Consider the following 144,179-nt stretch of genomic DNA (forward strand, 5'->3'; position numbering starts at 1 on the left):
AACATGTGACACTCCCTACCCTACCCCAGCTGATATGTCATTTTTGGCCCTCAAAAAGAAGGTCTATCAACCAATGAGATTCTGTATTTTACCATACCTCTTTTGCATATTTGGGTATCAAACCCTATAAAAACAAGGTCCTGGGAACTAGGGGCATCTCAGACTGTGAAGAAGGTCTGGGGTCCATGAGGGGATCGTGGACTCTTTAATAAAGTGCCATTGGCCTCAGTGGTTTTTCTTGCAGATCGGACAATTATAATCCCCCCAAAATAACAAAACATAGGTAATGTTAATATGTGGTTTTCTAAGTCAATATGTACCCACCAGGATCCTTATGTACAGCTATTTCTATTTCCATCTGAGTTTGACACCACCGCTTTCCACTGGTTTTCACCGAGATCAATCCAAAAGAAACCACAGGAAAGGGTGCCTGGGGCCTTGCCCCAGGGCATCAAAATTTAGAGCCACATGCTTCTTCCTTTGAAGGTCCTCCAGCCTGCTGTTCGCTCATCATGGGGTTCTCTACTCATTAAATTCTCATTTAAATTCTCAATTGATCTGGGTGATGACTGGGGGATTCTCATTCCAGAACCATGTTCCATACTTGCTACTTCTTAGTACTATGCCTCGTCTTAGGGTTTAAAGGGTCAGGAGTCTGTCCTCTAGGGGTACAAACTAGATTTTCTGGGAGACCGTCTCTCTTTCCCTGGCATAACTACACCTGATTGTGAGTGGTGCCCAGGAGAGGTACGAGTAATACAATGAAGGGAAACACTGAAACATGTTAGGAGTGGCATCTGAGGGCTTCCCTTACCCCAGGTGAGTTTCTCTCTTATCTGGACCTGCTCCATCCTTCAGTAGCCTTCTTCTTCCCCCCTTTTTTTTTTTATTAAGGCAATTGGGGTTAAGTGACTTGCACAGGGTCACACAGCTAGTAAGTGTCAAGTGTTTGGTCTGAGGTCGGATTTGAATTCAGTTCCTCCTGACTATAGGGCCAGTGCTCTATCCACTGTGCCACCTAGCTGCCCCCAGCAGCCTTCTTCTTAACAGCTGCTATCTCTCCAGTAGTTAATATCCCTCACTCTAGCCCCAGAGCTTGTCCAGGTGCCAGATTTTCCAATAATAATCCTATCTATGGTCAGATCTCCTCCCTTAGGTGGAGTCTCATATCAGAGTAGTTCATCCCTTCACATTGATGGTCATTGTCCATCTATACATTCATAACTCTTTGAAGGTCAGAGACTGGGACAGTGGAACTTCAAGTCTCAATAATGCAAGAAGAACAAAGACAGAAAGTGCTATTAAAGCATATTACATAAAGGGTATTAATAGCTAGATATGTGCTATCATAATATAGGTGTTCCTGCTTGAAGTCTTATCCTGCAAAATCATATACAGTATATTATTTCCATGACAATTTTTGAAAGATTCCTTCATCTATCTTTGCTGTTTATAAAAGGATCTGTCCAGTCAAACACAGCAGTTAGGCTTTTGTGTAGCTCTTCATATAGAGAGTGATCTTGCATTTGTGAGATGGGTCAAGCACACACATGACAGGAAGCCAGAGACAACACCCATTGCATATGGTGGCCAAAAATCCTAATGTAATCTTAAGGCAGTATTAAGAGGCACAGTGTTCAGGACTACTTATTTGCTTACTCTGCCCTGATTAAACTGCATTTCAATATTGTGCTCAGTTTGAGGTACCACGTTTTAGAAATGACATTGAAGAATCAGGGAGCGTCCAAAGACAGGCAACCAGAATGATGAAGAAGGGCTTTGAACTCATGCCACGTAAGGATATGCTGAAAGAACTGCGGAAGTATAATTTAGAGGAGGGAAAAACCTACGTGGTAGGCTATAGTTGTTTCCAGCTATCTGATGGGCTGTCATTTGGAAGAGTGAATAGACTTGTTTTCTTTGATTCCCCAAGTGCAATCAGAAAGATTCAAATTTAATCTTGATGTCAGGGAAAACTACCTAACAACTAGTTTCCAAGTCAACAAGCCATTATTATCACTTTATATATGCCAGCCACTGCAGGGGATGCAAAGAAGGGCAAGAGATAGTCCCTGCGCTCCAGAACCTCATAGGGGAGGTAACATGCAAACTGCTATATACCAACAAGATAAAAAACAGCATAAACTGGAAGTAATCAACAGAGAGGAAGGCACTAGCATTGACAAAGTATCAGGAAAGGCTTCTTGTAGGTGGGATTCCAGTTGGGAAGAAAGCCAAGTAGAGTGTCTTTTAGAAGGTATTTTCAATTAGGTATGGGTTGAACTAGATGACCTCTTAGGTCTCTTCCAACTCTAAGCTGCTATAAACTCTAATCTGAAAGGGAGAAATATCTTAAAAAACAACAGCAACAAGTCCAACAAAAATTCTCCAAAAGAATCTAATGAACACTATTCCCATAGGAGAATTTGTTGACTATATTACAAAGAAGAATTTGGCTAGGTGATTAAGAAAGCAACACAAAATATTTCATGCCCTCAAGCTTAATTTGAGAAACTAGCAAAAAAAAAAAAAAGGCAACCCAAAAACCAAACCAAAACAAAACCCAGCAGTGTTCAATAATTATAGCTACAATATTTCATCCTCATTACAAAAAAACTTTCACCTTATAACGTTATTTTTATTTTCCTGTTTAGACCCATTCATCCCAAAATATTTGGCATTTCTGCCCTGATGTAGTTTCTTATGGAAATTGGGCAGAAAGCTTGGAATCTTTTTTTTTTTTAATTCAAAGCATTTCTTTCATTTAATTTTAACTCTGCATTTGCAAGTTTAAATGAGAAACATCCCAGCTGTATTGTTATGTAACATTTATTTTTAAGTCAAAATGAAAGTTAAACATTTATAAAAATCCACTCTACTGACAGTCTTTATATCTGTCCTTGTTAAGGTGAAACAGTAACAAGCAGGACCTAAAGGAGGCTTTGTAAGAACTCTCAAGGCCACTCTTACGAATAGCTGCAGTAGGTGATTTGATGGAGTCTCACCCCAAAATATTTTTCTCATTTCTTAACACATGATTGACGTTTTTAAGTTCCATCATTCCTCAGAGGCCTGGACTAAGTGTAAGGAAATCTGAACGCCAGTCCTTTTAAGACCACTGACTATGTAACTTTGGACTTCAACATCCTGGACCCCAGGTTCCTCATCTGTAACTAGGTAGTTTATTAGGTCTTTCTCCAGCTGTGAATTTCTATAATTCAAATACAAACACTTCTGAGAGAGGCTACTGGCTAAGGCTATTATTAGGTAACATCTTAAATGTAATAATTGAGTAAGAGGGAAAAGGTCTTGAAGTATGGGGCTATGGGAGAGAGTGGGGTCGGGGCAGGGAGGGAGGGGCGAAAGGGTGAGTGGGAAAAGGAGCAGTAAGAGAACTAGGTTGGGTGGAGTGAGCTGGAATGGTGCCAAGGTAGTTTACATCTGTCTCACAGTTTTGCTCTAGTCTAGCCCAGATCTTGATCCGTACCAAACCCCAGTAAGCAAGTCTGCACACGATTTCTTTCAAAAAGAGTTCTCCCGGGTTAGTAGCATCCAGCTCGGGCACAAGGAACCACGTGTCTGAACAAAAGGCTGGATTGGTGGAGGATGTTTTAGTGCTGCGGTATGCGCACAGCTCAGCCCAGCTTGCCGAAAAGAAGGAGAAGAAGAGAGGAGAGAACGGAAGGGAGGGCGTGGAGAAGCCTGAGTTTGGAAGGGAAGCTATTTTCAACAAGGCTCCAGGCGGCCAGAGGAGAGGGTTGGGTAAGGCATCAATCATTCGGCTTCTCCGCAATTCAGCCCTACGGCATCACGTTCATTGCCAAATCTGAAAGAAAGGGAGGCAGCAGGAGCCTTTTTCAGCCCCAAGTCTCTTCTTTGCTTCCTTGGGGGGTCTGTCCCCCGGTAGGAAAGCGCCAGCTGCATGGCTGCGTGTCACCCCCTTCCCTTTTTTCCTCATTCCACTTCCAGCTGCGGGGCCAGGATGCTTGTGAGTCGCTGCTAGAAAGGAGTAGAGACCAAGGCTCCCGGTGGGGATGGGGGCACTGGAGTAGGTAATGAAAGGCGGGAGGGGAGGGTGAACTAGTGAGTCCAGCTTTTGAATTGTGCTACTTGCTTGGGCTCCCTGGCCAGCCAGAATCTGCCTCCTTCCATATCTTCGCCTCTCTGGGATAGGGGATCTCCCACTCTGCTGTTTTTCTTTGCATCCTCCCCATGCGTGGCTGTCGTGGTTTCTATTCCCAGCTCTCCTTTTAATTGCGGGGAGTGGGGGGATGTAGAACCTGAACCGGAACTCCCCTCACTGCAACCTTTGATTTTCGGGGGCAAGTGCCGCTGTGGGGAAGCGAGAAGGGCCGGTAGTTAAGTGGTGTTGTGCACATTGCACCCAGGAGAGGGAGGCCTCTGCCGAAGGTCCCAGCTGTTTGGGGAGCCCGGTGGGGATGAGCAGAAGACTGGGGAGGGGAATGCTTTTCTCCCCTCTTTCCTGGCCCAGCCATTTTGTGATCTAAGTCAGACCAGACCAGCACAGGGGCAAAGCCTTGGTGGAGGATTCACAGAAATGAGCAGAGCATCCACTGATTAGAAATGAGCCCTTCCCTTCTCTTCCACTTAAAGTCTTCCTCCTTAAAAATTCGGGACGAGTGCCTTTTTCTTTCCTGTTATTGGTTCACCACATCTTTCCATTGCAAAGGCCAGAGACTGGAGGAGAAACGAGAAGGTCTAAGAATTGCCACCATTTATGCCTTTATTTCCTAGACAGTATGATTTTTCCTGGACTCTTTTTTTTATTATTTCATATTGTCTAGAAAACCTAAATTCTTCTCCTCCATACAGTATTACTTCTTGGGAGAGTTCCAGCTGTACCACTATTCTAAATCAATCGCAAGTGTGCTGGATAGAAAACTTACTGAAACTAGAAAAACTTGTTCAAATTCTAAGTCTGACACATAGTAGCTACGTGACCCTGGGCAGGTCACTTAACCTCCAAGTGTTCTAGGGACCTCAGAGAAGGTGCTGACATGAATGAGTAAGAGTTTTCCTCAACCAGGATTTCTCTATACCATTGAAATCTCAGGTCCATTTTATTAGCTATTTTCCTTCTCTTAATCTTTCTAGTTATTAAGAAAGAAGAAAAAAATCCCCTTCCTGATTATTGATCTAGGTTACATATTAGGCTCAGCTTTTCCTAGAAGTGCTTGTTTCTATGGTAACTGCAAACCAGCCTAGAAAGTTGAAAAGCAAGGCTAAGGGGTGCAGTAAAAATCAACAAAATTTGAGACAGAGGACTTACTTTCAAATTCAGGCTCTGCCAATTACTATGTGTATGACACTGGGAAAGTCATTTAACCATTCTGAGCTTTAATTTCCTTATCTATAAAATATATAGGTTGGATTAGATGAATTTCAAAGGTCCCTTTAGTTCTAAGTCTATGATCTGACTAGGATCAGAAACTGGAAGGATGGAGTCCAAACATAAAATAAATGGTAGTGTACCTTGCCTTACTGGAGTATTGATATCTCCCATTGAGAGGAGACAGGGCTTTCTAAGTGAAATAGAATTATAGATTGTTTGAGCTAAAAAAGACTGGAGAGACAGTTTATTCACCTCATTTTAAAGATGAGAAAATTGAGTCACAGAGAAGGGAAGTGCCTTTGTTCAAGGTCACATAGAAAGTGGACAGATTAGACCAGCACCAAAATCTCCTTACATTTCAATGGTTTTTTTCCCCCACTGTATCATAATTGTCTCTCAACCTGTGAATTTTTTTTGACCATCTGACCCTCCCTCTACATTTACTTTTCAACATTTTGAAAAACTATTATATTGCAGGAGAAATTAATAGAGACATTGAGGGGAAGGTGGAAGGAATAAGCATTTATTAAGTACCTACTGTGTGCCAGGCACTTTGCAAATATCTTATTTGAACCTCACAACAACCCCTGAGATGTAGGTGCTGTTATTATCCTCAATTTACAGGTGAGGAAACAAGCAAACAGAGGTTCCATGACTTACCCAGGGTTCCATAGCTAGGGAGCATCTGAGGCTGCATTTGAACTCAGGACTTGCTGACTACATGTTCAGGTCTCCACCTACTGCACTACCTAATTGTTTTGTAATTTTCTTTAAATATAATTATAATTGGATTGCAAACTCATGGAGGAAGAAGGGCTCTTTAAATCAATGTTATGAGGGGATGTAACTTTAAAAAAATCAAACATAAGATATAAAAATTCCTATAAACTTTATTTCTGATTAAATTTTTATAGTCAATGTCACCATATGGTTATGAATATCTGAAACACTACACTGAATAATTTTATAAGCATATGCAATCTAGTAATGCCTTATTATAAATTATGTCATTTCATTTAATGTGTTTTAAATTTTACTTGTGATATGAAGCAACGTAAAGAGATTTTGGTGGAGTTAGAGTCACAAATTACAAATTAAGTCCAGTTATCGATGTAGTTTTAAAAAGTCACAGACAAGACTTGAGCAAATAAGGTTACTTATTGTATAAAACTAAAATTTTGCCGCAACATAATAAAATACTGCCTTCCTTGCCTATTACTCCATTGCTCAAATGGGCAACTTCTACAAACGAGGGTAGGCATAGGGCTATGGATAAAGGCCTAATATAATACGTGGTTTTTGAAGTTAGTAGATGACTACTCTCAGAGCCAGAACAAAGCGTGGGAGTCCTGGTTAAGGTTGGAAAATTGCTCCCCCTAATGTTGCAGCCACTGGAGGTTTTAAACCTTCCCTTGTAACAGGTGGGGTTTAACTTAGTAAAACAAATGGTAAAACAGTACAAATCCCTGCTTGCTGTGTAGAGCAGACTCTAAAGTCTTTAAAATGTGGTTTATAAGATGGTGCATTTTTAAAATGTTGCCCACTCCTCACATCCTCCTCTACCTACCTATGTTGCCTTCGAGGTAAGCCTAGGCTATGAGTTCCATATATTAAATCTTTGGCTCTACTACCTCTGCATATACATTCGAAGCAATATTAACCCAGGATTTCTCTTCACACCAACCTTTCCACCCCCAACCCCGCCACTCAGAGCAACACTCGAATGCCCCCTTATCAATTTTGTACAAAGCAAAAGGTGAGTGACATATTTCTAGGCTTAACAGTTGATTTGCATTGAACTGGACAAAGGAAAAACCAGAGGGCAGCAGTCACTTAGCAGGAACCACGACCCCAAATGTGCTGGAGACTCGTGCAAAATAGCGTTTCTCCTGGAAGCAGGAGCAGAGGCTCTGCGCTTCCCTGGGTGAGGCGAGGACACCTAGTGGGCTGCAGTTACCCTCGCGGGTAGAGTGGAGGGGGTCGGTCGGCGGTCTCCGTGCCCTTACTCTGGCCGCTCCCTGCTTTCCTTGCAGGGGCAGCGGCCCGCGCTCTTGCAGCAGCCTGCCTTCCCGCCCCGGGCTAAAGCAACCCCGGGGCGCTGCCATAGCAACGGCCAGGACGCCCAGACCTTAGGCCAAAGCCGCCGCCGCCGCAGCCTGGGAACCCATCTTCTTCCCGGGACCGTGAGTGCGGCGGCGGCGGCGGCTCAAGGAGCCAGAAGGAGACCGGGACGCAGCAGAGACCCCGTCCTGAGGACGCTGCACCAGCGCTCGCCCCCTCCTGCAGCCCAGGGATTGGCGCACCAACATGGTAAGACCAAGCTGGGCGGCAGGCTGGATGGAGCCCTCCGGGGAGGCGGGGGATGCGGCGGCTCGGGGGTCCCTGCGGGCAGCCGCCCGTTAACCTCCTAGCGCCGCGCCCCTCGGGGCCAACCTCCAGCCACCGTCCCTGTTTCTCTTCTCTTCTTCTCCCTCCCTGTCACCCCCCTCTGCAGCCCTTCCAGAAGCACGTCTACTATCCGTTTGCCGGCGGCCAAGAGGGCCAGGCGCCCACCTCCAGCTCGACGCTGCATTGTCCGTCCCGCTCCACCGGGGCCGGGGTAGCCGGCATGGCCTCGGCCGGCGCTGGGCCCTTCCCCTTCTTCCAATTCCGGCCTCGGCTCGAGAGTGTGGACTGGAGGCGGCTCAGCGCGATCGACGTGGACAAGGTCGCCGGCGAGCTGGACTTCCTCACCCTGCAGGAGAACATCATGAACATCACCTTCTGCAAGCTGGAAGACGAGAAATGCCATCACTGCCAATCAGGGGTTGACCCGGTGCTGCTGAAGCTCGTCCGCCTGGCCCAATTCACCATTGAGTACTTGCTGCACTCGCAGGAGTTCCTCACAGCCCAGCTGCAAGCCTTGGAGGAGAAGCTGCGCCTGGCCCTGGCCGACGTGGAGCAGGGCAAGAAGTTGCTGGCGAAGCAGGCGGCGGAGATGCGGTTGCTGAAGGATGAGTGCAAACGGAGGAAGAAGATGATCACCACGCAGCAGATGATGATTGAGGCAAAAGCCAGCTATTACCAGGTAGGCAACTGCGCTCGATGAGCCTTTGAAAGGTGGAAGCTGTATTGTTTTGTTTGAAAAGTCCTATTTTTTGTACAGGGGTGCTTTCTTGGCTAACACGAGGTAGGTTCTTCTACCCCCAGCCTCAGCCTTGGAATGCATATCCTATTATAGGGAAATAACCCTTTTCAATGAATGCAATAGTTTCCACAGCTTCTCGGTGAATAGCTGTAATGAACAGATGGCACATGGATTCTTCCATTGTCAACTGAATGATTAATGAATGAATGATTAATTTAATAGTGGCAGGGTATGGACTTTTTATTGGAAGCATCTTCAAGGTATAATGCTAGAAACCCTTCTCTGTCTCCTCATAACTGATGAAATAAAAAAGTATATACATATATATATATATCAATTTAAGTAAATTATCTAAAGATTGGGAACTGTTATGTTTTCAGGAATTTCTCCTTGCAATAGAATGTTATTGTTATTTTTAAAAAGGGATTGTATCATTCTTTTTTCTTCGTATCTTTGTGCCAGGATAGAGTAGGTGTTTGATAAATGCTTATTTATGGAGGGATTGGATGAAAGTTATTGGAATATTTGACAGAAGTTGAACTGTCTAGGGGGTTTCCCTCCCCCTAGAAAATCTATAGAAGTTACCCTGGGGAAAATTTCTAAACAAGGACATCATATTGATAAAATTGAAAAACGTATCCTAAGTTAGTGGTTTCCATTTAATGGTTCATGATTACAAAGACAGTATGAGGGATTCTTGCTAAAAATTCTTTAATGGCACCTTAATCAGGAAGAATTGCTTATGAATATTATGAGAAGTATATTTAATTACTCTGGGGGTTCACATGTTTTGTTGGTGGTTGAAAAAGGTTCTCTGAACAAAAATCAGTAGGAATCACTGTTATAAATGTTAGTCAACTGCCTAAAAATCACCTAAAAGGACTTAGAGGTCATTCTGGAATACAGATTAATGGTGATTATTACTAAGGTCATACTAGGCCACATAAATAGTTTTACTGTTGTTGCTTTTGTTCAGTTATGTTCAACTCTTTGTGACCCCATTTAGGGTTTTCTTGGCAAAGATACTGGAGTGGTTTGCCATTCCCTTCCCTAGCTCATTTTACAGATGAGGAACTGAGGCAAACAGAGTTAAGTGACTTGCCCTGGGTCACATAGCTAGTAAGCATGTGAGGCTGGATTTGAATTTAGGAAGATGAATCCCAGCCCTGTGCTCTATCCACTGCATTCCCTAATTGCTCCATTTTACAAGTAGTAGCTGAGAAATTATTCTCTCCTTAGTCAAATCCCTACTAAACAAGCACTTATTAAGCACCTACTATATGTACATTATATTATCTCATTTAATTCTTGTGAGGTAGGTGCTATTGTTGTCCCCATTTTGCAATTGAGGAAACTGAGGCAGACAGCAGTTAAGGGACTTGTCCAGGGTTACACAGTTAAAAAGTGTCTAAAATGGGACCTGAACTCTGGTCTTCCTGACTGTGGGCCCAGTGCTCTATTGACCATGCTACTTAGCTACTTATTGTTGTACTACAACTTAAAGAAGATGTGCATTTTTAAGGAGGACTTAAAGGAATGTATGAAATTGCCTAAACTTGAGAGATGAAAATGATGAGAAAAAATAGTTGAGAATATTTATTTTGTTTGAAAAATTCAGAGGTACAGTCAGAATTCTCCATGTTCTCCCCCACCCCCATCCAAGCAACATAGAATCCACTCACATTTATTCTTATGGAATCAGTGACCCTGTCAACTGGACTACTGTTAATAAGAGTACACGAAAACCTTGCATGTATGGAACCTTGCTTCATTCTCTGGATAGCCCAGTTTTCCAGGTTAAATTAAAATTTTTCTATAATATATAAATGCTTTCCTGCCTTTTTAAGCAGAATAATTTGAGCAAAATATAAACTCTTATTAATGATTCTGGGGCACTATTTTGATCACTTATTATGCTAAGTTGTAATTCCTAGCATCTTATATTTAGATCTGAAAGGGACTTTAAAGATCACCTAATGATCTTCACAGCAAATGCTTGTGAAGTAAGTCCTATGCATTATGCATGCTGCTTGTATAACCAAGTACACTGTACTATGTGTTGAAAAAACAAAAACACCAGAGTCTCTGCTCTCAATGACATTACATTTTAGAGGGAGGGGGGTTGAGATTACAGCATGTTGAAAGAGAAATAAATTGAAAATACAAAGTAATTTCTAGGGGTGGGAGGAGCTAAGAATGAGAGCTATCAGGAAGGCGTTCTGTAAGAGGTGACAGAGCTTTGAAAAGTTGGGGATTTTAGGAGACAGAAGTAGAGAGGGAGAGCATTGCAAATATGGGATAGTTTGGGCAAAGAGAGGCAAGCATAGCATGATCTCTGCCAGTTTGGCTGGAATATAGAGTGGCTAAGGAAGAATAATAGTTTGTAAGACTGGAAAGGTAAACTGGAGCCAAATTTTGATGAGTTTTTATCCTACAGGCAATAGGGACCCACTGTTGATTGTAAGGCATCTTATGGAATAGGTAAGATTTAGGTAGATTATTTTTAACAGCTGTGTGATAGGTGAGTTGGAGGAGAGAAACCAGAAGCAGAGGGACCATTGAAGAGATTATTGCAACAGTTGAGGTGAAAGGTGATGAAGGCTTGAACTGACTCAGTGACCTTGTGAGTGGAAAGAAGGGGGCAGTTTCAAGAGATGTCGTGGAAGTAATCAATCAATAAGCATTCATTAAGCAGCTGTTATTCATCAGGTAGATTCTAGGGATAGGTATTGGACCAGTGATTTCATTGGTATACAATGTGTGGATGAGAAAACTCCCTTCTAAGGCAGCTGGTGGCGCAGTGGATAGAACACTGGACTTGGAGTCAGGAAGATTTGGGTTCAGATGTAGCCTCAGACACTTTACTAGCTGTGTAACCCTGGACAAATCACTTAACCTCTGTTTGCCTCAGTTTCCTCAACTGTAAAATGGGGATAATAACAGCACCTACATCACAAGTTTGTTGAGAGGATCAAATGAAATGAGATTTGCAAAAAGCTTAGCACAGTGCCTGACACGTAGTAGGCTCTATATAAATGTTTATTCCTTTCTCTTCTTTCCCTTCCCTCCAGTGAAGATTGGCATATCCTTTGCAACCTGTAATCTTAACGGAGTTGCCTAGAAAATTGAGAGGTGAGATGAATTGCCAATGGGCACACAGCCAGTATATGTCAGAGGTGGCACTTGAACCCAGGTATTCCTGATCCTGAGACTGGCTTTCTATCATCTACATCAAGGTAGTGAGGTTACAGAGAAAAATGAAGCAGTTCCTCCCCTTAGGGACCTTACATTCTGTTTGAAGGAGACAATCTGTGCCCATATAAATGAGGGATGGAATTAGATGGGACTAGACCTGTGATTTTATTGGTTTAGGGAATTCCCAATGAGGAAAGTCCCCCAACCAATGTAGATTGGTACCAAAGGTAGTGTTTGGGCAGAGTCTTAATGGAAGTGAGAAGTTCCATTAGACAGAGTTGAGGAGGGAGTATCTTGTAGGCATGAAGGATGAGTGAAATGGTGCAGAGATGGAACTTGGAGGGCTACATATGAGGAGGAACAAGAAGGCTTTTGGCTAGATTAGAATTTAGGAAAGGGAATAATATTTAAGGAGGCTAGAAAGATATGTAGGGGCCAGGTTCTGAAGGGCTTCAAAGGCCAAACAGTAATTTATATTTTTTTCCAGGAGGTACTTATACAGCTATGTGGAGGATGGATTAGAATGTGGAGAGATTTGAAAGCCAATGGCCAAAGAAAACGCCATTTCAATAGCTCAGGCAAGAGTTGATGAAGGCCCAAATTAATATGGTAGCTATGGAATGTGGTGGGTGAAATCTGAAATAACTGAGGATGCAAAGGCTTGAGCTTCTGAGCATATTCATTTATTAAGCAATGCATGCCAGTTGCATAGCAAATTGGGACCAGGCTACCTCAACTTGGCACTGGACCCTAAATACAAGAGGAGACATTTTTATGCATTAAAAGAAAACAATTATACAAGATTAAGTAATAGGACTTCTAATTGGAGGAAAGATTAGAAGCTTTCTGAGTTGGGGGTGGTGGTGGGGGATGAGTAAGTTTCAAGAGTTTGTAGGGGGAAGAGCGAACAGGTACAATTCCCTGAAATCAGAAGAAGAGACGTCTTCCCCCCACCCTTGCCCTGCCCCAAGTGTCTATTCTATCAAAAGAACATGGAAACAATAACTGATTGACTAGTATGGGACCAGTTTTCAGATGAGACATGAGTTGCTTGAGATGTATAACTATGAGAAAACTTCATCCATCAATCTTTGGGTCTGACTGGACTGCTGGTCAGCATAACCTAGGTCCTTAGTTAAGGGTCTCTAAGCAATAGGTAGAAGTGGTCCAGCTTCCCAACCGTACAAGGCTAGGTTCAAACAATGCAATAAATTTTTTTCACAATGCCCATAATTGAATAAAGTTTTCTCACAGTACAGAAATTGGATTAGATTCATAATTGAGTAGAAAGGGAACTGAACTAGATCCAGAATCAAGTCACAAGACGGAGTCAGTGTGGTTCACGCAATTCCCACAATTCTCTCAGGGAGTAGTGAGAAGACATATTGTGGAAGTAGCCGCAGCAAGATTTGGTAATCATTTGGACATGGCAGGTGAGGGATACCAAGGTGGCAAGGATAACATCAAAGTTGTGAACCTGGGAGAACTGGGCAGATGGTGATGTCTATGACAGAAACAGGCAAGTTGAGAAGACAGGTGGTTTGAGAGGGAAAGATAATGAATTGTTCTGGATTTGTTGTGCTTGAGAGGCCTATGGGACTTCCAGGTGGGAGATTTCTAGTGATATAAGACTGGAGTTTGGGAGAGAGGTTAGGGAACATGTATAGATTTGGGAACATCTTCGTGGAAATGATAACTAAACACATGGGAAATAATTAACTAACTAAAGGAGGGAGTATAGAAGAAGAAAAGGGCTCAGGACGAAGCTTTGGGTGACATCCATGTTTAGAAGCTGGGAAAAATCATCTGGTCAAAGAAGCGGAGGAGTGGTTGGCGAGCTAGGAGGAGAATCAGGAAAGAACACCATAATGAAAGCAGAGGAAAGTAAGCTAGCTACTAGGAAGGGATGAATGGTTGATGGTAACAGAAGCTGCAGAGAGGTTAAGAAGGAAAAAAGTCTGAGAAAAGAGATCTGAATTTGTAATTAAGAAATTGCTGGTATCATTGGAGGGAGAAGTTTTAGTCACATGGAAGGGGTGCAGTGAGTGGGAGGTACAGAAGTGTAGGTCAAGTAGAGATGGCTTTCCCCAGGAGTTTAGCTCCTAGAAAGGAGGAGAAACAGGATGAGGGTTTGATGAGATAATAGGTCAAGAGAAGATTTTTAGGGATGGGTAGATCTGAGCATGTAAGCAGGAAAGGAGGCAGTGATAGGAGACAATAAAGATTGGGGGAGGGGGTGATTGAAGGGGTAAGTCCCCTGGGAGGGAAGGGGATCAAGGGCCCAAGTAGAAGAGTTGGCCTTGGCAAGAAGAGTCACCTCTTTGTCAGAGAAGGCTTCTTAACCTGGGCCGCAGATAGACTTCAGCAGGTTCATTCACTTGGGTTGGGGGGGGAGGGGATCATATCTTTATTGTCACTCACCTCTAACTGAAATTTATCATTTCCTTCAATTATTCAAAAGTGTAATCCTGAGAAGGGGTTGATAGCTTCACTGGCCTGCTAAAGGGGTCTGTGGCACAAAAAAGATTAAGAATCTCCAGCCTAGGACATAGGAAAGAGAATGGGAGATAATGTTAATGTATAGAACAGGGAATAAACAGGCTCTTTAATTTCTCAGGTGGACAGGGGAACCGGGGAGAAGAGATCCAGAGCTGGAGCTGGTTAATCGTTTTGAAGAGAAGAAAGTGAATCCAAAGCGGGGGTGATGAGTTGACTGAGAAAACAGGGAAGGGTGGTGACTAGAGGTTGCAAGGAGGACACAGAATCGGTTTTGAAGAAATGAGGCAGAGGAAGAGATGAAAAGATCAGAGGTTTTCCATGAGAGGAATATCAGAGGTCTGGATCATGGAGTTTGAATTGTTATGGATGATGATGATATCAAGAGTTTGACTGTAAACAGTTTAATATTGTGTTATCCTCTACTCTCTTACCCCTTTGGGTTTTCACTTCTCATACCTTGCCAAACTTTAACAGGTAAGTGGTACAGTAGATAGAATGCAGAGCCTGGAGTCAGGAAAACCTGAGTTCAAATTGGTCTCAGACACAAACTAGCTATGTGATCCTGGGCAAGTCACTTAAATGATGTCTGCCTCAGTTTCCTCAATTGTAAAATTGTAAAAAGTACCTACCTTCCAGGATTGTTGGGAGGATCAAATGATTGATAATATTTTTTAGTACAGGGACTAGCTGCTAGCACGTAGTTGGCATTTAATATGTGCTTATTTCCTTCCAACTTTGTATTATTTACTCTATTTCCTCCATTCCTATTTGCATGGTGATTGGTGCTGAGGAAAGTCATGCAATCATCCTGACTTGCCCACTACATACTTAAGTTATTGAATGTGAACTGGGTCCTCATCATAACAAGGAAATCCTTTTTATATTCCCTAATTGCTTCTCTGATAAACATCCCCTTCCCCCCTGGTTATTATAAACCTCTTCTTTCTTTGAACCTCCCTACATTATCCTTTTCCATCAGCCCCCAGAAGACAAGCCTTGCCTCGTACTTTGCTGAGAAAGTAGAGGCCATTCTCTGAGTTCCTGCTTCTCTCTTACTCTGCATCTCCAGAACCCTTTGAGTTCATCTTCCGTTCTTTCCTCTTTTACACTACTCTGATAAAGAGATGGTCCTTCTCTTTGCCAAAGTAGCTCCTCTATTCCTCACCTACGAAGACTGCTCCCTCATTCATCTCCCCTCTGTATTTCACTTGAAACCTCTCCCTGTCTGCTGGTTCATTCTCTGCTGACTGCAAGCCTGTCCGTGTCATCATCATCATCATCATCATCATTTAAAAACCTTTACTTCACCCTGCAAGCTACGGTCCAGTAACCTGCTTCCCTTCTCTTTTATAGTGAAACTTTTAGAAAAACCTGTTTGCTATTGTTGCTTCCATTTTCTTTCCATTTCATTCTCTTTCAGTGTGTCTTCCAACTTCATCATCAACTGAAACTGTCTTCTCCCAGTTATAATAATAATAAATAATAATGATAACTAACACATACTTATATAGGACTTACTTTGTGCCTAGCACCAAATCCAATGGCCTTGCCTCGGTCTTCATTCTTGATCTTTTTGTAATATTTTATACTGTTGACCTCCACCTTTTCACCTGAATATTCTATTTTCCATGAGTTATATGACAAAATTTTTTCCTGCTCCTTTTGTCTGGCTGATTGCTCCTTCCCAGTCTCCTTTGCTGGACTGCCATCCAGATCCTATTTGTGTGTATAAGGCACTCTGCCCTGGGCCTCCTCTTCTCTTTCTGTGTTGTCCCACTTGATCTCATTAGCTCCCATGGGTTCAAATATCTTCTCTGTACAGATGATTCCCACATCTGTATATGCAGACCATATCTTTCCATAATATATCCATCATCTCCTCATATATCCATCAATATATCTCCTCATATATCCAATCAATTGCCAAATCTTATTGATTTTATCTGCACAGCATCTCTCATGCCTGTCCTCCTTCTCTTCACTCACATAGCCACCACCCTAGTTCAGGCCTTCATCACCTCACTCTTGGCTTATTGCAGCTGTATTTTGATTGGTGTTCCTGCAAGTCTCTGTCCTCGCCAGTCCATCAAAGGTATATTTCTAAAGCACAGTCTGATTATGTCACTCCAATACTCAAGAAGCTAAAGTGGCTCTCTATTGCCTTTATAATCAAGTATAAATTTCTTTGACATTTAAAGACCTTCACAACCTGGCCCCAACCTTTCTTTCTAGCCTTATTATATAATATGCCTCTTCCTATGGTCCAGACAATTTAACCTTGTGGTTCCTCACACTTAATATTTTAATTTTTTTATGAGCTTTATTTTTTTATTATGAACTTCTATATAAAAGAGTAACTGAAAAAAGATATTATTTCCAAGAGTTTCTTTTAAAGAATGTGTTAAATTTAACTGCATCAACACTATTCTGTTTAACTCTGTTTCATTCTAAACTTCCTTCTGCTTTCTTTCATGTATTTTTAATGTTTAATTGATACTCCAATGGGCTGGTCACATTGTTCGAATGCCAACTATATGCTTGCCAAAAAGACTATTTTATGGAGAACTCAGGGCAGGCGCTCACATGGTGATCAGAAAAAGTGATACAAGGACACTCTTTTTTTAAAAAATATTTTTTTTATTTTTAACATGTGTTTTCAAAACTTTGGGTTACAAATTTTTTCCTTTCCTCCCTCCCCACCCACCTTCATTGAAAAGGCAAGCATCTGGATACAGATTATAGATGTGTAGTCATGCAAAACACTTCCATAGTAGTCCTGTTGTGAAAAACTAAGTATATTTCCCTTCATCCTATCCTACCCCCCATTTATTCTATTCTCTCTTTTGACCCTGTCCCTCCTCGGAAGTGTTTGCTTTTGATTATCCCCTCCCTCAATCTGCCCTCCCCTCTATCAACCCCCTGCTCTCTTGTCCCCTTCCTCCCTTATTTTCCTGTAGGGTAAGATAGATTTCCATACCCCATTGTGTATGTTATTCCCTCCTTAAACTAAATCCTATGAGAATAAGATTCACTCATTCCCTTTCACCTTTCTCCATTTCCCCTCCATTGTAAAAGCCTTTTCTTGTCTGTTTCACGTGAGATATTTTACCTCATTCTACTTCTCCCTTTCTCCTTCTCCCAGTATAATCCTCTCTCACCCCTTAATTTTATTTTCCAGATATCACCCCTTCATCTTCAATTCACCCTGTGCCCTCTATCTATCTATCTATACATACAAATAATTTTTTCCCTCCCACTACCCTAATACTGACAAAGGACTCATGAGTTACAAATAATCATCTTTCCCTGCAGGAATGTAAACAGTTCAACCTTAATAAGTCTCTTATGATTTCTCTTTCCTATTTACTTCTTCCTTATTTCACTTGAATCTTTTATTTGAAGGTCAGATTTTCTATTCAGCTCTGGTCTTTTCCACGAGAATGATTGAAAGTCCCCTATTTCACTGAATGACCATTTTTTTACCCTAAAGGATTATACTCAGTTGTGCTGGGTAGGTGATTCTAGGTTGTAGTCCTATCTCCTTTGCCCTCCGGAATATCATACTCCATGCCCTCTGGACCCTTAATGTAGAAGCTGGTAAATCTTGTGTTATCCTGATTGTGTTTCCACAATACTTGAACTGTTTCCTTCTGACTGCTTGCAATATCTTCTCCTTGACCTGGGAATTCTGGAATTTGGCTACAACATTCCTAGGAGATTACCTTTGGGGATCTCTTTCAGGAGGAGATTGGTGGATCCTTTCAATTTCTATTTTGCCCCCTGGTTCTAAAATATCTGGGCAGTTTTCCTTGATAATTTCTTGGAAGATGATGCAAGGACACTCTTAAGGTCTCTTTTAAGAATTTGGAATTGATAGTGTGATATGGGAGATACTGGCATAGGACCACCCAGGGTGGGTGATGATCAGAGAAGGTGCTGTGCTCTATGAGCAAAGCAAAATTGAAGTAGCTTAAAATAAATGTGAGATGTGAAGATTTTAGAAAATCCAACCCAAATGTTCACATGGACTGTTTGTGCCCGATCTGTGGTAAAACGTTCTGAGCTCATATTAGTCTGATTAGCCACAGTCGGACACACTGTAACTTAACCCTAACATATTGCTGTCATTTTGGTCCTCTTTGAGAACATGACAACCACCAACCAACCATTTTTAATGCTTAATTGATAACTCTTTGCTTTATTTTACATCACTATCACTCTGTCTCACTTCTTTACAAAATCTTTCCTCACCGAAAAATTAATAAAAGATTTCTCTTTTAATGATCAAGCGTAGTCACGCCAAACAAACATGTTGGCCCTATCTGAAAATACTCCTCATTCTGTGCTTACAGTTTTGTGTTCAAATCCCACCCCCAGTGCTTACTAGCTGTGTAACCTTGGTCAGTCATCTAGCTTCCCTGGACCTTGGTTTCTTCACCTCTGAGGGAAACTGGACTGTATGGCCTCTGAAATACTTTCTGGGTTGAGATCTATGATCCTATGACCTCTCTTCCTAGGGGTGGGAAGCACCTAGAGGTGCTTCCTCTGGAATTGTGATTGGCCTTTGCATTGCCCAGAATTCTTAAGTCTTTCCAAGTTGTGGTTCTTGTAGTCACTGAATAGGTAGATCGGGTTCTGCTCTCTCCACATACGTAGCATTTCATGTCTGTGATGTATACCTACCGTGACAGAAGGTGTTTCCAGAAAGTGCTTTCCTTACCTTTGCATCTTAGAAACCCTGGCTTCCTTTGAAACTCACCTCAAGTGCTATCAGTTATAGGCAGCCTGTCTTCGTCCTCTGAGCTATTAGTGCCTCCTCTGAAGTATCTTGTATTTATTTTTCTCACATTTTGTATGTATTGTATACATGTTGTTTCCCTAATAGAACGTTAGCTCTTTGAGTAGAGGTATTGATTGTTGTTGTTTGTTGTTGGTGTTTTGAGGCAATCAGGATTAAGTGACATGCCCAGGGTCACACAGCTAGTAAATGTCTGAGGCCAGATTTGAACTCAGGTTCTTCTGACTCCAGGGCCGGTGTTCAATCCACTGTACCACCTAGCTGCCCCAAAGGGACTGATTTTTGTCTTTATTGTGCCTAACACAGCGCCAGCCCTATTTTTTTCAGTTTTTTTCAGTCATCTACAACGCTTTGTGACCCCATTTGGGGTTTCTTTGGAAAAGATACTGGGGTGGTTTGCCATTTCCTTCTCCAGCTCATTGTATAGATAAGGAAAATGAGGTAAACAGGGTTAAGTGACTTGCCCAGGGTCACACAACTATGAAGTACCTGAGGCCAGATTTGAACTCACAAAGATAGTCTTTCTGACTCCAAGCTCAGCACCACTTGATGTACAGCAGATGCTTAATAAATGTTTGTTAATAGATTAGAGATATTAGATTAGATTTATTAAAAGACAGATTGATTGTAGTTCCATGGGACTGAAGTGGAGAGAAAGCACAGATCATGGAAATCGAGAAGTTTAATGTGCTGAGAGGTCAGGTTGTTTGAAAGGTCATTGGTCTATATATATGTATATATATAAATCTCCCAATAGAAGTATGAGGCAGTTGTGATAAAGAGGAAGACTGTAGGTAGGATCTGGATATAATAATATCCAGGAATAAATATCAAAGGAGGAGAGGTAGCTTCATTATATAAGTGAGGAAAAGAGACTTAGAGAGGTTAAATGACTTTACCTGGATCAAATGAAATATGAGAGCCAGTATTTGAACTCAGGTCCTCTGATTTCTCATCTAGTGCTCTTTCCAAGATACCAGGCTGCCTCAAATTCATTGCCGTACTTCATATATATTGAAGTGGTAGGGTTATGTTCTCCAAACTATCTGACTTTGGACTGTTGTGCTTTTTTTAAAAAAAAAAATTCTTCTTTCTACTCTTTACAGGGAAGAGAAGGGAATAAGCATTTATTTAGCACCTCCTATGTGCCAGGTACTAGACTAAGCCCTTTTATAAATATTGTCTCATTTCATCCTAACAGTAATCCTATAAGTTAGGTGCTATTATTATCTCCATTTTATAGTTGAGAACACTGAGGTAGACAGAGTTAGGTGATTTGCCTGGGGTGACACAGCTAGCAAGTGTCTAAGGCCAGATTTGAACCAGGTCTGCCTGATTCCAGACCCAGTGGTCTGTCCACTATGCCACCAGCTCTTTTATCTTTGTCTTTAGAATACCTTTGGTAAGTACTCTTTACTCCCAAGTTTTTCTGTCTTTTCTGTCTACAGTATTTCTGCTGTAATTATGCCTACGTGAAGCTGCCATTTTTTTTGATAAATAAAATTCAGTTCAATAAAAAATATTATGTGCCTGCTGTGTGCAATTATTATTTTATTCATTTTTTTCTTATTTAAAAAGCTTTGATAGCTATTAAAACCTTAAAGTTTAATGGGCTCTTCATTTACACTGTGTATGCTGTTTTCTTGGTTCTGCTTTTTTCACTTTGTATGAGTTTGTCCAAATCATCTCATGTTCTCAGAATTTCTCATATCTATGATTTCTTCGTGCATAATAATATTTATTTTCATCCTTTTACCACAGTTTATTCAGCCATTCCCTAATCTATAGATATCCCCCTTTTCCATCGCTTTGCTATTACAAAAGAGCAGCAATGAATATTTTGGTATATAGTGGACCTTTCTACCTTTGATTTCCTCAGAGTATATCCTCAATCAGGAAGTCACTGAGTCGAAGGACACCATGCTGTTATTAATGAAATTTAAGATTACATTAGCTTTTTTGGCTGCTTCTGGTATTATTATTTTGGGCATGCTTAGCATTTTTATAAATAGCCTTATTTTTGTTCCTTGATCCATCTGCTGTCTGTTCTTTAGAATAATCTAGCCTTGAATCTCCTCAGTCTCAATCCCCTAATCCTGAGCAAGGGAGTTAACATTGCATAGTACAAAAAAAGCGCTGGTTTTGGAGTTGTAGGACCTAGGTTCAGGTTCTGGCCTGGCAGCTTACTACCTGTGTGACCTTGGGCAAGTCTCATAACTTCCCTGTGCTTCAGTTTCCTCATCTATAAAAAAATGAGCCCTCTGCGGCCCATTTCATTTCCACATCTTTGACTTTATGATCCTAATTTTTCCTTAACAGAGTTTTGTGGGGAAAAAAAAAACTAACCTGCCTCAAGATCCTTCAGGCTTCTCTCGTTTTCAGGTCCCTTCATAGCTCCCTTTCTGGCTACTAATACTTCTGTGAACTCCTGAGCTATCCATTTGATCTTGGCATTCACAGAGTCATAGGGCATACTTTTTTTTTTTTTGGCAAGACAATGGGGTTAAGTGACTTGCCCAGGGTCACACAGCTAGTAAGTGTTATGTGTCTGAGGCCGAATTTGAACTCAGGTCCTCCTGAATCCAGGGCTGGTGCTCTATCCACAGTGCCACCTAGCTGCCCCTAGGACATTCTTCTTAAAATGTGGGTCTGTAGACCACTTGTAAGCCATGTCTAGGCAACTCAGAATTTGGTGCAAGTCATAAAGGTGTGGGATGTGCTGTTGCTTGGATAAAGTACCCATAGCTGCTATAATTCAGAAGATTTAAAGGGAAAAGGATTCTTAGACATCAGTTGGTCCAGGCTCCTTATTTTATAGATAAAGAAGCCAGAGAGGTTAAATTCATACAAGGTTAAAAGGTATTAAGTAATGGAGTCAAGACTTGCTGCCAGTTTTTCAGACTCCAGATTTAGTGCTCATTCCACAATACCCCAAGATTGGGGGAATTTATTTATTTTAATAATTTTTAATAATATTTTAATAATTTAACACTTGAATAGCCACATTTTCTATCACTATCACTTCTGGCAAGCCTGAAGATGTCCTAGGAATGGGCTCTAACTAGAGGAGGTTTGTTGGAAAAGTGCATTTCAGAAAGGTAATACACAATAGTTTATGTTTGGGGGACTCTCTAATTATGGACAGTTTTTATTGTCTAATTTATGGTAGTTTTTTACTTATCCAAATGCACTCAGAGGCTTTAGCACTGGGTACATGTTTTATATGGCAGCTTGGTGGCTCTGTGTATGGAGCGCTGGTCCTGGTGTCTGGAATACCCAAGTTCAAATCTAGCCTCACACACCAACTAGCTGTGAGACCCTGGGCAAGACATTTAACCTCTGTTTGCTTTAATCTACTGGAGGTGGAAAGAGCAAACCACTCCATTGTCTTTGGCAAGAAAACCCCAGAGTCATGAACAGTAAGATGTGATTGAGCAAAAACAGCAATAACAACATGTTTTACATATACCTTAATATAAGAGAAATAAGTAGCGATCTGACTGCTGCAAAGTGAGAGAATCTACTGTTTTGCTCTACCCTAGCTTGACTGGGTGGTAGGTTGGAGGCCCATTGTAGGTGGCTGCTGAGAGAGTTCCATAGTTCTGGTTGGATCCTTCATGTTAGAGAAGCAGGGAAAGACCACAGCAAAAAAAAGTATCATTCAAGAGGGGCCCAGCACTTCATGAAAAAAAAAGCTAAATTCAGTAATCAGGATGTGGATCCCTGCAGGCGGGTCAGATGTAGGAAGTAGTATCTGGAGAAGACTGGTCTAAGCCTGGTTCAACACAGTCCAAAGGAGTTAATTAGTTGTGAGGTCTAGGGGTTGAGGCTGCAGGGATTCAGTTCTGATGGAGACAAATAATCTTTCCTTTACATGGCAGCCCTTCAGATACTTAAAGAATTTAGTAGTCTATAACCTCCCCAAACCCCCCTGCCCCCCAAACCTCCCCAGTTCTTTCTACTGGTCCCTGTGTAGTATTATTTTAAGTTCTAACTCTATCCTGGTCAAATGTGCTACCTCAGTACATCTCAGCTTGGCAATGGCCTTCTTCAATTATGATGCCTAGAATATCGTTACATGTGGCATGACCAGGTCAGAGTATATTGGGGACTATCACGTCCATGGTTCTAGAAACAAACCTTTTGTTAATGCATCTCAGGACAGTATCAGCCTTTTTTTTTGACTTCCCTGTCACAATTAGGACTTTTTTTTTTTTTACGACTAGGACTTTTTTAGATGAACTGATTTCCACACATGTTGTCTTTACACTGTATTTGTGCTGTTAGTTTTTAAAATCCCAAATGCAGGACTTTACATTTATCCAGATTAAATTTAATCCTATTAGATTTGACCTATCTTTCCAGCTTGTTGCAATCTTTTTGGATCCCTATTCTGTCATCTAGTGTTATTAGCTGTCTTTCTGAGCTGTGGATCAGCTGCAAATTGGATAAGCCTGCCATCTGTGGCTTTGTCTGAGTCATTTGTAAAAACACTGAGCAAAACAGTATCAAGAGCAGGACCCCGTGGGGCTCAATCACCTCCCTCCAGGTTGTTATAATTCTATTGCTCTTTGAGCTTCGTCATCACTCAAACAATTCCAACTTGACCCAACATTGCCATCTTCCACTCCACGTTTTCCATAAGGACACGCTCAGAGATTTCACTGGATGCTTTGCTGAAATCCAGGTCTACTAAATCTAAAGCATTTCACTGATCTCCCAGCCTAGTAATTATCACAAAAGGACTTGAGGTGAGGCCTGTATGACTTGATGAACCCGTGCTGGATTATAGTGGTCCCTGCTTCCCTTTCTAAGGGCTCAGAAACCACATCATTCCTTTGTATTACCATTTTAGAGTTTTGTCAAGAATCTAGGTCAAGCCCACTCATCCATCGTCATAGTTTGAAGATCTTCCTTCTTCCTTGCACCTGTCCTGGAAATTGGCCCATTTGTTCACCTTAAATCACATGGTATCTCTCCCATTCTCCACAGTGATCATCAACTTTAGGCCAGCAATCATCTTTGAGATTTTTCTTTTAAAAATATGTTCTATTTATATTTTTGTTTTTACATTGCACACGTTTCCTCCTATATTCCTTCTTCTTCCCCTATTCACCTCCAATGTAATGAAGAATATTTTTTTAAAAAAAACAAAGGGCAAGAGAAAAAATTAGCAAAACCTATCAGTACACTGGAAAAAAATCTGATAATACATGCATATATTCCATACCCATGGACCTCTCACCTCTGCAAAGGAATGTTGGAGGGGTTTTGGGGGGATGTTTTCTTATAACCCACAAGTTTTTTCATTACCCTGCTATAGAACTCATTAGGACCAGGTGATGCAAACTTGTTAATAGCAACTAGCTACCCTCTTATCATCTCTTCATTTATCTTGTGTTTTGATAACTTGTCATTTTTGTTTCGGCCTTTTCAGCTGAAAATTACTCTCTTTGATTGGAATAAGTAAAATAGGGATTTAGTGTCTCTCTTCTCTCTCCCTTATCCAAGGGGAGCAGATCTTCTCATTAACCCTAATAAGCTTTCCCATTCATTTCTTGCCCTCAACATACTATGATGCTTAAAGGATTTGTAATTTTATTGAATGGATAGTCCTTTCACCAACACAGATGGCAGCACCTTTGTTTACATACCTTAGCGCAGAGGTGTCGAACATGTGGCCTATTCAATACTCCTAAGTATGGCCCCAACTAGATTATGATGAAATTGGGAAATATTTAACAAATAAATAAAAATATCATAGAACTTAAAAAATGTTAACATGTGATTTTCTGAGTCAGTATGCAGGCAGGAGGGAACCTTTTGTATGGTTTAGTGGCTTCCAGTTTCTATTTGGGTTTGACATCATTTCCTTAATGGATTGTCTTTGTGAGTTATTATATGTAACAGATTCATCACCATTGTGGTGATGAGCTGCTCCAAATTTCACTGGGCCATCCTTGGACAGTTTATATCCACACACCATTAATGGGCCTATTCTCAAAGCCTTTCCAGTTTTATAGGAGTTTCCAGAGCTTAAGCACCCTTGGAGAACCCAAGGCCACAGCCATGTCAAATAAGACATTGGAGTGGAAATTTATGCCCCCAAAATAACTTGTACAACACCCTTTCTATTGACCTTAGCATTCGTGCTATATTATTGAAAGAGAAAATTATGTTATACTTTTGACAGATTCTAAAGTACATGTAAATGTTAGGTGTGATAATGATGCTGAGTCTCAGCTCATCCAGGGTTTTAGCAAACCCTTGTGATATTCTTATGAGGATTGTGTCTTTTTGTTTTTTGACTCACTCATCCTTTGTTATCTTGCCTTGCTTCGATCTTTTGTATCTACTGTTTTAAAATCCAAGCTCTTCTTTGAGTTCCCTGTGCAGCCAAGTTCTCTTTCAGCGCCTTCATCCTCTTCTTCTTCAATGCAGTTATCTATGATTAGATCATCAGAATGTGTGCATGTATATTTTTATGTGTGTGTCCATACATCGATATGTACATATATTGTACATTGAGATAGATAGATTGGGCGTTATTGGCTCTGTTTTCATTTTTCTGCATTACTTATTTGTCTTCTTGTTTTTTCTATTATCCATTATGGTATAATAATATTTTATTACATTCACAAATTATTTGACAATTCCCTAATCTTTGAGCCTTGTTTCTGTTCATACTACATGGTACTCCATCTCCCATTTCCCATCTCCATGTCTTTGTATTGCCTCTTCACTGGAATGCGCTTGTTATAGGATTAATATTCACTAGGCATGGGACTGTGCCTCCTCCTGACTGGTTTCTGCTTCCCTGATGCAGCTTCTTGGTCACCTAAGGGATAGAAAGTCCAGGGGCAGCTAGGTAGTAAAGTGGATAGAGAACTGGCCCTGGAGTCAGGAGGACCTGGGTTCAAATCCCAATCTCAGACACTTATTAACTGTGTGACCGGGGACAAGTCACTTAACCCCAATTGCCTCAAAAAAAAAAGAATCCCACTCAGGTGGAGTCAGGGCCTCTCCTACTTGATGGGTGCCTGAGACCACGAGAATTATCATACCCTACCCCGTGACCTGCTAACTAGCCTTGTTTCCCTAAGGCGAGGAGGAAAGATACCTTAAAGCTGACTCCAAGTGCCAGTGTATACTTGTTGCGTGTCCCTGCTGTAATAAGGCAAATATACCTCATTTCGTTAACTGTTCAATGACTTATAAATGCCTCATTTCATATCTAACCTGACACAAAAGAATGCTGGTGTTAGGCCTGCCTTTAAAAACACTCCTTCCTTACCTCTGCCTTATAGAATCCCTCTCTCCAAGGAACAGTTCAAGCAGCCTCTTCTGCACAAAACCTTTTCTGATTGTCCTGGAGGAAACAACACGTATACAGATGTATTCAAAATAGATGTAGGAAGAATAATAAATACATAGTAAATACGAGGCAGTTAGATACCAGGGGATTAGAAAGGCTGGCACCCTCATTGTGGGGGAGTAATGTGTGATGAGTGTGGAAATGTAGGTTGGAGCCGGATAGTGATGGGTTTTAAAAGCCAAACAGAAAGTTTATATTTGATCCTAGAAGCTATAAGGAGCAAGTGGAGTTTTTTGAGTAGGGGAGTGACCTGGTCAAAGGTGCACTTAGGGGAATTCATTTTGATAGTCATAGTGGTAAATGGATTGCAGGGGGGAGAGATTTAAGGCAGGAACATGGATTAGGAAGCCACTGCAACAGTCCAGGTGAAAGATGATAAGGGCCTGAACTTGGGTAGAGGCAATGTGGTTAGAGAAAAGGGGTGGGGTGTGGAAGACTTGTAAAGATTATTAACTGATTGGACATGTTGGGTGTAGGAGAATAAAGGCGTCAAAGATAATCACATTTTGATTATGATCCTGGAAGGGTAGAAGAACATTATTGCCTTTGATAGAAATAGAGAAGTTTGGAAGCAGGGTGGTTTTTGCAGGGAAGATGATGAGTTCTGTTTAGGACATGGTGAGTTGGAAGCGTCCAGTAAATAGGTTGGTTATATGGGATTGAAGCTCAGGGGAGAGAACGGAACTGGATATATGGATTGATGATTCATTTGCTTAGAAATGGTAAATACATAGAAACTGATAAAGTCAACAAAAGAGAGAAGTGAGTACAGAATGAATTTCCCCTCCAATATCTAACTCATCACTTGCATTTAAAGTTGAGTATGTACTGACGTTATAAAAGATTAGACCTAGTGAGAGGCAACATGGTAGCAGGGGTGGGGAACCTGAACCTTGAGGCCACATGTGGTCTCACAATGCAAATGGATTCAGTTAAGAGGCCGCACTTAAGAATCTAGAAGGTCACAGGTTCCCCACCCCTGGATTGTGGAATAAACACTGACTTTAGAGTCATAGACTTTCAATTCAACTCCTCTGTTCTTCCACTTAGCTACCTGTGTGACCTTAGGCAACTTCTTTGGGCCTCTGTTTCTTCGTATTTAAGATGGAAAGATTGCATGAGATGGTCACGAGGTCCCCTTCAGTGCCAAATCTATGATTCTGTGAAAAAGAATGAACTTGTATTTATTTTTATTTCTTGGTCAGTAGTGTTTTATTTTTTTCCAATTACATGTAAAGGTAGTTTTCAACATTCATTTTTATAAGATTTTGAGTTTCAATTTTTTTCTCCCTCCCATCCCCCTCCCCAGGACAGCAGGCAACAATATAGGTTGTATATGTGCAGTCATGCAAATATATTTCCACGTTAGTCATGTTGTGAAAGAAGAAGCAGAACAAAAGGGAAAAGCCACAACAACAACAAAGTGAAAATAGTATGCTTCGATCTAAACTTGAATTTTGATAGTGGTCTAGGGAAGTCTGTAAACTAAATGTGTCCTATAAAGCTAAGGAGTGGTCATCACAGAGAGGGTATAAGAAACGCTAAAAATTCAGTGAAATTCAGGCTTAATGTGCTGTAATTCAGAAAGACTGGAAAACCACAGCAACTGACAGGCCAGCCTGAAGTACCAACATGTGCCGTGGAGTCCCTGGGGAGTGGGGGCGGGGTATCCTTTTGCATTTACCAAGAGTCTGAGACTGAATTGTGACTAGTCACAGGTGTTTATATTGTAGCAACAACAAATGCTGTGGTAGCATGACAATTCTCACCATACTTAGCGTGAAAGGACTGTCAGGCCTTTCCACTGTGTTTTCAATGTCACCCACAGATGCTATCTGCTAGCAAGAATGTTGTTTTTTGATAATAAAGAGGGACGATGAAAATATGCTATTTATGTTTATTAAGATTAGTTGGAAGGGCACTTCTTGTTATGACTTAGAAATATGCCTTTCAATTTTACAGTGTCATTTTTGTGAAAAGGCTTTTATGAATCATGCTTTTCTGCAAAGTCATATTCAGCGACGCCACCCTGAGGAGTCTCACTTTGGTATGTACCCAAAGCTTATTTTATTTATTTATTTTCCTTTTTTTGGTGAGGCGATTGGGGTTAAGTGACTTGCCCAGGGTCATTCAGCTAGTAAGTATTAAGTGTCTGAGCTGGATTTGAACTCAGGTCCTCCTGACTCCAAGGCCAGAGCTCTATTCCCTGCACCGCCTAGAGGCCCCTTAAGCTTATTTTTTTAAAGGTGCAGTTTTCTAGTGAAGGTTATCACCTGTGTGATTACTTTTCCCTTTTACTTTGAAATGTAGTGTATGCAGTACAGGGCTCAACTATTCTCAAAGGAGATAAAATAGTACTACTGTTATGTGCCTGAAGATCTATGTCTGTCTGTGACTCAAGCACATAACTGGTTTATTGAAATTGTTTTCCTTTCCTTTCCTTTCCTAAAGTCGTGATAATCATTCTAAGTAATAAAGACTATTGTTGGAATTTTAAAAAACTTAATTCTTCACCTTTTTCTTTCTCTCCTCACTACCAAATAACATTTTTTCTTCTTTTTTTTGAGTAGAAGATCATTCTTCTATAACTCACATTATAAATTATTATGGGATAGTTGGACTTAGCTCATAAATTAGGGAAATGTGGTAGAGAAATATGAAGCAGAATTTCTCTTAAATTTATCTCTTTCTTCAAACAATAGTAATTTTTATTCTGTCGTTTTTCACTCATGTCTAACACTCTGTGACCCCATTTGGGGTTTTCTTGGCTAATATACTAGAGTGATTTGCCATTTCCTTCTCCAGCTTATTTTACAAATGAGGAAACTGAGACAAACAGGGTTCAGTGACTTGACCAGGGTCACATAGATAGTAAATGTCTGAGGCCGGATATGAACTCAGGAAGATGAGTCTTCCTGACTCCCAAGTCCAGCACTCTATCCACTGAGCCACCTACCTGCCCTGTAATAGTAACCTCTTTTTAAAAAATCTCATCATGATCACGAATACCTCAGATGTGATTTCATTAATGTAGTGACTCCCTTCCCTGGTGCAGTTCACAACCCATCTGTAATTTTGTAGTTTTAGGAATTTGCTTTGAGGCTTGGCAACATTCAATGCCTTGTCCATGATCATGGAACTCATAAATGTCAGAGGTGAGATCATAAAAATGTATTTAAAGTACCAAGATGTAACCCAGTATTAGGTTGTGTAAGAGAATTAACTCTTCTTCATAAGCCCACGTTTTCTGGTATAAAGTAATGAATCTGTAAGATGGGACATTAGAGGGTAAGATGATACAGCAGAAAGAGAGCAAAAATGTGAAAGCACTTGGCTTGTCCTTCTGCTTATGTAATTGTGTTAGGCCCTGGAGGATGAGAAATCTTAACAGCCCCTCTCCAAATATCTCATTTCTTGGATCCCTAATAGATGTTATGCCACAGAGAGTTGTGAAACAAGAAAAGTATTCCCTGTCCCTCCTCACTGGAAAAAATAAATCAGTGGGACAACACTGTATGACCACTGAAGAATCAGGAAAAAGATGTACTAAATGGTCCAGAAAAGACATGATAAAAATGAATTAGGGCTGAGGTGACACTACATTACGGCATTACAAAATGCTTTTCATATTACTGTGTCCTCCTGATGAATGAATACTCGTGGAAAAAATGTGTTTACAGTATCAATGTTTACATCAGATTTAATTTATCACAAGTGCGACTTAAAATGCTTGTTGAAATGAATTAAATTGAATTATTTCAATAACTTTCTATATTCATCATTTCCCCAGAAAGGATCTTCAGTCACAAGGTTCTCTTATATTCGCAAGTGCTTTGATTTTAGAACTTAATGTGTCTTTCAGGTTTCTGTAAATATGATTAAGTTAATTACATTAAATAGGTTTCAATAGATCAACACTATTCTTACTATTTCTCAGCCGTATCAACTTTATTAAAAGGTTCATATCAGATTCTTATGCTATGAAAGAGAAAGAAGTAATTTTTTCCTTTTCAGGAGGACTTTGAATGAGAAGCAGGAAATTTCAGTAAGACATCTGGTTATTTTATTTACATGACACAAGATGATTAAATTGATTTTTTTCATTGAAAAGAAATTGTTTTGATATGGTGTTAATGCTGTTTCAGTTAGTCAGACTGTATCTTTGAAAGATTCTGGGTAATTTTCACAGTGGAATTGGCCTATTTCATTTTATGAAATTAAAATTAGTTGGGATCAGTTACTTCTGAAACTTAAAGTGTCTTCTTGCTTGTGGAATGGATTTTAGATTTCTACTTCTCTATTCTCTCACATCTTCTTGCTCCTTTTTATTTTGACTTCTTCCTTCCAAAATGGTCATCTTCCATTTTGTTCTACTCTTATTCCTCTCAAGTTCACCCCCTTCTAATTATAAAGAATATTTTTGAGAGTAGGTATCCCTTTATTACCCAGGTGGTAGAGCAGTGGCCACTCCTGGGATTAATCCCAATATTTTTAGACATGGGAGCTTTGACCTACTCTGTTTCCAACATGGGCCCATTTGCTTCTCCTTAGGCAGCCTGGTGGCCCTCTGCTAATGGTTTCATCATGTTGGTGTCAGACTTCATGTGGACACCCAATTGCATTATAACCTTACTGCAAGTCAAAATTCCCAAGCTCAAGAAACCCATCAACCTCAGTGTTCCCTGAAGGAGGGATTATGGACATGTGTCACTGGACCAGCCCTAATTAATTTTTATCCTGGTATATTGAGAGATTCATATCCTTTCTATTTGGATCTTTTGCTTCTGAATGTGATCTTGTTGCTGTACTAAATGCCAGAATTGATGATCTTGTACATACCACATCCCTTTCTGGATGCGCTGCTAGACGACTGGCTTTGCCCACAATTTGCAGTCTCATTCTGGTCTATTTGTGATGAGTCAATCAGTGAGTATTTGTTACACACCTACTACATGTCAGAACTACTCTAGGCACTGAGGATACAGTTACAAAGAATGAAACAATCTGTACTTCCAATGAGCTGATATCTTATTTAGGAAGACAAGTACATATGTAAATACGTACAGTGTAAATATAAAATGAAGAAATACAAATATATACAAAGTAGTCAAGTGCAAGATAGTTTGGGAGAGAGAGTACTAACTATAGGTGGGAGTCAGGAAAGGCTTCACGTGGAAGATGGTTCCTTGGAATCTATTGGCTGCTGCAGACAATAGCATCTATAGCTCATCTAGCTGTCTGGGGAGGCAGGGAGCACGGTGGTCTGCTCTTTGACCTTATACCCTGCTTATGTCTGGAACTGGGTTGTAGACCTATTGCTTCATGTCTGGAAGCTTGCTTAGTTCGAGTCTTTCTCTGCTGGCGACTCAAACCCAGGTCTTCTGACTTTTTTTAGCTTAGTGTATATTCTACCACACCACATTCAAGATTGGTGTTTAGCTTTGGATACAGCAAATTAAAAGGAAACCAAGATGTGACTGTGCCTGAAACTTGTAGCTCAACTGATTTATGCCCAACAGCTTCACGAGTATTAGACTGTTTTCACAGTTGTACATGTGACATTTGGTCAGATTGATCATGTAAAGATTTGTTATAAATTTTAGGTTTTTAAAAGTAAAATGTCAATCAATCAACAAATTATTAAATATTTACTTTTGGCACAATGGCATTGTATTAAGCACCGAGGATACAGAGAAAGATTAAAATAGTCCTTCCCCTCAAGGAAGGATAGCTAGGTGGCATATTGGATAGAGGGCCAGGCCTGAAGTCAGAAAGATTCATCGTCTTGAGTTCAGATCTGGCCTCAGACACTTACTAGCTGTGTGACCCTGGGCCAGTCACTTAATCCTGTTTGCCTCATCTTTAAAATGAGCTGGAGAAGGAAATGGCAAACCACTTCAGTATCTTTGCCAATATATTATATATAAATACACATATCTTTATGTATAAAATATATACACACATATATATATATATAAATTTTAAATACATAGGATTACAAAGGGAACTAATTATATTGAAATACAGTTATAAAAAAATTTTTTTAAACCAGCACGTGGATCTCGAGTTAAAAACCCCTGCATTATGTATCATAATTTGTTTAGACATTCTTCAGTTCTTTTGTTTCTACTTTGTTATTACAAAAAGTACTACTATAAACATTTTGGCAGCTAGGTGGTACAATGGTTAGAGTGTTGGGCCTGGAGTCAGGAAGACTCAAATCTGGCTTCAGACACTTAATAGCTGTGTGACCCTGAGCAAGTCATTTAGCCCTTTTTGCCTCAGTTTCTTATCTGTCAAATGAGCTGGAGAAGGAAACAGCAAACCATTTCAATATCTTTGCCGAGAAGACCCCAAATGAGGTCACAGAGTCAGACAGAACTGAGAAATGACTGAACAACAATAACAACAGTAAATATTTTGGTGCATGTAAGACCTTCCTTTTTTATTTTTATTGACCTCTTGGAATGTATTTTGAGCAGCTGGATCTCTGGATCAAAGAATCTTTTGTCACTTTCTTAGCAGAATTCCAAATTACTTTCCAGAATGGCGGGATCAGTTCACAGCTCCACCAACAGTGTGCTTGCCTTTACATAATGCTTCCAACATTGACAGTTGCCAGCTTTTTTTCATCATTGCCTATTTGCAGAGTGTAAGGTGAAATCTTAGAGTTGTCTGATATGTTGTGCTCTTAGTTTTTGTGATTTTGAGCAGATTTCACATCGTTGTTAATAGTTTGCAGTTCCTTTTTTAATCATGGTTTATTCACGTCCTTGGACCCCTGATTCCTTTGGAGAGCGGCTTTTGGCTATATATTTGTGTTAGTTTCTTACGTATCTTGGATATCATATCTTTATCAGAAATAGTTAATGCATGGCTTTTTCCCAGTCAACTACTTCACTTATCCCAGCTGAATTTATTTTGTTTGTGCAAAAGTTTTTCAGTTTACTGTAATCCCTACTTGATATATAATTTTATGCTTCTACTTATTTTGGAAGTTATACATTTTATTTCATCTCAGCTTCATCTCTGACCTCTTTGTCAAGTAGAATTGACATTTTCAGATGAACTAGGATGCTAATAGCCTCCCAACAGTTTTGTTTGTTATGATGCCTCTAATTACTTGAAAATTTAGGCATATTCAAATGTCTCGTTTTGTGGCGAAGAACACAAACTCCAAGTGTTCCTCAGTGAGTTTATTCTTGTTTCAAGTAGATTTATTTTATATACTACAACACAGTGTTAAAAATCACGTTATATAAACCAAGTAAATATTATTATTTGCCTTTTAAAGCAGTTTGGCAGTATATATAGAAAACCAAAATAGTGAAAGTATTAAATATCTTAATTCATTGCTATTAGAATTATTCCAGTATGATACTCTCCTTCAAGGGTTAGTTTCTTATGAAAAGGTAGTGAGATATGGAGTGGAGGTGTTGGTGTCAGAAGACGTGAGTTTGAATTCTAGATCTGACACTTATTAGCCCCGTGATCTTGGGCAAGTCATCTGACTTACGACTTCTCTGGGTCTCATTTTATTCATTTATAAAAATTGGGGATAATAATATTTGACATATCTCTCTTATAGGATCTTTGTAAGAGAAGCACTTATAAACCTTAAACATCAACATTATTCTTTCTCATACTCTCTTGATAAACTGCAGTCATCATGGTGATTATTTTCCTTATATTGTAAGGTGAGATGACCAAGTGCCCTGCGAAACATCATTTCCTCTTGCCTTTGGGCACATAATGAAACTAGCTCTGTTAATTCTTTTATTTGCTTCTCCGAGTATAATTTGTATGGTCAAGGTAGGTGGGCTGCAACATATTACCAACCATGCCTTACCCAGGGAAAGTGGCAAAAAGACATTGTCAGCAATATATATGGCTGAAAATGTAAGTGCAGCAGACATGGAAGAAATGAAACTCAGAACAAGTGATACATATTTACATCCCCCCTACATATTTAAGGAAAGTCTTCCACTTCGTGGAGTAAAGCCCCTCTAGAGAATTTTTGCAAACAAATGGGCAAAAGCTACTTAGGACAAACAGGCATGCAGGTATTTCAGTCTGCATCTGTGGTGTAGCCATCCACACTGATTAAATCACAGATACATTAAACTATTGATGCATTCATTTCAAAGAGATATCAATCAGCCTTACTTCTGAATAAAATCTTTCAGTGCAGCTTTGATATTCTGATTTTCCACTTTGGTTTCCACACTTTGCATGTCCACCACACACATGCACTGGTATTCATTTCTGTAGACACAAATATATATAATGCATATATATATGCTTACATATATATATACACACACATATATATACATACACATATATATGTGTATATATGTGTGCTTACATACACATACTCGTCTGGTCCTTCCCTTGCCCATTTGTCTGTGTGTGTGTGTATGTGTGTGTGTGTATATATATATATATGTACACATATATGTGTATGTACATATGTATGTCTATGCACATATATGTATACACATCAATCTGGTCCTTCCCTTCCCCATTTACCTCTTTTTAAAAATTAATTTCTGACATATTCAGCATAAGTAATCTTAGCATTTCTAACAAATAGCTATTGGTCATTCTGGCACAGAATTTTCCACAGAATTCCCACAGAAAGGAAGAGTACTATGATAACCAGATGGATGCTGGTGGCAGAAGCTGCAGTCTAGTAGCAGAAAGAAACCTTTTCTTCTGCTGGTGGAAACAATGACCTTGGCCTCTGGTCCTAGGAAAGGAATCTCTGTGAAGAGGCCAAGGTATTAAATACCATGGGGCTGGGGTGGCTGTGAATGTTCTCTTATCCTAACTACTATTTACCAGGTCACCATTCATGAGTTGATATTTCAGCCAAGCCCTTAGTATGCCATTGATCCCAGTGATTGAGATCCTGTATTAAAAGGAGAAAAAAGCCCTTTCAGTGCCTGATGTAATGTGGACTCCATAAGTACTAAATCACAAAAACAAACCTATCTAACCTGAAATAATTAAATACACCTCCCAAATGACAGCAGTTGATTCCTTTTCCACAGACAGGACCAGATCTAATATATTTTCAGTTATTTGGTATTTTAAAAAAAATATTACAAACTTACTTTCCCTGAAACAGAGTTTAGGAAGAAGGCACAAACTGACAGGCTGCAGAATGAGATCGACCTGCTGAAAGAGCAATTACAGCTCACCAAGTCTCAGCTGGAGGCCGAGCAGCAGGCTCATGTGGTCAGATTTTCTAAGGTACTGTACCGGATTTTGATGATTTGTGTATTAAAACTCAGTGCACCTCACCATGATGGGAAGGCACCATGGTCCCACGGAAAGAGGCGTTGGAGATGGAGTGAGAAGATCGGGATTTAGAGACTGCTTCTTCCACTTGTAAGATGAGTTGTTGAGATATTCTTTAAGGTTTCTTCCAATTACAAATCCATGACGCCGTGATCTGTGCCATGAACAGGAGACGGAGGGATTCCCAGGGCTTGGCAGTATATGCTTATCTCCCTTCTGCCACCTCCATCTAGCACCTCGTCCTCTGTAGCTTTTGTCAGGAAATACTTGCCTTGTTTTCATGAAGGCTCAATGACGGAGCTGTTCCTTTATGTTTTGTGAGGAATAGAAGTGTCAAACTCTGAGCCCATAACACCCACGTGGGGCCTGAACCAGATAAAAATGTAATTGGGAAATGCTTAACAAAATAAATAAAAATGCAATAAACATAATGTCACTTTGTGATTTTCTGAGTCACTATGCTGCTTGCAAGGATCCGTTTCTAAGTGAGTTTGACACCACTGATGTAGAATAGCTTATTCCATGTAAAAACAACAATAGCAACGATAAATTGGCCCCTCAATGCCTTGTCTCCACTGATAATGGCAAAGTGTTTACTTGGTCTTTATTAATAGTTCTCTGTTGGTTTTATTCATGTCTTACCAGTTTGGGTTTTTCTAGATAAATTTGAGTGCCCTTAGGTTTCTTGTTATCTATTGTTTTCCCCAATCTCCAAATAGTACACAGTTTTATTGATCTAAATATATGCTGTGATTTTGTCTCTTACCTCCACGTTTGTTAAAATACATTATAAGTGCTAGAAAGTATCTAAGATGGAGAAAACACAAAATGTTAGGTTAAAAACTTTGCTCTCATTAGGAATTCTAGATATCTTATGCAAAAAATCTTCATGTTGTCATATTTGATGTTGACCAAATACCTTCAGTAGATAGTGCCATGATAGCCATGCATGGATCATAAGATTCAAGACTACGGAGTCCTGAAAACTTTCGTATTTTGAGAGCCATAAAAAAAGATGATATGTACATGGAAAGTTGGAGCTCTTAATTATGGTGTAACAATTTTTAATTTTGCAAACCAGGCTAAGAAACTACACAGCTACAATCTTTGCTTTTATATATGTAATATATATGTATGTATGTATGTATATGTGTATGTGTGTGTGTATATATATATACATATATATATATAAAATAACCAGTTATAGGTAATAATTGCATCAGACTATTCTATTTATTTTTTAAAAGAATCTTGCATTTGCTACATGTCAGAACCATGAATGCCATATATTAAACTAATTTCAGGAATATGAAATCCAGAAATCAAAAGAGGAAGAAATTCTGAAGTCATTTGATAGATGGAAAGAGGAAGAAAAAGAGAAATTAATTGATGAAATGGAGAAAGTAAAAGAGATGTTTATGAAGGAATTTAAAGAATTAACTTCTAAGAATTCAGCATTAGAATATGTAAGTATAGATTACTAAATGCAATTATTCTCGAGTTTTAAAATTATAGCTGTTGTTTGAATATTCATGGATTTTTAATTTTGTGTAATGCCTTAACGCTTCTACTTTTATAAAGTTCTTGACTTGGAGTCATAGATTTCTGGGGGTCCATGAGTTTGGATGGGAAAAAAGTACATATTTATTTTTACTAGTATCTAACTGAAATCTAGCATTTCTTTCAACTGTGAATTTTTAAAGAAATTATTCTGTGGACTCCATAGACTTCCCAGTGGATCTATGACACAGAAAGGGTTAAAAGACCCTGCTTTAAAAGGTCTTGTATTTTTTAATAGAATTAATTTTTTCCCCAGTTACATGTCAAGAAAATTTTTAGCATTCATTTTTACAAAATTTTGAGTTCCAAATTTTTCTCCTTCCCTCCCCTCCGCACTTCTGAAAATGGTAGGCAGTTTGATATAGTTTATACATGTGCTGTCATGCATAAACCTCTTTCTTAAGGTTCTCTCAAGTTGTCCTAAGAGGATAACTGCTTTACCCCCACTTTTTATTATGTCTGCCCCTCAAAGTTTACTTTGAGGTGATATTTTCCTTTGTTTGTGGGAGAATTTTGGATAGCCTGGTATTTCCTGTTTTATTCTGACATCTTGAGGGGGGGGTTCCATTTCTTTCTAGTTTAGTTGGTAGCCACGGTAGCTTTGTCCTTGATATCCTGCTTTTATATATGAAAATCTCAAGCATTCTTTTCTCAAGAGTGGTTTTTACCAACCGTACTGACCTGGTCATTAGTGTATATCCCCTTGTTTCTTTTCTACTTATTATGGTATCTCAAAGAGGATGTCTCATAGACTAACCCACTCAATTTGAATATTTGTCAATTAAGACGTATTTCCCACTACTCTTTTTTAAAAAAAATTAATTAATTTTTAGTTTTCAACATTTACTTCTCTAAGATTTTAAGTTTTAAATTTTCTCATCCTTCCCTCCTCTCCCCCCATCCAAGACAACATGCAATCTGATGTAAGCTCTACATATACATTTATATTAAACATATCTTCACATTAGTCATGTTGTAAAGAAGAATTAGAACCAGTGGGAGGAACCACTAGAAAGAAGAAAAAAACAAAACAACAACAAAAAAGAGAGCAAATAGTATGCTTCGATCTGCATTCAGACTCAGATTCAGTACTTCAGTTCTTTCTCTGGATGTGGATAGCATTTTCCATCATGAATCTTCCAGAGTTGTCTTATATCCTTGCATTGCTGAGAAGAGCTAAGTCTGTCAAAGTTAGTCATTGCACTATGTGGCTGTTACTGTGTACACCATTTCTCCTGGTTCTGTTTGCTTCACTCACCATTAGTTCATTTAAGTGTTTCCAGTTTTTTCTGAAGTCTGTCTGCTCATCATTTCTACTAGTACAATAGTGTTCCATTACATTCATATACCACAACTTGTTCAGCCATTCCCCAATTGATGGGCATCCTCTTAATTTCCAAATCTTGGCCACACAAAAATAGCTGCTATAAATATTTTTGTACATGTGGGTCCTTTTCCCATTTGTATAATCTCTTTGGGATACAGCCCTGGAAGTGATATTGCTGGGTCAAAGGGTATGCACAGTTTTATAACCCTTTGGGCATAGTTCCAAATTGCTCTCTGGAATGGTTAGATCAGTTCACAACTCCACCAGCAATGCATTAGTGTTCCAATTTTCCCATATCTTCTTCAGTGTTTATCATTTTTCTGTTTTGTCATGTTAGCCAATCTGATAGGTGTAATGTGGCACCTCAGAGTTGTTTTAATTTGCATTTGTCTAATCAATAGTGATTTAGAGCATTTTTTCATATGATTATAGATAGCTTTAATTTCTTCATCTGAAAACTGCTTGTTCATATCCTTTGACCATTTATCAATTGGGGAACGACTTGTGTTCTTATAAGTTTGACTCAGTTTTCCATGTATTTTAGAAATGAGGCCTTTATCAGAGACACTGGCTGTAAAAATTGTTTCCCAGTTTTCTGTTTCCCTTCTAATCTTGGTTGCATTGGCTTTGTTGGTGCAAAAACTTTTCAATTTAATGTAATCAAAATTATCCATTTTGCATTATATAATGTTCTTTATCTCTTGTTTGGCATAAATTCTTCCATTCTCCATAAATCTGACAGGTAAACTATTCTTTACTCTCCTAGTTTGCTTATAGTATCAGCCTTTATATCTAAATCATGTACCCATTTTGTTGTTGTAAGATGTTGGTCTATGCCCAGTTTCTGCCATACCATTTTCCAGTTTTCCCAGCAGTTTTTGTTAAATAGTGAATTCTTATCCCAGAATCTGGAGTCTTTGAGTTTATCAAACAGTAGATTACTATAAGCATTGTCTACTACTCTTTAAATTTGTATTTGTAGCATACTCTTTCACCATTTCTCCACCCTCCCCCCATTTCATTAAGGCTAGATTCTTTACTACTCCTTATGTAGACCATGTTAATTCCTCCCTATGTGGTTTTCTTTAATAGTGTCCCTGACCTTTAATCTCTTCCTCTCCTTGACCTGTCCATATCCTCAAAGGCTCAGCTCAAGTCCCATCTGAATGATGAAACTTCTCTCTGCTATGTTAGCTCATAAGAATTTTTCTCTTCTTTTACCTCCTATTATATTAGTAGGTTTCACACTCTGCCATTTAGGCTTAATCACATCTTCCTTGCCTCATTCTTCAGTCATTTCATGTTCCATGGAAGTTATTCATGCTTCCTCAGCTAGACTGTTAAAGCATTTGAGTGGCAGTCTTTAAGGCACCAATACAGTCTTAAGCATTCATTAGGCAGTTAATTCACATTGATTGGTTGGCACTATTGGAGTTTGAGAGTATCCCCAGCTTGTTGTAACCTTCAGATTTTATATAGGAATCCGTTCTTCTGACGTGGAAGCGAGGATAGATACGTGGTATGAAACCAGTACATTTTGGAAAGAGGGAGGACGTTCATTTTTCCCATTGTGCTCCTTAGTGTTACTAGATCCACTGGACCCAGTAGGCTCATCATGAGCCTGTTTTATAGTGGAGGTGTTCAAGCAGAGGCTGGACAAGCTCCTCATCATAAAAGAAGGGATTTGTATTTTGGGTGGGATTCTGTGTTCTAATGTCCCTCCTTAACTGGGATTCCAGGTGTTCTAGCTATATGCCTGGAAACTAAATGCCCAGTGGCCAATTTTCGTTATCATCCATAATAGAAATATTAAAAAACTGCCATGTTTTTCCAAATTTAACATTTAATTATAAATATTGCAGAAGTATGAGCATTGATTAATACATTACATGTATTTTAAAATTATTTTCTTTTTATAGCAATTGTTGGAGATACAGAAGTCCAATATGCAGATAAAATCAAATATAGGTACATTAAAAGATGCTCAGGAGGCTAAAGAGGAAAGACCTCAGTATCCACAGGATTTCCAAAATGTGATGCAGCTTCTTGATAATCAGGTGGGTATTTTATGCAAGACTTTCTCAGTACTTGGGCAGGTCTGTGATCTCCTTGACACGGCAACAGCACTGTGTTTGGAATCAGAAAACCTGAGTTTAAATCCTTTCTCAGATACCGTGACCTCTCAGGCACCATGAGATGTTGGGCAAATCATTTGCCCCGCCTGAGCTTCAGTTTTTTCATCTGCAAAATGATGGAATTGAACTAGATAACCCATAAAGTCCCTTTCAGTTCTATGACCCATCCTTCATGGTTACAGATCATAGTTCACCTCTCCTTTTTCATCCCATGTAATTATTGTCCATCTTCTTTCATCTTGTGCAAAGGTATATAAAATTAGGCAGATTGTAGAGTGATGCTTATTGTTGGATGTTTATGTTATTCTGTGTTTTTTGTAATTTCCATAATTTGTAGATTCAATATCCTTCCATCATTTTTAACTAGTTAACTAATTCTTTGGTGTCTTGTTCCATAATATATGCAAAATTTATGGTAGATGTTTAGTAGTTAATTATTATATAAGTTAATTTAGAGAAATCTCAGTTGAAATTACTAGAAGATCAAACTATTTTTTTTTTCTACAAAAAGTTTGTTTTTATTGTTTGATATAGCCTGGATATACATTTGACAAAATTTTTAGAGAAATTTTAAAATTATAGAAATTTGGAGTTGAAGGGATCTTAGTGATCACCTAGCTTGGCCTCTGCCATTTAGAAATGGGAAAACTGAGACTCCCAAGAAATTAAATGACTTAATTGGTTGGTTAGTGGCTTTATCTGTGCAAACTGGACATATGTGTATACACACACACACACACACACACACACACATGAGTGCTAGACAGGGCTCTATGAGGTGTGAGATTAAAGCATGTTTTACCAATAAAAAAGTGCACAGGATGTGTATATATGTATGTGTATACATATATATGTGTATGTATGCAATATGTGTGTGTATATATATATGTGTATATATAATTCATAGGCTGGAAAAAGTTTTCAGACTTTGGAAGGTCTAACAGTTTCTCAGCTTAAAATGAATTAATCTAAACGAACATTTTTTTTTTCTACATACATGGGAAAACATACTAGCTGTCAAAAACTAAATGATCATTTCATTTGTCCTGCTTTTAAAAAAGTTTATTGACACTTTTAAAAAACACTAGGTGGCACCAAAGTGCCTAAAACACTAGGTTAGGAGTCAGGAAAACCTGATTTTAAATTTGGCCTAAGACATTTCCTAGCTATGTGACCCCAGGCAGGTCACCTAACCTCTACCTTAATTTCCTACTCTATCAAATAGGAAAATAGTACATACCTTACAGGGCTGTTGATGGTTGTTGATGATCAAATGAAATAATGTGTTATTAAGGTGCTTTGCAAACCTCAAAGTCATATATAAATGCTAGCAATTATTATTATAATTCCTGTTAACAGTAAGTTACTCTAATTTTTCAGAAAACATTTTCCCAGCAGAATTCTTCCTAATGACAAAAAAGGACAATTAAGCAAAACAGTTACATTCACCATGCCTGAAAACATGCCTTATTCCTTGCCTGTAGCAAGCCACCTCTTTACTGAGAGGACAGAAGAAAGTTTCATCATGGTCCCTCTGGAGTTCATTGCATTGATCTGAGTATTGGTGTCTTTCAGAGTTGTTTTCCTTTACATTTTTGTAGTCATTGTGCAGAAAGTGTGTCCCCCAAAGCTTTAGTACAGTTTTCACTGTACTGAGCCTTTTGGGATCCCCTGTATTCTTCTCTTGGCTCTGCATATTAAATGACTTCATCCCGTTTATTACTGTTAACTTCCTTTTAAACCTTATTAGGAAATCTTTTGTTCAGCCTTCGTTCTGAAATTGATTGCTGATATCTTGGAGCAGTGAATCTCAGTCAACTCTTATATTTTGTCATTTCAAGCAGTTCTTAAGAAAACTACCATGACCAATTTTATATTAAACCTCTTTTAACGTTTCATGAACACATTGTTTCTAATAGTATATAGCTAAAAATTATTATCCTTGTCATATTATAATTTTGAACTTTTTAATATCTTAAATTATAATTGTATAAATTGTATTTTTCACCAGATTCACTTGAAATGAAAAATTTTAAGTCTAAATTAAATGAAAAAAATTCCCATTTTTATTTTTTAAAACTAATTTATTCTTATCCACTCTATATATTTTCTTTCCTAAAAATAAAAATGTTATCTTATAATACAGAAAAATAATATAAATGATATATTAAGAGAATTAAATGGCATTGACCTAACGAAACTTAAAATGTGGATTTTCTTTAGGAAATGGTCATTGTACAGCTAATGTAATATTTGTGGAACTTATGTTACCTGATCTCAAATGGGGCTTGACACTCCCTATATTAACTGTTCCAAAACTCTCTGCTTAATATCTTCCCAAACTCCATCCCTACCTCCCACCTCTCTCAGCACTTCTGTTATCTAGGATGTTTATTTCAACCTTAGCACACCTCAACTTATATTAATTATGCTGAGAAGAGGTAAACATGTTATGTCTTCTCTAGTAGAATATTGCTCCTTGAGGGAAGGGACTGCATAATATTTATTATGTGTATCACCTATTCTGAGCATAGTGCTTGAATATAGCAGATACTTAATAAAAGTTTGTTGAATGAATTATAGTCAAGTCAAATCAGAAAGCATTAAGTGCCTACTGTGTGCCAGTCATTATGCTAAGCACTGGGCAGGGTGTAGGGGGGAGAGGAAATGAGCATTTTAAAGTACCTAATACGTTCCAGGCGGTGGAGCTAGGCACTTTACAAATATTATCTCATTTGATCCTCAGCATAAACCTGTGAGTTAGGTGTTATAATAATAATAGCTAACATTTAGATAGCACTTAATATGTTATAATTATTGTTACATTTAATCCTCTCAACAACCCTGGGAGGTAGGCACCATTATTATTCCCATTTTAAAGATGAGGAAACTGAGAAAGACAGAAGATAAAAGTGATTTGCCTAGGATCACATAGCTAGTTAAGTATCTGAGGCCAGACTTGAACTCAAGTCCAGTGCTCTATTTCCAATGCATCACTTAGTTGCCTGTAGATACAAAGAAAGGCAAAAAAGACCGTGTTCTCATGGAGCTCACAGTGTCCTGGGGAAGGCAACATGCAAAAAACTCTATGCCAGGGGTGGGGAACCGGTGGCCTCGAGGCCACATATGGCTTATATACATATGTGTAGACCTCTGCTCTCTACAAACAAGATATATACAGGATAAACTGAAGACAGTCTCATAGGGAAGGCACTAGGATTAAGGAAGACTGAGAAATTAGAAAGGTATATCACAGGGTAAAGTCTTACCAGATAACACTGTTCTCTGAATTGGAATAAAGTTATTTACCAATGTTCTCAATTATGTCATGGGAAGCTATATGTATACCCTTTGAAGTAAGGAGATGGAGTAGATAACCTTGGAGTTTCAGTCTCAGCTCTATGATAGGTAGAATCTATGACAAGCAGATGTATTTTTTGTTTTATCATATATGCTTCAGACAAAATTAACACATAATTTGATTTCATAGCTATCTGCTAAAAAGAAAACCTTGCATTGTGAATGTTTTTGTTTTTGTTTTTGTTTTGTTTTTTTTTAAGGCAGATGGCAATATTACAGCCTTGATGTTCTTTAATTGTCTTGCAGGAAAGTAAGTGGACTTCTAGAGTTCAAGCCCTTCACCAAGAACACAAAAAAGAAAAGAGCCGGGTAAGATTATAAAACAGATCACTTCCAAGCAAAACCCAATTTGATTCACTTTATATTTATTCACCAGATGCTTAGAGTGCTGAGTTGGCTCATACCTACTCATGAGTGTTAAATTTTCAATTTGAGCATTTACACCTTGGGAATTGGCAAACACTATAAATCAGGACTTGAGTTATTGGCTTGTTGATTATCTGGGCTTAAAAAAATGATAAAGAAAATGTTAATAATGGAGATTAGATGCAAAAGTATGTTGTGCATAATTTTGGAAGGGGGAGCCTTTAGTTAAACATTAACTGTCACGTCCCTGCTTATTAAAGCATCTACTGTGTCCAACATGTTATTCTTTTTTTTTTTTCCAGCCAAATACAAGGTTTATTAGAACATCCGTCATATTGGGCAGACTCTTAAGGAGTCTGAACATTAGTAAGCTATTGGCTAGATTTTAAGAATCTGAGCAGTGGCTAGATGATAAGAATCTAAGCAGTGACTAGATTATAAGAATCCCAGCGTCTTAATGGAGACAAGATGGACCTTATATACAGAAAGCCTGTGGGAGAGATCTAGGAGTGGCCAAGTAGTTTGGGGTGATGGGAAGAGGGGCCTAAAGAGATCTGGATGGGAGTGGCCAGTAAGCTGGGGTGAACAGAATTTCTGGGACCTGGACAATGGAGCCTAGCTAGGATTAGGTGTGGGAAATGGCCAGGGGCCATAAGGAGGTAAGACAATGGAGATTGAGTGTAGCCACAATAAAAGGCCAGTTGATGGGATTATAGGCAAACACCAGAGATTTGGCCATGTGAGAAAGTCCAGGGTTTTTCCTTTCTGGGGCCCAGATCTCAACCTCATCATTCCCCCCTCAAACAAATGGGACTCAAATTCTTTTGGAGTAAGGGGTGAAGGTCTCAGCTTCTGAAACGGCTTCCTGCTGGCAAGGGGGGTAGAACTGTTCCTGCCTCAAGGGGGTCCCAAAGAGGAGGTTGACTGGAACCAAGCACAGACTGCATCCAGGGAACGATGTGGGGACATTGGCTGGTACTCGCTGTTTGCTGCCAACTGTAGGTGAATGGCCCATAGTCTGGGAGACATAAATCTGATGGAAAAAACTGCAGGGCCCAAATACAAAGTGGGGACTAGATTTAGGGCCCAACTTTGAGAGAATAAAACATCCTTAGCTCTGTTTGGATTCAGATAATTCAATTTTCCAACCATGCAGTATCAAATCCACCTCATAGCCAGACTCAGGAATAGCCAGGTGGGTAACATTCCATTTCAAAGGAACATAATGGGGAAACGGAGCCAGGAGGATCCCATCTTAGACTGAGGCTAAAATTGTCCTCTCAGTTTTTCCCAATGCTGACTTCCCACCAGTATCACCTTCTCTGAGTAACTTATGGCATTTCTCTCAAATGGTGGATTATTGATTATCGATCAATTATGATCCATCAGACAACTCAAAATAAAATCCTGTGAGTTTTTACCTCAAACAGCAAGTTTTACCAATCACAGCTTAGGAAAAACTTTTCCAGGATTTACATCTCAAACTTAAATTTGTCCTGGTGTAAAAAGCCAGTCATTAGAGATTTCTATACACTTGCGAATTCTCAGCAAGCCATACATAACCCAAACAAGCTTTTTGGCTAGTTTACACATTAAAACAATAACCAACAATAGCCAAACTATTTTAGTGGTAAGCAAATTATGAGAAGTTGCTTGACATAACTGATACAAAAAGTTCATCAATTTGAAACTTGAAAGAAACCCATTACCAATCAGATGGCTTCAGTTTTGTCAAATATGTTTCCAAGTTACTTTACACAGAGAATCAACATCTCATCATTAACAGTTAAAACTAAAACTTTAAGAAGAGCGTGCTTATCCAAGTTCAGAGGCCAGCTTCCTTACCTTGAGCAGAATGTGCTGAACCTAGGTGATGCTTTCAGGTAAAGGTTGCCCCTAGGGCACAAGAGCATTGCCAGGGGAGCCCACAATGTAGCTGCTGCCCCTCCCCCCTTCCTTTCCCAGATAGGGCGAAATCAAAGGTGAGGGGTAAAGGGTGAAATTCTCTTCTCCTATGACAGGGGTTAACAGATACCCTCTTGACTCAAGGGAAGGGAGTGACTAGGTTGTACGGTGTTTCAAAACTCCTTAATGATCAATCACAAAACCAGAATCTGCCAACGTATTTTTAGCTATTCTAACTTTCCCTGTAATCTCCATGAAGGAGGATTCAGAAGTGCAGAGGAAAGGGAGTAAGTAAGCCTCAGGGAACCAAAAAGCAACTGCAGTTTTCCCCAATTCTCTAGTGCCAAGGAAATTAACAGAACTGAGCATACACTTCCAGATAGGGCATCCGTCCTTGTCCTCTATGCTGCGGAAGGTGTACCCAGGTCCATGGTCTTGAACCAACCCAGTAGACCAAGAGCCTGAGAGCGTCAGGCTGAGTGAGAGACAGCCTAGTAACTGTCTCCTCGAAAAGCATCTCCAAGCCTCAATGCTTGGAGAACGACCCTAACTGCAGAGCAAGAAAGGAGGGAGGGGAGGCTTACATACCTTTCAGTCTTGGCTGGAGATGAACTCGGGGTTAGGCAGTTTCCCAGTCAGGAAACCATATGATGAGGTCTAAAGGTTAGGGGTCCCGGAATCCCAAAATCATAACACGCAGGTCCTGCCCGAAAAAATTCAACCCAAGCCTTCTTTCAGCCAAAAATAAGGTTTATTGAAGATTTGCCATATTAGCTAGATTCTTAAGGAATCTGAGCATCTTTGGGCTATTGGCTAGATTGTGAAAATCTGCACAGTGGCTTCATTATAAGAATCCCAGCCTACACCATGTTTTTTTTTTTTTTTTTTTGTATCAATTGCGGTTAAGTGACTTGCCCAGGGTGACATAGCTAGTAAGTGTCATGTGTCTGAGACTGGATTTGGACTCACATCCTCCTGACTCCAAGGCCAGAGCTCTATCTACCACGCCACCTAGCTGCCCCAACATATTATTCTTAAAGCAGATTGATAGCACTTGTTACTTTTTATCTGTCTATTGGTATTTTACCTATCTATCTATTGTTGAATGAATGATGGGGCTGTAAAAATTGATTAGGTATCCTTAAAACTCTGAAGTAGTTGGGGAAAATAATAGTGTATACTCTATTGTTATTGTATTAATGAAAAGGAGTTAAACAAATGTATTTTTCAAAATTATTTATTTGAACCTATTCTGTGATGATGGAAAAAGCCTTTGTGATTGGGGGTGGCACAGTGGAGAAAAGGGAGGGTGATCAGCCTTTAAATAGTGCCCACAAGGTATGTCAGACACCATGTTAATCACTTTACAAAGGTTATCTCATTTGATCCTTACAACCCTGAAGCCTCATATTTGGAGTCAGAATATCTGACTGTATCACATATATGACCTGGGGCAAGTCACTGGCCCTTTCTGGGCCTTAGGTTTATCATCTCTAAAATTAGGTGATTGGAATTGATGACCTTTGGAGTTCTTTAAAGTTCTGAAGCAGCTAAGTGGCAGCTAGATGTCTGGTGGAATCTAGGGGTGGTCCTGGAATCAGGAAGATGTGAGTTCAAATCTAGCCCCGGACACTTTACTAGCTGTGTGATCCTGGGCAAGTTATTTAACTTATATTTGGCTCAGTTTCCTCAACTTAAAATGGGGATCATAATGGCACCCATATCCCAGGTTTGTTGTGAGGATCAAATAAGATAACATTTGTCAAGTGCTTAGCACAATGTCTCAAACATAGTAAGTGCTTAATAAATGCTTGTTTCCTTCCATCTCTACCTTTTACAGGATTTTAGCTTAAGAAACAAAAGGTAGTCCTATGTAGAAATTCCCATCAAACTAAAACCAGTGTCTGCTATTGACTTAAGTTTACCTTTCTGTACGGATACCAAAGTTTTTGGTTCTTACAGTCTGTATATTGCCCAGAAAACCTTAGGTTTTTTTTAGCTGTACAGTAAGAAGATAACTTACTACCCAGCAGAATGCTATGTCATTAGGTGCTTAATAAACAGTACTTAATGATGAAAAATTTTTAAATAGAGAGCATTAGATCTCCCTCTGCCGCTTATAAATTATGTGACCTTGGACAAATCATTTAGCCTCTAAGTCTCAGTTACCTCTTCTGTAAAATAATTAATACATGACCTACCTTTTGGGGTTGTTGTGAGGAGGATGCTTTGTAAATCAATAAAATGCCATATGAATATGAGTTATTATTATTAAGGCCCCACAAAACTTGATAGTCTGCCATCTTCTGAGAGAGGCAACAACATTATGCGTTGGGAGGAGCGCTGAACTGGGTGGGAGTTAGGAGTCCATGTTCTGGCCGTGCTTCTAACGAGATGTGTCACTTTGCGGAAGTCCCTGTCTGCACTCTAGACTTGTCTTTCCTCATTTATAAAATGAGGTAACTGGGCTAGACAATCTGAAATTCTATGAAATGAAAGTAATTTTCTTTTGTCTGTACTTAACATAAAGCTTGGGTAAGTGACTGTTTAAAAAACTCATCCTGCACTTTGCTGTTTCTCAATTAATCCTCAGTATAACCACTTTAAACAAATAATATAAACATTTTTTCCGTGGCCAAAAGTCCTCCTTCGGAAGAATATTGAATAATTTTCATTGTTTAAAAATTATAAGTGTATTTGACGACTTTAACTCTGCATCTTTGTTTTGTTATTATCAGTGTTCATTTTGTAGTCCATCAACATTCACTGGCCTCCCATTGTGGGTGCCCACCACAGTACTAAGCATTGGTGATAGAGTAAATGATACAAAGGAAATAGTTTCTCTCTAGATTCAGAGCTGGAAGGGAACCTTAGCTCATTGTTTTATAGCAGAGAAAACTGAGAATGAGAGAGGGTAAGTGACTTGAAGGTAGGATTTGAACTCAGGACTTCATGTCTCCAAGTCTACTCTGACTTGAAGAGAACCTTTGATCAAATGGGAAAATAAGCTTCTCACTGCTTTAGTATAAATAACTTAGTATTATCTGCCAAGATGGGTGGGGAAAAAATGAGACTTCAGTTGTCTTCTGATTAATTAACTTCCTTTCTTATTCCCACCTTCATCTGTGCTCCTTCCCAGGATCTAGTAGGTTAATTTAGCTATAGAACAATATTTTAAAAAATAATTATTCCTTTACTGTATGACTTAATTAATCCACTAGATGGCATAGTGGATAGAGCACTGAACCTGGGAGTCAGGAATATCTGGGATAAAATTTGGCCTCAGATACCTACTAGCTTTGTGACCCTTGGTAAGGGTCGCTTAAATTCTGTCTGCCTCAGTTTCCTCATCTGTAAAATGATAATAATAATAGCATTTAACTCCCAGGGTTGTTGTGAGGATCAAATAAGACAATAATTGCAAAATGCACTTAGTACAATGCCTGACACATATTAAATGCTATATAAATGTTAGCTGCTATTATCATTATAATTGATGATGATTACCTTGTAGGGTTGTTGTGAGGATAAAATGAGATAATATTTGTAAAGTGCTTTGCTAACCTTAAAGTGCCATATAAATTCTAGCTATTATTATTACAACAAATAATACTACTAGTATTATTACTACTACCACCACCACTACTTGTACTACTACTACTACTTCTTCACAAAGCTTCTGTATGGATTAATTATCACTTGTTAAAGGTTTTGAAATTTTGAAATTCTCGTTATCAGAGACTAGAGGAAAGGAGAATCTCATGCAGGATAATGTCAAGGGGTTTTGAGATTAAATGACAGTGAGAAGAGAGAACTGACCTCAGATAACCTCATCTTTCTCCATAAAGATCCATAGAGATAAGGTCCTCCTGTGAGAGGGGAGGGAAAGGGGAATTGTGAGAGGCTTGATGATTAGAAGAAAAGATTTGAAGCCATTCCTCTGGGTAGTGAGATATGGAATCGATTAGGGAAGAATAAATGTATTGCCTTGAGTTAGATAATAGAAATTTGTAAGTTTTCCAGTCCATACAGTTGTGGCATTCTTCCACCTCCATCCATGAATAAAAACAGGAGACCATGAACAGCAGGAGAATCCAGGGCTGGGATTTGGAAAAGTGTGAGTGGAAATAGACAAGGATCAAAGGGATTTGAGAGAAGAGGGCAGTGAAATCAGAGAATCCTTCCACGCCTGAGGGGTGGAAGGATTCAAGGTCCAGGTGAGGGCAAAGAATAGGTTTAGGGAGAGGTGAAGCGTAGACAGATGGAATGCTAGAAGATCATGGTCAGACCGAGGAATTTCAAGGTTTTTTGGTCAACAAAGTGGATAATGGTGAGATCCAAGGACCACATCATTTACCAAGTCAATATAAAAGTCCTCTGTCTAGCATGTAAACCCCTTCCAACCTGGCTTCAGCCTGCCTTTCTGGTCGCATTGTACTTGACTCCTCCTGTCTGCTCATCGTGTGACCCAAACCTACTGGCCTTCTGCTGTTCCCCACGCATGACAGCCCTTCTCCCATGACACTTCATTTCTGTGCTTTTTTGTAGGCTGTCCCTCCTGCCTAGAATTCTCTCTCTTTTCCCCTCCAACTCTCAGAATTCCAAGTTTCCTTCAAAGCTTAGGTCAAACCCCACCCCGTACGTAAAATAAGAGATGGCGTTTCCTGATCACCCCAGATGCTTGTGCTTTTCCCTTTGCCAATTGAGTTTGTGTCATTTTGTGCTTGCTTACATGTGTGCATTTCATTCATTCAGTCAACATTTATTAAGCACCTACTATGTGCCAGGCACTGCACTAAGTGCTGGGGATGCAAAAAAGGGGCAAAAACAGCCGCTGACCTCAAGGAGCTTACAATCTAATGGGGGGAGATAACATGCAAAACAGATAAATAGATAGATAGATAGTTACACACACACACACACACACACACACACATACAAAGATAAATAGGAAATAACTAAAAGACGGAAGGCGCTTGAATTAATAAGGGTTAAGGAAGGTCTCCTGTAGAAGGTAGGATTTTAGTTGGGGCTTAAAGAAAGCTAGGGAGGTCAATAGGCAGATGAGAGAAAGGAGAGCATTCTAGGCCTGGGGGACAAGCCAGAGAAAATGCTCTGGACTTGAGAAATGGAGTGTCTAGTTCATGGAACAGCTAGGAGCCCAGTGTCACTGGATCAAAGAGTACATTTAGCAGTGGATAATAGGGCTGCTGTGAACTCAAAAAAAGTCAGGTGTAGGTCTTCCCATTGGCCACATACCAGTGGTGTGACTATAGGTGAATCAATTAACTTCATAATGTTCTAGGCTACTCCCTAGGCCTATAAGTAACATATGAGCTTTCTAACTTAGATAAAAATCATAGCTGCAGACCCCCTCCATACCCACAAAGTTGCTCTAAAATAGGCAACTTATGACACAATTGATATTTTCTTAGTTATTTTTAAATTTTTTATTCCTATCTCATTAAAACTACTATGTTGGGGCAACTAGGTGGTGCAGTGGATAGAGCACTGGCCTTGAAGTCAGGAAGACCTGAGTTCAAATCCAGCCTCAGACCAAACACTTAACACTTCCTAGCTGTGTGACCCTGGGCAAGTCACTTAACCCCAATTGCCTAAAAAAAAAAATTTAAAACTACTATGTTGAAACTAGTGTTCAGAATTGCAGTGGTCATTTGGCTGGAATGGAATGTATAATAGGGCTATTCTCACCTTCTTGTAGCAGAGGCCCCTGGTTGAATAGGAGGAGATGTTAGTCAAATAGATGAATAAAAAGGATTTGGAGAGAGGGGAAGCTCAGCCAGTCATATCCTGGAAATTAAAAGATGAACCTTCCCTGAGTATGATGAGGATGTTGGTATGCTTTCCATATTTGAAATATGGGTTTTTTTTTTTCAGACCACTAGGCTACGCTGTTTCCTTGTCTTCTGGCTTGATCAGTCATAACCCTTAAACCCTAGTTCAGGGGGTATATTCACTCAAGTTGGTAATCTTAGTGCTTAGGACTTAGCCATTAATTATTCCACATGGATGATGCCTGCTGTTCCCACAATGCACATATTGTATTTCTTTGTTTTGCAGAACTTGGCTTCACCAACTTTTTAGTGCTCTACCTAAGTTCTTTGGCAGTCTCCTTTTGGAATAATTATAGTTGCAATATAAATGGAGTCAAATAGTCATTTATGCTTATAGGCATTCACCTGTACTTTAGACATGTCGAAAGACTAGGATTTGGGAGATAAATTGATTGAAGGACATTATTACCTCATGCTCCTTAACTGTACTGTAGTTTTTGATACTAAATCATCACTTGCTCCTGAACACATTTTCTAATCTTGGCTAATATTTGTCTGATTTGTCTCATGCTTCCTTGTTGGTTCCAGTGGTATCCTTTTTTTTCAACAGCTTTTTGTTATTTGTAAGTTGCCTGAGCTTTCTTGCAAGTCTTTTTGTTTGATGCCATACTGTTTAAACATTTTTAATGTTTAATTAAAAATTAACATTGAACATCAATACAACCTATGAAACTTGCTTAGTAATTATTATAATTAAATTAATTCACTTCAATGCATTTTAAACCAGAACGCATTTTAATGTATAAAAGTATCATAGCATATTTTCAGGCACTGAATTTTGATGAAGATTCTTTGTCCATACATTCTAATTCACATTTTCTCCTATATAATTGTAGCAAGTGCATACTCTGTTCTTTTGGTTCTGCTCTTTTCTCTTTGATGTTGTATGTTTTTTTCTTATGTTTCAAGACTGGTCAGTGTTATCCTTCTAGTCTTAATGATTTTCACTATGAAAATGACCTATATAGCTCTCTTTGCTGCGGCATTTTCCTCCTTGCTTTGTTCCATGTAGCACCCTGTGCACAAAATCTATTTAAAGGTATTTCATGTTGCCAGCCCAAATTAAGCCTCATAGAGACCGAGTTTCTCACTTTATGTACCTACCTTTGTATGTAACTTCCTGTCATAGTAGCTAATGACACTTCTATTCAATTTCATTTTCACTTTGTTTCAAAAAGCATTTATTGAGTTGATCACTTAGTTTTTCCTCGAACATCTAGATAGTTCTGCAACATTTCCTCAGTCTTCCCATAATTATTATTATTTTTTTAATGACTGGGGCTCCCTATCTTGTCCAGGCTAGAAGTAGCTATGATTGTGGTGGGAAGCTTTGACTTATTCCATCTCCAACCCAGGATAGTTCAGCCTTCCTTAAGCAACCTGGTGGTGACCCCCACTCTCTCATTCCTGGGGACTCATCGTATTAATGCCAACGTTAGTGTGGATACCTGAAGAGCATAGCCCACTGCAGCTCAGAACTCTCAGGCTCAAGAGCTCCACCAGCCTCTGCCCCCTTGGCATCAGGGATTCCAGGTGTGCTACCACACCCAAGTGCCCAGTATCCCTGATCCTTAAAGCTGTAAATAGCCTTAGTCTAGGCCAGGGGATCAACAGCTTCCTTAACATAAGTGCCACTGGTGGTTGGGTGGTGAGGAGGGGGTGATGAAATTCCAATGACAGGCCTTGGGTGTAAGATAGAAGAAACAGGGAAGGGCAGAGGAAGACAAAATTCAAGTGTTTCTAAGACACCAATAGTCCCGTAGCACTCAAAATGAAATAGAACCTTACAGTTCAAAAGAACCATAGATGTCATCTGGTTCAACTTCTCATCTTGGGTAGATTCACCCCTCTACAACTTGACTCGAAGATATTTCTGGGGCAGCTCTAAATGTTAGAAAACAGTAAAATTCTTGGTGTTGAGGTAAAATCTGTCAGCCTTTTCACCGCCTTTTACTCCAGTCCCCAGTCCCCACTCTCACAACGTTCTCTGTCTTCTGGAGCAGCACAAAAATAAGTCCACTCTATCTCACATGAAAGCCCACTTTTTTTTGTGCCATGGACCCTTCTGGCAATCTAATGAAGCTTTTTTAAAAATGCTTTTAAATGCATTAAACAAAATACAAAGATGACAAAGAGAAAAATTAAAAATTGAAATACAGTTATTATAAAGGGGTAGCTAATTGGTGCAGTGGATAGTGGAGTCGGGAAGACCTCAATTCAAATCCAACCTCAGACACTTAATAGCTATGTGACCCTGGACAAGTCGCTTAACTTCTGTTTGCTTCAGTGTCCTCAACTGTAAAATGGAGCTAATAATAACATTAGCCTTGTCGGGTTGTTGTGAGGATTAATTGAGATAATATTTGTAAAGTGCTTAACACAGTGCTGGTACATAATAGACATTATATAAATACTTACTCCCTTCCCTTCTCTTTTCCTTTAATGTATCCATGGACCCCTGAGGTCTGTAGACCCAACTTTAAGAACCCCTGCCTTAAGGTATTTGAAGGTCATCATCACACCCTTCATTTTACTTCATGTGATATGGTTTCCAAATCCCTTAGCATCATGGTTGCCCTTCTCTGGACACTCCCTGGTTTGTCAATGTTCCTTTTATGTGGTGCACAGAAATGCATCTGATATTATAGATGTGGTCTGACCAGAACAAGAGTACAGCGGGGCTGTTGTCTTACTTGATCTGGACACTTGTAACCTAATGTTGATTTTTTTTTTTATTCTTGAAAGGATTTTTTAAAAGAATAAAATGGTAAAGCCTGCTTTAAAAAAAAAAAAAAAAGCTCAGTTGAGCCTGTGTGGCGCTCACCATCAGCTGAGCTTGATAGGAATAGTAGAGGTTTTTGTTCATTCTATATAGAAAAGCTTTTATTCTCCCAGAGAAATGCTTAAGACTTCCAATTACCCAATTTCCTATTGAAACCCAGAGCTAATCTGCAATACAAAATCACATTTAGGGAAATTTTAGGTTTCTGCTACTTTATTGCAGAAAATCAGAGCATACTTGAAATTGTTCTGTCCCTGACTTAGGCCCTGTTGGTCTCATCTGGATTTTTGTAGCCAGACGAAACCTTCCTTCAACCCCCTATTCCCCCTCATTGTATCCAACTAGTTTCCACAAAGTCTATACCAAAATTACCCTTTCTCTAACTCTGCTATTTTAGGCCATCTGTGGGACTGGAACAGGATTTCTTAATCTCACGTCTGTGAACTTTGATGGGAAAAGAATTATATCTTTATTTTAACTAATCTGTAATTGAAATTTAACATTTCCTTCAGTTATTAAAAAAATCCCGAGAAGGGGTCTATAGGCTTTGTGTAATAGGTGCATAATAATAATAATAAATATGTTAAAAACCCTTGGTCTAAAATGATACCTTCTCCCATTTTCCTGTTGGATATGGACCAGACAGGTAATTTCATGTTGCTGATCAATACCTTCTTGGCAACTTATGTTCTTAGAAAGTTGCTTAGCGCACCGAGAATTTAAGTAACTTTCCTAGGATCACATCAACATTTTATTCAGTTTATTGGTACACCAGAGTGATGCGACTGTTGAATGGTGTGTTTAGCAGATAAAGTAAAAATATTTTGCATGAGACATAAAATCATGTGTTTTACCCAATTTTTGTAGCTCCTGTCTCATATAGAGAAACTTCGAACATCTATGATAGAAGATCTGAATGCAAGTAATATTTTTTATAAGAAAAGGATAGAGGAACTAGGACAGCGACTCCAAGAACAGAATGAGTTAATTATTACTCAGAAGCAGCAGGTATGTTTGGTTTGGGGTTTTTTTTTTTTTTTTTGGATGTGAATTATTTGGGTACATGTACAAGCACAATGTTTTCCATAAAGTAGGCACTAAATCAATGTTTATTGAAGTATATGTGCCAGTTACATATGTATGAACATCCTATATTTCTTTTAGAATATTTGTAGACTGTAAGGTGATGAATCCTCACTTAAAATCCTACCCTGTTGTCTCATCCAGACCTGGAAGTGACCCAAATTCTTGAAGGCATTTAAACATATCACAAGCTTTGGCAGGGCCATACAAAAGTTTGGGTTTAATTATCATCTCTTTGTAGATGACTCCTAGAGCTCTATATCCAGCACTAGTCTCTCTCCTGAGTTTTAAAAGTCTTTCATCACCAACTGCCTTTTGGGAATTTTAATTAGGTGTCCCATAGACATCTCAAGCTCAACTCCTAGACTCACCCCTTTCTTGACCTTCCTTATTTCTGTCAAGGTGTTTTCCATTCTTCCAGTTACTTAGGAGTCATTCTTTTTTTGTCCATACAAGCTCTTAGGTGTCCTCATTCCAACTCCGACTTTGAAAAATAAGTCATGTTCCCAGAGCTAGACTGGCTGCATCTTCCTCTTGAGATGCTTCTGGTTTTTCTTCTTTGCAGTGATTCTCTAATGTCATTAGCTAAAACTCCACTGGTGTGTTCTTCCCTCTCACTTTCTTCTGTCCCCATGATTATTAGTTGAGAATCATTTAGTCAGCTAGCCTTGAATAGGCTAGTGGTATAGTGGTATAGTAAGAATAGTTGGTACGAAAACATTTCCTCAAAGATCTGTAACCACTTTCCATGAATACATATCAAGTCCAGGGGAAAGTGGGCTCATGTTTAGAGATCACATATGATGATAAAGGAGTAATTGGAAGACCTTTTTTCTCCCATTCATGGAGTGTTGAAGACTGCCACCAGCTGATGTGAGGATGTTACATAGGGTACTGATAGAAAGATGGGAAGTCCAACATCCTCCAGACTCTTCTAAGCTGGAAAGTCCTCCCTTGGTCACAGGTGGGAGGGATGGAGGAAGAGACGTGGCCAAGTCCAAAACTGAGACCTCTTCTTCCCCAAGTGTTTCCCCCACCCCAAGGGGTTCAGTTAGAACTCCACACATACTCCAGTTTCACAAATGGATCCCTTCCCATTTGATAATTTATACATAACTCCCTCCCCCAAAGTGTGACCAAGGTTTCCAGCTTATTAGAAAAGATTTCCTGCCTATCTATCATCTTTTCACTTCATCCAATGACTTTCAAGGACTTTTCACTCTTGTCTGGGATACTTTGATTGATTGATTTAGACATGTTCTCACTTAGTTAAGGCATCAGAGCTAAAATAAGTTGAGGTGGGTTTACCCTTACTCTTGTAATACTCCTCATCACTCACTCTCAACTACACATCCAGTCAGTTGCCAAATTTTGTCACTTCTGCCACTACGTTTCTCATATCTCTTTGCTTCTTGCTACTCTGATTTAGCACCTTATAATCCCTTGCCTGAAAATCTCCCAATTGGTCACCTTGTTTTAAGTGTCTGCCCTCTCCTATCCATCATTCACGCAAATGTCAAATACCAAAATGATTTCTCTGAAGTATGTTACTCCCCTCCTCAATAAATTCAGATGGCTCCTGGTTGCTCCTAGGATCAAATTAAAAACATCTTTGTTTGACATTTAAAACCTGTCATGACCTGGTTCCAGCCTAGTTTTCCAGCCTATCCCAGATTGCTCTACTTTCTGTATAGTAATTTTGGTCCAGTCAAACTGGCCTTGCTGCTGTTCCTCACATAGAACACTCTGCCTTCTATCTTCAGACTTTTGCCTTAGCTTTTCCCCATATCTAGAATGAGTGCCTCCTCACCTCTGCATCTTAGAATCTCTGGTTTCCTTTCACATTCAGCTGCAAGTATCACCTTCTATATGAGGTCTTTTCTGATTTCCCCTGAACTTCTAGAAGCTCCCCCAACCCTGCAAAAAAAACTTATCTTGTGTTTGTTTTGCATAGATTTTTGTATAGACACAGATACACACGTATATATATGTGTGTGTGTGTATAGATGCAATATATATGTTTATATATGTACATGTATACTATACATTTTGTGTAAATGCAATCTATGTATATATACAATGCATGTGTGTATATATACATGTACATGATATATGTGTAGTGTGATTTATGTATTTGTATACGTGTGTGTATATATACACATGTACACACATACACATGCATATATATTTTTTTTTCCTCCTATACAATAGAGCTCCTAGAAAGAGGAGACTTAGATTTTTGGATTTTTATCCCAATAGTAAATGACATAATAAGTGCTTTATAAACGCTTTCTGACTGACTGATTGATTGGTTCTAAAAATAGCCTAGCTATATTTAGAAAAGCTTTTCCCCCTGAGAATTGGCTCTTGAGGTTTTTTTTTAATTATTGTTGTTGTTCCAAGTCAAAACAAGAGAATAGAGTCAGCTCCCGCTGTGTCAGGCACTACGCTAAGCAGCGGGAATGGAAGGCAAAGGAGAGTACCGCTATACTGAGATATGGAGGAGTTGCACTCTGTGTTAAGACGTAGTACCTATGTTGATGAACTCACAAATCAACTAATCACAAGTGCCTACTATGTGCCAGGCACTGCGGATACAAATCTGTTAAAATATTGAAGTAGGACAGTGAAGAATAACCAGCTCTTCCTGTGATTGCTTGTAAACACTAAACATGAACCACCAGCACAGTAAAGAAAAAAATACATGTTTTAGAGTAAAAATAACAGTTGTTCCATTAGAAAAAGAAAAAATTTTAAAGGTAAAAATTAGTAATAAGTAATTAAGTGGTTAAATGAACAGGTCGAAACTTCACATTTCTGGAGTTTTCCCTAGCCAGGGTGTTTGTAAAATAGTGAATAATCTCTGTACTTTTGTAGGATTCAGGGCAAATATTAATGGACTGACAGTTATGCTCTACACACTGCCATGTAAGTCCATTTCCAGTTTTATGTGGGCTACTCTAGTAGGTTTTTCTTCTTTGCAGATTAAGGAGTTTGCAAGCAAACCATTACACACAATCAGTGAGCAGAATGGTAAGTTGAACTGTGTCACACTGCTTATGTCAATGGGCACCAGCCCTCAATCAAATATTTTTTATGTGTTATAATGCTTAATATTTTAATTTGGGAGGTATTTTACCATAATATAACTAATCTTTTTTAAAAACAAGTTTAAAAATCACTATTGGGCATAGTAACAAAAGAAAATAGTCCTGTCATTTGGTGAGAGCAGCTAACTATAGATAACTCCAATGGCTTCATTGGTGACCTTGAAGTGTCAAGAAAAATAAGGAAGAACCCTTTGCACAATGAGTGGACCAGTGGTGGCCTGTGCTGAATTTATGGGGAGGGCATGCAGAAAGGGGCAGCTGAACAAGAAGGCATGCATAGGTTGTGATCTTTATTGTTGGAGGATTATCCAAATGGACAAGACCTATAGATCCATTTGAGATTTGAGTGTTTGGGCATATACTAGGCACTTACTACTTAATTTATAATTTTTGGGGTGTGGGTGAAGCTTGGCTCACAGAATAATGAATTTGGGGGCTATGTCAGCACACAGAAACCATCTACTAGGTCATGGAAATGTTGAGACTTGCATTAGTGGTGGAAGTACTCATTCCAATGAAGTCATAGATTATTGAATTATTGAGAGGCTAGGTTAATTTCACTTAATTGTTCAAAAAATTTAAGTTACCAAGACTTTTAAAGTTGGTCTTGAGTTAATGACAACACTTTAAAATATGGAAGTTAGGACTGACTTAAGCCTATTGGCCACATTCACAAGTTACTGTCTGTGTAACTGGAATGCTGTTAGGGTTTCCATTCAGTGATTCAAGATTGGAAGGAAATTCCAGCTTGGCTTTGGAGCCACTTGATCAGTATAGGATCGCCCAGTAGAGCCTGACGATGTCAAGGCTGGGGATCCTTGGTTTTCCTGCCAATTGGAACAAGCCTTACCTGGCTTGATGGTGAAGCAGAAATTTCTTCCCACCACAAGACAGACTTTGAGAGTTTCTGTATCATATTTAGAAATTGTCACTGAGGAATTAGAGAAATGGAATATAGCATTCTGTGCTTTTAAAAAATTTAATCCATATATACTTAGTGAATGTTGTTTTTTTTTGTGGGGGGAGGAATGAGTTAGAGAGAATCTGCTAACGTTTAACACATCTTGCAGTTGTATGGATGAAAGGTTAAATTTTAAGGAAGAAGACAAAATATTTTAATTTAGAAATAATGTTCAGTTCTGTAATCAAAGGATATTCTTTAAGTCTCACTAATCTTTTATTCTTTTTCTTATTTTGCTATTTCAGGGAATCCTGCAAAGCAGACTTTGGAAAGACCTGTACCAATTATACAAAGTAAGTTTCTATAATAAACTCAATGAGAATTCAACATCATTCATGAGCTAAAATAACATAACATTTGCTTATTTATTAACTTTGGAAATATTTCTCTGAGCACAGACATACTTTAGAGATTACATTTTGACTTCCTTACTATGATATCTGTATTTGCCCTTGTTCTAAAACACATTTTTCATGGATACAGTTGAGATTGTTATAGCTGTTAAAACAAACCTGTATGCCTTTGTGTATGGTGATCTGGATTAATATCAATCTGTTGTGTTCTGTTTAGCAGGATACTATTAGGAATTCCTTCTGGCACATTTCTTAGTGATTTGCCATGGGGTTTCCCAACATGAGAGCTGTGTGAGATACATTAAAGGTATATGACAGATATAAAATAATGCATTACCTATCTGTGGGTGATATTGGCCTCATGTAGGTGTGATTAGGGCAGTTGAGATTCTCATTTTTAGAGAGCCAAAGGGAATGCTTTTATTCCATGGTTGCAGTAGCATTATCAATGGGAGGTTAAGTAATCACCTATGCCTAACTATCCTAACTATTGGAATGTAATTAAATTTTAATAATATTAATAATAATAATAATAGCATTTATGTAATGCTTTAAGGTTTGCAAAATATTTGACATATAATTTCATTTGATCCGAACATCAAACTTGGGAAGCAAGTGCCATTATTAACTCCATTTTATAGCTGAGGAAACTTAGGCAGAAAGAGGTCAAGTGACTTGCCTCGGGTCACACAGTCAATAAGTGTCTATGACAGGATTTGAACTCAGGTCTTCCTGACTGTATGCCTAATGTGCATCACCTAAAAACATAGCTCCAAAATCTTAAACATTTATGGATTATGTTCTTTAAAAAACAATGATTTGGATTTTAATGGATTTTTACTTACATTCAATAAAACAAAGGGAAGAGAAAAATTGTGAAGAAAAATGCAATTAGAACAAGTAAAAAAAAGCAAATATATTTAAGAGGCTCTTAGACAAGAAATAGAAATTAAGTGTAGAGAAGGAGAGATGGAGTTGATAAAGACGGGACTTGGAGTAAAGACGAGTTAAAATTAGATTGGGCAATATATTATTATGGGATTCATACTCTCGATGAGAAAAGGTTGATGGAGGATTTGAGCTAATAAGGCCTTTCTGGTGATCCCTGTGGTCTGCTGTCATTCCTTTTTAGAGGTTCAGATTTGGGGGCAAGGCTCAGATGGTATGGGCTCAGAAACAGCTATATATTTGTTTCTCATAAATTAGAACAGACAGAGGAGTGTCTCCCTTATGGTATCACTCTACAGGTTAAAAAAGAGAGAGAGAAAAAAATGTCCATCTAGGAAAGAGATAGGAACAGTTAGAGAAAACTAAATTGATTAACAAGTATTTGAGCTATGGAAGAGAGACAGCATAGTGTAGTGGATAGATAATGGCCAACCTTGGTCCTGCCTCTTACAGGCTTCTGACCGTGTGTCTATACATGAATCCCTTAACATCTATCTCAGTGCCTCATACAACTCTCCAAAACTGTAAGTTACAGGTGAAATGCTGATCTGTAGCTTCCACACCTAGTGCCTCTAGGCACTCCCTAGGCACTAGGGAGCTAGGTGCCTCAGTGGATAGAGGGCTGAGCCTGCTATCAGGAAGAACCAAGTTCAGATTTGGTCCCAGACGCTTACTAGGTGTGTGATCCTGGGTCAGTCACTTAACTGAGCCAGTCTGCCTTAGTTACCTCAGTTGTAAAATGGGGAAGATAATAGTATCTATCTTACAGGATTGTTGTGAAGATCAAATGGGTTAATATTTGTAAATTTATTACAAATTTACATAGCATAGCACACAGGAGGGGCTTAATGAACACTTATTTCCCTTTCCTTTCCTTCTTTACTAGGAAGTTCAAATAAATAAAATCACAAATCCAAATCTACTCCCTTCCTACTTTCCTTCTCAAAAAAAAAAATGCTACTGAAACCATCCATAAATGGCAAATTACTAAGGATGAATATGTAACTACAGTACTATTCTGTAGTCACAGACTATAGGAAAAAGCCTAACCAATCATTTTGTGAATGGGGTTCATTGGTCATAGTGGAATCTCAAGAGACACTTGGCTTCTTGTTTCAGGGTAGTGGCCAGAGATGGTAGACCATGCTTTTAATTTAAGTTACCATGTTACACTAGAGGAAAAGGAATGGAGGGACAAAAGTTATGGATTTAAGTACAACTAAAGTAGAGAAACAAAATGCACAAACAAATGCCACTATAGAACATAAGGTTGTACAAAAGGGAATACAAAAAAGAACTGTTAAATGGTCAGAAAGGGGCTTTTTCACCTTAAAAATGCACAGCATAAATGCTCATCAGATTGGAATATGTTTCGTCCTAATGTCTAGAAGTAGGCCACACAACCTCCCAAGGTCCCATTTAGGGTACGATTTAATTTTTTTTAAATTCTGAATTAGTTGGAAATGTTTTGTTTTTGTATATGGAAAGGAATGTTAATATTCTCTTGTAATCATGCTTCATCTGAATAGGCTTTATTTGTTGTCATGCTTAGATTATATAGATTTAATTGTGAAACTTGGTTAGTGCTTTCCTTTTTTTTTTATACCTTTTCAGTGAATGCTTCAGCATCAAAGAGTTTGGATTCTAAATCAAGTCAAACAGTAGTGCGTGGTAAGTTTCAGCAATCAACTCAGTGTTTTATGTGAAGTTGCCACACTCAGATAACTTATTAACTGAAAGTACTTCTATGGGGTAAATAGAACAGAAAACACTTAGTGATCACAGAACACTTAATAGAACTAATCTCCATGTTTTACTTTATTGAGATCAGAAGTATAAAATGTATGCATTGATTGCTAGTAACTTCAGATATGGATCTTAACTTTTTTTCCCCCAAATAATATTTCTTCTCATGTGTGATTTTTGGTAGTTGACGTTAAGTAATAAAAAATGCAACTTTATATTAGACCAGCCACCCAGTACAAGCCACAGGGCATGTGTGATTGTTTTTTTAACTTTGAATGTAACAGAAAGTCACATTTTTATTCAGGCGGCTTCAGTGATTGGTTGGGCAAAGTAATCTATAAAAGTCATGTGACAGTGACCAAAAGGAAAAATAGGACCCACTAGAAGAGACTCTTGCCCATTGGGTCAACACATAGTCTAAATGATTAGATCCTTTTCAAAAAGGTTGCTATCAAAATTGTCACTCAGAGCAACAAATATTATTAAAAAAAAGTCATATAGATTATAAGAATATTTGTAGCTGTATTTAATTTTATTTTAAAGTTTGTGGTGTTGTGATCAAATACTCTTTTTAAAGCAATCTGCTCCATAGTATTTATTAACTATGATAATAAAAACTATCTTTTTTCTATCTTAAATTATTAATGCTTCCAGAAGCTATTAAGTGGCAGGCACAACTAACTGCTCTATTCCACCTTCTAATTGTAGCCTTCAATCTAAGATATTATAATTGAGCTAATTGGTTGGTCTACCAGGACCTTTTGTCTTAATAAGCACTCTACTCTGCCCATAATGTGCTTTGCCCATAGTGGCTTTCTAAAAAATATTTCTTTTGCTCATTAACTAACTTATGAAGTTGTTTACTAATTCCATTATTCATGATTAACATTTTTAAATATGTGACTTCAATATATAATGTATAAATTCTCTACTTATACTTCCTTTGGTATGTACATTTTGTAGTTCCACAGGTGTTTGGACCATGCAGATTTTTCTCACATAGTGTAGTGGTAGAGATTTTCATGTTGATTTATGGGAGTTCTCCAGTACTGTACCTCCAAGAAAAATTACCTCAAGAATTAACTGTACAAAAATTGCCATTTCTTATCCATAATATTTCTATTTTTATCTCATTTCATTATTTTAACAGGAGGATGATAATTTTGGTATAATGTTGCTGATTATTTATCTTTTTTCTTCTACTAGTAGGTTTTTATGTCTTTTTCCTGCCTTTCCTCTCTTCATTTTCATCAGCCTTCTATATTTCATAATAAAAGGTTAGCATTTACTATATATCATTTTCATTCCATGGTTCAGTACAAGGTTATTTCTAATGCCAAAGAAATGCTGAATAATAAGTAGATATCTTGAGATATTTATGGTTAGTTAGTATCAGAGGTGTCCTGGTAAATGTGTGCTCATTGGCTTTCCTGAGAAAAAATAGTAGTACACAGGACACATTTTTAAGTTTAATGTGCATTATTCACCTTTTCTCCATCACTTTCTTAAGTCTAGACAGTTAACACAGCTATGAATCAAGTCCCAAAGGTAGCATTTGGTGATCATAAAGGTGTAAATGCTCAAACTAAAAGTTTAACATTTGGTTCTCAGGAGTTGGTATAAGCTAGCTCTAGCAGGCCCCTGGGTAATTCATCCTGCATCTGCCCCTACTCCATCTCCCCTGTTCCCTTGTGGCTTCCCACCTCTTTGAAATGCCAGATACCAGGGGAAGGATGACAATGCTGGCATGCTTCCTTCTCTGTGACCTGTGAGCCCAGGAAGGAGAGCAAGGCCACAGGATTTTTCTGTCAGCTTGATTCTCCCACTAATTAGAAAGAGAAATCCTATCAATAAGGGAAGTCAAACCCTTTCTTCTCGATAACACACTTAATGCCCTCACCCAGTTGACTATGAAGCTTCAGATAAAAGACAGAATAACTCTTTAACACATAAATGTTGGGGACTTTGGTCTCATTTAGGAATCATTTACTAGTTATGTGACACTAACTTCTCATTGTCCCAAGACAATTGTCTAATATAAAATGCAGAATACCTGCTGGTCTGCATTGACAGAGGGAGTTTGCTCAATAGGAGTTCAGTATAACAATGAAATCACAGGTACAGATCAAGAAAAAAAATCCATCATCTTTAGTTAAGAACACTTATACTGTTAGGATTAATAGTCCCTCCCTCCCCAATGGGCAAAAGTTACATAAGAGTGAAATGTCTATGGAATATTCATTTTATTTTTCACACAAAACACCAGTCTTTCATAACTCTCATGGCATTATACTCTGATGAATGTGTTTCTTAAGATCTTTAAGGTAGTAGTTAGGACGAGAATTAGATTCTGGATAAAATACTTACTTAGACTCTATTGTTCTATCAGTCAGTGGTATGCTATCCCAGGGTTTTCCAAGTTGAAGTCTGAGGAATGAATTTCTTAGTAATGGAAAGAGACCAAAGAACACATTCCCTCTAGAGTAATGGATGCATTCTGATGTCAGAATGACCAGAAACATAGAGGTATCATTTGTAGATTTCACCTTGATGAGTATTATTTGGAACTCAGATGTCATCTGAGCGGATAACTTGGCTTCTCACTTTGTTTTAGAGTGAACTAAAGTAGAGAATTCTTTCATCTTTTTATGGTGATGATGCTAAAAAGCTTTGTCAAAGCTTCTAAGTACTTTCTACAAAAATGTGGTGGTTGGGTTGAGCACACTTTTTTTTTCCCTGTAAATTGAAAACATTTATTTATCTTTCATTATATAGCTAGGACTCAAATAAATGTTTTAACTTACAGGAACAAAAACGTCTGCTACACTGGAATTTGGATGTTCTTAAAGCTTAATTTTTTTTTAAATTGGAATTTAGTGTTGCTGTTCTAACCATGTTTACATTCAGAATAAGACAGACATATCAGGGTTATAAAATTTAAGAAGTCATTTCACCAGCCAGGCATGCAAAATTGTTTTAAATTGTTCCAACTGGCATGATAAATGTAAAATAATGAACATGGCCTAGGGTTTTAAGGCTGATTGGAGATAGAATAGCACTTGTCTCACAAGCAAGATACAATATGTCATATAGACTCTTGAATTTTTAAAACAAAAATATTATTAACTGAATCCTTCCCCCACCTTGCCAACTTATATAATACAGAAAATAAAAAGTCTTGCAGAACATCATATAGGGGAAACTTTCCCAATGCTATATTGTTCTATAAAATATCAATAATTTTTATAGCAATATCTTTCTCACTGATTAAATTGTTTATACTACTGTTAGATTTGGAATAAAATGGAAACCAGCAGGGTAATAGTGAAGTGGATTAGGGAGCAGTGAGGAGTTAGCTTATCATGTGATGGTGGCAGACACATACCTTTTTTCCCCCAGAGGAATAGTTGTTATCGTTTTTAAGTATTCGTAACTATAGTAACAGAAGGGGGGTGATGCAGGTGATGTAAAGAAGTAGTTTCAGAAAGAAGTAAAGACATCAGCAGGCTGATGTCCACCTAACAGTGGGCAATGTGACAATAGAGCATATAATAATAACTCAGATTTCTGTAAAGCTTTCAAGTTTATAACACACTTTCTTAACAACCCTGTGAATTTTGAATTCTACTTTACACTGAGGAAACCAAAGCTTGCAAAGGTGGGAATGACTTGCCTGGGGTCAGAGAGCTTGTAAATGTCAAAAGCAGACAGCCAGAGCACAGGTCCTCTGACTCCAGGACCAATGTTCGGCCTCTCCGAATTTCTTTTTTTTTTTTTAATTAATTTTTTTTGATTTATCAACAGTCACTTCCATATGCTTTTGAGTTTAAAAATTTTCTCCTCCTTCCTCCCCACCACCCTCCCCAAGATGGCGCATAATCTGATATAGGCTATACATATACATTCCTATTAAACATATTTTCACATTAGTGATGTTGTAAGTAAAAATTAGAACCAATAGGAGGAAACACCAGAAAGAGGAAGCAAAACTCAACAAAAGAGAAAAAAATAGCAAATAGTATGCTTCTGTCTGCATTCAAACTCCCTAGTTCTTTCTTTGGATGTGGCTAGCATTTTCCATCACGAGGCCTCTGGAGATGTCTTAGATCCTTGTATTGCTGGGAAGGGTTAAGTTTATCAATATCAGTCATCACACAACGTGGCTATTATTATATACAACGTTCTCTTGGTTCTGCTCACTTCACTCATCATCAGACCATACAAGTCTTTCCAGGTTTTTCTGAAGTCAGCCTGTTCATCATTTCTTATGGCACAATAGTATTCCATTACATTCATATACCACAACTTGCTCAGCCATTCCCCAATTGATGGGCATCCTCTCAATTTCCAATTCTTTGCCACCACAAAAAGAGCTGCTATGAATATTTTTGCACATGTGGGTCCTTTTCCCATTTGTATGATCTCTTTGGGATATAGCCCTAGAAGTGCTATTGCTAGGTCAAAGAGCATGCACATTTAGATAGCCCTTTGGGCATAGTTCCAAATTGCTCTCCAAAATGGTTGGATCATTTCACAACTCCACCAACAATGCATTAGTGTTCCAATTTTCCCACATCTTCGACAACATTTATCATTTTCCTGTTTTGTCATGTTGGCCAATCTGATAGGTGTGATGTGGTACCTCAGAGTTGTTTTGATTTGCATTTCTCTAATCAATAGTGATTTAGAGCATTTTTTCATATGACTACAAATGGCTTTAATTGAGAACTGCTTGTTCATATCCTTTGACCGTTTATCAGTTGGGGAACTCTGAATTTCTGGAACTGAATTTCACACAGTCCTAGAGTTATTCAGCGAAAGAAGGTATAATAGTGGACAGACACATGGAAAACTTATCTGACATGCTCTCTTTGCTAATAATACTTCAAGTGTGCCTTCAGCTTATGAGAAGAACCATTGGTTTTTCGTCCATGTGGATGATGTGACTGAAAATTTGACTTGCTCTAGAATCAGCCTTTGAGTGCATTCAATAACGTGTGAAGTCCAGTGAAGTGATTGTTGGTCTTTCTCTGCACAGTATGTGTAAAATAGTACTCATATATAGTCTTTGTTTATCCCCCCATTGTTAATTTTTGCTGTGATAATGTCCATTCTGAATAATTGGGTAAAATGAAGACATTTATAAAAATAAGAAAGCAGAAATATTAATCACTAAGATTCTAAGTCTTAAGATATCTCTGATATGTAACAGATATCCATGAACTCAGTTCAAATATGAAATTACAAACACAGAAACAAATGTAAATATGTTTATAGCTATCTCTAAATATGGTTTATATCTAGTGATTCTGATGTGTGGTATGTACATTGCCAAATTGTTTTTTAAGTTTCGTAGTTTTGGCAGGATTGTTGTTATTTATGGGTAATGCAACAAATTTTTTAATGTTAAAGGAAAAGGTAATGAGTAAGAAAATGGAGAAATGAAAATAATCATAAAGAATTTTAGAGAGTCAGTCAGTAAACATTGACTAAGTGCCTTCTATGTACCAGGCACTGTGCTAAACACTGGTGATTCAAAGTAAGGTAAAAGACACTCTCTGCCCTGTATGAGCTCATAGTCTAATGGGGAAGAAACCATGCAAATCACTATGTACAAAGTTACATACAGGACAAATTGGAAATAACCAACAGAAGGAAGGCACTGGAATTGAAAATGATCAGGAAAGGTTTCCTGGAGAAGGTGGGATTTTAAGCGGAGTCTTGAAGGAAGTCAAGAGATGGAGATGACATATCCAAAATGTTCCAAATGATAAAACACTTGCTGAGAGTCACCTATTTATCGCTAAGTTATCTCAGCCTTTGTCAGATTCAGAATAAAATTTACCAAAAAATATAGTTGTAGTATTTGGTGCCATCAGTAATGGGCATTTAAGAAAATGTCAAAAGACTTTGGTGCATGGGTTCCAATAACAATTGTGTTTGTTTGTATTTTTACCAAACGGTTTCAGAGACGGCAAAAAGTATGAGAGCCTTTAGAAACAATTGTGTTTGTTTTTATTTTTACCAAACGGTTTCAGAGACGGCAAAAAGTATGAGAGCCTTTAGAGTAGGGTCTCAATGCCACCATCTGGTATTTCTCTAGGTAGGGTTCTTTCCCTTGCATACTAACCACCATCACATTTCCCATGATCCCTGGGCTCTTGTGACTTTGGCTCTGAAGCAGTTAGGTGGTACAATGGATAGAGTGTAGGCCTTGGAGTCAGGAAGACCTGAGTTTGAATTCTTCCTCAGACATACCCCTAGCTTTGTGACCTTGAGCAAGTCATTTAACCTCTCTGTGCTTCCATTTCCTTACCATAAAAAGAGTATTATATCACCTACCCCCTCAGGGTTGTGAGGATCAAATGAGTTAAATATGTAAAGCACTGTCAAACTTTGGGCACTATATAAATGCCAGCTATTATTATTAGCTATTGAAAGCCTAAACACTTAAATACTTCTTTATCATAAAAGCCATGAAAGTATAGAAGGGATCATATATTTTTTCAAATATCTGCCTTTTAGGTTTCCATCTTCGGAGTCTTAACTCATGGTCAGAAGCCAAAATGGGACTGAAGCGGGGTCAGAAAACTATGACATGCATGCCAGAGAGATGGCATGTGAGTCAGTTTCCATTGGCATGTGGGTCTCTACTGCCACCGCACACTCACCCGATACTCCCTTCCTCTCCAGTGCCATCAGTTTGTGAGAATTGGCAGCTATTACACCCTCCCTAACTTGGGAGAATTCACATGGTTCCTTTCCACCACCGCTCCACCTGCCCTCCCCGCCAAGATCAATGTTTGGCAACTTCCACTCAGTCAATACCCCTCCTTCCCTCTGTTGAGTCACCAACCCCAGGGCACAACAAAAGGAAAGGGGTCAGAACCTTGGCATACCATTCATAAAAGACTACAGATGCCCTGGGCTAGAGCTAGAATCAACTTGCACCCATCTAAGCCATAGTAGAATACAAAGTGAGTTTCGCTTCACCACAACTCTAGGATTGAAAAATGTTATGTAGTAGTCATATTATTTGTAATCATTCCATAAGTATGCTTCTCAAATTAAGTAGAAAGCTATTAAATTGTAGGTATGTTTTGCTTATGATTTTAGTTTTCCACATTTATTCAAATGTTTCAGAGCTCTCTCTCCCTCTACACATCATGTTGGTTTCTCAACTAACTAAAAAAGTACCTGAAACAAAATTAGACACTGCATTAAAAGAACAGAGTTGAGAAATTTCTTCCGTGAAGCCATGGCTACTGCGGTCTACACCTGCCACTCTCAACTTCTGTGATTCAGTCATTTTTCTCATTGAAGGTGACTTGTGGAAAGCAGTGGTATCTTTAGTAAAAGTTCTGTCTGCTCCTTTAATTAAACTTTTGCATTTTGGTAAATATTTGAAAATTGAAAATATTCATTTATTACATTACTCTCACATATTCTGCTTTTCATATGGCCCCAAAACAGTTATTTCAAACATGTTTCAGGCTTCACAAATACATGTTTCACCCACTTAGTAAATAGAATTCTTTCAGTCTATCAACCAACTTTTATTAAGTGCCTGCTATTTGCTAGTTATTGTTTTAGATCCTAGGGTTGAGAGAAAAAAAAACAACAAAAAAAAATCCCTACCAGAGTATATACATGTATATGTATATATTATATATATCATATAATGCATACATATATACATATATACTATATTTGTGTGTATATGTGTGTGTGTGTGTGTGTAGATAGATGGATATAGATATTGATACAGATATACATCTCACCTTCTACAAGAGGTCTTTCCCAGTCTTTGGCTTCTAATCATGAGTTAAGACTCCTAAGGTAGAAAACTAAAATGCAGAGATTCGTAAAAATATATGCTCACATGTGTGTATGTGTATGCATGCGTATATATGTGTATACATAGACATACACACATATGCATACATATCTACATATATGCATGCACTTAGGTGGCACAGTGGATTGAGTGCCGGTCCTGGAGTCAGGAAGATTCATCTCCTTGAGTTCAAATCTGGCCTCAGATACTTACTAGTTGTGTGACCGTGGGCAAGTCATCTAATCCCTGTTTGCCTCAGTTTCTTCATTTGTAAAATAAACTGGAGAAGGAAATGGCAAACTACTCCATTATCTTTGCCAGGAAAACCTCAAATGAAGTCTTGAAGAGTTGGACACAACTGAAAAACTCTCTCTCTCTCTCTCTCTCTCTCTCTCTCCCCCCCCCCCCTTTCTCTCTGTCTCATAAAAGCTTCTGCAAGCAGTCTTTCCCAGTTCTCCTTAATATTAGTACCTTCTCTCTGTTGATTTTCTCCGATTTATTGTGTGTATAGCTTGTTTGTACATGGTTGTTTGCATGTTGTCACCCCCAATTAAACTGTAAATTCTTTGATGGCAAAGACTGTTTTTGCCACTCTTTCTATCGCTGATGCTTAGCAGGGTACCTATTCCAAGGTAGGTTTGTTGGCTTAACCTGAAAACACCTTTAAAAAAGATATAAGACGGAGGGTGAGAAGGGGAGAAAGTACTATCCTGACTGGGAGTGGAAGAATAGGGAGCAACATGGAGAGACCAGGAAAGGAAGGCTCATGCAGAAGATGGTGCTTCAGTTGAGTCTTGAAGGAAACCAGGGATTCTAAGATGGTATGATGAATTAGCATCAAAAGGGGGACTATTTTGGCCAAATGGGAACTCTTAGGTGTAAGGCTTAATAAAAGACAGTTGTAAAGTAAAAAGAGTTAGTATAGAAAATACTTGGTGGAATGATTTGGGATTCACCAAAGTTAACAGGAGGGATTTGGATGATTTAACTAAGAACATCTAGATAATTGTTAAATGTATGCAATAGCAGACTCGTTTATTGTAGTCAGGGTTTGATCCTTGCCTAAACATAATCTAACCTACCAGATTAGAGGAAATATTGTGTGCTAGAGTAGGTGAGATTGCATTAACCTGAAGCCATACTTGCCAAATTCAAATTAAGCCTAATGTCAGTATTTAGTCAGTGTTTTAATTTAGCCCCACATCCCACGATTGCTCATTTACTTTGCTTTTTTGTGAGTATTTACTGTAAGTTCCTCCTATACATTATATATGATATTTCCTTATCATATATAATGAAAACTCAGGAATAGCAAAGTTTCCCTAACTAACTGAATTTTCCCTCTAACTGAGGGTTACCCCATTTTGGGCAGTGAAAATACCTGAAACAAAGAGTAGGAAACTCCTCAAGATGTAGATCTGTGACCCTCTTTTGGGTGTACACATACATACTTGTATGGCTATGTTCTCCATCATATATTTTTAAAATACATGACACTTTTCTAACTACAGACCTTCAGAGATGTAACCAGATCATGAATTCTTTTTGAAAGAAGTCTAATAAAAATGCAAAGTTAAAATTTTTTTTTGACTAAGCAAAAAGTAATCTGAAAATAGGAAAGTATGTAAGATTGGGTATAGAGTGACCGTAAATTAAGACTGATTTTTCCTAAACCATAACAGAAAATGTCATATGAATGTATATTCACATTTTTTTTCACATACTTCAGTTTAAGAAACAGCTGAACGTGAATGGAAAAAAATAGGCATGCAATTTATACTGAGTGATGAATTGTGCATGTATAATTTCTTTGAAGATTTTGAAAGAAATTTGTTCATAATTACTTCAATTTGGTAACTACCAAATAATAACAATCATGTTATTAAGAATTTTCTCTTCAAATTGGAAGAGCAAATTATCTTTCATCTCCTGAGAACAGTTTCAGTAAATAAAATAGATTTTTTTTTGTGTAAGGTAAAATCTGTGCTGAATAATTAACTGAAGCTCCAGTGGTTAACTGAGCATGTAATTGGTGTTCAGTCTTATTAAAATGAGGACAGATGGCACACGGATGGACTTTATGAAGTCATGGCTATTGTGAGCAACTAGGATTCAGAATACAAGGAATTCAGTAATGGATTCTTTAACGTGTTTAACACTGAAGAGTGTGTTTTTTAGACACTGAGAAACATGTAAGGTCAAATTTTCTTTTCATTGTTATTTGGAGCAATGGGTATAATTAATAGAAATATTTCTATTCTCTGTACCCAAAGCAGTTACATTAGTATAAAATAATTGATTTAATTAACTCAGCATTTGGGAGAAGTCAGGGAATTTCTTTCCTTTTTAAAATTTTTGAACTACATTCTTATATAATTATAACACATTATCAGTCAGATTGAGTATTTTTAAATTTTTCAAAGAAGAATTATTAAAAGAATCAGATGGTAGATTTGAATTTGTGTTTCTTTCAAGGAAACTGAGAAATAAATTTTTCACATTTCTTTACCTTTTTTACCTTCTTTTGTTCACCCATACATTGAAAATAATTTTTTTCTCTCCAGATTAAAATGTATTTATTGAATGGTACCTTTAAAGTGAGTTTGGGCATAAATAATAGTCAAAAATACATTTAGAATATAGTAATGGAGTTTCCCACTAGAAGAGATAATCAGGAGGGGTCTGGCTTTTTTTTCTCATTGGGTATCAGTAGAGCTATTTCTATTCTTTGTTAAGAATATTGCATTCTAAAATTAAACACAAACAACAGAAAAAAACAGGTGTGCTACCTGAGTATTGTGCAATATAGTGAAAATAGTTGTTGCGAAGTGGTGAAATGAGCCTTAGTTTCTTAATTCATAAAATGAAGGAGTTGGTTTAGATACCTCATCTTGTCCCTTCCAGCTGTATAGATCCATGATCCTATGAAATAATTGGAGACTATTTATGACATGAAGAAAAGTGGGTTAAATCTGCTACTTACCTAGACTATTTGTGTTTTCAGATAGAAATAAAAAACATAAGAAATTATGCAGTTATAGTTGACTTTCAAATAAAACAAGCCAGTTATATTTAAAGTTTCTTAAAAAATAAAGTATCCAATGAAATGGCTCTGATTTAGTGAAAGAAAAAAAGAAATCTTAATCTAATTATCTAAAGTATATAAATTCCTATAAGTGGAACTAATTCAAATAAATATACTATATATTATTTTCCTACATTTTATAAGGTCAGTTTGCAGATCTGATAAAACCTTCCTTTAATTAAATACCTACATAAATTGAATTTTATGAAATCTTTCCTATATAGTCATAAAAAATTACCATAGAAATTACACCATAGTTTCAGAATTATATTAAAAAAGTGGGGCAGCTAGGTGGTGCAGTGGATAGAGCACTGGCCCTGGAGTCAGGAGGACTTGAGTACAAATCCAGCCTCAGACACACACTCACAGTCATTAGCTGTGTGACCTTGGGCAAGTCACTTAACTCAGATTACCTCACCAAAAAAAAAAAAAAAAAAGATTATGTTAGAAAAGAGACTAATTTTCCTTTGACCTTGTCCTTCTGTTGTCCTGTTTGTGCTATTCCTATTTTTCCTCATTAATAGAACAGATATCCAAGTTGCACATTCTGGAACCGATAGAGGAGCTTTCAGAGGAAGAAAAAGGTAACAGTGGTATCAATCAAAGCAAAGTACATAAATTACCATATTTCATTATGAAAATGGATGAAACCTTGAAAATATGCTACCAACAGTGGTGATACTGTACATATAAAGGAAATATTTAGAATTTGTAAATATTTTGGTGATATGTAGTCATTCACTTAACATTCAGCAAGTATATATGAAGGGCCAACTGTGTGCACAGCGATGTGCTAGGCTCTTGGTATACAAGACCAAAAAATGATACAGTTCTCATTCTCATGGAGATCAGACTGCTGAACTAATATAGAGCATATTGCAGGTGAGTTAAGTAAAAATACATATAACATAAATGATTTTCTGGGGCAGTAATAACCAGAAAGATCAGGAAAACATACATAGGAGGTGGCTCTTATCAGAGCCTTAAAAGGAAAATAGAGATTCCAGGAGATGGTAATGAGGGAGATGAGCATTCCAGACATGAGGGACACAGGAGGAGAATGGAATGTTTTGGATGGGGAGATGCAAATAGGTGTAATGTAGCATGCATGAGGAGGAGTAAGTCGTGAAGTAAGTCATAGAAGGCTAGTTGGATGGAGCCAGATTGGGAAAGACTTCAAATGACCCCAGAAAGAGAATTTGTATTTTATACTAATGACAGTAAGGAGCCACTGAAGCCCTATTACCTGGACTGTTTTCTTATTTAGTACTTTCATATAGTTTTATGGGAATGTTTAGTGTTCCAGGGGGCAGCAAGGTGGTGCCATAGTGCATAGAGTGCCAGGCCTGGAGTCAGGAAGACTCATCTTCCTGAGTTCAAATCTGGCCTCAGACACTTAGTAGCTGTGTGATCCTGGGCAAGTCACTTAACCCTGTTTGCCTTTGTTTCCTCATCTGTAAAATGAGCCGGAGAAGGAAATGGCAAACCACTCCAGTATCTTTACCAAGAAAACCCCAAATGGGGTCATGAAGAGTTGGACATGACTGAAACAACTGAACAACAACTGTGTAACAAGCTCACTGCTTTTATAAATAGGCACTTAATAAATGTCAGCTAAATTTAAATGGAAATGAATAGTAATAAAATAATTTTAAAAGTCATCCAAATTTGAATATTTTTGAATGATATTTTTAGAGAGTCTTTTATCCATATTCTGGAACATTTTAAAAATTTGGTAGTAAGTTTGCAGCTCTATATCACATACTGTCACATATCAGATACCACTACCAATAAAAATCACATACCATTTAGCGACCTATAAATATTTGCTTTATTAGTAAATACCTAAAAGCTAAATCTAGTCAGGGGCAAAAGATGACCACTTCCATTAAGATGATTTTTAATAGCAAGGAAAAGCAGCATAAACTCTGAATTTCAGGTGTTTTCATTTAAAATTAAAATGTCTTTTATAGAAGATTGGAGGAGCTGCTGCCTACTCTAGGGTAATAATTGAAACTTAGTGATTTGTTTTTGTTTTGTAAAATTTTTGGCTAGTTTAATTAAAAAATGTTGAAGTGATTCTTCAGCAAAATCATAAATAGATCATTTTAATACCATATTCATAATTTATAAGAAGTTTTTTATAGCTAGTTTGATATAACTTCAATGTTTCTATATTGAATGTTATAACAAAACAAACTGTATTTTGGAAGAGAAAAAAATCAGTTTTCATTCTTAACACTGGTTAATTTCTTTAGCTAGCAAAGACCAGTGAATGATTTTGGCAAACTAATATTTATGTCAGTTCAGTTGGTAGGTATGTATGGTGTTTCATACACAGACAGTAGTTAACAGTCATAAGTTTCACCTCTAATTCTGGCCTACCACCTGGCACATGTATTAAACACAGTGAGGATAATGTAGGGAATGTGATTGTCTCAGGGCAACTCATGCCCATAGTGGTTCTAGACCAGTAGCATCATCAAAGTGTAAAATGAAGGCTGGCATATGACACCAGCTGCTAGTCATTTCAGGAATGATTCACAACATGGTGCAAACAGCAGTCCAGAGACTGTATTCATTTAACTCATTTTTTAAAAATTATTAATTTATTTATTTTTAGTTTTCAACATTCACTTCCACAAGATTTTGAGTTCCAAATTTTCTCCCCATCTCATCCCTCTCCCCTCCCCAAGATGGCACACATTCTGAATACCCCTTCCCCTAATCTGCCCTCCTTTTTATCTCTCCCCCCCTTCCCTTATCCCTTTCTCCTTCAGTTTTCCTGTAGGGCAGGACAGATTTCTATACCCAATTTCCTGTATATCTTATTTCCCATTTGCATGTGAAAACAAATTTTTTTTATTTTTTAACATTTATTTTTAAAACTTTGGGTTCCAAATTTTATCCCTTCCTCCCTCCCCACCCACACTCTTTGAGAAGGCAAGCAAGTCGATGCAGGTTATAGATGTATAGTCATGAAAAACACTTCCATAGTAGTCATGTTGTGAAAAACTAACTGTATTTCCCTTCATCCTATCCCACCCCCCATTTATTCTATTCTCTCTTTTGACCCTGTCGCTCCTTAGAAGTGTTTGCTTCTGATTATCCCCTCCCCCCAATCTGCTCTCCCCTCTATTATCCCCTTGCTCTCGTCCCTTTCCTCCCCTATTTTCCTGTACGGTAAGATAGATTTCCATACCCAATTGAGTGAGTATATTATTCCCTCCTTAAGCCAGATTAGATGAGAATAAGATTCACTCATTCCCTCTCACCTTACCCCACTTCCCCTCCACTGTAAAAACCTTTTCTTATCTGTTTTATGTGAGATAATTTACCCCATTCTACCTCTCCCTTTTTCCTTCTCCCAGTATAATCCTCTCTCACCCCTTAATTTTATTCTTCAGATATTATCCCTTCATATTCAACTCACCCTGTGCCCTCTATTTACCTATCTGTCTCTCTCTCTCTCTCTATATATATATATATATACATACATATAATTTTTTCCCTCCAACTACCCTAATACTGATCATTTATCTAATTTAAACAATAGAAGTCATATATCCAGCTGGTAGGTTAGCCCTCATTTCTCTTATTCCCCCTTCCCAGCTCTCTTTGGGTAATTTTACTGCCTTTCAATGCCTGAGTCTCACCTTCTTTGTGTTACTATGCTAGAATTTTTGTTGTATTACAGTGCACACTTACAGAAATTGCTATATGGCCTTTGTTTTTAAAAATGTAAAATAATATGGTTTTAAAACTTTTCTGTAGCTATTGAAATAATTGGAGGCTTCTTGGGCTCTTGAAAAACCAGGGTTGGGAATCACTACTGCTCATTTCCCAAAGAGTAGGAAAAACAAAAGGAAAAAGATGGGAGAAGAGATGAGGAGGCTTCCCCTACTTGTTAGCAGCATTCAGGCTTGGTACTGTAGTCAGGCTTTCTTACAGATTTTTATTACCAATTCTATCCATATTCTCTATATTAGAGGCAGGTAGGTGACTCACTGGTTAGAGTGCTGGACCTAAAGTCAGGAAGACCTTGTTTCAAATCTAGCTTCAGACATTTACAGCCAGTGAATGTGACCCTGGGCAAGTCATTTAACCTCTGTCTGCCTCAGTTTTTTCATCTGTTAAAATGAAAATACTAATAGCACCTACCTCCCCGGATTGTTGTGAGGATAAAAGGAGGTAATATTGGTGAAGTGCTTTGCAAAGCTAAAAGTATTATATAAATGCTAGTTCTTATTATTGCTATTCCAGACTGTCAATTAATGTTACAGATATGAGGCATATATGTAACACATCTTTGCTTATATAGTATCTCACACTTACAGTGCTTTAAAGCTCAAAAAGTGCTTCACCTACTTTTGATCCTCACAATAACTCTGTGAAGTAGGTGCTGCTTTAATTCTCATTTTGTAGATGAGGAAACAGTCTCAGAGAGGTTAAGTGATTTGCCCAGCGACCCCCAGTTAACCAATGATTGAGGCAGGATTCCAGCTCTGGGCCTCCCGATTCCAAGTCCATCACTCATTGTACTATATTACACTTCCTTTCATGATAATTTTAAGTCAGTACTTATTATTCCATTACATGAATGATCTAGAAAAATACTACTAATACTTAACAGAATTTCCTTTTTCAGTGAACATTCTATATTATCACAGAAGTACTTTGTATGTCTCATATTCCCTTTATCTAAATATTTATTTTGTAATTTCTTTCAGAAAGAAAAGTAAAGTTTTACATTTATAATGTCTTATATTCTCAAGAGGTTCAGCTTTTTTTCTCTAAAAAGTATCTTTATGAAAGTTTGGCATTGAGAGTTAATTCTTTTTGAATTCCAAATCAAATTAAACCTGAATTCATTAATAATTTCAAGATTGTAAATAAAGTGTTTTCCTTACTTTTCATTCATTTTTTTACTTCCTCAGTTTGACTCAATTCACTTTTAAGTCAGACCAGAGTTAAGAAATATCTGTACGCTTTACCTGGCTGTAATCAACAAATTTAATTTTTTAAATTCATTTAAATAATTCACTTTAATTCATTTATGTTCTTTTAAAATTAATAAACATTTAAACATTCAAGTATTGGTGGAGATGTGCTGGTCTTAATTACTGGCCCTCTGAAAAAACATACACAAAATATACTTCTAAGTTTAATTTGCATCATTAACATTTTCTCCATCACTTTCTTAAGTAAGTCTAGACAATAAACAAAACAATAAATTGGATCCAGATTTATGGGGTTTACCTATTTAGGAAGAGTAAATGTCATGCTGAAAATTTAACACATGGCTCCTGACAGCCAGTGTGAACATCCTTGAATTGGGGAATACGTCATCATTCAAGGAGAATCATTTGGGGTACCGAAGTGTCCCCCCAAAATCATTGTAGTATCCAGAGGGAATAAAGAAGCAGATGACTATGTTTTTTTAATATCCTTTTTCAATTTGAAGTTCCAAATTCTCTCCCTCCAGCCCCTCTGCAGCCCAGTGAGAAGACAGGCAATATGATACCCATTATATGAAGTCATGTAAAACATGTTTCTATATTAGCCATGTTGCAAAAAAAAGGAAGAACAACAAAGTCAAAAAATATGCTTCAATTTGCACTCAGAATTCATCAGTTTTCTCTCTAAGTGGACAATATATTTATCTTGAGTCCTTTGGAATTGTCACATTGTGTTAATCAGAGTAGCGAAGTCTGTCACATTGACTAATTGTTCTGAAGACTTCTCTTCTGAAGAGATGAGTGTTGCCTATCAGGTAGATTCAGAATATCTAAGTGGATCAGCATATTCAAGTAATGAAAATTTTTCTGCATTCATCATTTTTAGTTAGTGATGGTGATGTTTTTGAGTACGTTTTCTGTTAGTGTCTGTTAATTTTGATTCTAATGAGTGAAACTTCATGGCTCCTTGTATTTTAGAATACTCAGCTTAAATTTTCCTATTCTTTCCTGAAGCCAGGTGGATCATACTGATGGGAGGCATGAATATGAAAGTAGTATGCTAGCTTCGACACTCATTTCATCCCTGTAGCACTGTTGTTAATGTAACAAGGTAGATCAGGAAATTCCTGCTCAATTAGATTAGTTCTTCCATTTGCTTGATGAAATTGACTCTTGTCAGAGGAGTCATCGTTGTCTGTGGCTTGTATGCATGAGCTATAGAAATGGTCCACCACTTTTTGGGGGCCATTCTGTCTTTTAAAACTCCTTCCCTTTGTCTCTTCTTTTAAAGATTAGCCATATTTGATTCATATCCCAGCTCTGCAGAACAATCAAAATTTTCCTATGTCATCCCTAAAAAAGAACTGATGTACTCATCTAGAATAATGATTAGGAACATTTATAATGATAGCCAGCATTTATATATACTTTAAAGTTTGCAAAGTGCTTTGAATGTTATCTCTTTTGCTCATAACAACCCTGAAAAGTAGGTTCATTATCCCCATTTTAGAGATGAGCAAGTTAAGTGACTTGCCCAGAGTCATACAGCCACTAAGTGTCCAAGGTAAAATTCGAACTCAGGTTTCCTGACTCCCAAGTCCACCATTCTACTTTACCTCCTAGCTTCCTTTCCGTGGGAGATACCTATCTTTTGACAAAAGTCCTGCAGTCCCATCAAGGTTGGATGGAGGACTCACTCCTCAAACTGAGGAAGAGCTCTCCTGCCTCTTGGTACTTAATCTGTTACAATTATGGTTTATACATATATATATGTATATATATCTACATATATGTCTGACTACTTTTGTTTTATGTCTTATTAAATCCTTTAAGATGATAAATTTGTAGAGCAGATACCCATCTGCATTAGTAGAGGGAGTCCTTCACTAAATCAAAAATATCAATGGTATTAAAAAACAAGCCTTATTTTACTGTTAGCTGCTATTCACGGATACTTGCCTTAAAGGTTTCTATGCCCCTGGAGTTTGGTCACCTGCTTGTTGTAAGCAATTAAAGGATCACTGATTCTTAGCAAGTTTTTTTTTTTAAAAAAATACTATAGTAGCATCAATAAAAATCTTTCACCTATAGTTTGTCTACCAATAGAGTAACTCTACTTTTATTTATATCTGTGTGTATGTATATGTATTTTGGTCATCTGTCTCTTCTGCATATTGTTAACATACCCCATCTTCTTGATCATTTTTTAGGAGGTCTTTTAACATGTTATGACTTTCCTATTGTGAACAAAGCATGTGCACAAGACAAAACAAAACAGTCCACCAAGATTTAAATTAAACTTGGTGAAGAGGGAGCAAATGTTTGATGAGGCCAAAACACTTGTCATTTTCTAGGTCCCCTCATTCTGTGCTTTATTATTAGCAGTAAGCAAGTAAGAAGTTCCGTTGTCAGGAAGCTTATCCACGTATCCACCACTTGGAAATTTATAATCAAATTGTTTACAGCGTAGCTTGTGGATTCCCTTGACTCTGGGGACCACGAAGCAGGAAAAAAGCTAGGACTAGAGAATATTTCAGGACATGATGTGCTCTGTTTTTCCTTGATGCCCATGATAATTGGCCTAAAATAGCCTTACATGCATCAGAGAGGGCCTTGTTTTGTATGAATTCTGAGGCACTGGCACTACCAGCAACTTTTAACCCCTAGAGAGATCTGGCTACCAGCAGTGGAATGAATCAATGCCAGTGAAAATGGCCATGATTGCCATCAAACTCACTAGCTATTGAGGTCTTGTAATCAGAAAGAAGACTGGTGAAAGTGCCTGTAATAGAACCCATCTTTTTCATGTCTGCTTAATACCTAGATAGCTAAGCACTCTTCCATTGCAGATTTTTTTTTCTTTAAAAATCTAGATAGTTTCTTTCCTTTGGGTGTAAATGAAATTGTTCACTAATAAAGACAGAAAACTTTTAATATTGTAGTAGTATTTAGACTGAGTTTTATATAGCAAGCAGTTGTTCAGGACTTTTAGGAAATCATTATAGAAAATAAGCATCTGCTCAAGCACCTGGTACAACGCCAAGGTAAAGAGAGGGGTTGTGGATGAAAAAGAATCCTATCATACGTTTATGAAACCCTCTTTTCCATCAAGGCTCCCTTTGGGTGCCTTTTTCTCCACGAAGCCCTCGCTTGGCCTCTCTTGCAGAAGTGAGCTTTCCCTTTTAGATCTTCCTAGGACATTCTGTCTGCTTTGTCTCTATTGAATTTTACATCACACTACCTTTACTTCTGTAAATACTCTTTCCTTTCTATTAAGTTGTAAATTTTATGAGGAAAAACTTCAAAAAAAAATTTCTTTTTACATATCTGGAGCTCAGCACAGTACCTTGTGCTAAAGGTTTGTTAAATAGCATTGACCAAGGTCACAGAGGTAGTTAATGGCAGAGCTCATTTTAGAGGTCATGACAGATATCCCATGAAAGATTTTTCCATTTAAAAAGCTTTTTTGGGGGGGGGGTTGATGGTAGTAAAGGAATGATAAGGGAAAGGGGGAAAAAGAAGACAAGTAGGAGAATCAAAATGAGCTGCGTCAACTGGGGGAGTCTTGTTTTTTTCTTCATTGTCGACTATTTAACGCAGTCCCAGAATTTTTTTTTTTTAACACTTCATTTTTTTTTTCAAAACTCTGCAGATTTTTTTGGGAGGAAGGATTATTTTAGTATTTAACATATACTTAGCCTTAAATGATTTTTTTTACTATTTAAAAGGAATTATGTTTGTAAAACATAATATGACTCATTAAGTGGACATAGGATCATAAATTTAGAATTGCAATTTGGGAAATAGCTAACTAGAACTAGAAGGAATGTTGGAAATCATCTTGACCAGTTTCCTCATTTTGCCAATGGGGAAACTGAGGCCCAGAAAGGTTAAATGCATTGCCTAAGGTCACACAGCTAATCCTTTGACTCTAAATTCAGTGGTCCTATTACTGTAGTGTTAAGTAAAGTACAGTAAACACTGCAGTGCTTAGTCTATTATAGTATTTTCCATAAAGAAAGAATAAAATTCAAATACATTTTTCTATTGCTTTGATATGTGAATATATGTATACATATAGTTGTACATTTTGTTATAATTTAAATAAGAAATTATATGGCAGTTCTTAAGAAATATTTGTGTTCATCAAGTTATAATTTTTGAGATTATTTAGTATAGCTTTTGAAGTTTTGGAGAATTATAAACAGTATTTCTTATGAAAAAAGATAACATCGATGTTTCTTTGTGATTAACAAATTCATTTGTTTTAACCTCGTCTATTAAAAAGTTGCACAATAATTATTTCACCTTGGGAATATAATTTTATCTCTTATTTCAGGAAAGGAGAATGAGAAGAAATTAACTAACAACAAACTGCACTTGATAAAAGCTTTGAAGAGCAATCCTTCTCTCACTAAAGAGTTAAGAACAGTCTTAGAACAGACTTTGGTGGAGAAACTGGAAACCTTGGGAATTAACGCAGTAAGCTTAAATCTTTTTGGGGTCTTCTGCTGGCCTCCCCTCCTCCAAGAAGAATAAAAACAAAAAGCAAGAGAAGCTTCTTTCTAGAAAGCATCCACAGTTGGGAACAAATTATTTAATTGACATCTCAATGTCATCAAGACCTAGTTGTTGTAAAGAATGTTAACATCACCTAGCCCACCCTGCCACAGAGTAGTGGAAACCAAACACATTTTCAAGATATTTTAAACTCCAGCATGGTGGTCTTCTGGAAAACTCTGGTAGAGAACATTTCAAGCATCCAGATTCAATTCCTACAGAGAAATAATCTCAAAAAAAGTTTTCCCTAAAGTGTAGATATGGTTCAGTATAGTTTCTTGTGTTAATCCTACTTTCTTTTGCATGTATTTCTAAATGTCTTAAGAACAACATTAAAATCTCAGGTGAGAAATACCATCTATTAAAACTGATAAGTGGAGTTGAAATGCTTATTTTTCATAGCATGTCTATATGGTTGAATATAGGGGTGGGGACTGCACCTGTGATTTCATTGGGTATTCCTAGATAAAGAAACTCCCGCTACCAGTGCAGATCAAAATGCTCTCTGCAACTTAATTTCTTTTAGAGTTGTCTGAAAGTTAAGCGACTTTCCCAGGATCACACAGTATCAGAGCTGGGACTTGAACCCATGTCTTCTTGGCTCGAAGGCAAGTTCACTCTCCATCATGCCATACTGCCTCTCATTGTTAGGCATAACACTGTTATAAGCATAACCGCATCATTTGTAATCCCTTGAATTTTTGGATTGTGGTTCAGAGAGAGAAAAAAATGCACGCCTTCTGCAAACCATGCCCACTTAAATAGTATATAGAGGAATATATAAAATTCATCTGTGATCTCTCCATTGACAGTGACACCTCATTCTACCCCACCTCCAGTACAGGTCCTTACTATTTCACACCTGGACTGTTGAAATAACCCCCTAAATGATCTTCCTGGTTCCAGCCTTATTTCCTTCTCACCCCACTTCCAGATTCACCATTTTCACGCTGTCAATCACTTGCTCACAAACCTTTAACCCTCCACTCTACCCAGGCAGTAGCCTACTCACTGTTCTCAAAACATGCTTTGTTCGTTGCTACTTCCTCAGCTTGGCTTGTGCTGTTGCCCCTGCCTGAAATACCCTTTCCTTTCCTCTTCATTTATCTAGCATCCTTCCAGACTCTGCTCACGTCCCATCTCTTAAAGGGTAGTAGGATCTGAGTTCAGAAAGGACCTTTCTGGATATTTTTCTTTGATACAACAGACCCCAGTGATCTCCCTCCAGTAAGCTGCTCCAAAACTTAGCATCTTAATCATTTTTTTCTTCCGTATATCAATTATTTTTTCACCCTGTAGGGTTATGGCGATAAGGATAACATCCTTAATATCAGATACTCCTGATGCTTTTAAAAATATATCTATTTAAAAATATATCTATAGTATCTTATTCACATTAAATCTTTTTTGTATCATGGATTCCTTTGGCAGTCTGGTGAAGCCTGTGGGCCTCTTCTTAGAATATTGTTTTAATTGCATCAAATAAAATTCAGAGGAATCCAATTATTTTGAAATATAGTTATCAAAACATTTTAAAATCAAATTCATGGACCTCAGGTTAAAAACTTCTTCATTAGGCAAATGTTTTATCACTATTTTTACAATTTCCTCATTTGAGAATTCCCAATCACTAATGAAATCACAGTTCAGTACCTCCAGATTTCTTACAGATATGCATATAAAATATCAAGATATTATGGAAAGTTCACATAATTAAATGCCGTGACATTTTGTCCCTTAGAATGTACGTGGTATTCCCACCGAGCACCTGAATCGAGTGCTAACTGCTATTGAAACTGCAAGGCATGAGAGAGGAAAGCAAGTGGCTAACATGCAGGAAATTAGAGACTTTCTGGAATATCAAGTTAGCTGCAAGATTGAGGAAAGAACCTCAGCAAATTCAAATAGGCTTCTTAGCAACTCTTCTTTGTTTCTTTCAGGTAAGAAAATTTATACTTAATGTATATTTAATGTGTTAGCAATTATGGTATTTAATTAAAAGACATAAATATTAATCCTTGAGTCTGGGGTTGTTTTTTTTTTTTCCTACACCTCCCTTCCAAACAAAATACACAACAATTCAAAATTAGAGCCCTGGATGGCTTCAGCAGTTATGCAGACTGTATTGTATCCATGTAATTTTAAAAAACAATTTGTGATCAGACCCTATAAAGAAATTGTTATTTGAACAATATTTCTGTTTAAATTCCAGATAAGCCTAGCATGACCCAGTTGGAAATGTCCTCATCTGGAGAGTTATCTAGAGTGACAAAATCATCCTCAAAAACTAAGCATCTGATCAAACAAAGATCTGTTCCTGCTGAGCGGATACATATACCAACGTGTGTATTTTTACCTTTTGCAAAAATCTTAACTTTATTAGTGTTTAGTTTAACTGATTATCTTACTTGCGGTTAACTGTAGTTTTCAGTTAATGACAAGAGGATTTCATTTACATTCCAAGTTGCTGCTTACAATTGTAAGGAAATTAAAGCCCCAGTGCCACAAGAAATTATAATGTTAAAATGTATTGTTCACTGGTGAATAGTTCTGGAATAATTTTATTGTTTTTTTAGAACCAAGACAAATACTGTAGAAGAGAATTTTCTTAAAAAGTCTTCAAGTATTTCGTAAGTTTTTTAATTTCTTTTCTCAAAAAACAGAATATAACTGCTTTTCTAAACCTTTTTATTCAACTGTCCTTTCATTACAAGTCAGTACTCTGTTATGGGTAATTAAGTTCATAGGTTCATATGTCAACATTTTTTTAAGTGTCCTTATTTTGTACTGATATATGTCTCATATATATAGTTTTTATTGGGGTTGCCAGTAGCTTAAAAGCCAAAGATTGGGACTGTTATGGCACAAATTTCATTTAGATAAAAGTTTTAGTCTTTTGGCCTCTTGTGAAGCTGATATAACTCTGATCTTTGTTAGTTAAATTCCTAATCTATGAAAAATTAAGATTTAAACTAATTCACTTTATCAGAATGATTTTAGCATGATTTATGCTTTATTTTTGATATGCTAATATTCAAAGTGCTCCTTTATATAATAGTAATTCTTTTTTTAAAAGATAGATTAACCCCAGCTAGAATTTTGTTCTAACTGTATGTAGGTCAAAAAAGCATCAATCACATACAAATTGGGAAGTAGGGGACAAATTCTTAAATTTTCCAGGACTTTCTTGCACATTTTTCAAGTGACACTACTACCTGGACATTTCTGCAGGACTTTTGATGTCATTTTGTCCAACCCCAGGGTCAGCTCTACAAATATCCCCAGTGAGCACTGCACATTTAACTTTAGCACCACAGTCTCATGAATCAGAGTCCATCCCATTTTGGAACATCTCAGATTGTTAGGAAGTTCTTTCTTATCCTGAGCCAAAAACCCTGGCTCTCTGTAATGTGAACCCATTGGTTTCTTTGTTCTCTGGGACCAAGTAGAATAATCCCAGTCTTTTGCCCCTAGCATAACTCTTCAAGTATTTAAAGATTCTCAGTCACTTCTCCCTAAGCCTTCTTTTTTCCAGGCTAAGCATTCCTATTCCTTTCAACCAATTCTCATAAGTAGTTATTTTCAATCACCTCACAACCCCAGTGTCTATACCCTAGAACCATTCTATTTTGTTAGTCTTCCTTCACAATTGCAGGAGCCAGAAACCAAGATAGGTCAGCAAGAACTTATTAAACATCTAATACATGCCAGGAAGTGTACTGAGTAAACACTAGGTCACAAAGAATGGCAAAAATAGTCCATGCTGTCAAGGAGTTCAGAGTCTCATGAGGGGGAGATCACAATCAGTTATGTGCACACCAGACATATGCAGAGTGAAATCTCAAAGGAAAATAGAGATGAAGGAGGACAAGGAGAGGCTTTTTTGTAAAAGGTGAGACTTGAGGGAGAATGTTCCAGAAATGGGGTCAGCCAGTGAAAATGCCCAGAGACCGGAGATGGAGCATCATGGTAAAGGAAGAGCAAGGAAACCATTGTCACTGGCTTATAGAGAATGCACAAAGGGGCAAGATTATGGATGGTTTTGAACCTCAAACAAAGGGTTTTATATTTGATCCTGGAGGTAAAAGGGGGCTACTGGAGTTTATTGGATGGTAGTTAGGGATGGGGGTGACCTCTGCTTATTTAGGAGGGTCATGTTGACCACTTAGTGGAGTTTGCACTGGAGGAGGGAGAGAAGACACTATTCCAGATTTCTTCACACCATGTAAGTGATTAGATTGACATGCCAATTCTTCTTACTGTAAAATTGAGGACATAGACAGTGAGGTTAAGTGACTTGAAGTCACAGTAGATAACAAACTGAAATCAGCAGAACCAGGAGAACAATTTGCACAGTAATATCAATATTGTAAAGATAATCAACTGTGAAAGACTTGGTAACTCTGATCAACACAGTGACCTGCCACAGTTCCAAAGAGCTCATGATGAAAACATGCTATACCAACTTTCACATAGAGAACTGATGGATTCAGAGTGCAAATAGAATCACATTTTCTTTCTTTCTTTTTCTTTCTTTCTTTCTTTCTGGTCATGGCTAATGTGGGAATTTGTTTTGCATGGCTATACATATTTGTAAAGGGTTTTGTTTTTCTTACCTTCTTGATAGGTAGGGGAAAGGAGAAGGGAGGGAGAGAATTCAGAACTGAAAATAAAACAAAACTGAGTTATTGGGGAGGAAGAGAGGAAATATGCCTCTTGTCTCTTATGTGTATGTTGAATCATACCACTTTCTTACAGCCTTTCTATCTAAACATACAAAACATTTGCTGTCTGTATCTAAACCAATTGAGAAAGTAATAATTTAAATGGGCATGCAGTAATTTAGATCGTAACTTAATAAATTATGAATCCATATGTTTTCCTATTGGTTTGCAATATTTAGGACTCCTCCTTTTAGTTCCGAGGATGAATTAGATGAGGATGGCATCGTGCAGTCCTTCTTGTCACCAGAATTGCTTCACAAGCGGTCTGCAAACAGCGTCCACACTTTTGGAAATGATGCTGCCAAAAGTGACACTGATTGGACTGAAGGGAGTGAAATTGAAGAAAACGAAATCCCTTCGAAGCATGCAGAAGGTTTTCTAGACTTTATTTTGCTTAAAAATTAAGGAGCCAAATGGTTTATTAAACATTAATGATAAGAATTTTATCAACTTAATTCCAGGCACTCTTAACTGAAATTCTTGAACCTATGTTTTGTAAGGATTTACTTTCAAGGAGAAGTGGGAAGTCATTTTTGTAATTTGACATGTAGGCGAAAATCTTTCTAAAGTGATAAAGAAAAAAAGAAAAAAGTTGTTTCTAACAGCTATTAACTCCAGTCCACCTCATAGTAAATCCCATGATGAAACATCTCAATAGAACATTTAATGGTCCATGGCAGGTTGGAATTTTTAAAAATAGGACTAATTGCTATACACCATTAGACAAGTTTGTCAGATGGTCAAAAGCTATGGTAATGATACCCATCAGAGAGGTGCACAACTGTAGAGCAGCCCTTATTCATATCCCTGACCTTCTGAGTGACTCTGAAACCCTTTCAGATTATCCTGGGTGTACCAGTCAGTAATGAAAGGGATTCAGAGGATTGCTATACAATGTGATTATTCCAAGAGACTTAGGAGCTTTAAAGTTTTAAAATTGAAGAGAATCATAGGTTTAGAGCTAGAAATAAGATTGTCTAGTCCAGTGTTCCATTTTAAGAAGAGGAAACCAAGGATGAGACTGGTAAAGTGATTTACTCAACATCTCACATGTAGTAAGTGACAAAGTTAGATGCAAACTCAGATTTTCTGATTCTAAATCCTATGCCAAATCTAATATCTAATATGTTCTGAGTCTGGATCAGTCTCCACTCTAGAATCTAGAGCTGTTCTGTGGGTATCCTGCCCTTTGATGTCTAAGACTCTAATTGAAAAGATCAGCAAGCCAAGGGAGAACTGGTTTGTCTGCATGAAGCCCTTCTAGTATGGAACATGTTATTTTCATATGCTTTAGTTCTCTGGCCCAGAAGGTAGTCATGTCAGTGCCAGACTAAGGAATGATTTTTGGAGCAGTTTTATTGTTCATTCCAGGTTTATTAATGAATAGCCCACACGCTGTGGGGCTTTTCATTAATAGGGGCAGCACCTCAATGGAAAAACAATGAAAGGTTATAGTATATAACAAGGGACCTTAAAATGTCAGACCATTGAGGTTCATTCCTTATTCTTCAACAGATTTGTATTAAACTCTTACTATGTAAAAGGAACTGCAGTAGAGACTTGAGGTGTTACGGAGGTGAATAGGACGTAGTCCTTACCCTCAAGGAGTTTCCAGTCAAATAGGGAAGATGTACATATACTATATGTGTGTATACACACACACACACACATATGTGCAAAACAATTTCTGAAATAAAAAATAGCTATTTCTAATTTGTGTGTGTACGTGCACACACACAATATTAAATGCCATAAGAATGTTAGAAGTGCTACAAGACAAATATAGACACAGTTGTGCAGGAGGGGACATTTCTGGAAGGGCAAGGGATTCAGTACAAGGGGAAAATCAGGGAAGTTTTCTTGGAATGGTAGGATTGGATAGGACATTGATAAGCTATGAAAGGCAGAGAGAACATGCTAATCAGAGAAAACATCAAGACTGTAAGCTCCATGGCAAGGGTCCTTACTCGATGAAACATTTTCTTTCCCCTAGTATGTAGTATAGTGCTCTGCACTTAATAAATATGTCTTGAATCAGTGTTGAATTCATCCAGGGGTGGCATAGGAAAAATGTAAGACTTCTTTAGGAATGGCTTGTAGTTCAGTTAAGTATAAGGGAGGAGTGCCTATAGTACTATAGTAGTAATACTGGAGCTTATAGTTTAATAGGAATAATCCACCGTGAAATAATGGTTGAAATCGTGGAAGTGGATAAGACAATCAAAGGAAGGAATATAGAGGGGGAAAAATTGAAGAGGCCAAGAAAAAACCTTGAAGAATGTCTAAATTTGGAAGTGGAAGTAAGAAAAGTAATTAGTAAAGGAGACCCCCCAAAAGTGGTAAAAGAGCAAGAAGAAAGAAGACGGTGCAGTCTTTTGGAAAATGTCAGCTATTAGAGAGAGGTCAAATTGGCTAAAATCATTGGATATTTTCATTAGAAGAATATTGGTGACCTTTAACAACATAAATTCGGTAGATGGGTAGGAGTGGAAGTTAGCTTGCAGAGGATAGAGTGAATAGGTGATGATAAAGGTGAAAAAGAAAAGGAATAGATTATGTTTTTGACAAGTTTGGCAGTGAAGAAAGGAGAGAGCTTAATTGGACATTAGCTTGGGAGTTTACTATAGTACAGTATAGGAAAGATATTTTAAGATAGAATAGATATGTATTTATAGGCAGTGGAAGAGAGAGATACAGAAGATGCAGGACAAAGAAGAAACCTGATGGAATAAGGGCCTAGAGTAGGTAGGAAGAGTGAGATTAAAAAGTTCAGGTTGAGTGATTACCTTTGGAAAGAAGGAGGACATTTCTTCCTCAGAAAGGAGAAGATAGATGAATATGTAGAAAAACTTTGAGATAAAAAGGATCAAAGTTAGGGAAGTTGATGTCATTGGGCCTTCATCTTCTCAATAAAGTAGGAGATGAGGCCATCTGCTGAGAATGAGGGATTTGGTAGGGTTGAAGAGATAGAATAAACTTGAATTTCGACATTTTAACTTACTATAAATATCAGATGTTCTCAAAGTCTACGTCTTCAAGTTTTAAAAAGCTTAAAATTGCACTAAGACTTTGGAGACACTTTGTATAATTCAATTTGACATACTTTTAATTTAAATTTAATTATGTAAAAATTACAGGCCAAATTTCATTTTGAAAACTGTTTTTTAGTAATTGGAAAGAGTATACTTGGTAGGAGATACCATAAATGTTTTTTGTTTGTTTCTTTTTATAAAAATATGCTGAACTGATTTCATTTTGGTAATATTTATGAAGTACAGGCTTTCTCAAAGTATGTTAGCTTTGAGCTTATTTTTTTAACCAAAGATAGATAAAACTTGTTCAAAGATTCCAGCTGACTAACTTTTATTGGTCACATAGGCACCTGCATTAAGTTGCTAACTGAAAAAGTTGAAAAGACAGTGTCAAATCACAGAAATGTGAATAAACCAGTTGGTGGAATTAATGTTGCTGAGGCATTTGTCAAAAAAGAAGAATTACAAGAAGAATTAAAGGTGGGGTCTTTTTTCTTTTTCTTTTTTTTTTGTTACATAAACTTTCCTTTCTTTAACAGTTTTTATTTCTATCAGACCATAAAAATTGGAGTTGGAAATCTGCCCGTGTTAGGCTGTTAGTCTTACTAGAATACTGATTCTCCCTATTCAGCATTGTTTAGCACTGGGGGAAAAGCTGTGGAGAATGACTTCAAGAGGCCCAGCTGAATGAATCTGATTTAAGGGTATAGTCCTGAGCTTCTTTAACTCCATTAGGCAGAAAGGCAATCAGACTTTAAAAACCAGGTGTTCTCTTGGGGCTGTCTTGATGTAGTTTTTTTTTTTAATTTCCGGAGATAAATGTGAATATGTTATACGCTTCTAGATGTAACTAATCTGTGTTCTGCATGCTCCAAGGATTAAATAAGATTCAGTCATTATCACTGTTTTGTTCACTAATTTTCACTTAATTTTATTTTCATACTATCTTTCCTCCACTGAAGTATTCCTCCAATGTCTTATTCTAATAAATGACATTCATAAAGCTCTTTAAGGTTTGCAAGGTGCTTTACATATTCTCTCTCATTCTATCCTCTCAGAAGCCCTGGGAGGTAGGTGCTTTTATTATCCTTATTTTATAGATGAGGAAGCTGAAACCAAAATTGGTTATGATGAGTGAAGAAACGAAACCTGAGGTTTTTCCAAGGTCATACAGCTCGTACAGTGTCTGACGCAATCAGCTAATCAATCATTAAACATTTATTAAACACTTACTGTGCGCCAGGCACTAATTAAGTCCTGGGATACAAAAAGAGTTAAAAGATAGCCCTACCCTCAAGGGGCTTATAGCCTAGTGGGCATGATTTAAACCCAAGTCTTCCTGACTTGGAAATGACTTGGTTTTTCAAAGGCTTTGCAAGTAGAATATAAAGTCTGGCAGATTCCATAAAACTGGAAGGCCTTTGAATATGGACTTGGCAGTGAACTGTGTAGCTGTGACCTGAGGACCGGTTTAACTAGATTCAGAGAGGCTCTTCACCAGATAGACTAAAGCAGAAGGATCAAACACATGGCCATATTGCTGCCCGCAAGGAGTGTAGCTTGAGCTAGATTAAAATGTAACTGGGTGGGGGCAGCTAGGTGGCACAGTGGATTGAGCACTGGCCCTGAAGTCAGGAGGATCTGAGTTCAAATCCGGCCTCAGACCAAACACTTGACACTTACTAGCTGTGTGACCCTGGGCAAGTCACTTAACCCCAATTGCCTAAAAAAAATAAAAAATGTAATTGGGAACTATTCAACAAAATAAAAATACAACAGAACATAGAAAATGTTAATATGCTGTTTTCTAAGCCAGGATGCAGCGGGATCCTAATGTGCAGTTTAGTGTCCCCTCCTCCTCCATTTCTAGTTGAATTTGATGCCACTGGACTACAAAGTGATGAATTTTTTGGTGATAGCAGCTCAGGTTTTTTACTAAATTGTTGGGGGGCGATAGTCTGCATCGGGAGAGAGGGTACCTGTGCCCACAGCCAACAAAATCTCAGATCCTTCAAATATTAAAATCTGTTAACTGTAAAATTTGAAACATCTAAGCGACTTATTCCTCAGCACTTTTTTCCATATAAAAGTGAAAAACTTTATTTAACAAAGTTAAATAGTATTTCACTTCATCATTTAGTCAGAGAGTTAAAATTACATTTTTCTCTTAGGTTCAACTTCCCAGGAACAGATTTTTTTCCTTTTCATATCTGATTATTATAGAATTCTTTAATGATTAATTATTTGGTTTTAAATGACTGTGGAGCTCCAAACGACCTTAGAAGGCTATATAGTCCATCATCTGACTTCTAGGGCATAGCTGATGGTCCTTGATTTCACATCCTTCTGTTTTTATATAATTGATATATATTTTTGTTTTCATTAATACATTATTGGTTAACAGTAACCCTCAACAGCAGAGAATATATGTCACATGTGTCTATTATCCCCTCCCCTCCAAAAGAGTTTTCTCAGACCCCAGATTGTCCATGAATCCCTGCCCCTCCCCTCTCCTTAGCCTTAAGAAGGTGCCCGTTTGAAGGTCCTTCACCCAGATTCATAACCTTCTCTGCTACCCTGTCTTGCTCATCCCACATATCCAAGTTTCCACATATCCATAGGTGCCAAGTGTCATCATTTCTTTTTCTCACAACATCTCTCCCCATAGATCTCCTTTTCAGAACTCACACTTCTGCTGTCTCTCACCGGGACTACTGCAGTAGACCTCTAGTTGGTCTCCCCATCATGTCTCTCCTCACTCCAATCTATCTTCCACTTAGTTCCTAAAACAATTTTCCTAAAGTATAGATCTGACCATGTCACTCCCTGCTTAGTAAGCTCCAGTGGCTCCCTATTACCTCCAGGCTAAAATAAAGCCCTTTTTTGGCATTTAAAGCTCTTCACAACCTTTCCTTCTTTTCTAATTTTTTTTTTTACCTTGTATTCCCCTTCACACACTATGGTCTGCCCATTCTAGCCTAATTATTGTTCCTTCCTGAGACACTCTGTATACCTTTGTAGATTCCCAATCTAGATTCCCTCTGCCTGGGGTGCTCTCCCAACTTCCAACTCTTAAAATCATTGGTTCTCTTTAAAATACTGAGCTTAAGTGCCCCCTCCTCCAGGCAGCCCTTTCTGGCCCTCTTCTCCACTCCTACTACTCCACCTCAATTGCTAGGGTCATCCCCTCTAAGGCTACCTGTCACCTACTCTGTATTTATCTTACATGTTCTGATTTATATCTTCTCATCTCCCTGCCCCCACCTGTGTAACTTCCATGAGGATAGGGAATAGTTTTTCTTTTTGTCTGTATCCCCTGTGCTTAACAGAGTGTCCGGTACATAGTAAGTGCTTAATAGATGCTTATTGATATCTGTCCTCTTTTTAGTTTACATTATTCATTTGTCCAGTTGAATAAATCGCTCTATTTTTAAAAGACTTGGTGGGTTTTTTGCCTTGCTGAGCGATGCCATCCTAATTAGACTCACCTGCCTAAAAGTTGGTAATATTTAGCATTCTTTTGACATGTATAGTTTGCACATGTTAAAATTGGTTTGCCTGAAGTTATGGACCCAATGGAAAATTCCTGACCTAATGGTAGGTAGAGAATGGTAGTGGAATCAGAATGCTATCATTATACTATTGATAAAGTTCTCCCAAAATGACACTGTTCCTTCAAAATAAAACATTCTTTTCTGTTTATTTTAGTGTGCAGATGTGGATGATGATGACTGGGACACATCATCCTTGGAGGAGGAAAAGTCTTTGAAAAAAAATGTTGGAAAAAAACCAAGTGGTCCCACACTTATAAAGATTGAATCTAATACCACTCACGTTACAAGTGCCTGGGGTGCACATACACCCAAAGTGCCCAAAGCGGAAGGTCAGTTACATCAATACTGTTGTTGAAATATGATTAATATTCTGATTGTGTCTTTAAAACATGGAGAATTCAGAGCAATAAAATAAGAATCCATCAATCAGTTTAAAATACATGCAATAAATTAGAACTGATGACTTTCTTAATTTCTTACTTTACTGAATATTGAATATAGTCAAGATATCAGTTATCCCTTGTCAAGTGGATTTAAATTTTGATGTATACCATCCTTTTTAATTTTAATTTTATGCTGTGCTTTCTAAAAGAACTAGGAAGAGTTCAGAAAATGCAAGATTCAGGTATGTTATGAGACAGAGTCTGCTTCTATATGGCCTTCCTTTATATAGATGATGGTATTTACCTTTGTGGATTGAGGGAGGAGCGCTAGAAGCCACGTTATTACATTACCTTCCTATGTAATCTGCCCTGGACCAGGAATCAATGCATTTTGGGTACTTAGCAGGTGTGATCCTTTCCTGACACTAAGTCCTTCACTTGTCTGTATAAAATCATCGGAGTCATCCTTGCACTGGACTCACTGACGGTTACATTTTCTCATTGTACAAGCTGTGTTTGTCAAACCAGAAGGCCAGTTCTCCATCTACCCTGATTGTTGCTGGGATCTCAGGCTAGTCTCTAGAATCAACCATCCCTGAGACTATTACCTGACTCTTTTAGGGAAGAGAGGTCTTGGTTAGACAGCTGCTTTTGCTTTCCCACATGGCCCTGAAGCATCCTTAGCCCTTCACACTTTTTATAAATAGGGTTTTATTTTTATAACATTTTAATATGCCTTAGTTACCATTTGACTATGGATTTGAGAATATTTTTGCATATTTAATTGAAAACTTGAAATTGTTATTGTTGACTAAGATGATTTTTGCCGTCTAATATTTTCACCTGTAGACTAGCCAGTTTAGCTGCTGTTGAGAATCATTTTTGTTTTCTTAGAATTTTACCTTTAGCTGAAAAGATTAAGTGGAAGCATGTTATTAATCCCTGCAGCATTTCCTGCCCAGCACCATTGCTTTGATTCACAACAGTGTGGAAATTACTCTAAGATGAAATAGAATAACTTAGAAAAATCCACTCTTAACCACTAGTTTATTTGGCTAACCCTGATACTTATTCTTAACCATCCACAATTATAGAATCCTGGAATAGAAACTTAGAAATATATGAATATCTTCTTATCATCTTTTTTGATAGAGGGAATTTCCATATGTATAAGATAAAGTTCCATTTGAGTATTTGGGTCTTTTTAAACCTTTGCAGCTGATTTAAAAAAAAAAAGACAAAAAAAAAATCTCCAAAACAGATATTCTTGGATTCAACATAAATTCAGTCACTGAAATAATTTTCACTTCATTTTCTCTGAAGAGTTAGAATAGAAAACTGGCTTTTTACTGGTATTTATTTAATTGTCTTCTTTATCTTTGATCTTTTTATCAACAGGACTTCAAGAAGCTGATACAAGTACATTAAAAAGCAGCTTAGTAACTGTAACTGACTGGAGTGACTCTTCTGATATATAACTACCATACCTTGTCAGATGTGACTCCCTGGTGCCAATATTGATTTCAGTAATCTGCCCACATGGTTCTAACTCTCATGCCTTATCATATTTCTCACAGTAACAAGGAAGCTTATTCAGAGAGCAAAGGTATATTTAATGGCATGTAAGTGTTTATTGAAAAACCAACTCGATAAGCCAACAGTGTTTTGAAGCATAAGAGTGTTAAAAAAAAATTTGCTGTTTAAAAAAAAACAAACTTGTCAATTAATGCATAAAACATTTTTTCTTCATAATGGTACTCGAGTATTAGCGTATTTTTTTCAAATAATTTTTAAAAGCCATTTTTTAAACACCTTTTACCCACACAGGATTTTTTGTTGTTGAAAGTAATGACATTTTCATATTGTAATTTAAGTTCTTACATAATTTGTTTCTCACTGTGTGTTAAATTTCACAATTCTGCTTGGGTTAATCTTTTAAACCAAATAACAGTAATGAATACTTAAAATATTAGACTGGTTAATTCTAAAATTACCAAAATATAGCTACGTATGTGTATGTGTTTATAGGCCTGAGTAACTTTCAGTTGAAGAATTGTAACCAGAACTATCAGTGTGTGCAGCATTGAGACATTTTAAGCATGTTTACAATGAGTACATTCATCTTAACATATCCTGAAATGCTGTTTCTGAATCATAGTACCCACTTTGGATATTTTGTGAGTAAACTGTAACTTTTTAAATGGCTAATTAAGTTGCCTAATAATATTATTAGAAAAGACAAAGTCATTACTAAATTCATATGTATATTTGTGGTTATTTACTTTTTACTTTCTATATTTTTATTTTAACAGCAATCCTGTATTATAAAATACCTAACTTCAACAAATTAAGTTCTATTCTTGCCAGTATGACACTTGTCAGAGGCCAGAAAATTCATATCAATTGTTTTTGCATTTTTATACACTCAAGAAGCAAGCATTTTTAAAGATACTTTGTGTATTTTGAAACAGAGACATTTCAATTAAATGGCTATGTTGAGGTTTTGATTTTATTTTCTCTTTAATTGTAATCCTCTCAAGTAAAATCCTACATTGTATCACTGTGACTGGGCTTGAATTATTATGGATATATCTAACCTACTTCTTTACAGATCAATTATTTTTTATTCAAACAGTTTTTATTTCGGAATTCAGAAAAGGAGGTATTCAACTATCATAACAAGCAAATACTGTGATGTGATGTTAGAATTACAATCAGGAGTTATCCTTTGTAACGTCTTCTTTGTGGCCCATCCCCATCCCCATTTAAGAAATTGCCTCTGATTTCACATAGTAGACATATTATACTGCTGTACTTCACCTTACATGATAGATGTGTTCCAGAAAAGTTGAACAGAAATAGTTGTATAGAAATTGAATCAAACTTTTCATTTACTAGAAGAGATAAGCAACTGACAGTATGCCCAACATCTTTAGCCTCTCTCCAACCAACATGGAGAGAATTAGGACTTAACATTATTTTGCTTCCCCCATCCCTCCCAGCAAGAAAGAGGTAAAGGAATTTTGGTATACCAATTTAAAAGGCTGATGACCCTTGCACTAGAGAAACTATTTAAAGAATCCTGTAGGAATTCTTGATAAAGTAAATAATCTATTACCAGTAGGGTATAGTAGAAAGAGCTCTGGATTTGGAATCTAAAGACCTAAATTCAAACACTGGCCCTGCCATATAATACCAAACAAGCTCAAATCACTTCAACTCCCTGTCTCTCAGTTTCCAAATCTGTAAAACAAAAGTGTTGGACTATGTGACCTCCAAGATCTCTTCCAGTTTTAAATCTCTTATATGATTCCCATAAAAACTTATGAAGGAGTTATAAATCTGAATTTCACATTTCATACTCGGTTTGTTTAAAATTACTCAAAGACCTGCTTTATAGTTTTTATTTATGTATCAGTATGCTCCAGATACATATTTTCTGCCTTTGTGTACTCATTGCTTATGAAATTTACTAGCAAATTTCAGTCAGTGAAATGGAAGATTATTAAGTTAGAATTCAAATGTTTTTTGGCAGTGATTAGGTATTCTCACTTCCTCTCTTGCTATAGAGAATAGTGTGAGCCATCTGTCTATATGGTACATAAAAATGTGATTGGCCATTAATGGATCACAATAATAGTTAAATATTAAGACCTATGTTTTGTCCTTTGCAGTAACACCAAAGGACATTTTTTGGGAGGACATAATTGTTCTTCATGACCTCGACCTGAGAAATCCTCAACTTCTTTTTTTTTTTTTTAAAGCAATTAGGGTTAAGTGACTTGCCCAGGATCACAGAGCTAGTAAGTGTCAAGTGTTTGGTCTGAAGCTGGATTTGAACTCAGGTCCTCCTGATTTCAGGGCCGGTGCTTTAACCACTGCGCCACCTAGCTGCCCTGAAATCCTCAACTTCTATTAACAACCTATTTAAGTTACATGAAATTCCTTATTGACTGTATCTTAAAGTTCCCAATCTTCTTTTAACTTTTAGATTTTTTTACTGCTTAGGGAAAATGAGTTTTATATACTGAAGACTTGGTCTGTAACTAAAGAAATTCCTTTTGTTTGTCTTAATTTATCTTTCAAGCTTCAAGGTTCAAATTTTTCAAAATTCAAGCTCCTTGTGGACTCATCTAGTGTTTACCTGTCATGGTAGAACAGTACAATTTCAGATACCTTTCATGGGCTAGCTCATAGCTTAGAGCAGTAACTGTAGAGTTTGGATTCTTTTCCCCTAAATCATTACTTTAGTTACCTCCAATAATGCTTGTCTAACTTATTTCTCTTCCTTCACAAAGCTTTGTGATATTTTTCTGGACTCAAGAGAACTAAGCATCATCTGCAGACTAATAAACTTCACTTTGTACTCTTTTATGCAGGCCACATAAGAAAAAAATTGTCATTGGTTCACAAACTGGTCCTTGGCTCCTATTCTTTGTCATGTGGCTTTAAGCCAGTTTTCTTTTTATGAAGAAATGTTTCACCCAATCCCGAGCTAGCTCAGTTTCTATAAAGCATCTTTTCAAATGGAGTCTTCTCCACTTACTTCTCCAGTCACTCACTTGATCTACTCAGAAATATAATTAATTTTTTCCCTCTCCTCCCTAGAAGTGTAATCACGCTGTGGTCATTATTCTGTATCAAATGATTCACAAATACCTCCTGTACAAATTTCTGACCACTGCATGGAACTAAGTGTAGTAGATGATCTGAATGTCCGTTTACTGAACCATCATTTTGTCTTGTTCAGAAATCTTACCTTCTTCACTTCTTGCTTCAGTGATCTCATAGTCTAGCTCTTCAAAGTGTTCAGTCACATATTTCCAGTTACATAAGACCCAAGGAGAGTTCCGGTGTGTCTGTATTTTGGTGAAGAAGGGTGCAAACCTAAATTTAGCCTCTAGAACCTTCATTGGGACTTAACTAGACCATTATTTCCTACCCCCACAGTTAGGTGGTATAGGGGATAAAGCCCTAGACTTGGAATCAGGACCTAAGTTCAAATCCAGGCTCAGACACTTACTAGCTGTGTGACCCTGGGAAGTCACTTAACCTCTGTCTGCTTCAGTTTCCTCATCTGTATAGTGGGAACAATAATAATAATAGCATCTACTTCTCAGGGTTGTTGTGAGGATAAAATGAGGTAAAGTCATTATCTAGCACCTACGACATGCCAGTAACTCTGCTAAGCACTTTACAACTATTATCTCATTTGATCCTCACAACAACCTTGTGAGGTAGATGATAATATCTACTTTGCAAAATTTAAGTGCTGTATAAATGCTAGTTATCATTATTATTATTATTCCTTTATTACAGTTCACCCCTGAGCATTATACTTGTACAGATTATCAGAAAAGTCCCCTGAAACGATATAAGACTTAAGTGTCAGTGAGATTTTGGTCAAGATCATTTCCACTCCAATATCAGTGTTCCTTCTTCTCAACCTTCCTAATCTGTGTCACTGTTTTGATAGGTGGTGAGAAACAATAAAAATGGCCTGTAAGTCACTGGCTTCTACCCCATTTAGTCTGAACAGTTCTGGAACAAATTCTGATCTCCCCAATGGGTGATCAGCTTTGATTCAATTCAACAGACTCATATTAAAGCACTTACATCCAATTCATGGCAAGTCAAGACACCACCCTCATGATGTCATTGGTCCTCTTCGAGAAAGAAGAAGGAGCAATAAATAACAATATTAAGCACTTACTGTTTGGGGATGGGAGCTGGCTTCAAGTAGTTGAGTTTTTAGGTGCATTCAATTTTCTATTTTAAATGAATAGAAAGCCAAAGCTTTCATCATTTAAGCCACTTGGAAGGTTAACTTGAAAATACTATATGTATGGGCTAACCTGTATTTAACAAAGTATTCCCTATTTTAGGTATTATAATCGATCAATTAAAATACCTGGTAAGTAAACCTGTTTATTTTTTTTATAAGAAAGCCGCAACAGAAAACGATTAGTACATAACTATGTAAGAAAATTTACATCCATAAAATCATTAATGCTACAATTCATATTTTAAAAATAGCTTGTGTTAATTACAGTGGAACCTTGATGGAAATCATTCTATGAACAGTTCACATTTTAATGACAAACTTGGATTTGTGATTTGTAGCAGTGCTATTTAGACATAAGCATTTTTATCAAACTGTTTTGAAGAGCTTGTGTTTTTAAAATCTCCTTCTCCACTCTGGTACTTTGTCCGAGATGATAAAACAGATGTAGGTCCATTGTACGCATATGCCATTCTGAAAGGCAAGAAAACAAATTTGCATATTATGACATATATCTGGGGCATGGGGGGGTGAGGGGAGACAGTTATTTCCCTCCTTCAGATCATCTTTCCTTGATATTTCTGTATAATACTGAAATCCAGCAAGCATTTGAGGATCTCTCATTGGTGTTTATTAACATTCTTGCCTCTTCTTTTCCCAACTCTTAAGCACACTTCATCCATCTTATAGTCAAGAAGACACTAGCAATTCCTATCAACGATTTCTGTCTCTGTTGTGAAAAATGAGTTTTGGTCAGGCCTAAATGATGGCTATGATTTAACAACCTCTCTGTCTGTTGTTTCCTTTAAATCCTAAGTAAGTCTTTTCCATCTTGACCTTGTTTTGCTTGAATTAAGAGGAGAAGGGTTTGTTGACATCTTGACCAGAGAATCTCTCTTACCAATCTTGTGGAAGGTTGATGGAAGTAGGAAAGATTACTGGACCCTTTAGATTAGGGATAGAGAGTTCAGGACCAGAACCTATCCCTGTAGGGACATTTCTTCACTGTGTACTCACACTTAAGACTATTTTTGTATGTTAACATATAGTAACCTTTATATCAATACTGTTCTTAAAAGGTTTACACAGTACACAACTGAACATATATAATTTCAGGAACACAGTTTTCCAATGAAGTTTTAAGTATATAGTATGATTTACTGAGGGTGCCCCCTGCCAAGCAAATCTATTAAAATTCTTGTCTCCTTATATGCAACCTTTCCAAAACGGATTCTGCAAAGTTTTTCTTCGAGAACTATATTAACTATTTAAAATTTGTTTTTCACACATGTAGTTTAGAATCCTGGTATCACAGATTCAGAAGTATTGAAGGGAACTTAGAGTTCATCAAGCCCAAGCCTTCTCATTTGCCTGATGATTGGAACTGAGACCCAGGGAAGTTAAGAGATTTGCCTATGGTAACACACACAGGTAGTAAACTGCAGAGCTGGGATTAGAATGATTCTGGACTTTTCAAATAGATCATTTTTGTCTGCACTTCTTACCTGGGTGTTTTGCTATTGTCAGATATCGAGAAGCAAAATATAACACCACCAATTATGCAAAGTGAAGCTCCAGCCCATCCAATGAACAAAGCTGCTCCTAATTCATATCTGCCCAAAAATGAAACATGAGTTTTGAATTACTTATTTTGAAAATATATTGCATTCTAGATCTGAAACTCTGATGGTGAATTATGAAATCATGCTCTTCAAAAGAAAGCATGTTGGAATAATTTATATGAGGCTTTATAGCTTTTGCATTTTATTAGCAACAATCATCACATTTTTTAAAGGAGAAAGAGTATATTATCATCCTAGTGCCAAAAGGTCTTATTTAAATCAGTTCAATTCAATTAACAATTATATTGGGATATATACAAAACCAAAATAATACCTGTCCTCAAGGCACTTTCATTCTCCTGTTGGGATATATGTACGTAAATAAATAAACACAAAATATATATAAAACTACTTGAAGAATGGGAGAGGGCAGCCTAGACCTGCGGGGATCAGGAAAGTCCTCCTCATAAGTGTTGACAACTGAGCTATACTTTGAAGGAAGTGATTCTAAGAGGTGGAGATGAGAAGGCATTTAGAAGACTACTTGGAGAAAGGCTGGAAGGTTGAAGACATAAGATGTATGTTGAAAACAGTTGACAGGACACTTTGGAAGAGAGTGTGAGAAGAGCAATATGGAACAGAACTATAAAGTTAGGGGAGAGACTCTGCTTGTGAGAAAAGGAGGATACGATAGACCAGTAAAGAAAAGAAAAAAATATTAAGGGAAGTTTAAAGAATGTAAGAGTTCACCAGTTGGTAATGGTCACTTTCCATTTCCTAACTTGCCAAGTCAGAATGAGAAGAAAGAATCTTAGGGTGGTGGCTGATGAGTACCAGACTTGGAGTCAGACATCCTGGGCTTGAATCCTGGCTCCAACACTTGATTTTGTGCCCATAGGCAAGTTACCTTGCTGAGTCTATCTACTCATCTGTAAAATGGTGCCTACCTCATAGGTTTGTCATAAGTAAAGCCCCACGTAGATATTAAAGCTACAAAAATATTAATTCATAAGGTGATATGTCTTGAGCTAGAAAGTATCTTAGAAGACATTTGAGTCCAAGCCTTGTTTTTCACAGCAGGGGATGCTGAGGTTCAAAGAGATTGAATTACTTGGCCAAGTAAGTGGGCAGTAAGTGACTGAGCCAGACACTGTTATTTCCACTGGACCACACAATCTCCCACTGAGTTACTACTGTATCCCTCATTATACTTTGCTCCTTGAAAACAGATGCTGTTTTTTGCTGTTATTTGTATCCTCAGTGCTCATGTTGCTGCTTTTGCTGAGTTGTTTTTCAATCATGTTTGACTCTTCGTGATCCCATTTAGGGTTTTCTTGGCAAAGTGGTTTGCTTTTTCCTTCTGCAGCTCATTTTACAGATGAGGAAACTGAGGCAAACAGGGTGAAGTGACTTGTCCGGGGTCATACAGCTAGTAAATGTCTGAGGCCAGATCTGAACTCAGGATGTTTATTGACTAACTGGAGAGGATAGTAGTTTATTTATTTATTTATTTAGGCAATTGGGGTTAAGTGACTTGCCCAGGGTCACACAGCTACTAAGTGTCAAGTGTTTGGTCTGAGGCTGGATTTGAACTCAGGTCCTCCTGACTTCAGGGCTGGTGCCCTATCCACTGCACCACCTAGCTGCCCAAGGATAATAGTTATTATGAAGCCCAATGACCCACCTGATGTATAAATCTCCTCTGTAACATCTCTGATGATGCTTAATAAGTGTTTATTGAATTGACAAGATTATGAATGATACTTTTACCCAAAAAGGGACCAAAAATACATGAACAACCACCAACCCATACAACTGCTTTGTGATCTTTATAAAGTCTTGATGAGAACATACATAGAGGGGAAACTTGATAAAACATGAAAAGGGAATAGGCTAGCTTTTACAGATGTATACAGTTAATCACATACAGACATTCACATAACTGACAGAGGTGTTGAGAATTTAAAGATTCCACTTCTAATTCATTGATTCCAAGAAAACATTTGACTCAGTGCAGTAAAATACCTCTTTGGAGTCTGTCCATCACAGAATGAACCTTACTCATCTGAACTGGTTCAGAGAGGGAAGAATGTATATACACACACAGCTGAGTAGAGAAATTCATCTTACACAACAGGGAAGTAGGAGAAGAAGGGGCTAAGGGAAAGAGGTGGGGGAGTGGAGTGTGATGTGAGACAAGGTAGATTAAGGAAGGAAGGCAGTGGTCAGAAGCAAAACAGACTTTTGAGGATGTAATGGTAAAAAAAGGATAAATAGAAGAGAATAGGATGGAGAGAAATATACAGTTAGTAATCATAACTATGAATGTGAATGGGATGAATTCACCCAGGAAATAGAAGAGGATAGCAGAATGGATTAGTAACTAGAATGTAACAGTATGTTGTTTAAAACAGACACACTTGAAATAGAAAAACACAGAGTCAAAATAAGAATCTGTTATGTTTCATCTGACATAAAAAAGGCAGAGATAGCAATCATGATATCAGACAAAGCAAAAGCAAAAATAGACCTAATGAAAAGAGATAACTATATTTTCCTAAAAGGTACCATAGACAGTGAACATTAACTCTAAAGTGCACCAAATGACATAGCATCCAAATTCTTAAAGGAAAGGTTAAATGAATTACAGGAGGAAATAGAAAATAAAACTATATTAGTAGGGGACTTCAATTTACCCTTCTCAGATCTAGATATATGTAATCATAAAATTAAAAAAAAGTTAAGGAGATGAATAGAATTTAAGAAAAGTTAGATATGATAGACCTCTGGAGACTGTTGAATGGGAATAGAAAGGAGTCTACCTACCTTTTTTATCAGCTGTACATGACACCTTCACAAAAACTGACCATGTATTAAGGCATAAAAACTTCACAAACAAGTGCAGAAAAACAAAATATTAAATGTACCTTTTTTCAGAGCATAATAAGCACATTCAATAATGGGTCTTTGAAGCATAGACTAAAATTAATTGGAAATGAAATCTTAATGAATGAGTGGGTCAAAGAATAAATCACAGAAATAATAATTTCATTAAAGATAATGAGAACAATGAGGCAACATACCAAAATTTGAGGTGCAGCAAAACCAGTACTTAGGGAAAATTTTTATGTCTAAGTGCTTATGTAAGTAAAGGAGAGAAAGAGCAGATCAATTAATTGGGCATACAACTAAAAAAAAAACTAGAAAAAGAATAAAAAAATCCCCAATTAAGCACCAAAATGGAAATCCTAAAAATCAAAGAAATTAATAAAACAATGTTTTTTTTTTTAAAATGAAACTAATAAGTAAAGCTAGGGACTGGTTTTATGGGGGACAACAATAGGTAAGCCATAGCTAATTTGATCTTTAAAAGAGAACCAAATTATTAGCATCAAAAATGGAAAAGGTGAATGCGCAGCCAATGAAGATGAAATCAAAACAATAGGAACTATTTTGCCCTATTATATGCCAATAAAACACAATCTGAATGAAATAAATGTTTATAAAAATACAAATTGATCATATTAAAAGAATAGGAAATAAAATGCTTAAATAACCCTAATTTTGAAAAAGAAGTTGAACAAGCCCTAAATGAGCTCCCAAGGTTGGGGGCAGGGGGAGGAACCACCACAGGATCAGATGTATTTACAAGTAAATTTTACCAAACATTTAAAGAACAATTCTAATATTATGCAAACTGTTTTTAGAAACAAGCAAAGGAGGAGTACTATCAGATTCCTTCAATAATACAAATATGGTACAAATAAGTAGAGCAAAACAAAGAGAAAACTATAGACCAATTTCCCTAATAGATATATTCATGCAGAAATTTCAAGTAAAATGCTTGCAAGGAGATTACAAGAATAAATCACAAGGATCATACACTATCACCAGGTTGGATTTATACCATGAATGGCTGGTTTAATATTAGGAAAACTATAAAAGTATAATTGACCACATCAAAAATAATAAAATTCATGATCATATTAATAGATGCATGAAAAGTTTTTTGACAAAATATGTCATGTATTCCTAGTTTGAAAAATGCTAGAAAACATAAGTATAAGTGGAGCATTTCTAAAAATGATAAACAGTATTTCTATGAAACCAAAAGCAAGCATTATCTGTAGTAGTGATAAACTAGAAGCCTTTCCCATAAAATCAGAGGTGAAGCAAAGATGGCCATTATCCCCATTGTTGTGTGTGGTTGTGGTTTGTCTTTCATTCTGGAAGAGGACCATGACATCAGGGAGATGATGACATGACCTGCAATTGAATTGGATTTGAGTGAGGGAGGACTCTAAAAATACCAGCTACCAAAATAAAACAAGAAAAAGAAAGTAAAGGAACAAGAATAGGCAATAAGCAATCAAAACTATAACTTTCTACAGATGGAATTATGATGGAGAACCCTACAGAATCAACTGAAGAACTAGTTGAAAGATTAACTTTAGCAAAGTTGCAGGATATAAAATAAACCCATGCAAATCATCAGCATTTCTTTTTATTACCAACAAAATCCAGCAGGAGGCTACTGAAAGAAAAATTTTATTTAAAAGAACTGCAGCCAATATACAATACTTGGGAGTATACCTGCAAAGACACACCCAGGAACTATATGAACACAATTATGAAACACTTTTCTCATAAAGACAGATCTAAACAATTGGAGAAATTTTAATTGCTCATGTGTCAGCTGATCCAATATATAAATATGACAACTCTACCTAAATTAATTTACTTATGCAGTACCATGCCAATAAAATTACCAAATAATTAGTTTATAGAGCTAAACAAATAATAACAAAATTTATATTGGGGAACAAAAGGTAAAAAATATCAAGGGAATCAATGAAAAAATATGTGAAGGAAAGCAGCCTCACAAATACTTGAATACAAGATCTCAAAATATACTACAAAGTAGTAATCATTAAAACAATCTGGTATTGGATAAGAAATAGAGTGGTTGATCAATGGAATAGATTTGGCACATAATATTCAGAAGTAAATGATCACAGTCACCTTGTGTTTGAAAAACTCAAAGATTTAAGCTATTGGGGCAAGAATTCACCATTTGACAAAAACTGCCGTGAAAACTGAAAAGCAGTCTGGCAGAAACTAGACATAGTAAAATATTTCATACTGTATACCAAGATATGCTCCAAATGCATACATGATTTAGACATAAAGGGTGATATAAGCAATTAGGGGAGTATAAAAAATTACCTGTCATATCTATGGATAAGAGAAGAACTCATGACCCAACAAGAGACAGAAAGGATCACAGGATGTAAAATGGATAATTTTGATTACATTAAATTAAAAAGTTTTCACATAAACAAAACCAATGCAGCCAAGATTAGAAGGAAACTTGGGGGTGGAGGGTGGAGGGAGGAATTTTTACAGCAAGTTTCTCTAATAAAGGCCTTGTTTCTGAAATATATAGAAAACTGAGTCAAATTCATAAGAATATTCATCATTCCCCAATTGACATATAATCAAAGAATATGAACAGGCAGCTTTCAGAAGAAATCAAAGCTATCTATAATCATATGAAAAAATGTTCTAAATTACTAATAGATAAATGCAAGTTAAAACAACTTGGAGGTACCAATTCACACCCATCAGACTTGCTAACATGACAGAAAAGGAAAATAACATGCTGGAGGGGATGTGGAAAAAAAATAGAACTGTTATTGACCTGTTGGTGGAGTTGTGAAATGCCCCAACCATTCTGGAGAAAAATTTGGAACTATGCCCGAAGAGCTATAAAACTGTGCATACCCTTTGGCCCAGTAATATTGCTATTAGGTCTATACTCCATGGAGAACAAAAAAAAAAAAAGAAGAAGGGCATATGTATACAAAAATACCTATAGCAGCTCTTTTTTCGGTGGCAAAGAATTGGAAAATAAGAGAATGTCTATTAACTGGGAATGACTAAATGTGTTATTATATGTGATTGTGACGGATTTCTCTTGTGCTATAAGAAATGATGAAGAGAATGGTTTCAGAAAATCCTAGAAGAGTTATATGAGCTGATGAAAAGTGAAATGAACAAAACTAGAAGAACATTGAGCATAGTAACTACAGTATTCTAACAACTATACGAGTTAGCTACTGTAATGATTCATGACAATTCCAAAGGACTCATGATAAAAATGCTATCCACCTTCCAGAGAAAACTGAAGAACTCTGAGTGCAGATTGAAGGATAATGTTTTCACTTTATTTTTCTTACTTTTTTTTTTTGCAGTGTGGCTAATGTAGAAATATGTTTTGCATGACTTCATATGTATAATGAGTATTGTATTTCTTGCCTTCTTAATGGATGGGGGGATGGGTGAAAGGAGGAAGAAAATTTTGAATTGAACATAATAAATAAAAATTTTAAAACAGAGAGGAAATAGCATCCAAGAGAAAGGACAGTGTCCTAAGCTGCAGAGATCAAGAAGGATAAAGATTTAGAAAGGGCCATTAAATTTGGCAATTAAGAGATCATTAGTAACTTTAGAGAGAGCATTTTTTGTTGAATAAGCAGATTGGAAGCCAGATTGAAAAGAGTTAAGACAGTAAGAGAAAAGGCAACAGAGCCAGCCACCTATTGCAGACAACCTTCTCAAGGAATTTAGCCACAAAATGGAGGAGATAGAAAGGATGATAACTAGCAGGGATGGATGGATCAAGTGAAGATTTTTTGAGGATGGGGAAGGCATGGGCATGTTTGAAGGAAGTAAAAGAAGCATGATTGAAGATGAATTAAAGAGCAGGGATGATAAGAAGGAGAAATCTGCTAGGGAAGGCAGGAAGAATGGGATCATTTGTGCATATAGAGGGCTTTGCCTTGACAAGGAGAAGGGCCCCTTCTTCATGTGAAATAGAGGTTAGAAGTGGTAAAAGAGCAGATAGTGGCAGAAAGTACCTGAGTGATGTGAGATGAGGAAAAGGGGAAAAGAGGGAACTCTGCAAATTTTTCAGTGAAACATGAGGCAAGATTCTCCACCAAGAAGATAGGGGAGAAGAAGGGATGAAAAGAGGAGATGAAAAGGTTTAGAAAAGCTACTGCGATGAGTGGGATGGTGAATCAATTAGGGGGGTATACAAGGACTGCCTTGCTGTAATAAGTACAGTTCAAATTATATCACAAACCTGTAGTGAACATATTCAGCACGGTTTCATGATTTTCTCTAGCTTCATTTAGCAGCATGTGAGTAAGAGTGAAAGCAATGGATGGTGGAAATAATCTAAGGCTGGTATTTGGCAGGGCAAAATCTTTAACAGGATAAAGAGAGAGGGCTGTGTCAAGGTGAGCCAGTTCATCAAGGAGTCAAGATGGAGAAGGGAAGAGAGTGTATGTAGTGCTGGGGGTGATGACCTTGGAATGAACTGGGGGGCAGAAGGATTGGAGGTCACAGTGCAGAAGAATAGGGTTTAAATTTGTAAGGAAGAGGGAGAGGTGGAATGAAAGATTACAATCTGATAAAGGAATCTCCAAATTCACGAATACGGATGTAGACCACTTGGTGGTAATGGCAAGATCATGAGTGGTGCGGAGTAGTTGGTCATGGGAATTGGAAATAGAAAATATGTACTCCACTCCTCCACACAAATACGGTTTGTACGTCTGAAGGATATTAGTCACTTCTGTATTTTCTCGTTTCCATACCAGTAAAACAAGCAAACAAACAAAAAGCCCAGCTCCATTTCATTGCCAGACAAGTATCCCGAACAATGTAATTAGAAGCAGTTTCATGAGTAAACCAAGCTACAGAACCATATAGATAGCTGTCTACAATATACACACACATGTATATGTATGTATGTATACATTTATAAAATCTCAATTGACCGTATCTATATCTTCATATCTGGTATGAATAAGAGTAGGGATTTCTTTTTGATCCTTTCCAGGCAAGACAAAACTATGGACAACCTACTCTGCTATCTCCCACTTGTCAAAGCAAAGAGAAATATTATCACTGGAATAAATGGGGAGCTCAATATCACAAAATGCTTGACCTGGAATCAGAGAGATCTATGTTCAGATCCTGCCTCAGACACTTCCTTGGCTTTGTGACCCTGGGAGATTCACTTGACCTATTTTAGGCTCAGTTTTCTCATCCATAGAATGAGGATCATCATATTACCTACCTCAGATTTATTGTGAGGATCAAATGTAAATATATGTGAAGTGCTTTGCAAACCGTAAAGCACTAAGTAAATGCTAACTGTTGTTATTGTTCTTTGGATGAAAAATCACTGAGGAGAAAGGGAAGAGATAGAAAAAGGGAAAAAATATAAAAGGTAGAAAAGAGGAGAGAGGGCACAGGGGAAAAGGGGAAGGAAGTAGGGGAGGGAAGGAGCAGAAGATAGGCACAGGGGGTTTCTTGCCCTTAGCTGCTTCATCATATGGCAGTCTCATCCCCATCAAACCTTGAACCTGGCCCTAGCCTTCGGCCTTTCTCATACCTCTACATCCAAGTCTCACATTGTCACACAGCTGCCCAACTCCCAGGAGTTGACCTGGTCAGCCTGTGCTGCTGTTATTCTTAGGGAAGAGGAATCCTTCACTGTTTCCTAGCTCTGAGGTTCTGAAAAGGGCGGTGCAGATCCTATCTCCCTGTATTCCTTCCCCAACCAGCAGCCTGTCTTCCTGATTTGAAAGGGAGATCAGAAAGAAATGCAGTGGTTGTAATTGGGCTAACACTGGCAGGACTCCCAAGCTGGAACAGGAAGCCAGTTTTTTCTAGGGAAGTGGGTAAAGGATTAAGGGATTTAGGGTCTACCACAGAATAATCAAGGTTGGCTGGCTGGAATTTTCTAGGCCTACATTCCAGCTGGGAGTGTAGACCTTGCAGTGTGTCCTGTACCATATTCTATACACAAAGAAAATGCCCAATTAATGTTTCTGGCTGATTCCTAGCTGCCTCACTTTCCTGTGTTATTAGTGTAAGGGAAATCTAAGTCACTCAAAGGAGATGGAGAGGAGTTTAATAGGTCTGAAAGTTTAGGAATGAGCCTGAATCCTAAGTTAAAAAAAATTAAGGCAATACCATTCACTCCATCTCAGAGGAATGAAAGCCCGTAAGTCTGCACACTGCTAAACAGTATTTTCATCCTTCATGCACAACTGAGAAGCATTAAAGTTGGAATCCTTGGCAGGGAACTGGGCACAGAGTCACTTCCCCAAACAGTACAAATCAGGAGCACTGATGGGAAAAGGAAAAAGAAGGAAAAGGAAGGGAACAAGTGTTCATTAACTACTATGTTCCAGGTTCTGTGCTAAGCACCTTACAAATATCTCATTTGATCTTCACAACTCTGGGAGATAGGTGTTCTATTATTATCCCTGTTGTATAACTGAGGAGATTAAAGCATATGGAGCTTGAGTGATCTGCCCAGGGTTACACTGCCAAGTATCTGAGGCTAAATTTGAATGCATATTTTCCTGACTCCAAAACTCTACTGTTCTACCTGGTTGCCTCTAGGGGATGGGAAGAATAGTCCCTGTGTAAAGGATGTGGGTGAAAGGAATATCCAGGTTCAGATAATGAAATGTCCATAATCCTCCTAACCACATGTAGCATGCATGGTATAAGATAGTTCACAAAAAAGAGACAGCTGGCCAAAATGAAGTATTTCAAACATTCCATTTAACAAAAGGCAAGGTGAAGCAACTTTATATTGTATTAAATTAAATCACAAAGGTTAGCACAAATGAACTAAAATACATTTGCTCAATAGGCAAGAGCTAACTTCAGAAGGAGGAAGACCTAGGTTCAGGTCCCATTTCTGCTACATGTTATGTAACACTGAGCATGGCCCATCATCTATATCTCAGTGCTCTAGGCAATTCTTCAAAGACTCTTAAGTTGCAAAGTGATTGCTGACTTCTATTGATAGAGGGAATTTCCTCATTACAAATTCCCTGTATCAGTGAAACCATGGGACTAGATTAAAGATACTAATTCACCGATGATTCGCCTAGATAACCGGTAAGGTGCTTTGCAGCTCTAAAAGTGTAATGCCTTGATACTATTTATTAAATGTGAATTTTCTTTCAAGTTACCAGTCTTGGATTCAATTTCAAACCCAGCATCATTCCATATCTTCTGTTTTGAATTCTGATGAAGAAACCCAATATCACAAATGGATAAGATTTTAAATGGGTTAGTTCATTACTGATTTTCCTTCTCTTAGAAGGTGGGTCAGACACGAATTTCCTCTTACCATGCTGTAGACATCAATTCCTTTAATTAGCGAATACATAAACAAAGACTTTATGTCTCTTGGTGTTTTATTTTTTCTTTCAGAGACATCTATTAATTTTGTTGAAGGATATAAATTACCAGCAACCTCAACTCATAATAATTTGCTTATGGTATTTTGCAAAAGCTGATTTTGTGGTTATTGTTCAGAGACAGAATCACATTCTAGCAACATCCCATCTATCCAAATGTATGCCAAAGACAAATCTCTTAAAACAATTTGAAAACAATTTTTCTCAGGCTATCCTAGGACAGGACAAATCTCCATCCTATAGCCAAGCAGATTAGATTGCCCACACCTTGAAATTTTTCCCTATTTTTGACTGATTATATCAGTGCTTTTATTCAATTAATTTAGGTAACTAAAAGTTGTTTCTGCAAATGAAACACAATGTATGTCACCAAAGGATAAAGTTAGTAAATCATTAAGACATACATAATATTTATGTGTGTGTATTCTTATGAAGAAAGAAAAGCAATATGATACTACTGGAATTAAATTGAATTGAGACTGAATTTTTTTTTTTGGAGAAGAAATCTCAAGAACTCAAAGAGTCTGAACACACCATAGCGACAGGACAAAGTCATCATCATAAGCAACCTAATGGCTCAGTGAACTAGGCTGCCTTTTGGAGCCCTGCACCTTGTTCTTGGAAAAATCCAAACATCCCATGGCAATGGGATTTTGCTAACAACTGGGATACTCACGTCTACTCTAACCCTAATCTTGCCACTCTCCTTAACCTTGCTTCCCTGTTTCAGCTCTGTGGTTAACCTATGGGAATAGGTTCACAAAAAGGTGGTGTTTTATCCTGTTAATTGTACGCTCCTGAAGGGAGTTCACCTAGCTGAGCTTTTCACCACCATAGAAACAGAACAATACCCAAGGAGCCTTGTGTTCTTTTCAAAGTAAATATTACCACCTTTTCCCCAAATATGCAAAGATGAGATTAGACTAAATGTCTGTGCACACATCTGAGATCAAATGGGAATGGAAGGTGATAACAAGAGGGCTGTACAATGTGTTTTTCTGCTGCTTATCCAGAAGGACAGAAGTTTCTTCAATCCCCAAGGCCTTCATAGTTGGACCCATTGAAAAGATGTGCATGTACACTGTCAGTGATTCCTCACAATAATAAACTCTGAATCTAGCATATTTCCTCAGTCCCTAAGACTATATGTCTACATAGAACAGAACAACTTGAATATTGGTCACTTATCTGCTTGATCTGACCAATAGAGACACCAGCCATAGAGACCTGGTGGTATGATGTAAACAGTGCAGACTCTGGAGTCAACAGACACGAGTTCAAATCTTGCCCCTGATGTTAGCTATGTGATCTTGAGCAAGTTACTGAGCTTCCCTGGGTCTTTGTTTCCTCATCTATTAAATAGAGGAAGATGAATTCTAAGATCTTTTATGTCTTAATCTTTTCAAATGAACCGAAAACATAAAAAAGTCCAAGCTCCATAAAATGATGTGGTGGGACAGTATGGCCTAGTGGATAGAGAGCTAGCCATGGAGTCAGAAAGGTCCAGGTTCAAATATCACCTCTGACACGTACTAGCTGTGTGACTGGGGAAATCACTTAATCTAGTGCTCTCACCTGCTAAGACTATAAAGTGCAGAGAAGCTGTCAACCTGTATTGGTAGAGAAAGTTACTCATTTGCAAGTTGCCCGTATCAATGAAATTATAGGTCAAGTATCCCCTTTTCATAAAAATGTATCCATTTAAGATCAAATTTTAGCATTTAACAGCTTGTATAGTGGAGAAACAACATTCATTTTTTAATATTCCTATCTAAACAAAGTAAAATTTCCATCATAGGTAGACAGGTATTTACAAAGCCCTCTATAACCCAGTGTATAAGGGAGTTAAATCTTGAATCAGTATTACATGGGCTGCACAAAGCTTTAGACACTTGCTCAAATGTTTCACATTTCTTTTGTAAATGTTTGAGAGCCTATGTTACATATAATTACTAAACTGCATGCTATGTAGTTACCATCTAATCCAATGTCTTATATCTAATACTTCTTGGACATAGAACAACTCTCAAAGCCTTTCTAGATCATCTACCTGCTGGTACTCTCTTTCTCTCTCTCTCTCTCTCTCTCCCTAGTTACACGTATTTTGTGTTTGTATTTCTGCTTGTCTCTTTTGTATCTACATACTTATACTTGTAGACATTCTTTCCTAACGGAACGTAAATAAGAATTGCTTCGTTTTTGTAATTGTTCCCATACTGCCGACCAGAATACCTGGCAAATGAGTAGGCACTTAGTAAGCCTTGTTTACTGACTGACTGTTTACACACAAATGATGTGTTCTTTAAGAATATTTACCATTTTCACCAATTCTCTTGCTCTATTTTGTGTGTGTCAATACAATATCCTTTTGTTAGGATGAATGAGGCTCACGGAAAGATTGTAAGGGCAGCTAGAAAAGTGGCACCCTACCTGGGGACTTAGGCATGAACTCAGGTGACAGAACATCTACCTTAAATAAAGAGATGAACTCTGAAGGTCTTTACCATCTCTGTGGTTGCATCTTTTTTTTTCTTTTTTAGGAGTTCTTTCTTTTCTCTCATTGCAATTCTTTAAATAATGTTCCCTGAATTCCTCACCTCAAGAAAGAATTATTATAAAAATTCATAAATTATGAAGGCTTGTAGTCATAACTAATTTTCTTTTTTAATGACCGGGGTTAACACACACCGCTACATTCCCTTGTTAATAACTCTGATTAATAACTCATCATGTAGTCGTGTGCAATCTTGTCAATCACATGTAGTTATATCAATTGTCAACTCAATTATTTTCGTGTAGATTTTCTCCTTTGGGGATAAACATAATTCTGAAAAATTTTTGCTTTCTTCAGTCACAGTTGAACTATCTTTGATATCATCCCTCAGTAGGGGTGTACTAGTAAATGTTTAACAATCAGCTCTCAAAAAATGCATGCAGGACACATTAAGTTTAATCTGCATCATTAATGTATTCTCAATCACTTTCTTAAAGTCTAGACAACCAATGAAACAATAAACCAAGCCCTCATTTGTATTTTTGTTTATTTCTAAAGTGTAAGTGTTCACACTGAACATTTTACAATCTGAGCTGGTATAAACTGGCTCCAGCATACCTCTGACTAAGCCAAATATAATTAAAAATGAAAGTCTGATACTTCCCCTAACCAATTTATATTTTGAAAGATCATTTCAAAGCCAAATATGCTGTTTTAGAATAATTTGTTATTTCTGGCTACCTGTTTTTTTGCTGTCACCCATTAATGTATATAATTGAGAACTGACTTTATCTTGATTTTCAGTGTGATGTAATGATTTGAGTCATGCTAGGAGCATCTAAGTGGTGCAGTGAATATAGCACTGGGCCTGGAGTCAAGAAGACTCATCTTTGTGGTCTGGCCTCAAACACTTATTGGCTATATGATCCTGGGCAAGTCACTGTACCCTGTTTGCCTCAGTTTCCTCAGCTGTAAAATGAGTTGGAGAAAGAAATGGCAAACCACTCCAGTATCTTTGCCAAGAAAACCCCATGAGGTCACAAAGAGGTGGAGACGACTGAAATTACTGAACAACAGTCATGAGTAGGAGAATATGTTTAAATGATGAATCTAAAATCTGAATAGATCTTATACTTATTGAGGGTAGTCACTGAAGTTGGGCACTCACAGAGGATTGAGATTAGGGGTTTATTAAATGAGCGACTGATGTTGTTCCAGACATAAGTCTTCTCAGTCTTAGTTTCTTTATCTTTAGAATAAGGGAAATGAACCACGTGATACCTTAGATTCCTTCTAACCTTGCCGCTATCAATAATAATTCCTGACCAGCTGCCACCAATTGGCAGGTAAGCCGAAGAAGCCTGGAAGAGTCACCAGACCACCAGCCCTGCTTTTAGCCCTCCCTAGCAGCCATAATCTAGGAAAGCAACTGTGGTGGAGAGGGGCCCCACTAAATCCACCATCCGCCATCCAACTTTCTTGGCCACTTTCAGGTCAGGCAAGCTGAAATAGCAAGGTACCCCTGAGGAACAAACAAGAGTGGCATGTACCTGAGAAGTCAAAATTGCAGTGGAGGACCCTGGGAATAGAATTTTACCCAGACCACCAACCTCTGCTTCTGGACTGGCCCTCACAGCCTTAATTAAGGGGAGTAACTGCTGTGCAAAAGGGGCCTACCTTCTCTGCCCCTGCCTATACCAACTGCCTCTGAGGGACAGGTAAGCCTAAAACCATTGGTGGCAGCACACACCACCCTCTCCAGACCACCAGTCCTGCTTCCAGGTAAGTCCTGCTTGCCTTACCCCCACAGCCACAATCCCAGGAAACAAGCACTGTGGAGAAGCAGCCTGGCAGTTGCTTCTTTGGATGCTGGAGACACAGTGACTGAAGATACATAGAAGATAGTTCTTATCACCACAGTCTTTGTCCCTGTCAGATGATTCAACATCAGAAACTGGGCTTATCACTGGAAATAATACAAAAAAAGAGGCATAACCATTTGCTTTGCTGCTGCACCCTAAGGAACACTGGATCTTTCTATTTTACAGCTGAAGCCATATTGTATATACATGTTGTGTATACATGTTGTCTCCGTTCGAACGTAAGCTTCTTGAGAGCAGGAATTGCCACTTTCCTATTTGCATTAGTGCAGTGCTTTGTACATAGTGCTTAGTAAGTGCACTATTATTCATTCCAATTCAAATATTCTGTGGCTCTACTTGCTTACTACATTTTAGGATATCATTTCTCCCTATACGTTATATTCTCCAAGATGACACTCCCAAATCACAGAATCTTGGGCAAAACCTCTGAAGACATCAAGTCAACCCATGCCTGAACAATAAACTCCCTACAACCTAGCTATTGTTTCTGTTCTGGCCAGAAACTCTAAGGGTCTTCCTCTCCCACACTGACTCATTTATGAAGGCAAATCAGGACTTCTTTTGTGTCAATTCTTACCTAGCTTTTAATTACTGAATGGGCACTACCTCAGACAAACTGAAACCTGGGAAGGACCTTAGCTTAAAAAGGCCCAGGTCTACCACTGCATCTGGGGTCATCTCCACTCATCTTGATCTATCTTTTGCTACTGGGCTGTAATGACTCTGGAGGAGAGAGTGAGGCTGATGACTTTGCATAGCTCCGCCTCACTTAAATCTAATTCATGAGAGTCAAGATATCACCCTTCTGATGTCATTGGTCCACTTCAAGAACAAAGGATGAACAACAACAACAGCAAATGATAATCTAGCCTTTGCTTGAAGACTTCCACCGAGAGAGAGGAGTCCCTACTGCCTAAGGGAATCTATTTTATTTTGGGGAAGGAAAGTTTTCCTTACATCGAGATGTAAATTACCTCTCTGCAGTTTCAACTTTTTGCTCTCTGAGGCCAAAGAGAACAAATTAAATCCCTCCTCCACAAACATTTGATGACAGTTATCATGCCCTGCCTCTCCTCTTCTGTAGGATAAATATCCCCAGTTCCTTCAACTGATTCTTGACTTCTTTCGCTACTCTGGTTGTCCTATGTGTTAGCTTACAAATATCCAAACCACACTTGGCAAGTGAAGAATTTAACACTTATCTCCATTAATTTTTATATTTGGTTCAATATTGATGTCTGTCAAGATCCTTGGGGAACCTATCATTCAGCATACTAGTTAGCCCTCCTAGCATTGTGTTATCTGAAAATTTGATAATCATGCTTTCTATACCTTTATCTAAGTTACTGATAAAAAACATTAAACAGCAAAAGAGCAGAGACAGACCCTAAAGGTACCAGAAGAAGAAAAATACTCCAAGATATCTACCGGCAAAGCCTCAAATAAAATATTGGTTGGGCACAATTTCAGTTAGAATTTCTGAAAGAAATGAAGTAAGAATTACAAAAAGTTTTTTAAAAATATTTTTTATCAATGAAATGAGGAAGCTAGAGGGAAAAATGGGAAAGAAATAAGGGCTATGGAAGAAAGAATTGGAAACAGAATTAGGTTGACTCAAAAGGCACAAACCTTTGTCCAAGCAACAAACTTTCTGAAAATTAGAGTGGACCATATAGAAGCCAATGATTCCATGAGAAAATATTAGAACAAAGACAAAAGAAAGGTAAAATATAAGAAAATCTAAATATTTTATAGCAAAAACAAAAGTACCTTGAAAACAGATTGAGGAGAAAAAATTTAAGAAGAAAAAGAGATAAAGAGATAAATATCATATCATAAATACCATATTTCAAGAAATCTTAAAAGAAAACTACCCAGATCTCTTAGAACCAAAGTAGAAATAGAATCTACTGCTCATCTCCTGAAAGAAATCCCAAATAATAACTCCCAATAACATAACCAAAATCCAGAGCTTCCAGATTAAAAAAAAAATACAAGCAGCTAGAAAGAAAGAATTTAAGTATCAAGGAGTCACAATTAGAACTACACATGATTTAGGAGCCACTATGATTCTTTCTTTGGATGAAAGAGGTCCCAGGTTCAATCCCAGGTGAGCCCATGATAGGCAGCTGGGTGGCACAGTGAATAGAGTGGTAGTCCTGGAATCAGAAAGACTCATCTTTCTGAGTTCAAATATGGCCTCAGACACTTACTAGCTGTGTGACTCCTGGAAAGTTACTTAACCCTGTTTGCCTCAGTTTCCTCATCTGTAAAATGATCTGGAGAAGGAAATAGCAAACCGCTCCAATATCTTTGCCAAGAAAACCCCAAATGGGGTCACAAGGACAAGACTGAAATGACTGAACAACAGGAACAATTACAAGAAGTGGAGCTTGGAATACACTGTTCCAGGAGGCAAAGAATATGGGCTTATAGCCAAGAATCTAGCAAAACTGAGTGTAATCCTACAGAGGAAAAGTGGATCTTTAATGAAATAGAAGACCCCCTAACATTTCTCTTGAAAACATTAGAGCTTCAAAGAAACTTTGAAGTCCAAACACAGAAATTAAAAGAAACATAAAAAAATGAATGAATTAATAATGATAACATTAAATGAAGATAAACTGCTTATATTCTAATATGGGGAGATGATACATGTGTTCCCTCTGAACCCTATTATCAGGGTTCATAGAGGAAGTCTAATTAGACAAGAGTTGGGAGCAGTTCTTTTATGTCTTGATGAACTTAAGAAAACAATGGAAAAGAAAAGAAAGAGGATTACATTGGTGGGGGTGATGATTTGGGAAAGTTTATTTATGTCAATCAATTTCTTCCTGGAATAGCTTCTTTAAAAACTAAATAAAAATAACAGAAGACTTTCAGGAAGTTAGTGGTTTGGACTACTAATCAATAGTGGGAATGTAATTCATTTCAACACTTTGGAATGAATGAATCATGCTGAGAGGTATCTGTTACTGTAAGCTTCAGGAAGGAAATTTTTATTAAGTTTTTTGGGGGAGGTTGTGGTTTTGTTAGTTTTTTTTTTATTTCTGTTTTTGGCAAAAAAGAAGGAAGTTAGTTTCAAACAGCTTGATAGGAGAGCCAACTTCCTTGCAGTCAGGAAGACCTAGGATCAAATCCTTTCTCTTACTGTGTGACCCTGGACAAACCACTGTGTTCCTAGGCAACTCTCTAAAACAGTTGATTTGTATGGTTAGGAGATTCCTCAATAGAAATTCCCTATAGCCATGAAAACACAGATTTGGACAGTGCCCCTCCCCCCAAAGTTGTTTTTGATAGTTTATCTGTCTGTGTTAAGGTGCTAATGGAAGGGGACTATTATGATGGAAGATAATCCCTTTCCTTCCTCCTTTACTCCTAAGATCTACCCTACTCTGGGTAATTTATAGGACCTTGTGATGCTTTTGTATTCATTTTGTCACCTGCCTTTGCTTCCATTCATGAGAGAAGTAAGAAAGCAGACAATAACATATTTTACTACTGTTCTGGAGACAGTGTACCCCAATCTCCACTTTTTCTCTGGGCCTAATGAAGGAAAGAAATGTGACATAATGGAAAGGACACTGGATTGAGAGTCAAAGAGACCTGATCTATTCTCTTGGTTCTGCTGCTACCTAGTTAGGTCAATTTGAACAAGTTATTTAACTTCTCTAGGCTACCGTTTTTTTCATATCTAAAATGACAGGATCAGCAGAGGTGGCTTGGCAGAGGGCCTAGAAAGCTGATATTAGAGTCAAGAATTCCTGGATTCAAGGTGAGGATCTATGACACATACTGGCTATAGGATTTCAGGCACATCATTTAAACTCTTGGTGCTCCCAGGCAATTTAGTAAGATTCTAAGTCTTAGGTTCTCTGGCTTTATCTTCCTCTTCTACAATCACCTTCCCAACCTGGTGTCTTACTCTCCTGACTGGTAAATATTTTCCAGGACCACTATTTCAGGTAAAGCCCCTGCCATGTTTTACTTAATTTCCCAATAGCCAACCTTCTCTTCCTAGCCAGCTGCTTTGCCCCTTTGAGGTTCTTTTTTCCTTACCATCCTCCTCCCATCCTCATCCTCTACTTCTGGAACCATAATTGAATTCAAATCAATTTTGCCATTGTTCCTGGATTGGGTGTGCCAACTTACTCTACTATGGCCCCACACTCACTATACCATCAACTTTCCAGAGTGCCCCTTTCTGGCCATCACTTCCCTTTGGGTGTTGCATCCTCCATTAGAATATAAGCTCCTTTTGGACAGAGACTGTCTTTGGGTTCGTTTTTTAGTTTTGTTTTGTTCTGTAGCACTTACTGCAGTGCCTGACACATATAAAACACTTAACAAATGCTTTTCTATTCATTTATTCCTCCATTTATAAGTTGTAGAGAGCATGCCAATTTGCTTTGGTAGAGGAAATTCCTCACCAGTAGTCCCCTTCTCCTTACAACATTAAAGGTCTCATGAAACATCTCCTATGCTCTCCTCCCTTAAAAAGAGAGAGTTGGACTAGAATCTCTATAAAATACCTTACAGCTAGAAAATGACATTTTTATTGTATGAAATTTCAGGCTATGACAACTCAGAAGGTGTTAAATGGGTCTTCTTGGGTCAGTTAATTCATTTTTTAAAAGTAACTTACTAGTAAAATCTCTCCAAACCCACATATGAAGTAATTCGGAAGTATCCAAATCTAAATTCTAGCAATTGTTCAACAGAAGTGTGATCTATCATTTTAATGCTGTCACAGTCGAGGAAGATATTCTGTACTAGAACACAAATAGAGGATGTAGTCCTCCAGATCATTCTGTTTCTAGATGACATTATATTGATTGCCTCATGCCCTGCTGGGATCCTCAGTTAGATACTCAACCACTCAAATGAGATTAGCCTAGCAATACACGCTAGAAAAACAGAGTCAATGAGGATTCATATGACCCAGATTATGGAATGCGGTTTGATGTCATCACTCCCTGAATTAATTCATTAGCGTATACGTATGTATATGTATATGTATATATATATATGTGTGTGTGTTTCATAAAGGGCCAATGAATTTGGCTTAGAATTGAACTGGAGAGCAGGCTAGAACACATTTGGGAAGTAACACAGGCTTTTAATGATTCCAAAGCTGCTTCATATTCTCCTGATTCTAGACAGCCCCAAATCATGGAACACATGAATATCTTAAGAACCAAAATTGTCATCTCGGACAATGGTAAGACTCTAGCGGCTAACCTGCAATGTAAAGCAATGCCTTACAGGCAAGAAGTGTCATCAGAGTCACTATCAAGAATACATATGATTGAAAGTGATCGATAACAGCTGGATAACCCAAGTACTCCTCTCTACCAAATGTTAAAAGACCCAAAGGAAATCTTCCAGTATGTTGAGTAGATCCTTTCAGAAAAAATTTTTAAAAGGATATGAACAAGAATTATACAAAATGAAAAGGGTTTCAAACTGCAAACATACATGGATGAGATTGTGAATCCATCAAAATATTAAAATATTTTCTTGATGATGCTATGAGGGCAAAAATCAGGGAACACTTCTCTCAGAATAATAAGGTGTCCCACAGGGAAATGGAATGATGAGTAGTGGGTGTAAATAGAGGCCAGTTAGCATCCTATCAATGATGAATTATTTATGAAAAATGATAAGGGATATAATGTATGAATGAATTAATGAATGAAGCATTTACTAAGTGCTTATTAGATGCAAAACACTCTTCTAAGGGCTGAAGATACAAAGTAAAACAGTCACCATTCTTAAGGTTCTCACAATTCTGATGGGGGAGACAATAGTCAATAAACATTTGTTAAGCACCTACTGTATATACTACGCACTATGCTAAGTGCTGGAATACAAAAAAAGGGCAAAACACTGTCCCTGCTTTCAAAAATCCCATAGTCTACTGAGGGAATGAACATGTAAACAACTAGGTACAAACAAGATGTCTACAGAATAACTGGGAGATAATCAACAGAAGACATTAGCATTAAACAGAATCAGAAAAGGCTTATTACAGAAAGTAGAGCTTTAGCTGTATGTATGACTCAAAAAAGAAAGTCGGTCAGATATATGACAAGAGTAAAGGATTAACAGGTTGATAGCTCACATGATATATTAAGAGAATCAAAGGAAAGTCTCAAGCATGTTGGAGAGATTCTCTATAATGGACTTTTGGAAAAACATGGGCAAGAATTCCACAGAATCAGAAGGCATGGATGGCTTGTAATTGGCAGCTGTAGCCACATTAATGAAATCACAGATCCATAGAAAAATCCCTAGGGATATGACTGTTTAAAAAGTAGCTCCTGGCCATTGTTTTGTCTCATTTCCCCCCCAGGACTATTACTCAGTAATTTATTGATACTTCTTTCTTCCTCCTGTTTTTGATATTTAGACATTTCCATCCTCATTAATACCTTCATAAGACTGAAAGAGCAGGGAAGGGTGAAGAAGTGTTCACTGAGGAAGAGGATGCAACTAATAACTAAATTAAGGTATATTTGTTACCTGTGGATTTTATGCATCTATCCTTCTACTCCATCCATCAACATTCTGAAGTAGCAATTCACCAGACTACGTATATAATAGGCATTTAATAAATGCTGTTGAATCGTTGAGTTTGTTGAACAGTTGTCAGATTTTTGGAATTCCTTGGACCTTTTGCATGAGCACTACAAAGATACTTTCAGTTATAAATTTTATTAGTTTATATGCAGTGCTGTTTTTTATTACACAAAGTTGTTGGGTAACTATTTTATTATATCGGCATAGTCTATAGGCATTAAGTATTTGAAGCAACCTCAAAGAATGGCTAAGAAAGAAATCACCAGTGTGATATGTGGAGCAAATGAGAACCAGCATAATATAGTGTTTCCACTATGTCTCTGAACTGAAAGCTACACAGGAGATCTGCATTTGACTTCCAAGCACTGTCTTAATTTGCTATATGGTCTTGAGCAAGTCACTTAACCCCTACAGATAAGTTTCCTTATCTGAAAAATGATGGGGTTGGACTAGATAAATCTTGAACATTCTGTCTAGCTCTAAAACTCCATCACCTACAATCTATACTAAAATCCCAGCATAAACAATTAACACTGGTGTGCAAAAATCTCAATAGAAGAAAAGGGGATGCTGGAATAGAAGAAAAAAATGATCTGCAGTGGAGGTAATATATTTGAATAATAATGGTGTAGTGAATAAAATGTTGGCCTTGGAGTGAGGAAAACTACCTTATTTGGCACATATTCATAACAGTATTGACATAACACTCAAAGGTTGTTAAGGACTTTACAAATATTATCTCATTTTGTTCTCATTTTGTTCCACAGTAACTCTGGGATGTAGGTACTATTATTGTTTCTACCTTACAGATGAGGAAGCTGAGGCAGACAGAAGTTAAGTCATTTGTGTAGGGTCACACAGCTGCAAGATTTGAACTCAGGTCTTCCTGACTCCAGGTTCAGCGCTCTAGTCGCTACCCCCATCTAGCTGCTGCATGTTGATTATAGGACTCCTCAACAAATCATTTCATGTTTCAGCGACCCAGGCAAAAGTCAGCATGGCTATAATACAGTCTACAAAGCAGGCAGCTAGGGAGTGCAGTAAATAGAGGGCCAGGCCTGGGGTCAGGAAGATTCATCTTGAGTTCAAATCTAGCCTCACACACTCACTAGCTGTGTGACCCTGGACAAGTCACTTCACCCTGTTTGCCTCAGTTTCCTCATCTGTAAAATGAACTGGAGAAAGAAATGGCAAACTACTCCATTATCTTTGCCAAGAAAACCCCAAATGGGGTCATGAAGAGTTGGACACAACTGAACAACAAACAACAAAAAACATATAACAATGACCACCACATAGTAGGTGCTTAGCACATAGTAAATGCTTGGTGATTGGCTAACTGATAAATGCTTGTTGATTGGATGACTATAAATTTTCAGAGGAACTGCTAAACTGGATAAATAAAAGAAATTTTCACATTGGGAATTCCCTACACTAGTGAAATCACAGATCTACACCAAAACAACACCACAATAACAAATGGAAAAATTCCCTCCCTCACCTGTCAGAGAATTACAGTACTTATACTAGTTGAAATCTGAAAAGAAGTAAGGAATTCCAATAACCAAATTAAATGAGGCAGCCCAGCATATGACAAGGAGAAATGTTTAAATTACCTGAAAATACTAAACATACTTGAATTCAATAACTTTTCAGGGAGATTTGCAATTTAAAAAAATAATTCAATGAAGAAAATGTCACCAGGAAAAGATTAATAGGTGGTGGCACATAAGAAGGACACCATAGGCAAGTCTATAACAGCTGTGTACTTGTAGGGGGAAGTTCGGTGGCACAGTAGATAGAGTGCAGGGCCTGGAGTCAAGGAGACTCATCTTCCTGAGTTCAAATCTGGCCTCAGACACTTACCAGCTGGGTGACCCTGGTCAAGTCACTGAACCCTGTCTGCCTCAGTTTCCTCAGCTGTAAAATGAGCTGGAGGAGGAAATGGCAAACCACTCCAGTAACTTTGCTAAGAAAACCCCAAATGAGGTCATGAAGAGTTGGACATGACTGAACAATAAGATGTTTATAGGACTTCATCATGTCTTAGGCTGAGAATGATATCTCATGTTAAAATTAACAAATACAATTTAAAGTCTAGGAATTTTGGCTTAAAAATGTTAAACAATAGAATATAATAATAATAATAATATTAGCTAAAATGTAGATAACTTTTAAAGTTACAAAATGCTTTACATTTATTATCTCATTCAGAACTTTTGTCTCTGGAAAATTTAACTTCCCAACTTCCATACAAAGGCTTATACTATTTATCAGTTTGGATATTTTTTAAAGATTTTTTTTTGGAGGGGGTGGTTTAAGTAAGTTCAAAAGAAAATTTCTAAAATGGCGGATAACGTAGGAGTGAGATAGAAGGTCCTAGAAAAGGAAATCACAAAGAATGGTAGAATTATTTCAGAAAGAAAAGCTTTAAGATAATAGATTAATATAATATTGTACATATGAACAAATAATTCAGTTTCCCAACACAGAGAAACCAGGAACACTTTCAATAAAACAAGGAACACTAAAAGTATGAAAAGGAAGTGATTTTGCTTCAAGGTACATTTCCTCTCTGCAGTATACAGCACACTAACATGGAATTATGACTTGGATCACTGTCATCAGGAGAAGAATGCTACATTCTGGCAAAGATCTGAGACTCTGGTGGGTAAAAACCACATGTCCTACACTGTGCCAAGTGCTAGAAAGTTACTGTCCTGGAGTTACGGGATGGCAACCACACCAGTTTTGGGATGCAGAAAGTACTGCACAATACCAAGTGCTTGGTGGAAATTTTATTGTCATTGTTGTTGTTGTTTTTGAAACATCTAGAATAAAATGAGAAAGAGGACCCTAACTGGAATGGCAGCCCTGTGTATTCTTACACTGTGATTTCCTATATCTATGTACAAGTACATTCTTAAATCAAACAAAACAATTTTATAACAAAATATAATGGATGCTTTTCCAGTGATTTTGCTACTTCCACATTGGTATATCCGGAGTTTTCCACGTCTGGATCAATAACTTAGGGAAACTATCAATAGCCTATAATCCAAGGGCAATAAGCAGCACTAATCCACTGATATTGTTAATCCTCTGCAACTGAGATTTTTTTTTCATTTCTCCATATCTCTGATTTAAATTTTTTCTTCATGTGTCTTAAGCAAAACCACAGTTGAATTTCTTCAAACCTCTGCTGGGCATGTATGCCCAAAGAGATAAAAGAAAGAAAAAAAAATTCTGTATGTACCAAAAATATTTATAGTAGCTGTTTTCGAACTGGAAACTAAGAGAGTGCTTATCAAGTGGGGAATGACTGAACAAATTGTGGTACCCATAAGAAATTATGAAGAGAATAATTTTGAAGAAATAAAGGATGACTTGTATGAGTTGAGGCAGAGTAAAGTGAGCAGAATCTGGAGAACAATTTATACTATAACAACATTGTAAAAATGAACAATTGTGAAAGACTCAATTACTCTTATCAAGGTAATGATCAACTCTAATGAAGAATGATACCCACGTTCTGACAGAGAGGTGATGGACTCAAGATGAATTAGTTATACATTTTGGACATAGTCAGTGTAGGAATTCATTTTCTTTGACTCTGTATATTTGTTACAAAAGTTTTGTTTTCTTTTTTCTTTTTATTTTTCAAATGAGAGGGGGCAGGAGGGAAAGAAAATAATTTTCAATTGAAAAAATTTTAATTGAAAAACTTACTAGGCACAATTTTACTACAAAAATTTATCAGATGAAAAATGCTATCTACTTCCAGAGAAAGAACTGATGTTGTCTGAAAACACATGCTATTTTTCACTTTCTTTTGTCTTTACATCTTTCTTTCCTCTTTCCTTTTTTCTTTTTCTTCCTTCCTTCCTTTCTTTCTTTCTTCAAGTCTTCTTGCACAAAATGAATAATGTGGAAATGTTTTACTTGATTGCACTTGCATAATCTATATCAGCTTGCTTACCATCTCAGGGCGGGGAAGCAGCAGGGAGAGATAGAATTTGGAAATAAAAGCTTTAAAAAGCCCAACAAATGCTAAAATTTTACTTTACATGTTATTGGGGAAAGGAAGAAAATATTTTAAAAACTTATCAGAGCAGTTTTGATATGCTAATGGATAAAACCATGAATGCAATCACAGCAAGCTTTCTGCTCTATGCAGAGGTTCTCACTTGATTGGCTGATGGCCTGTATAAAGAATCACCTTGAGTTTCCATTGTTATTTCTCTCCATCTTCTCTTTCCTATCTTTTAGTTGCCCTCCAATTCCCCTCTCTTCTTACCTGCAATTCATACTATTTTCAACTTTTCAATGTTTAGTGGAGTGATTGATTACATCCAGTACTATTTGGAGAAAAGACACTATGTAAAGTTCATAAATGAATTAAATGTAGCCTTGCCGCTTTGTTGATTTGAGGGCTATAAATTTGCAGAGGAACTGCTAAACTCTCCAAAATATGCTCTTTTTCTTGAGTCATGTCATCAAACCCCTCTAATTTTCATTATGTCATTAAAATGTTTATGTTCCTTCAGAACATTCACTTATGCATTCCATGTGTTCTAGGATATGTGGACTGAAAAGAGTACTTACTTTTGTTCAACGTAAAGAGGGTCAAAGAACTCGGTTGTGATTTTGTTTGCATATAGGGAGCAGCCTGTCATAGAGCACAGTCCTAAAACATATCAGAAGGAAGATACTGACATTAGAATGAGCTGGATAATTTTACTATATGCATGGATTGGGTGGAAATTTACTACTTACCTGAAAGAATGAATACAATTCCTGCCAAACAAGCAATTTTAGCTTTGGCTTTATCTGAGCCTCCAACTTTTGTACACTTCATTCCAAACAGTGCAAATATAGAAGCAAAAAATCCCAGACTGACAGCAGCAATCATCAGTCCTCTGCATGCTTGGATATAACCTGGAATTACAATATGACATTTTTTACATTACAACAATATATGTTATTTTGGAGAGGTAAATCCTCCCTTTACAATGCCCCATTTTGAGTCATTCTATTCTGTCTTCTGGAAAAACAACTGCAATAGTTAAAATTCCATCATTTTGGTTTTATGGTGAGAAAGCAGAAACTAGAAATACTCTTTTCAATACCACACCCTGAAACTCTTCCTCAAACTTATTCACTTAAGTGATATCTCTGGCACATGAAAGTTTAAACTAAGAGGTTTACGCCCCTTAGAGAACTTATTATAGTAAAACTTCTTTAATTAAGACTAGTTGAAAGGCCATTTGACTGACAAGACAAAAATATTATTTGGTTATTTCCACACAGGCCCAGTAACTTGAATTAGTCTAAGGTTTTTGTTTAATAGGGGTCCTTAGGGAATCTGTTTTAAATAATAGATAAGAATAGCCTGTAATTAGTTTATCAATAGCTCACATTATCACAGAAGTTATGTAGTCTAGCCCTGTCCTTTGATAAATGAAGAAACTGACATCTACAAAGATTAGGTGACTTGTCCAAGGCAGTTGACATATGAATGGGTATTTCAAAATGCTTAAGAGTAGCTTGAAAGGTTCTCTCAATAAGTAGTTCACTTACTTCAGCTAAAATCTTGCTTACAATATTAATTTGTTTTGCAAACCCGTTTTTCATAGCTAGGACAAAAACAATACCCATGCAATGTCCAAATTATCATAAAATTCTAATTAGTAGTATGTTAATTAACAAAGTTTTATTGTTCAATGTATTGACTCTAGAACAACGAGCAGTGTCTTACATGTAGTAGACACTCAAATATTTGTTAAATAAATTAATGAATGAGCACTCAGGAATAAAGTCTATCAGTGGAGTAATATATTATATTTATTTTCAATTTAATTATTCCAAGAACCACCAAATCTTGAATTTTCTCTCCTTTCTGATAGAGGCTAGTATGGAATTCAGGAATCAGGAATTTTTCTGTTGGGAAAATTATGGACTGAAGAAAGGCTCATTAAGTATCAGCCTTAGAATGTTTAAGTATTAAGACCAATTTCACCTACATTTAAGTACTGAGAGAGATATAACGGGAATAGTCATGGAGTTGGAGATTTTACTAAAAGCTTCATATCAGTTTGGGGACACAAGCTATTATAAGAAACTCCAATTACAAAAAAAATTCTGGGCCACCAAAACGCAAATTGTTGTTTAAGTCTTAGTGAGCTTCTCTCTCTAGGGAAGGTGACTTTATGAACAATGAACCTAATTTCTCCTCCATGCTGATGATATAAGTAAAATCCAAGTTCTTAATGCAAACTGCTTTTTGTTTTCTAAGGTGTCCCAAATGAAAATTGACACCTCAAATAGAGAGAAGCAGGCATTACTTAATGTGTTATAAAATGTGTTTTCAAAGGTATCAGGTGTCTATTTTTTGTTTACATGAATTTTATTTTAAAGTTTAAGAAGCTGCCTTGGTTTCCTATGATTAAAGATCTATTGCCATAAAAAACAAAACAAACAAATGAAAAAATAATAACTTTAGCAAAAACAGCCTAAAGACACTGATATTCAGAAAATATAGTTAACATAGGTTAATTTGGATGCTAGCCATTATGATGTAGTTCAGCTTATGACACTGATGCTAAACAATGAATCCTAAAAGGTTTTCCTGTCCAAGTATTCCTTTACTCCTCCCTTTTTTCAGCAGGATGCCTGATTCAAACCCCAAGCAGCAGGCAGGGTGTTGGAGAGCTGGAATCAGTATTCTCAGAAAGGAAGGAAATAAACATTTATTAAGCCCTTATTACATGCCAGGCACTGTGCTATCCACTTTAAAATTATTATCTCAATACTTACAACAACTCTGAGAGGTGTTATTATTATCCCCATTTTGCAGATGAGAAAATAGAGGCAAACAGAGCTTGAAGGACTTGCCCAGGACCACATAGCTAGTAAGTGTCTGATGTTGGATTTGAACTCAGGTCTTCCTGACTCCACACACAGTTCCCTAAGCACTCTATCTATTGAGCCACTTTAGGTTAGGTTCAAAAGTATGGAACAGGTTAGTAACAGGACTAGATCACTGTGTGGCAGCAAAGGTTCAGCCCATACTCTACCATTTTTATCATTAAGGAGAACTATTTTAGTCTATGGTTTTAAACTTCTTTAAATATCTTTGCCCTGCCTTCAATTGCAGTCACTGAACAAATATCAGACCTTAGTATGACAAAAATGCTAAAAAATAAAACTATCCTAAGGAAATGATTCTTCTTCACTTATATTTCATTATGAATTGGTAGAGTACAGGGAGTCCCAGTCTACAGAAGTTCAACTGTAAATTCTGTAGCTTGGAAATCATAATGCATTTCCTATAGAAGCAGTGTTATAAATAGTGATTGAATTCTCAGGTTGGGCCCTCAAAGTCCGTAACAGAGCTAATAGGACTGAGAATGCTATTATCTATACCTAACCATGTTTACAACAACATTTCTATAGGACAGTGTGGACCGAATTTCACTTCAGGGCATCAGAGACACATCTTTCCTTGCAAGCTACACTTTTGGTTGTGGCAAGGTGAAGGCAGGGAATTGAAAGGCTGACAGCATCATATCTTCTTACAGTATCAGTTGGAGGGCAGGGAGACAGGTAACTCTGGAGCAGGGGTTCTGAACCAGCAGTCCACAGAGGGGTCCATGAATAGCGTTCAAGGGGTCTATGAACTTGAACTGGAAAAAAATAGTATATACATTTACTTTCACTAACCTCTAACTGAAATTTAGCATTTTCTTCAATTATTTAAAAACATGCTTCTCAGAAGCAGCCCATGACATAAAAGAAGTTTAAGAACTTCTGCTCGGGAGTAATGTGTTAACATTATATCTGCAGAAAAGGAAATATCTTAGGGTCTGAATTGGGAAAGAAAGGACAGCTGCTTTCATAGATGGTGGGGACTTCTTGTACAACTCCTGTTCTATGTAAGGAATGTTTATGTATGTCAGGTATTCATAAATTAAGCACTGCCCATATTTACAGATTAAGAGGCAGCTAGGTGGCACAATGAATGGAGTGCTGAATCTGGAGTCAGGAAGTCCTGAGTTCAAATCCTGCCTTAGACACCTTACTGTGTGACCCTGGGCAATGTACTTAACCTCTGTCTGCCTCAGTTTCCTCAAATGGAAAATGAGGATAATGACACCTACCTCCCAGAGTTGTTGTGAGGACCAAATTAGTTAATATTTTTTAAGTACTTAGCATAGTGCCTGACACCCAGTAGGTACTTTCCTTTCTATTGACAGAGCTAATCTTTCCATGATTTAAGCCCAATTATAAAGATCCATGTAATGATTTCCCTTTTGCAATGTGGGTACCTACAGGCTTGCATTTAATTCTTCCTGAGGTTAAAACTTATTTTAGATAATACTGTCAAACAAAATAGTAGTAAAAACTGGTCAAGGAGGCCATTATTTCTGACAGGTCTAATTTACTGGCACTGTTAATAGCTAATTAACACACTGAGGTGCTGAAGCATGAACATATTTACTCAGAAGTTCTCTAAAGCAAAATTTATAGTTAAATCTCCTAGGAGAAATGGCAAACATTCACAGTAACAAAAATAGATGGCATATAATAATAGCAACATGGCTGAGATTGATTCCCATCTAAAGGTCAAATGTCACTTTGAGAGTAATAGAGTTTTGCAAGATAGCCAGAAATCATTAGCTTACTTTAACTGGGAAATAGTTTCAATTAGTAAAAGGACTTTGACTTGTATCAGTAGATATCGCAGGACAAAAAAAAAGAAAACTTCAACCTAATTTTCCCAAAACTTGAAGTTTGTGGTCTAGTAAACACAATTCAACTTATCAATTAAAATACACATTTTATTTTCACTGTCAATCTCTAAAAATTAAAATATCTTCTTGAAGAGAAACCATTAGTGTCACACATACTGGATTTCAGACTCACAGAGAGATTAGACTGGACCTGTGATTTTACTGCCCGAGGGAAGTCCCAGATGAGAAAAATCTCTCTATCAATGAAGGTCAAAACCTTGTCTACAACTTATAATTTTAGATATTTACCTAGAACACTGACTTAACTTATACTTACATAGCCAATATGTCCAAAGTGAGATCTGAATCCAGGTCTTTCCAGCTCCAAGGCAAGCTGTCTATACACTATTTAACAGTATAATAGTGCCTTTCCAGAAACAAAGTACATACACACACACACACACACACACACACACACACACACACTTATATTTAATGAGAAGCAGCTTAGTGTAATACATAACTGGTCTCAGAACAGAAATCCTGGGAATATGTCCTGTTTCTGGCACATACTGGCTGTGTGACCCTGGACAAATCATTTAAACTCTAAATGCTCTAGGCAATGTTTTAAGACTAAAAATTGCAGAGAGGGTGTTTAACTGCCATGAGAGAGTGAGTTTCTCACCTGGGAATTCCCCAAACCAAAGAAATCACAGGTCTAGTGTCTTTTCATATGATTTTTCTTATACTGGCAAATGGTTAGCATTTTTACTGGAAAATCCTTAAAAAGGAACAGAGTTAAACTGCTAGAATCATTACATGAAAAAAATGGAACTGATTTAGACAATTTGGATCCTTATCACTAGATTTGAGGTGACGAAAAGTTTTTTCTAAGCCTTAAGCTGCTTTATCTGTAAAACTGAGGTGAGAGTTACACAATCTTGTTAGTCAAAACTCAAAGGTACATCTCCACATACTATATTACTAACTGAAGTAAATTAGCATCATCATCCTTATCAATTACCTTAATTATCCCCTTCAAGACTGGGAAAACATAAATAAGGGACCTTTTCCTCTTGGAATTTTTCAGCAATCTGGCTTTATTTCCGTTTCCAGAATGAGTCTTACTTTTCTCAAACCAACTGGTTCTGTTTTACTGATGCAGCTTTTTAAAAGAAACATATTTACACCACCTCAAATGCATGGTTACAAAGTTGGTGTATCAGGCAATTTATCAGATGCTGCTATATAGACAACATAGCCTTCAGTTCTAACTACAACACACTATCTTCTGGACCTAAATGATAAGAAGTTAGGAAGTTGATTGACTCTGGCCAGAGATATTTCATTCATAAGTGGGAAAAAAAATCTGTTTATACACAGAGAGTAATCTTCAGTTGGAACGGCGAGGTGGTGAAATAAATAGAGTGCTGGGCCTGGAGGCAACAAGATGCATTTTTCTGAGTTCAAACCTGGCCTCACTGGGTGACCCTGAGCAAGTCACTTTGATTGCCTCAATTTCTTCATCTCTAAAACGAGCTAGAGAAGGAAATGGCAAACCACTCCAGTATCTTTACTAAGAAAACCCCAAATGGGGTCACGAAGAGTTAGACAGGACTGAACAACCACAACAATCTTCAATTCACCCCCTCCTTCACTTTCCAAAGCTAATCAATTGACAAATCCTAGTGATTCTAAATCTGTAAGATATCTTACATTTATCCTTTGTAAGATATCTTACATCTGTCCTTTTCTCTACTCATGTGGCCAACACTACAACTCAGGCTGTTATCATCTCTTACCTAGATGACTATAACAGTCTTCCAAGTGGTCTCTGTATTTACAATAAATACCTCCTCTCTCCAATCCATTCTCCACAGCACTAACAAAATGATCTGCCTGAAGCACAGAAAAGACCATGTTCAAAAATCATCAGTGGCTGCCTACTGACCCTAGGATAAAATACAAATCTCTCAGCTTGGCATTTAAGTTCCTACACAATTTGGCTCCAACCAAATCTCCTATCATTCTTTATGTTCTGGTCAAGCCAGTTCACTAGATAGATGGACCCCAAACTTGAGATCTCTTGCTTCCATAGGTTCACACAAACCTGGAATGCACTCCTTCTTCAACTCCATCTTTAAAAATCAGTATTTTCCTTCAAGCCTCTGGTACATCTCAGGTTCCACCTCCTCAATGAAGCCTTCCTTGATGCTTCGAGTTGGCAGCATTCTCTCCTTTCTCAATTATCTTATTTTTCTCTGTGTTTTTAAGTTATCATGCAAACCACCTCCAATAGAATGTAAGCTCTTTAACAACAAGGACTGGTTTTGTTTTGGGTATTTTTTTTTTTTGCTTGTTTTGCATCCCTGTACCTGTGAGTATCTAGTACACGTGTGTGTATGTGTGTGTGTGTGCGTGTGTGCGCGCGTGTTTAATCAGTGTGGAGAGCAAGCTCCCAGTAAACTCCCACTAAAATAGATCTGCAAAGGTTCTGCAATTTAGAGTTGCCCAGCACGCTAAGAAGGTAAGTGACTTGGTCAGGAACACTTCCTCCAAGATGGGAATTGAATCCAGGGTGCCATTCCCTACACACACACACACACACACACACACACACAGAGAGAGAGAGAGAGAGAGAGAGAGAGAGAGGATTTATTCACTACACCACGATGTTTCTAGCCTTACACATAGGAGTCACTTTATAAATGTTCCTTGGATTGAAGATTGTTAGCTTCAAGCTTTTATTTCCTCCCTCTCCCCTTCAATTTTTCATTCTTCGGTGACTTCACAGTAGAAAAGGAAAGTGGTTTAAGTATAGATGTCATTGACCCTTCTCTCATTCCACCATTCAACACTAGCATTTAAACTTTGTTCCTCACCCACCCACCCACCCATTCCATCACTATCCCCCACTGAGAAGGTGAGCATTTCAGCATCCTATCAATAACTCTCCTGAGGCTGTTATTTCGCTCTCCTTTCCCCACCTCTTTAAAAGGAAGCTCATGAAACTAGCATGCCAACTCACCTCACAATACAATTACAACAGAAGAATGCTCTGAAGACAGTTACTGTAAATCCCATATTCCTGAATGGTTAACCACAGAAACAAGAACCTATCTGTTCACATCATCTGCCTGGATTTATGTTTTGGATAACAGACAATTCAACAGTAGTTCTAGGGAGTGAATATGGCCCAGATCACTCATATGTGAAGGTACTACTCAAGTCTTTGTCCCTTTCAAAATAGTGCCTATATTTCCTTTTCAGTGTGTCCCTATCAAATATTACATTGAGCAAGAGTTTGCTTTTCAAGGCGCACAATTACATACACAAAAACAAATGCAACCTTAGAGGCATCAAAATCTTGTCTCTACTATTTACCCAGCTATGCAAATAAAAACTTGAAATAATGCAATGAGAAAAAAAGAAAACACCTTTAAAACTAAAAATAGTGTAATTGTTCCTCCTAAGTTACAGCAGCTAGCAGTCCAACCCCTTACGTTTTCCTCTCTATATAAGAATCCCAATTTCTACTTCAAAAGTCTTTTGTTCTCCTCAAGGTTAAACAAAGCTGGTATTATCTGCGACTATCTAACTGTTTCAGACTTTCTGAGTTGCCATAAGCAAGGGAGAAAAAATCTAGTCTTATTTATAACTGTGTTTGTAAGGAAAACCAACGAACGTCTATTTCAAATAAAAGAAAAAAAAAACCCATACAGAGGAAGGATCATTCCACCAGGAAAAAGCTAACATACTAACAAAAGTAGGAGGTAGGGAAGGTAAGGGGGTAGAGGAAGGGGTAGGGGAAAGAGGGAAGTATTCTTTCTATGCCAAACTTCTCCAAGCTGTAACTGAGGTTTCAGGAGCAGTAGAATAATAACTAGTCACTCGAAGACTCGGGTGGGAATAATCAGTTGTTGTTCTATTGTCTTAAAACTTAGGAAAACACTTAAATCCAGCCTTTATCATTTTAAAGAAACACACCTTTTTGATCTTTCTAAAGCGTGATTTTTTAAAGATTTGACCGAAGTACAAGAGCAAATGATTTTTGCTATTAATCAATTTTCTCATTTCAGAAATAAAGGTGTGATTTCGACAGTAGTGAGAACTTTCTTCCTTCAACGCCCGTCATAACGTGTTTATGTCCTTGGCAATAAATCCTACGGAGTTAGCTGCTTGAGGTACTTAGAAGTTAAATGACCGTCCAGGGTCACACACTAATTGTCTGAGGTGGGATTTGAACATAGTTTTTCGAAAGCTAAATTCTAACTTTCACCCATTATGCCAAGGTCCCTCCACAAAAAAGAAAAGAAAAGAAAAGAAACCGAACAGTTTTAAATACCGGCGCCGGTGAACGTAGTTATAACTGAACAACAAGCTGTGTTTGGTAGTGCCCCTCTATAATAAAGGTATTCTTAGTAATGAGAGTGCAGCAACAAGAAGCACTCCTCAGGTTGCCAGATCCCTTCTCCCAAACACCCTCTTTTCTCCTGTGTACGCGACCGTCCCCGCCGACCACAAGCGCAGGACAGAAGGCCGGGCACCTCAGCCTCTGGCGGCCTCTCAGTGGGTGTAGCAATCCCGAGCGCTGGCTGAGCTAGAAGGGGCGGCCCGAGTTGTGCACCTGCTGCTTTCCTCCATCCTGGCTGGCTCACACCCGGTGGCTGCACACCTGGCGGCCAAACCAGAGACACTCTCAACTCACTCACCCACCTTCTCAATCTCTCTCGAGAACAGAGGTTCTTAACTTTCTTTCTTTTTTTTTAAATCATGGACCACGCAGTCGGGAACAGCCTATGGATCCCTTCTTAGAATAATGTTTTTTAAACAGTTGAAGGAAACGCTACATTTCGGTTAGAGGTTAATGAAAATAAAGATGTGAGTCTTTTTCCCCACCCAAGTTCACGGATTCCCAAAAATCTAACCACGGGCCCCAGGTTAAGAACCCTCGCTTTAGAACAATCCAATTCCTTAGATTCCAAGAAGAGTGAAAAAACAAAATCAAACTCAAAGCTCTCTTCCGTGCGTCGCTCAACTCCTTCCCTACCCCGACGCAGTCCCCACATTCTTGCTTCCCGAAACCTATCCTGCTAGCCGCGCGCTAAAGTACGAGGTACGGGACCGGGCAGCAATTGGGTCTTCTCCAACAGCTTTGGTGTTGCCCCCCGAGCTCTTGGGCTACTTTTAGCTATGCGCACCAACTTTCATGCACGCCCAGCTAAGAAGTTGGACGGCGCTCACCGAGTGTAATGAAGGAGAGAGAGGAAGAGCATAAGAAAGGGATATGGGGGAGACAGGGCTGGGGAGAAGTTACAGGGGAAAGGAGTACAGATGCAGACCGTCCAGAGCCAGCATGGAGGGGAAGTCCTTGCAGTTAGAGACACCCGTGGAGTCGGTAACACAAGTCTTCCACAGGTTGGCCCAATAGGTGGCGGTGGTGATGACCGTGCCATCGATGGTGGACACTTTCCAGTAGTCGGTGGGCAGCGTGGAGGAGACCAGCACCCAACCCGAGATAGCTACCATGAAGGCAACGATCTCCGAGGCCGTACTCGCCATACCGCTGGCTGCGCCGCGCTTCTCGCATGCACTTCCCTGCCTAGGACCTCTTCCTTCTATTGCTCCCCACACTTACCCCTCCCCCGACTCCGCCTCCTTCCAGGGTCCCCTCCTCCAGCAGCCCCAGGGAGTGCGCGAGTGGAGAGGGTGCAAGAGAGCCCCGTAGCTTGAGTGCACAGTCCAAAGCTAGCTCCAGAGGGGAAGCCACCGGCTCATTGCAGGGAATCCGGGTAGTTTGTTTCACAGCATCGTCCCCCAGCCCTGGCTTTCACTACACCCCCAACCCGATCCCGCTTTTCACCACCCCTTGTTCCCGTCCCCTCGCCTCCCCTCCTTCCCCCTCCTCTTCTTTCCTTCTACGAAGAGGGAAACTAAGAAACTCGGCCCTATAGATTATGATTTCTAAATGGGGAGGAGGAAGAAGTGATGGAAAAAGAAAATGAGAAACTTCATTGTCCTGCTGTGCCCCAAACTTCCCTTCCACCGCTCCCTGCTGCTGGAGATTCAGGGGGACTGCCCCTCAGCTCTGTCAGGTTTCCTTGGAAGAAACACGAGGGATATTGAGGGTGTAAAGAGAGATGGGTGTAGATAGCTGGTTTGTTGGTTTTGTCGGACTCAGAAAGTGATGTTAATTACCCAGGTTTTCTTGCCTCCTGGTCCAGATCATCTCAAGCTTGAATCTGTATCAGGGTTTTCTTTCCTCCTGGCTAGAGAAGGACAGTCGTGTGCCCTCATGCTCCTTCCTCAGAAATTGGGCCAGGTGCCCACATCAATAAGAACACATTCCTTCATGTACCTCTCTCAGTAACCCTATTCCCCTCCTCTAGCAGTCCACCTATTGTAAGTTTGCTGGTCCAGCCTGCCAACCCAACTAGCCCCTCATTAGAGGGGTATGGCCTAAAGACACTAAAACCATCAGAGGCCTGAACATCCAGAGACCTTCAGTAGCTTCAAGAAATGCCCTTGTTCTGAGGCATTATGGCAATCAGGAAGCGGCACATTTGACCGAAGGGATTCTCTTTATGCCTTATCCGTGGTAAATAGTTTGGTTTCCAAAGTACCTTATTAAATCTGAAAGGAAAAAGCCTTTTATGGGTTATGGGTTATGTAGGATACGTAAGTTTAAAATGATACAGTCTAACAAGACTGTCCTAAACTTATTCCATTATTAAGTTTTAACTCTTCATGTTAATTTTGAGAAGTTGATCCTGTTACACCTAGGTGGGATTGTCAAGGAGGGTTCACTGAGTAGACTGCCTTTGGAAGCAGCATGAAGCTGCTCATTGTACATTCCCAGTTCTAGGGAAACTGGCCTGCTAACTCTTCCCCACTCACAACAACCCACTTCCTTCCCCTGCCTTTGCACAAGGAATATTCTCATTATCAGGAATGCACTCCCTTCTTACTGCCATCCAATAAAATCCTTTCCTGACCCCCTCAGATATTGACACTCTCTCAATTTTGTAATTATTTTATCTATGCTTTGTTTATATTTACATGCATGCAGACTGTTTCCTCCAAATAGACTATGAGGTCCTTGAAGGCTGTCTCATATTTGTCTATGTATTGTGGAGCCTAGCACAGTGCCTTGCATACAATAGTAGACACAACAAACATTCGTAGAATTGAATTTGTTTATTCAAATTCACGAATAGAGGAGGACAAAACCAGCTCACATGCAAATCTTTTGATTTAATCAGAATCATAAGCTTAAAAATTCTAGTCACAGCACTGCCTTTCATATGGGGAGATAAGGTTACTTATCTTTTCTAGTAGTGGTGAAGGATTCGTGCTTCACCATCCACACTCTCTTTGTTGAACAAAGATATTTCCTTTGTGATTAGATAACACACATATTAAAAGTGGGACCACAGTGGAATGTCTGAGTCTTACAGGACTGAAATCTTGGAGTCATCTTTAATAGACCTCTTGTTTTCTTCTTCCCCTTGTACATTCTCTCACCAAGTCCTACAGATTCTTTCTTCAAAATATCTCAGCTCTGTCCTTTCCTCTCCCTTCCTTCTAGCAGCTCTGTGCCCCAGGCATTCAGACCTGCATAACTGCAATTAACATCTGTCCAATCTCCTTCAAGTCCATCCTGGAAATAACTGTTAGTTTAATCTTCCTTATAATAATAGAAAACTGGATTTATAAAGTGCTTAAGGCTTACAAAGTGCTTTACAAACATGATCTCCTTTTGTCTCCACAGGAACCCTGGGAAATTGGGTGCTATATTATCTTTATTTTACAGATGAGGAAACTGAGTCAGAGAGAGTTTAAGTGACTTGCCAGAGTTACAGTGTCAGATATATAGTATCTAAGGTCAGATTTATAAGCTGCCTAGCTGCTTCTTCCTTAAATAACAGGAAAAGTACTTTGCAAATCATAAAACGCTATATAAGTGCTAGGCATTATTAAATTCCATTTTGGTTATGCATTCTGCTGATCAAAAACAAAACAAAACAAAACAAAAAATAACAACAACCTTGAGCAACTCCTGATTTCTTACCACATCAAGTCTAATTTCCTTTGTCTGGATTTCAAGGCCCTCTGTAATCTTATCTTGACCTATCACACCTTATTTCCTATTACCCTTCACTATATTCTGTTTGTTCTATCAGATTACATTGTCCCAGAACATGCTCATTTCCCACGTCTATGTCTTTTATCATATTTCACTTGCCTAAAATACCTACTATTTTGTCTAAATCCTACCTACCTCTCAAGATTAACCAAAGACCTACCTCTTCTAGGAAGTCTTTCTCAACTACATGGAAAGAATCCTGTCCAAGAGACAATGCTTTTGTGTAATGAATCTGTGACTAAGCTGGGTCAGCCTGCACAAATCACAACTCTCTGGGCCTCGGTTTCTCACATGAAACTGAGGAGACTGAAGTAGATGATTTCTAAGGTCCTTTCCAAACATTTTATTATTATATGCTTCTATTCTGCAAAACTAGATATAGGACATCTAAAGTGGGGCAGCATTTATATTTCCGTAGTGTTTATGTTGTTTCATCATTTCTCTTCAATAGTCTAAGAACAAACCAATTTTATATTGAAATCTTTGATTACTCAAGGTGACCACAAAGCTGAGGTCAACATTGGGGAACAAATCTGTATATACTTGAGTAGAAAGACACATGCTTTATTTTATTATTTTAATTTGTCTCTTCAAAGTTCTTTCAATTCTTTTGGATTTCAAGTTTTTCTTCCCCTTGATAATAATACTAGGTCAAAAACCAGTTTTCTAAATTAAATCTGGCCATCAAATTGTTTCCCAATTGGTATGCAATGAAGTGGGTCTGTTAGGATTTTTTTTTCATTCTTTTTTGCCAATTTTTCACCAGGAGAACAAAGGGTAGGGATGCCTACTGGTGAAGAGAAGAGGGAGGATAGCATAAGTATAGACTTTTAAGGTGAGAAAAAAACTTAGAGACCATCTCATTGAATCTCCTCCCTACCCAGTGAAGGAATCCTTTCTACAACATCCTGAACAGACAGTCATTTAACTTTTGTTTGAAAATTTCCTGTAGCACAGAATGCATTACTTGAAAAAGCAAACCATTACATTGCTGGATGCACTAATTGTTATAATTGCCATCCTTATATTTAACCAACATCAGCCTCTCTGTAATGTCTATCTATCACTTCTATTTCTACTCTATGGAGCAATGTGGAATAACTCAATTTAACAAATATTTAAGAAGGTCTACTGTGTGGATGCTAACATGCTATCATCTGGAGAGGTTAAAAACTTTGGATAAGACAAGGTCTTTGTTCTCATGAAGCTTACAATCTAGTAGCAGCGGGGTATGATTTAGTTGTTCAGTCCTTTTCCACTCTCTGTGACACCATTTGGGGTTTTCTTAATAAAAAATACTGGCTTGCCATTTCCTTCTCCAGCTCAGTTTACAGATGAGGAACTGAACCAAACATGGTTAAGTGACTTGCCCAAAGTCACACAGCCAGTAAGTGTCTGAGACTGGATTTGAACTAAGGTCCTTCTGACTCCAGGCCCAAAGGCCTATCCACCGCACAACCTAGATGCCTAGGAGGATATGACACAGATAACTATACAAAATGACACATGATGAGTTTATTAAAGAGGCACAAAAAATGGTATATAATGTCAAGTATATCAGCTAAGTGAGATGATATTTGATTTGGGCTTAAAAAAGGGTGAAATGATTAATAAATAGGGGAGAGCATCTCAGGAGTACGGATTAGTGTGAACACAAGAAGAGGGGCAGACAAAAGCACAAGGTATGTTCAGAGGAAAATTCAGTTTGGCTGGACTACAAAGCATTTGGTGGTAATAGTTGAAGAAAAGAGAGGCTGCACCGATTGTGGAAGGCTCTGAATAGCAAGCAAAAGAGTTTAAGCTTTCCTTAGTAACCAAGAAAGAAGAACTAAAGAATTTTGAGCAGAGGAATTCCTGTTTCAGACAGGCAACTGAAACATGTAGCTTAAGGACTTTATGCATTAACATATATATTATCAAATGTTGGAGAAGATATGGGAAAATTGGGACACTAATGTATCGTTGGTAGATTTGTGAACTGATCCAACTATTCTGGAGAGCAATTTGGAACTATGCCCAAAGGACGATCAAACTGTGCATACCCTTTGATCCAGCACTACTAGCTCTGTATCCCAAAGAGATCATACAAATGGGAAAAGGACCCACATGTACAAAAATATTTATAGCAGCTCTTTTTGTGGTGGCAAAGAATTGGAAATTGAGGGGATGCCCATCAATTGGGGAATGGCTGAATAAGTTGTGGTATATGAATGTAATGGAATACTATGGTGCTATAAGAAATGATGAGCAGGCTGACTTCAGAAAAACCTTGAAAGACTTGTATGGTCTGATGCTGAGTGAAGTGAGCAGAACCAGGAGAATGTTGTACACAGGAACAGCCACATTGTGCGATGACTAATATTGACAGACTTAACCCTTCTTAGCAATACAAGGATCTAAGACATCTCCAAAAGCCTCATGATGGAAATGCTATTCACATCCAAAGAAAGAACTATGGAGTTTGAATACAGATCAAAGCATACTATTTGCTATTTTTTTCTTTTGTTGTGTTTTATTTCCTCTTTCTGGTGGCTCCTCCTATTAATTCTAATTCTTATTTACAACATCACTAATGTGAAAATATGTTTAATAGGAATGTATATGTGTAGCCTATATCAGGTTGCGTGCCATGTTGGGGAGGGAGGTGGGGAGGGAGGGGGAGAAAAATTTAAAACTCAAAAGCTTATAGAAGTGATTGCTGATAATTCAAAATAAATTAATTTTTAAAAAATTTAAAAATGAATGTTGAAAATTATTTTCACATGTAATTTGAAAAAAATAAAATATTATTTTTAAAATATACTTTATCAGATGGGATGATGAATATATAGTACTTTGTAATTCTAAGTATTGGTTATCATTCTCAAGAGTTTTAATTCTTTTTTTTCCATTAAAAATTCTTTCAGAGAAATAGAAACCCTTCTTCACTACACTGTCATTTCTTTAGTTTGGAGAAAGAATATTGCTTAAGAATGTGTCTCTATTTGGGTTGAGGGAAAAAAGGATGGATAGGACCTGTTATGGAATATTAGAACTTGAGGTCCCATCCAGATGCCTACATAGCCACTCAGGTCTCCCATATCCTTAACAAAAGCCTTTACTCTGATACTGTCATTCCCGCGTATCTCACCTCTCTTTCACTGCCAGACTCATAGAAAGAGTTGTCTGCTCTCACTGTCTCCACTTCATCACCACTCACTCATTTAACCCCATCCCAATATGGCTTTCATTCCCAACACCCAAATGAAACTGTTCTCCCCAAGGTTATTCATGATGTGATCTCATCAATGTAGGTATACCCTCAATAGAGCTGATTGCAACCCACTTGCTCCTTCTTTTCCTGTCCTACCCTTTTCCAAGTCCTAGTGTAAATGCTCCGCATTGGGTCCACCAAATGTATTGATGACTTTCTCTAGATCCCTT

At 37.7% G+C, this 144,179-nt stretch overlaps 2 protein-coding genes across 4 annotated transcripts in view; one reads left to right on the forward strand and one right to left on the reverse strand.

The window, feature by feature from the left end:
- The first annotated feature begins 7,573 nt into the window (after nt 1-7,573).
- Nucleotides 7,574-97,001, forward strand: DZIP1 (DAZ interacting zinc finger protein 1). Of its 2 annotated transcripts, XM_027855669.1 has the most exons (20): nt 7,574-7,663; nt 7,848-8,420; nt 28,310-28,394; nt 35,481-35,605; nt 36,958-37,119; nt 40,460-40,597; nt 44,282-44,344; nt 55,811-55,951; nt 59,011-59,059; nt 60,343-60,390; nt 63,013-63,069; nt 74,591-74,650; nt 83,364-83,506; nt 85,326-85,524; nt 85,797-85,926; nt 86,161-86,214; nt 88,488-88,681; nt 91,687-91,820; nt 95,049-95,223; nt 96,676-97,001. In XM_027855669.1, exons 1-20 carry the CDS (start codon nt 7,661-7,663, stop codon nt 96,753-96,755), a joined length of 2,613 nt encoding a protein of 870 aa, XP_027711470.1. In that variant the 5' UTR covers nt 7,574-7,660; the 3' UTR covers nt 96,756-97,001. The 2 variants fall into 2 exon arrangements, with proteins under 2 accessions (XP_027711470.1, XP_027711471.1); XM_027855670.1 differs by lacking the exon at nt 74,591-74,650.
- Nucleotides 97,002-100,923: 3,922 nt separating this feature from the next.
- Nucleotides 100,924-144,179, reverse strand: part of CLDN10 (claudin 10) — a 142,442-nt gene continuing 99,186 nt past the window's right edge. Inside the window, exons 1-5 of one of the 2 annotated variants that reach the window (XM_027855676.1) lie at nt 137,953-138,213; nt 128,655-128,816; nt 128,484-128,565; nt 102,565-102,672; nt 100,924-101,533 (exon numbers count right to left, since the gene is read on the reverse strand). In XM_027855676.1, coding sequence (XP_027711477.1) covers nt 101,410-101,533; nt 102,565-102,672; nt 128,484-128,565; nt 128,655-128,816; nt 137,953-138,172 — 696 coding nt within the window. In that variant the 5' untranslated portion in view covers nt 138,173-138,213 and the 3' untranslated portion in view covers nt 100,924-101,409. Of the gene's footprint in view, nt 101,534-102,564; nt 102,673-128,483; nt 128,566-128,654; nt 128,817-137,952; nt 138,214-144,179 lie in introns of those variants that run through there. The other variant, XM_027855677.1, reaches the window with a different exon arrangement.

The sequence above is a fragment of the Vombatus ursinus genome, unplaced genomic scaffold (genome assembly GCF_900497805.2).
Source record: "Vombatus ursinus unplaced genomic scaffold, bare-nosed wombat genome assembly UNPS02011014.1, whole genome shotgun sequence".
Taxonomy (NCBI): domain Eukaryota; kingdom Metazoa; phylum Chordata; class Mammalia; order Diprotodontia; family Vombatidae; genus Vombatus; species Vombatus ursinus.

Excerpts from the sequence above, each read along its gene's own strand:
- DZIP1 (XM_027855669.1), top strand. Across the intron at positions 55,952-59,010 it reads TTATTACTCAGAAGCAGCAG|ATTAAGGAGTTTGCAAGCAA; the intron begins GTATGTTTGGTT and ends TCTTCTTTGCAG. Across the intron at positions 95,224-96,675 it reads CAAAGTGCCCAAAGCGGAAG|GACTTCAAGAAGCTGATACA; the intron begins GTCAGTTACATC and ends TTTTATCAACAG.